Source organism: Trachemys scripta, chromosome 1 (assembly GCF_013100865.1).
Source record: "Trachemys scripta elegans isolate TJP31775 chromosome 1, CAS_Tse_1.0, whole genome shotgun sequence".
Lineage (NCBI taxonomy): Eukaryota > Metazoa > Chordata > Testudines > Emydidae > Trachemys > Trachemys scripta.
This window is the reverse complement of record NC_048298.1, coordinates 129214758-129358936: the sequence shown is the minus strand read 5'-3', so window position 1 is coordinate 129358936 and position 144179 is coordinate 129214758. Positions and strand designations below refer to the sequence as shown.

The 144179-nt window shown below is 44.5% G+C and overlaps 2 protein-coding genes across 5 annotated transcripts; both read left to right on the top strand.

The window, feature by feature from the left end:
* The first annotated feature begins 42167 nt into the window (after window positions 1-42167).
* On the top strand, window positions 42168-61599 carry LOC117884455 (elongation of very long chain fatty acids protein 4-like). Of its 4 annotated transcripts, none has more exons than XM_034784874.1 (8): window positions 42168-42365; window positions 46081-46147; window positions 48419-48606; window positions 54950-55030; window positions 56009-56068; window positions 57766-57880; window positions 58753-58880; window positions 60534-61599. In XM_034784874.1, the coding sequence occupies exons 1-8, from the start codon at window positions 42348-42350 to the stop codon at window positions 60702-60704; spliced, it is 828 nt and encodes a 275-aa protein (XP_034640765.1). In that variant the 5' UTR covers window positions 42168-42347; the 3' UTR covers window positions 60705-61599. The 4 variants fall into 4 exon arrangements, with proteins under 4 accessions (XP_034640765.1, XP_034640781.1, XP_034640773.1 ...); XM_034784890.1 differs by having other exon boundaries at window positions 42170-42527; XM_034784882.1 differs by having other exon boundaries at window positions 42171-42365; window positions 56012-56068.
* Window positions 61600-75161: 13562 nt separating this feature from the next.
* LOC117884448 (potassium voltage-gated channel subfamily A member 5-like) lies at window positions 75162-103468 on the top strand. The gene is made up of 2 exons (XM_034784863.1): window positions 75162-78166; window positions 103145-103468. The coding sequence occupies exon 1, from the start codon at window positions 75162-75164 to the stop codon at window positions 76710-76712; it is 1551 nt and encodes a 516-aa protein (XP_034640754.1). The 3' UTR covers window positions 76713-78166; window positions 103145-103468.
* The last annotated feature ends 40711 nt before the right edge of the window (window positions 103469-144179 follow it).

Here is a 144179-nt window from a genome sequence, read left to right as displayed (position 1 = left end):
CCTGCAGTCATTCTGGAGAGGGAATGTGAGGTGGTCTGGGAAAAGGAGGAAGTCTAGGGGGAGAATAAGCCCTAGGATCCTGCCTTGTACTAGGAAGTTTGGCAAGAGGCTGAGAGGGGTGAAGTAGCCGGGGGGAGCAGATGAAGCTTTGATGGCAAGCCTTGGGATAGATCAGGTGATAGAGAGGTGGGATAGGAAGGAGCCCATGGAAACAGTAACAGAGACTGAGGAGGCCTGGATTGCTAGTCATAGGGTGCCTGGGCTGTAGTCCAGAGTTGCAGGTGGTCCTGCAAGCCATTAGGAAGTGGCACAGGACCTAGAGGTGGAAGGGAAGACTGTCTGAGGCAGCATCCGCACCACTTGTCTGGTGGGACTTTAATACCCAGGAAGGATGGGGGCTATATAATAACCTAAACAGAGGGCTGATCCATGAAGAGGGAGCAGTTTGAGTCACAAAGAGAGGGAGGAATCACAGTGTGAACAATTAATTGCAGGGGTTAAAGCTAATTCCCCCATCTAGCCCCAATGAGATGCAGCTTCAGTGAGTGGAGACCTTTACACAGGGGCTTCTGAACTTCTTCCTGTTGTTAGATGGGGGTCACACTATGGACAAGATTGAGAACCATTGGGCTGGGAAGAGACTAACCTCATATGCCTTTCTGAAACAGTCTGTGTGTCTTTGTTATGTAGATATTTGTTCTTCCTAGAGTACTTCCATCAGTACTAGAATCATGGACTCCTTGAAATGATTTATTATTTATATGGCGCTCCAAGTGTGTGGTGTGTTTGTATAACAATTGAAATATGCCAAACAAATAAAGTCAAGAGTGAAAATTCCTATTAAGTCCTTCCCATCCCTTTGCCAGTGCAGGGTTGATCCCTATGGTATACTCCAGTGCTTTGTACAGTTCAACGAGCCAAGCATGGGGCTTCCACTTCTTCCTTTGGTAGGACAGTCCACAGACTCATCCATCAATGTGCTAGGAAATGTTTCCTGATAGCTTAAATATACCTTTGCTCAGCTTCATTCCATTTGCGCTAGAATACCCCTTTTGACTACCTTATGTAATTCCTCATCCTAGTCATAAATACCTCTGAGACTGTTGACATTAGTGTTTACACCTTTCTGATATTTGCAAGTGGTTATTCTAATTCTCCCTTTCTCCCTCCCTTAGTCCTTATTACACCTGCTATGTACATTTAAGAGGCAGTGCAGCTACAACCATTTATTGAGGGATCTGGCCCATTAGTCAGGTTTCTTCTGAGCTGAGGATCTGCTGTGGTAGAAACATCAGGCAAGATTCTCCTGTCACTTGCACGGGTTTTATACTGGTGTAATTCCCTTGACTTTGGAGTTACTCCTGATTTATACCCATCTGTGTAAATGAAAGGAGAATCAGGCTTAGTGTCTGGTATGTGTTCTTCTACAGGTGGGTGTGATGAGGCATGCAGCTTTGTATCCTGTGTCACTGTAGTAACTGAAAGCCATTGTTTCCTGGCAACTGTCAGGGTTGCTAAGAGAATTTCTGTAGGCATTTGTAAATCTTGGGTTCCCTTCCCTTCTCTGCTCAAAATTCATTGGTGTGTATTTGACAGGCCCATAAAGAACTGATGGCCCGGCTGATTTTTACTTTGAACGTGGTTACATGTTTATTTACATAAATGACAATAACAGTGACTTTGACTGCTCAAGGGAATGGTAATAGGAACTGGATGCTACTGTTAGGAAGTCAGGAGACTTACTTACTGGGTGACCTCAATTTCTCCATCTGTGAAATGGGGAGAATGATACTTACCATCCTCTGTAAAGTGATTTGAGTTCTATGGATGAAAAGCTTATATAGGTGCTAAGTATTAGGGTTGATTTATATATTGGTTCTGCAAGCCACTTCATGAGAGAGAGAGAGAGAGAGAGACTCTCATAGACCCATTTCCTTTCCCAACATCCTGATCCTCCTGCTGCTTGGTTCTCAATGTATTTCATTCTGTGAGCAAAAGCCTCTCGAATCACCAGCTGTCCACAGACCATTGTATGAGAACAACAGTTCTGCGTTAGGGGCCTGATTCATCAGAGCATTACTTCAGTTTTATGAAAACATCATTCCCTAGAAATCAAGGGAGTTACAGCAGCACAAAATTGGAGTGACACAGTGATGAATCAGTGAATCCTATTAGTATAAATCCCACCCAAGATGGGTAGGAACCAAAGTCATTATTACCTAATGTCTCTTTCCTAGCATTTATAGGATGAGTTGGTGTTCTCAGCACAATGCATGCAATTTAATAAAATTTCTGCAATGCTGCAAACTGTAATGTTTGTGGGCAACATTGTATTATTAAGTAAGGGAATTGGTTGGCCCTGAGTGGCCCATTGTTGGGAATCACCACAGAGAGATCAAGGGCTGAACAAGCATCAAGACAAAACTACCCTCTCGCCAGTAGAGGTGAACTCTGCAGGTCAGGGGGTGAGGCACATTTGGCAGGGCAATTCGGGGGTAAACTAGCTCTGTTGCTGCACATGCTGTAGCTCTTCTGAGGATAAATAATGGGCCTTGCTCTCCAAAACTGTGAACCTGGTGCTGTTCACCATAACTAAATTTGCTTAAAATACAACGGCACCCATTTTGCTCAGGTGAAAGCTCATAGAACTGTTTATTCCATGCCTACTTCAGGGTTTCCTACACCTTCTGAAGCATTTGGCATTGGCCACTGTCGGAGATAAGATACTGCACTAGGTGCACTTTGTGTCTGATCCTGTGTGGAAATTCCTAGGTGTCTGGAATAAGAAACAATTCTCATAATGAATAAACTAGACTGTTGACCAGATTATCCCCTGCATTAGAAGGCACGTAGGGGAAGAAAATAGCAGACATTCCATCCTGGTGCCCCTAAAATTATTGGCAGGACTGGAGTTGAGCCAATGCAGCATTGTTCTTCCTGTCTTCTCCAAGCCTGCAGAAACCCTTCTGTGTGAACACTGCCTGGTGAGAGTTGTTCAGGTTTGGGTGGGATGTAGCCAGAGTAGGATGGAACAGAGGGCATCTTTGCTCTGCATGGCATCATCTATCAGTTAACCAATAGAATGTCCATAGGTGTAGATCTGGATTGAGTGACAGGAGAATAAGACCCTGTATGGATTTAATAGAAGCCACAGAAGACCCTGGGAGATGTTCAAAACTATTTATTTCTCACCAATCTGATGCAGCCATTGGTAGATTTGTCCTGCCCAGGGTGTCAGTGCCTGCACTGTCAATGAAAAGGACATGCATCAGTATAAGGAGAATTAAATTTGCAGTGAATGGCTTGTATTTCATTTTCTATTACTGTCATTTTTATCAGTCTCTGTTAATCCTCTGTGTCCCCAGAAAACTTGCCTAAGTAACTCACATTTCCCACAGCAATATTGATTCCTGCCTGTCACTGCAAAAGTACCTCCCACCGGCATGTCTGTCAAATGCTATCAGGTAACTCACAAGCCCCTTCATGCATTACTCAGCGGCATGGAATCTACGACACCCTGACTTAATGTTTTGCAACTCTTATATCAAAATAAAAGTGTTCTGACTTTTGGTCAGGGTTTGAGAGAGAGCAGCGTCTAATAAATGGAAGCATTATTACCAGTTGGTGGCAGGTCTGTACATTTGGGAGGGGAGGGAAAAATATGTCTTAGATCACAGCTGTCATTTCAGAGCTTTCCATCCCTACTCTCCCCTTGCACAAACATGACGTCGTTTATTTTTGTTGACACCCAGAATTGTGGCTTTGCAATATTTCCATGAGAGGTGAGAGCAGGGGGAGCTTGTTTGCACACTTTTGAATGGGGCTTTGTTTTTGTCTGTCCAACTTGGTCATAGGAGAAAAGAAAAAATATAACCCTCTTTTCTGTTTAAAATTAATAGATTTCTGACATCATTAGCAAGGCAATAATTTTCTACCCCTCCCCCCGCCCCTTGATTTGAAAGATCTCTATTGAGTTTTTCTGTATTTTGCAATCTTTGAGTGGATTTTTTGGTGGTTAAAACCCCTGGTTTGGCAGCCTTGGAGAATGAGGTCATCTCCCAAGAGGAAGTGATGGTGACCAATGGCAGTCTGGTTTAGTTGTTTGGGAGGAGTGAAGAGAGACTGAGCTGTCCTTGGCACAGGACCTGAGGGAGGTGACTTCATGCCACCTTTGCAGCCCCTGGATGCTAGGGTTGGCTCAGTCCACCTCCTGGTGTAAATTACAGCAGACCTAATGCTGGGGCTGTTCTGGAAGCTGAGAAGAACCAGAGTACAGAGGTGCTCCAGCCATGGCCCCTTTCTCCCCTCACCCCCCCCACGGGCAGCAAGGGAAGGCTTGTGAAGAACTGCTCCAGTGGCTCTATGCTGCCTGGGGATCACTTTCCAGCAGAGGAATTCAGGGCCAGCTAATTTTCCACCTACTTTGGACTTACACAACCTGCCACTTGCTCAAAGTTGCACTTGGCTGTCTATGGCCTGAAGGTGTCATTCATGAGGCTGAGGATTGGTGGGGTGCAAGGAGACCTCTGCCATGGCACTTTTCTCCTGAGAACTTGACCTAAGCTTGAGGGGGGCCAGGGAAGCAAAGCCACTGCACCAGCTCTTTACCACACAGGTATTCCCCCTCCCTACACAAAAGGATTATAAGGCGCGGCAGATGCTGTAGAGAATCAAGCAGAGAACCCATAGAGTGTTTACACTCACTTTGCCCAGGTGTAAATGACTGCATGAAGTGCAGGGCAATGGGAATTCTGGCCCAATGGCATTAAACTAGTGTAAAACATTCATGAAGTCATCATCTGGCTGCCCCAATTCCTTATGAGCCACTCTCCTTTGCTGTCCTGGAAGCGCTAACACACAGCGGCTGCAGAGCTGGGGAGCTGCACTGATTTCATCGAAGCAGACTGCGGCCAAATCTAGATGACTTGGCAAATGCTGCTGATGCACAAAAAATGACCCGAGAGCAGATCTCGGGACAGGATTTGACTTTTTACCAGCTTTTTACCAGGAGACTGGCTTGTAAAGTGTTACACTTATGAACAGATTTTAAATACAAAGGCTTGTCATGTATACACTTTCACGGTTGGATGAAGCGTTTTTAAAAGAAAGTGGTCATTTTCCTTTAAACAAATCTATCTGTCAAATAAAGGAGACTTGGGAACTCAGAAGGCAAGAGGAAAATGTTACTGAGTGCTCAGGGGTGAGGAGATATTTTAAAGCACTGGGAATTTCTATAACTCCAAAATGGATCTAAGAACCTTTAGCATAGCAAAATCATTTCCTTGGCAGGATCCATCCAGAGTTTCCACACCACGTTACTATACAGATCCCGTTCTGTTCTACCAAATGTCAGGGCTTCATCTGTTTTCTCCTGAGTACAGGAGCCAGCCAGTACCCTGTTCATATGAAATTACCTTAGTGTTCAAATATGTGCTTCTTGCACCTTCCTCCCATACATTTCCAACCACATCTTAAGATATTGACACTGAATAAAGCTATTCCAGGTGTTGAAACATCAGCTTGCAGTGCCATAGACCTGTCTCCTTCCTTGCAGTTGCCCCTTTGGGCTTGTTAACAGTGGTAGGCCCATACAGTCTGTGTGTTCAAGTGAGTGCAAAAGCTGTGATAATGCCTCACCCATGCATGGGAAGAGAGAGGGGGTACTCCTTTGCCCCAGTGCAGTGGTCCGGCACCCCTTGTCCCTCAACTCTTACTCAGGCATGACTTCCACTGAAATCCCTTGGAGCTGTGCCTGAGTAAGGGTGGAGAAAATGCTGAGGGATTTGGCCTCAGAAAGCAAAGCTGGGGTGTTGGACATTTGCGTGTTGGGTGGAAGGAGGAGAAGATAATGGTGTGAAGTGAGGGGAAGGTAGGTAAATCAAGCAGCAGGACTCTGCTCACATCTATATTCTTAGGTGTGGTCTAGATGATGGGGTGTATACCCCACACAGTCCCTGAGTTGGTTAATGTGGGCCTGAGAGTCCAATCATGTTTTCCAGCTTCACCTGGAGGGACAGCCAGGCTTTACTAGGGATAAAGCCCAGCTGAGGAGGGACTGGGTGATGATTATAAAGCCAAGAAGTTTGTAGCAGAAAGGGGCTGCAGGGAGAGAGTCTGCAGCCTCTCTCTGGGGGATGGAAAAGGAAGGAGGTGGTCCAAGGAGGCAGCAAGGAGTCTGAGGGAGTAGAACTTGGCTTGAACCCAGAGCAGAGGCAGGGCCTGGGTTCCCCATTGGACATGAGAAGGGTGGAGTGAAACCTCTGAGGTAAGGGGTGTAAGGATCACAGAGCCCAGAGATGGATGGAAGGCTGTAATGTTATTGGACTATAGCTGTGTTGGACTCTCTGTTATCCTGGAAGGGGTGGACTAGAGCGCGACCTGGCTGGAAGGCCAAGTTGCAGGAAGAAAGACCACTGGATTGACCCTCAGCAGGGGGTGCCATACGAGGAGACAGCCCCTACATCACACCTGGCCACAAGGATGTACTCCTGTGGTGAGTGAACTCCATCACAGGGCCCATAATGTAGGGAAAAGGAGACTGGTTGGGAGAGGGCAAAGAGGAGGAGGGAATAGAACGATTCTAGTTTTTTATATTCCAGAGCACCTCCATAACACTGGCTGCACAAAGATGTCAATCCTGCAAGGCGCTGAGTTCCCACAGCTCTTCACAGAGAGTGAGGTTTTCAGGATGGTGTGAATGGCTGGCAGTCCTAAATAGGCACTTTGCTGACACGGTGCTTGCATGGGAAAGAGTCTGAGAAAAATAGCAGCTTCTGCTGCCAAAGCTGTGCCGCAGCTGATTTCTCAGATGTCAGACAGATCTTAGACATGAAAGGGCCTCTCTGGGACTAAGTGACCTTTCATCACACACACATTCTTCTGCTAATACCCAGGCAGATGAAGTTTGCCTTGTTATTGCTGCTGTGTTCTTGACTGATGACAAAAGCCCCCTGCTTTGAACATGCTCTGGGATGGCATAAAGGTCGCATTCACAGTGACTTCTGTTGCTGCCGCTGCAGGTGTCTCTCGGCCTGCAGCACTTGGCCTTTTCTCAATTTTCCTGTCACACACTATGTTGGCGCTGGAGAAACCCACCAAAGGACTCCAACATGAATCTCCCTGCTCCCTCCATCTCCCCAGGCATTGCTGAAAATGGTTATGTCACTGGTGTGGGTGGGTGTGAGTTCAGCAGTTCTCATAAGAAATCATGACTGGGGCATGTAAGTAGGGCAACTATTTTTCACACATAGGGCGTACTCACAAAATCTATTAAAGTCTTTCTAGTGACTTCAATGGGCCCTATTTAAGTGAATCGGGGAGAGAGATGTGATTGAAACTCATTGCCAGTGATTGTAGAGATTACCAGTTTGGACACAGCTTCTGTAAGACTTTGCCTGAAACTTTCACAGACTCTAGTTCCTGCACATGAAACGAGATGTAAAGAAGAAATAGGGAAAGGAGGAGCCAGTGAAAAAATAATGAGGAGAGAAAGAGGAACGGGGATTAGAATGCCCTTCAGGTGACCCATGGCTGTCTTTTGGCAGCATTACATGGCTTTGAACTATGGAGCAAAGGATGTCCTGCTCTCCCTCCTCTAGAGCCAGGTCCATTTAGATCTGTTACACTATGGAATAACCATTTATGTGGTAGAATCATAGATGCTTGAGGCATTTAATACTATAGCTGAAACATTATGGGGCCTGATTCTCCACTGCCTTGCACCTCCTGTAGTCTTCTACACCCTTGCAAATAGCATGTAAATGCTATTCTGATATAGTAGCATTTTACAGCCACAGTTAGACTCTGTGCTGTCTTATAAAGAAAGGTAACAGTTGTCACCTGCGTGGTCTGCCTGGGAATTGTTAGGAACAGCCCAGAAGTCCCATTGCTGGGGAAGCAGTTGATGACATGACAGTATCTCTTGCTTGTGCAGGCTGTCACCGATGCCAGTGTCCTGTCTGGTGGCTTGCTAAGTGGCATTTAGTTTGCATTTTCTCTTCTGCTTTATCAGGTTGCTGCTTCCCATATGGCCTGTCACTTCCGTTTGCTATGGAGTCACGCTGCTCGAGAGGGCTAGGGTGCCAGCAGGAATGCAGTTCACACAATGTGTGGAGGAGCATCGGAACTGACAGAGAGGGAGTGATTTCTGCTGAGCCTAGCTGCATTTTAAATAGCTGAGGACAATCCTCCTTGGTCTCCTATGTCTACATTCTAAGCATACCTTGGCCAATCAGACTCTTTTAGCTGACTTGAAAGAGATCATAAGTCCTACCTGAAACTGCCCATTGATTAACAGTGGGACAAACCCTGAGGTCCTTACTTAGTTTTCTTTTTTTAAACTTCCACTGTCTATGGTGGGAGTTTGCCTGAACAAACACTAAGGACTCCAGGATTTGGCCCCTGAATAATGACGGTGGTGTCCTTCCTCTAGGAGGATCCCAATGAACTTTATAGGTGTACCAAATCAGGAGACTTTAGCTGCTACTGGAATAAAATAATAATATATTATCACCTTATCCGCTACTGAAATGGAATCACCTCTTGGGTGGAACATGGCAGCTGCATAACAGTACATGGAAATACCACACCAGAGTTTAGGAAGTGAAGAATACCATGTCCAGTTAAAACTGCAGGAGAAATGTAGATTGGTGGAATAGAATTACTTACATTATTTGTATAGTAGTAGCGTAGGCGCTCTAGTCATGCACCTGGCCCCTGTTGTGTTACATGCTCTACAGACACATTGAAATTAGGCCAGGTCACTGTCTCATTGACTCATAGAAATGTAGGACTGTAAGTGCCTTTGATAGGTCATCTAGTCCATCCCCTGCATTGAGGTAGAACTAAATATTATCTGGACCATTCCTGACAGGTGTTTGTCTAACTTGTTCTTAAAAACCTCCAGTGACAGAGATTCCACAATCTCCCTAGACAATTTATTTCAGTGCTTAACTACCCTGACAGTTAGGAAGTGTTTCCTAATGTCCAAGCTGAATCTCCCTTGTTGCAATTTAGGCCCATTACTTCTTGGCCTGTCCTCAGTGGATAAGGAGAACAATTGACAACTCTCTTTTTTTATAATAACCCTTTATGTACTTGAAGATTATGTTGTCCCTCAGTCTTCTCTTTTTCAGACTAAACAAACCCAATTTTTCAATCTTTCCTCATAGGTCACATTTTCTAGACCTTTAATCATTTTTATTGCTCTCCTCTGGACTTCCAATTTGTCCACATCTTTCCCAAAGTGTGGTGTCCAGAACTGGACACAATACTCCAGTTGAGGTCTTATCAGCACTGAGTAGAGCAGAAAAATTACTTCTTCTGTCTTTCTTACAACACTCATGCTAATACATCCCACTATGATGCTCACTTTTTTTTGCAACAGTGTTACACTGTTGTCTCATATTTAGTTTTATATATAACCCCTCAATCCTTTTTCTGCAGTATTCCTTCTTCCAAGGCAGTCATTTCCTATTTTGTGTTTGAGCAATTGATTGTTCCTACCTAAGTGTAGTAGTTTGCATTTGTCTCCATTGAACATCATCCTATTTATTTCAGACCACTTCTCTAAAATAATTTTGAATTTTAATCCTGTCCTCCAAAGCACTTGCAATCCCTCCTAGCTTGGTATTGTCCACAAACATTTTAAACATACTCTCTATGCCATTATGCAAATCATGTGTGAAGATATGGACTAGAACTTGACCCACAATAGATCACTGCAGGACCCCACTCGATACGTCCTTCCAGCTTGACTTTAAACCATTGTTGTGCACCCACCTTATAGTAGGTTCATCGTTACTGTATTTCTCTAGTTTGCTTATAAGAAGGTCATGTGAGATGGTATCAAAAGCCTTTCTAACATCAATATATATCACATCTACTGCTTGCTCCCTATCCATGTAGGTTTACATAGCCATTGGACTTCCCTACTTTGCAAAATATTACCATCTTTGAACACAGCTGTGAGCAATCTAGTTAGATAACACAATGCTAATCATAACTTCTCAGTCAGGACCAAACCTATTCAGAACTGTCAGCTAACCCTGATTAATACCCCATTAACCCTCATTCTGGTACACTCAGACTAGTAAGCCATGGCTAGCATCTAACTCAGTGGTTTGCTATCATATTGCAATGTAGACATGCCCATAGAGGGAAAGAATGGAAGCTTTACTTCTGATTTAATTCTTTGCGTTACCCAAACTCCACTGAGATAGCAACACACGGGCGTGTAATGTACATGACTAAAGCTGCCTGGAAGGAATGAGGCTGTGCTGAGTAACTAATGTACCTGGAGGTGACTCAACTTCACAGGGCATAATTTTCTAAATATAAAACCCACTGAACCTTCTTATATTTATTTTAGTTTAAAATAAGGCTTAGAGGAGGTCTGTGCCCCTCCTCTCTCTGAGGGAGGGAACATAAAACACTACAGTACAGTGATGTGCCAGCCTTGAAGACTTTAGGTTCACATAACCTAGGCTTTACCTTGTTTCACAAAGAACTGGGAATAATGAACAAGACCCCAGATCCAGAGCTTTAGCTAATCTGCACAGAGGGAACGTTACAGTTGCAAGGATGGCATGTAGCTCACCTCAACAGTCCCCTGATCTTGTCCCTCTCCATTGACATGGATCAGACAAGGGGCCAAAATGCAACCAAGCAGTGGCATGGTATAGGAGTATCCTGGCCACGCCTCCTTCCCTGATAGTCCTGCAGGAGTGAGGGGCAGTGGGATGAGTTTTTATTGATGTAGCTATACCTGGAGCTGGGGGGTGATTCCAAGCTCATGTAGACACACTCGCATTAGCTCTTGTCAAGCCAGCGTGCTAACAATGGTAGTGTATCTGGGATAGTATGCCTGTGATACCCTAGCTCTGCTACTCTGTTTAGTGTGGTAGCTCAAGGAGAGCCAGTGTGTCTACATGTGTTGGGAATCACACCCTCAGCTCCAAGTGTAGACATACCCTTTGTTGTGTCTACAGTACTCTTCCAGTGGGGTGGCCGTTCTGAGGACAGTTAAGCTGGTTTTAGGGCCAGTATATGGTAGTGACAAAATAATCTCAATTCTTCAGATAAAGATGCACACCCAGTCCTTACATGTCCTTCTGTCCTGCAGAGAATTTCCAGAGCTGTACCATGAATGCCATTGAATAACACTGAGTTCTTGTAAACAAATATTCTCTGGTATGAGAGAAGGCATTTTAAAGTCCTGCCTGGGGGATGGTCAGAGTCATTTTGGCATGAGGCACTTGTAATCCTGCTTCACAGGGCAATCCAAAGTCAGACACTACTGACAAAACAAAGTGGATTGCGATGACCAGTTCGGGAATGTGGCCAGAGCTGATTTAGCATGTCCCTCTGGCAGCTTCAGCCTGTGTGGCTCTTCTCCAGCAGATCTTAGCCCCGGGGGTGAGGTCATGAAAACCCTGCTTATCCTCCCCAAGGATGAATCCTTTCTGAGGAACAGCTCCCTTTTCTGGTTTACATGGGTGGGGTATGTGTATAAAGATCACAACCTTTAACTATCTTTAGGGGTGCATCTATACTGCACACTTTTTTAGCGACATGTAGAGTATGTACCCATGTAGATTCCCTAGCACAGGTATAAATAGCAGTGTAGATGGTGAGGCAGGGCTTAGGTGAGTAAAGTAGAGGTATGGCTGAAGGCTGTGGGTAAGTTCTTGAGTACATACCTTACACAGCTCTCTACCCGCCCAAGTAGTGCTGCCCTGTCTACAGTGCTATTTTTAGCAGTGTAGTGTCCTGCTGCCTCCCCGCTGATGGTGTCTTTCTCAGGCAGAGCCTCCAGCATCAGGGAAAGGCTTTGTCGGCAGGGAGGCAGCGGGGAAAGGCTCAGCTCCCCTGCCAGAGGCTTTCCTCACTGCAGTGAAATGCTCTGGTTGCAAGGAGCTGCTGAAGCCTTTCTGAGGCATGTAGCTAGATGTACACTACATGCCACCAAAAGTGGTGTGTAATGGAGACATAACCTTCGACCTCCCTGATCCTGGGGTCCTATTGGTGCTGGGCTGGTCCCCAAATAAATGAGGGCAGTCTGAAGGCTGTCCTAGTCTACATTCACTGCCGAGGTGCCCCAAGAGGCCATTTTGTCACCTGGGGATCAGTTTGGCACAAGGAAGGCTCTTCCATGCTCTCTTTTCCCTGGCCACATCCTGGCAAGGAGTGTTAGCAGAAGAGCCACACAAGTTGTCCCCTACACAGACAGAATCTTCTGGTGTGATGTGAAGCTGCCCTGTGTGGCAGCAGGAACAGGGGTATTATCTGCATAGTTGTAAGGAAGGATGTTCCGGTGATTAGGGCACTAGCCTGGAATTTGCAAGGCCTGTGTTCAGTTCCTTGCTCTGCCACAAACTTCCTGGTGCGACTTAGGGCGGGCCACATAAACCTAGCTCCTCAAAGATACTTAGGCTCCTACCTTCTGTCAGGGCTGGCTCTAGGATTTTTGCTGCCCCAAGCAAAAAAATGTTTGGCTGCCCCCCACCCCAGCCCTGGGCTACCACCTGCACCTCCCTGCTGCCCCAGCCCTGGGCTCCCCACCCCCCTCTGCACCCCCACCCGTGCTCCCACCCACCCACCCCCTGCCGCCCCAGCCCTGGGCTCTCCCCCCTCCACCCGCACCCCCTGCTGCCCCAGCTCTGGGCTCCCCCCTTACTCCCCACCAGTGCTCCCCCCACCTACACCCTCCCGCCCCAGCCCTGGGCTCTCCCCCCTCCACCTGCACCGTCCTGACACCCCAACTATGGGCTCTCCCCCGCCAACTGCACCCTCTTTCTGCCCCAGCCCTGGTTCACTGGTAACTCACTCCCAGGGCCAGTCATTCAGCAGGAATTTTAGATGTGCACAGAACACAGACAGGATTGGTTCCCACATGGTTACAGAACTGCAGTAAAGTGGAACAATTTTCAGCTTGTGTGATTGGAGGATATCTGGATGCATATTATAAGACTGTCCTCCATAAATGAGGAAAAGCTGAGATGCCTTTGTTATTCTTTTGTTCCACTCTTTGTTTCTATGGGGAATTTGCCAATGCAATATCACTGTCTTCCTTTTAAACAAATCTAAAATTCCTGCTAAATAAAAAAAAAAAAAAGCAATGGCTGTTGAAAATAGCAATTCCAGTCCTAATAACCACTGGGAAGCATTTCTTGCTCAATTTTATCCTACTTTTTCTACAGCAAGTTACAGTGGATCAGTATATTTGATTTGGGAGAAATGAAGTAACAGCTGCCCAAATTGAGCTTGAGCACTCCTGAATTTTGATGGTGTTCAAATCTGGAAGGCGGGTGCTAGATTCCCTTTCTGAATATTAGCTAAATCTGGAAAGGAAAAGTCAATTTCTGCTTCCATGGCTCCGAAGTGGAAATCCTCCTACGTGCTTGGTACTGTATCTAAAGCTGCCCAGTCTAGTAGAGCCTCCCCTCCCTTACTTTTCATTTTAAATTCTAGCGGGATCCACGTACCTCCCTTGCTAGGCTTCAGACAAAGAGGTGCACTGTCCATTTAGTCCACCCAATTCTTTCTTTGGGGGCTGCAAGGTGAGGTCACACCAGTATCCCTAATCCAGGCTGGGGATGTCTTCTGAAGGGGATCTCTGGGGCAAATCCTTCTACTCCTTGGGCACACTTGTTCCCCATTCACAGTGCCACTCCTTTCTAGCAGTGAGTTCTCCATTCACAGCAAGCTGCAGCACCAGGTTTCAGCTACCTCACTCCCTCCCCCTCCCTTTCCTGTTGTAGTTCTTTCCCTGCTCCAGGGCTGGCTCTATAGGCAGGGAGCTAACCAAGGAACTACAGCTTCCAGGGCCCCCTGTTGGTTCTCAGCTCCCAGGCTGGATCCCTTCCGGCTGCCGCCCCTGCAAATGGGCTGCCCCAAGCATCTGCTTGCTTTGCTGGTGCCTAGAGCCGCCCCTGACTTCTGTTGATTTCAATGGAAGTTAAGAGCCTAAATATCTTTGAAGATCCGGGTCTGAGACTGTCTGTGCCTCAGTTCCCATCTGTAAAATGGGGCTAACAGCACTGTACTACCTCACAGAGGTGTTGTGAGGATACCTGTGCTAAAGATTGTGAGGTGCTCAGATACTGTGAGCATATGAGATACAGTTGGCATACAATTGTGGCTTGTGATTTTCCTGCACTTTTAATTTTCAGGTGGCATTTCTCTTACAGTGGGAAACAGTGAGAGCCAGAACTGAATGAGCCAGAGATATATTGTCACAGGAACCTGATTCTGTACGCTCGTGACTACACAAAATCTGCTGGGTGTCAACCCTATACATTACAGCATCAGAGAAAGCGCAAGGGAATTCTGTTACAACGTGAGAGGATCGGTGTGCGTTAGAGAAACTGAACTGTGTACACTGTGAAGGGGACCTGTTTCATTACAAAGTCAGCCAAAGTCTCTCAGAATTATATACCCGTGTGAAGGGAACAGGTTGGGTTACAAGGTCAATAGAAGTCAACTGGATGAACATAGCTACAGGAAGAGGACAGATAATATTACCATGTCAGTAGGAGTTCATAAGAATGGTAGTACATTGTGATGGGGATTAAGAATCCCTCCTGCAAAGTTTAACAGGAGAAGCTCTGATTGACCCTTGTATTAGTGGAACAGGAAGAGGATTTGGTGGTGCAATGTACAGCAGAGTGATATGTTACAAGCATCTAGGGGTTAATCCTCAGCCCAGCACATAGCCCAGGGGTGGGCAAACTTTTTGGCCTGAGGGCCGCATCGGGTTTCATAAATTGTATGGAAGACCAGTTGGGGAGGGGATTGTGGCCCGGTCCCCACTTCCTATCTGCCCCCCACCCGGGACTCCTGCCCTGTCCAACCCCCCCGTGTTCCCTAACGCCCCACCCCGGGACCCCTGCCCCATCCACACACCCCTGCTCGCTGTCTCCTGACTGCCCCCTGCCGCCTCATACACCCCCCCCCCCTTCCTGACTGCCCCCCCCGGGACCCCTACCCCCATTCAATCCCCTGTCCCTCCCCGACCGCCCCGTCCCCTATCCACACTCCCACCCCCTGACAACCACCCCGAACTCCTCTGCCCTCTATTCAACCTCCCCTGCTCCATGCCCCCTTACTGTGCTGCCTGGAGCACCGGTGGCTGGTGGTGCTACAGCTGCGCCACCTGGCTGAAGCTGGGCCATGCCGCCACTGCCACCGCCACCATGCAGCACAGAGCACTGTGTCAGGCCGGGCTCTGCAGCTGCGCTGCCCTAGGAGCTCACAGCCCTGCCGCCAAGAGCATTGCGCCAGCGGCGCAGTGAGCAAGCTGAGGCTGCGGGGGAGGGGGACAGCAGGGGAAGGGCTGGGGGCTAGCCTCCTGGGCCAGGAGCTCGGGGGCCAGGCAGGACGGTCCCGTTGTTTGCCCACCTCTGACATAGCCTGTGGAGTTGGGTTGGGCCCTGGGGAGATATGGGAACAAGCAATCCTTCCTCTGGGCTATAGATCAGCTACAGAACTGATCTGTGGCTGCTATTGCAGCACTAAAACTGCACTAGTCCCCATGGTCCTAATGTGCCCCATCTCCAAGGGAAGACTGGAGGATATGTATAGTGACTGATTCAGCATCCCTGCCATTCCTCCCCCTCACCCCCTGTGGAGGTGAGCTTGAAAACTTTAATGATGGGAGCTACATAAAATCATACACTCTGCTGGTATAAACTGGCATAGCTCCATTGGAGTTGGTGGAACTACACCAGTTTTACACCTGCTGAGTATCTGATGAATAAAATACAATAGAATAACTCTACTTCCCATCGGGGATGCACAAACCTTACCCCAAATATTGCCCCTTCTTGAGCACCTGAAAAGCACCATTTCTTTGGCCAGAGGCATTCTGCACAAGCAGAGACTTGTGCCTTAATCCACTGAGGCTGTTTCGAGAAGAGCAGCATAGAAGAGAATTGCATTAAGATGAAAGTTTTTAGGACTAGAGCCTCAGCTGGTGTAAATCAGCATAGCTTCATTGAATTCCAATTGGGATTCTGACCCTCAAACTATTAAAAACCAATTAGTCTCTTGCGCTTTGTGCAGCAGTGATGCATAGTGGATTAAAAAATAAGTCGTTCTAATTTTTTTCTGGATAAAATTAAAAAAGATGCTCTAAAGGTGGTAGACCTATTGGCATGCTCTTGGTAAAGGATCTTGAACTTCATGCCAATAACATTTAACGTTCCTGACTCTCAGCGGTATGCACTGTATAGTGGAGAGTTTGGTTATTTTCACTTATTGTCATGTTAAAAAGGCTATTTCACATTAGAAGAAAAATCCATCAGACTTCGATTAACACGGCAGTGGTAAAGAGCTCCATGTTGCCTCAGAGATCATAGAGCATTTAGCACCATGGTGACACACAAAGACTCTTTTCTTTCACAAAGGAAATCCCACAGGCTTCTACACAAATATTATCACAACATATGGCTCCCTATTGCATTATAAAGGAAATATCTACTATAGGTTATGCAAATAACATTACACAGAAGGATTCCTTCTGACCAGAACAGAAGCACTAAGTGTCTTCTCCAAGTGTCTGTGAAGTGCTGCAGGGGGTTAGCACATGAGTCTGTTATTTCTGAAGACCGAAGATTAGATTCCATCTAGGTCACAAGTGCAGTGGGTCTCATCCCCATCCCAGTTCATTAAAAATCCACCAAAATTGGTCGTGATTGGCAGTCCGTGACCATGAGAGGCCCAGGACTGGAATAGCTGAGGTCAGGTCAGGACTGAGGTAATAGCAATAACAACAACAATCTTTTGTTCCTAGGCGCCCATGGCTGTGGACCATTGGGCGCCTTAGCAAATTAAGCTAAAAGTATCACTTACAATAACTGGGCAACATGCCTGAGTAAATCTCAGAGCAGGAACCAGGTCTGAGGGGAAATAAAATCACTCTCCCCTCACCAAAAGAAATACTCATACTACAATGAGAAATGAAAAATGACTGGACCTGATTCTGCCTTCACTTAGACTAGTTTTACCCAATTGACTTCAGTGGCATGACTCCCAGTTTACATGGGTATCAGGACTTAGTTCGATGAACAGTTAGTGCAGAGCAAGCTGGGGTTTAAATCTACAGTGCAGTAGCGTGCCGCACACTATAACTGCCCGGGTGGATGCTGCTACCGCCACTTGACCTACTCCACTTTGAAATGGAAGTAGGTCAATGCCCACTGAGTAGGTTAACGTGGGCTAGGGCACTTTTAGTGTGTGGTAATAGGGTAACACAGCCAGTTAGTGAGTGGCATGCTGCTGAGCTGTAGATGTACAGCCCAACCTGCCATATACTAGATGTTTGTCTAGACCGTTTTCAACCTGTGGGCAAAGGACCCTGGGGGTCTGCAGACTGCCCCAGATTGCCACAGGGGCCTACACCTCCATTTGAAATTTTTTATTGGTCCACAAATGAAAAAAGGTTGAAAACCACTGATCTAGACAAGCCCTAAGAGAGCTCAGAATAGAGACGACGGATTCTTGCCCCAAAGGTTGACACCAAGGTACTTTTGCATCTCTTAGGGTTGAAAATTCCACAGCCATGGTCTCTCAATGGAGAAGGCCCTGCCTTGTGAACTTGGTACCATGGGATCAAGAAACCGTTCAAACCCCAGTAATCTCAATTGCTGCATGAGGGCACAAGGCAATAACTCCTGCTTACTCAGGTATTCAGGGGCTAGACTGCTTATGGTCTTCAGTACTAATGATTAGGTCTTGAATTTCGCTATAGGAATTTCACTATATAGGAAGCCAATGCAAATTGCAGCTTATCAATAGTGTGGTGTAGGGGACCAGGAATGAAATCACATGGGGGCCTGGCAGTCAGTACGAGATCCATTAGCAGAGCTGTGTGGGGAACACTGGACTGGAGTGGGAGGCTGAGCTGCAGGTCCAGACTGAGATGCATTGGTGGCGCTGTGTGTTTGACAAGACATAGAAATACTGCAGGTCAGGACTGAAGCGTGCTGGCAGAGCTGCATGGATGCTTACACAGCACCTGCCCATCCTGAACCTGGCTCAGACCAATGATACCAGTCCATGACTTTTTGTGAGGTCTAAATTTATCATCAATTTAAACAGTCTGTAGTAATTCAGTGTCAAATTTCTCCTGCCTCTCAGAACACATCAGTGTCCTATTCCATTTTTATGCTTCCAACCTCTCACCCCAATGACTTTGCTGAGTGGGTTTGGAGTGCTAAGTCTAGACCCAAGGGAGCAGATTGCTGCATCTTTGTTAAATACTTTATTTTTTGAAGTGAACAAGATGGGATGTCAGCTCAGCAGAAATTTCTTATTGCTGTTCCCAGCTTCCACAGCACCTGGCAGGTGGAAAGATGTGCGGGTGACCGACCAACCTGGTTTGCTCCATAGCTGTGGCCCTTCTATGCCTGCAGGCCAAATGCAAACCTGGTGTAAGTGGGTGCATTCCATTAACTTCACGGGAACAGCACCTGCTTCCGTGAGACTGCACTATCCTTGTAATTTGCATGACTGAAACATGAGGAGGTCGGTGGAGTAAAATCTGCAATTATATGCCGTAGCCCTGGAAAAAATATCTGTTCTCCCACTCTTTACTATAATGTAGATAATTATAATGATGTGTGATGTGAAGCTGCCCTGTGTCGCAGCAGGATCAGGGTTATTATATGCAAGAAATTCCCACTACTTTACAAGGCTGGCATGCATGTGTTTTGAGATGGTGGTGTTTTTTAAATTTGTAATACAGTGTCTGCCTGTACACTTAATTCAATATCTGTGCAGTCTCTCTTTGCCAGGATGTTTCATGTGCAGGACTGTAAGGCTGAGCCTTCAAAGAAAAAGATCTCATCATAGGAAACATTTAGTGGCATATTGACTACCGGTAGATAAACAATGGCTGAGTTTACTATCTAGGCCAGGTATCACTCTGGTGCACTCCTTAATCTGCAACATATCACTCTGCCTGTTGACAAGCTTCTTTACCCACCGGCCCTTCCCCATGAGCTAAGCTCCTAACAAATGGATAACTTGCTACCTTTTCCCTCAGCTTGTTCAATGTCACTTATGTCTCATGCTATAAACATCTGAGCAATGTTTCTTTTCTAAGACATTTACAGACAGGAGCCTTCCCCACCCACTGCTGGACGTATGAAGCAGGGTGGGGTAGGGGACAAGCACTGGGTTGAGAACCAGGAGGTCTTGGACAGAAATGTTTGGTATTGTGGTTAAATCAGAGACCAGAAGCAGAGAGATCTAAGATCTATTTCTAGCTCTGCCAGAGACTTCCCATGTGACCTTGGACAAGTCATCTAACTCCATGCCTGAGTTCCCATCTGTACAATGGAGAAAGAGATACGTGCCTACCTCACAGCATTACTGAGGATTAATGTACATAATGATGTAAAAATGATCTTTTCTTACTAGAGAGATCTGCTCCCAGTGTGTGGTCAGAGCAGTACTTAATTTGTGCCAGGGCTTGTCAGGGCTGAGCCCTGACACCTCTCGGCTTGGCAGTTCATAGCCCCAGCACCTCTGGACTTGCCATGTCAGCTATGAAAATAAAAAAATCGCTTGAGCCCCAGCACCTAATTGCTTGAGCCCCAGCCCCTCTTTCATTACAAATTAAGCACTGGTTCAGAGTCAGATCTGCTTGCCTGATGACCAAAATAAGTTTTCACTATGCCTAGACTCTACACAGCTCAGCGAGAGGGAGCTGGATTGTGTTCCTTGCTGTGCATCCTCAGTAGAATTGTTACCTAAGTTCCATTCGCAGGACCGATTAGTTCCACCTGTGCAAGCTAATGCAGGGGGCAGGGGCAATGGTATTGTACAGGTGTCACCAAGGGCAGAATCTAAACTATAAAATCTTTGACTGGTGATGATGTGCAAGAAGAAAGCCCAGTTTGACTCCCAGGCTGTGTTTGCAGGGTTGGCAGTTATTTTTTTATTTGTAAACTTGACACATTGGTTTTGGAGTCACACAGAGACCATAAACATGGAGTCCCATGATGCCACTCGTAGTCACTTTTCTGAGTAGAACTGCTTTTTAGTTCCTAAGTATTTGTGAAGTGCCTTGTGATCCTCGGATGAAAGGTCATATAGAATTATTATCAAGTATAGTAACTCCAGCTCTGCCACAAAGTTGCTGTATAACCTTGAGGAAAAACACTCCACCATCTGTGCCTTAGTTTCCCCATCCATAATATTGGAAATTGTAATGATCTGAAAGGGGTGTTTGAGGATGAATGGTTAAAGAGCTCTGTAAGTGTGAAATATTATAGTGATAAAGACAACAAACATGGAAATCATATGTTTCCCAAAGCATGAGTGCAGTAACCTTGGGCATGTTTGTCTTGCAGTGCTGATATAAACCCACTTTAAACAAATAAGAATCAGATTTGGCCAGAAGATATTGTTGTCATGTGAGATTTTGGGATAAAATGTTCAAAACTACCTAAATGAGGTAAGATCTTAAGAAGCATTTTCAAAAATTGCATAAGCACTTGGGAGTTGAGCTGGGCAAGAGATGGGTTTTCCCATCCCACAAGCATTTTTGTAATGTCAAAATATTTGCCCATCCTGAATCTGGATGAAAAGTTGAAATCTCAAATTTTTGTGAACCAAAACTCAGAAAAAAACCAATTGATTCACATAAATCAAAATGGTTCCTTTTGATTAGGCCCATTTTAATTTTTCAAAACTATAATTAGCTTTAAAATGTGAAATCAAAAGTGGTTTCAAACCAGATTTTTTCATGTTGAAAAGATTGACACATTTTGTTTTGACAATGTTTAACCTTTTTCAAAACTTTGTGTCAAAACATTCCATGTAAAGTTTGTTTTGATGAAAAGCATTTTCCAATGAAAACATTTTGTCAAAAAAATTCTGACCAGTTCTATTTAGGAATCTAAGTTTAACTGAATGTCAATAGGACTTAGGGTCATAGGAGCCACATTATAAAGGTATTTAGGTGCTTAAAAATGCAGATGGGCACTTTTGAGAATCTCAATAGGCACCAAGGGCTGAAAATCCATGGGAGTTAGGCACCTAGGTGCCTAGTGAGATTCTCAAAAGTTCCTATTTGCACCTTTAAACACCTAAATACCTTTAAAAATCTGGTCTAAGTGCCTCAATTAGTTCTAAAAGTGGGATTCATGTTCCTAAATCACGTAGGCACTCTGGAACATTTTACCCATTGGCATCTCAATGTGCAGCGGCAGTCCAAAAAGCAAACAAAATGTTGGGAATCATTAAGAAAGGGATAGATAATAAGACCGAAAATATCATATTGCCTCTATATAAATCCATGGTACACCCACATCTTGAATACTGCGTGCAGATGTGGTCGCCCAATCTCAAAAAAGATATATTGGAATTGGAAAAGGTTCAGAAAAGGGCAACAGAAATGATTAGGGGTATGGAACAGGGGTACAGAATCTCTCTTCCGTCTGAGGAGAGATTAATATGATTGGGACTTTTCAGCTTGGAAAAGAGACGACTAAGGGAGGATACGATTGAGGTCTATAATATCATGACTGATGTGGAGAAAGTAAATAAGGAAGTGTTATTTACTCCTTCTCATAACACAAGAACTAGGGGTCACCAAATGAAATTAATAGGCAGCGGGTTTAAAACAAACAAAAGGAAGTATTTCTTCACACAACGCATAGTCAACCCATGGAGCTCCTTGCCAGAGGATGTTGTGAAGGTCAAGACTATAACAGGGTTCAAAAAAGAACTAGATAAATTCATGGAGGATAGGTCCATCAATGGCTATTAGCCACAATGGGCAGGGAGGGTGTCCCTAGTCTCTGTTTGCCAGAAGCAAGGAATGGGCGACAGGGGATGGATCACTGGATGATTATCTGTTCTGTTCATTTCCTCTAGGGCACCTGGCATTGGCCACTGTCAGAAGACAGGATACTGGGCTAGATGGACCTTTGATCCGACCCAGTATGGCCGTTCTTATCTGATTTGTTGGTTATGGGCCAAATTCTCCACTGCCTTGTATCTTGTGCAGTGGTTTACACCAGTGCAAAGGGGAGGAGGAATGGAGCACCACCCTTTTGAATTGATAGTAGTTTACACTCATTGTGCATAGATGTAAATGACTACACAAGGTTCAAGGGAATGGAGAACTGGGCTACACGTTTCTACCTTGGAGAAATCATGTCAGATTAACTGATAGGATACGATATTGCAGACTACTAGATTACAGGACTGTCAGTCTCTTGTTGGAATGATGGAATCCCTAAGTGCTTTGTACACTTAAAATTCGACTTTGCAAATCTATGGAGACTTTACCATACTCAGAATCCCGCCCAGGCAGGTGGTTGGACTAGCTGACCTAACAGGCCTGTTTCACCTTTAGATAAATGCATGTAAATCATGTTAATAATAATTGCTAGTACTTGTTCAGCATCTTTCAGGCCAGGATCCCAACTTGCTTTATAAAGGTAGGGCGATATTATTAACTTCCTTCAATGAGAAATTAGGGGATTGCTCAAGACTACACACCAAGTTAGTGGCCAAGCTGGTGATAGAGCCCAGACCTCTTGGCTCCCAGTAGAGCTGGGTGAAATTTTTTTTCAATTTTTTGCTAAAAACACAGATTTGGCAACACCAAAACATTTAGCAGATTTGTGTTGATTTTTGCCAAATTGTTTCAGTAAAAAAACCCTTTGATAGTCTGAAAAATTGAAACATTTTCTAAATAAAACATTTTGATTTTTCAGTTTGAAATGATTTCTTTCAAAATTTCCTTTAGTTTTATTTTTAAAAAATTAGAAATGCTGAATCAAAACGAAACATTTCATTATGGGTTGGACTAAATGTTTTATTCGACAGAAGACAAACTTATTTTCAGCTTGTCAGTTAATTCTGAAATGATTTTTCCCATTTTTGTTTCAATTGCCAGCAAACTGAATAATCCATTACGCTCCTAACTCTAGCATCCCTTGCTTTAACCATTAGACAGCACTGCCCTTTTCATCTGTGGTTCTTGTTTTATAGTACGAAGTAGTGAGAGGAGCAATTCATGATTGAGCAGTTTCATGTAGATGGTCTTGTTTTAATCATCAGGATGCTGCTGCTGCTGATGATGATTGTTATATATTTATATTACCATAGTACTGTCGGAGAAAAACAGAGTTCTCACTATTTGTTTGGGTACAGCAAGTCAGATGCTCTATTAACTCTCACAACTGTGCAGAGGGAGAGAGCTAAGCAGGTCTCTCAACAGGTAAACAATTACAGCAAGCATTTATACCTTTTGTTACAGACAATAATAAGCAACAGCTGCATTTTGTTTATACATAGGTCATTCTGATATCTTGTTTTGCTCACTAATGTAGACTTAGTCTACATTCCATATTATCTACACAAGATTGCAGCAACTTCTCACACAGTTAGCCTAACTCTTGCTAACGAACTGTCATGCATTGCATTTCCTTCCTGTCAGTTCTTTCTCTGCTTCCACAGTACCTAGGAGCCCTACTCATGGATCAGGAGTGCAATATGCTAAGTGCTGTACAAACAAAGAACAAAAAGACAACCCCTGCCTCGAATTACACTTCTTATAAATCACAAGGAAAGAGCTGACCTGCTTATTTAAACCATGGTAATTTTGATTCATTGGATTACAGAATATATGCACCAGAAGAAACAATGGGACAGGAGTGGGTGGCTGAGGGTTTATGGCCTTCAGTGCTCAAGAGGTCAGACTAGATCAGGGGTTCTCAAACTGGGGGTCAGGACCCCTTAGGGGGTCGTGAGGTTATTACATGGGGGGTCACGAGCTGTCAACCTCCACCCTGAACCCTGCTTTGCCTCCAGCATTTATAATGGTGTTAAATATATTTAAAAGCTTTTGTAATTTATAAGGGGGGGAGTCGCACTCAGAGGCTTGCTATGTGAAAGGGGTCAACAGTACAAAAGTTTGAGAACCACTGGACTAGATGATCATGATGGTCCCTTCTGGCCTTAAAGTCTGTGAGTTTGCGAGATTTTCAGCTGGTGTCAACTGACTTCAATGGAGCTATCTGGCCTCCTGTGTGCAAACCTAAGCTGTTTACATAAAGGTGTCCTCTACCAGGCCAAAGAATTTGTTATTTTTGGCCTAGAGAATGGACATTTCTGTACTTGCCACATATTTATTGCTGTGTTTACAGTAGGCTACTGATGAAGTCTTAAAAAAAACCTCCCCAGTGGTTCCGCTGGTGTCTGCAGTCTTTAACCAGACCAGAGTGAATACAGAGAATGCTGACATTGCATTGTGAGAGTCTCATTCTCCTCCTGGAATTAGAAGCTGATTTGCTTGCCAGGGTCATTTTGTCCTCTGACTCTTCTACACAGGGAGAATATGTAGGTACAAATTGGTGCCAAGGATGTTTAGACTTAGAGGCTCTCTAGTGAAGATGTACTTTTGTACCCCTCAGTTATCACACCAGATCTTCAGCAGTGTAAGACCCCATATCTCCACTTCCTTCAGTGGAGCTATGTTGTTTTACACCAGCTGAGGATCTGGTTCCATGGGTTTGTTTATCAGGTGTAAATGATTCAAAATGAAAATGCAACACACTAACATACAACTAGAATGGTGCTTCATTTCAAAAGACGCGTCTACTGTGGGTGGGGAGCTAGGGCTTTATTAAACACCGAAGCACCACACACGACTGTTATAAAACACATGCATGCTGGTGGCAATCAGAAATAACTCAGCTGAAGGTCAGTGAAGCTGCACTAGTTCACAACCAGTGTGAATGAGATCAAAATCTTTAGCATGGCCCTGGTGATTAAATTATACGTCTCAAATGAATACTTTGGGCCAGACTCATCTGGAGCTATGCCAATTTAAACCTGCTGAGGACCTGACACAACACATTCAGTCAGGTTAACTGCTCAATGCTATTGTGAGACAAATGTTTAAGAAAGTTTTGTTCTGTGTTTGTACAGCACCTAGCACAAAGGAGTCCTAGTCCCTAACTGGAGCTCCTAAGTGCTACCACAATACAGATTATTATTGATTAATTATAAGTGAGCTTTCATATCCTAGTGACAAAATTCTGCTCTCAGGTCTCTACTGTGGTTTTTTACTCCCTCCCTGTGTATAAAGGTGTATGGGACTTCTACACATGTAGAAAGAGCAGAATAGGGAAGCTGATCTCTGTTGCATAGATCTCAGAGCAGCATTTTTTCCACTACATGCCATATCACATGTGACCATTACCCAGTGGTTAGAGCACTGGACTGGGTCTGTGGACTCATGTGGTCTCGCTTTCCACTGCCTTGCATAGTCATTTGCACCTGATGCTAACTGGATAGAAACTAATGTTTCAATCCTACAAACACATACACATCTGAGTAACTTTAAATGATCAGATCCATTGATTTAAATGGAACTATTCAGGTGCCTAAAGTTACTCATGTGCGAAAGGTTTCGGTGGAAAAAAAATGCTACCTTATGAACTTGTTAAGCCCCAGTATTTGATTATTTTAGACTTGGTATTTCTGTCTTTCTAAGTTTAAATTAAATGCTCATAGAATCATATGACTGGAAGGGACCACGAGAGATCATCTAGTCCAGTCCCCTGTACTCAAGGCAGGACTAAGTATTATCTAGACCATTCCTGACGTCTAACCTGCTCTTAAAAATCTTCAATGATGGAGATTCCACAACCTCTCTGAGCAATTTATTCCAGTGCTTAACCACCCTGGCAGTCAGGAAGTTTTTCCTCATGTCCAACCTAAACTGTCTTTGCTGCATTTTAAGTCCATTGCTTCTTGTCCTATTCTCAGAGCTTAAGCAGAATAATTCTTCTTCCTTCTCCTTGTAACAACCTTTTATACACTTGAAAACTGTTATCATGTCTCCTCTCAGGCTTCTCTTCTCCAAACTAAACAATCCCAGTTTTTTTTTTTTCCCAATCTTCCCTCATAGGTCGTGTTTTCTAGACTTTTAATAATTTTTGTTGCTCTCCTCTGGACTTTCTCCAATTTGTCCACATATTTTCTGATGTGTCCAGATCTGGACACAATACTCCAGTTGAGGCCTAATCAGCATGGAGTAGAGTGGAAGAATTACTTCTTGTGTCCTGCTTACAACACTCCTGCTAATACATGCCTGAATGATGTTTGCTTTTTTTGCAGCAGTGTTACTCTGCTGACTCATATTTAGCTTGTGATCCAAAGAGACTTCTTTGGAAATGCTACTTACAATAGCACTTCAGTACAAATGTATCACTGACAGGATGAGTTGGGTTTTGCTAAATACACAGAACATCACAGCCCTCTAGTGGTAGAAAATAAAAATGTATAAACAGGCTATACTGTAACTGTTCCTGGTGGTTATTATTGCACTCTTAAATATTATACATCACACCGTTGGTGGTTGGGACTGATAATTTAATTACTTGGGTAAATAGAAACTGAAACTCAATAGAAAACTAGATGTTTGGCAAAGTTTTTGGATAAACTGGAAACTTTATTCTTCATTTAAAAATAATGTGATTTTAAATAATATTGTGGGTTAATTTGATTCTCCTGAATTTTAGTGGCTATTATCACTATCCAGAGAAACAAGGGAAATTCAGTGAGAACTGTATAAGAAATACAGTCTACATATCACCAGATAGGCCTGCAGAATCTTAACACCCTGCTTAACATGCAGTATCCTCTGGAATTCCAGTTTTGGACCATTCTCAGCACTACCAATGTCCAAATTCTGGTCCACAGATCCATAGTCATTCTGTGACTCCACGAGACTCCACCACTACATCTTAGTGCTAAACTGCAACTATGTTTGTTTTGCAGGGGAAGAAATGACTGTACAAGGTACAAGATAGGGAAGAATCAGCCCCTCGATGATTTTGTGAGGTGGACAAATATCTCCTAAAGGTTAAGGAGGAACCAAACAGATCTTCACTTCTAACCTAAATCAGATGTGAATTTAGGGTTCCCTGGATGAACTTCTGTATTATCTCTGCTGCCTAATCCCTCCCCTAATCTGTGTATAACAGAAGAGTAGAAATACAACTGAAGTACCCAAATGGAGGGCGTGAAAATAGCACCAATACAGTTCAATAAGTTTCAGATTGCATTAAATGTGAATGTGCTAATCAAATCCCCCTCTAAAGAAAACAGGGAAGGACCATGTATATTTTGGAAGACAGGACTAAAATATATGCAATATATGCAGCAGCAACATGACCACTTAATGCACATCTAGTGCCTTTAATTCAAGGATCTCAAAGTGCTGTATAAACATTAGTCAATTAAAGCCTCACAACACCCCACATCTTACAGATAAAAAAAAAAAAAAGGTCCCATAAAGGCAAATGCAAAGTGGCTCCCATACTCAGTAATTATCATGTGTAAGGTGTAATAAGAGGGTATAACTGGGCATATAAGGGCTTGCTATAAAGATGGAAGGGATCAATTATTCTCATTAGTCAGTGATACCAGAACAAAGAGCTGGTGTAACAGGGTGCTGGCCAGGAGGTCCTGAGCCAGCCCACTGTTAGCCCAGCTCCAATTAAGAAGCATTAATTGGGGCTGGCTGAGTATGCCATGCCTAATTGCTAGAAGGGAAGCACCGGTGGGCCTCATTAGCCAGGGGACTATATAAGGCTGGCAGGATGGCCTGAAGTAAGGGGGGTAGAAGAGAAAGGGAAGGGGTCGGGGGGGAGGGTGGTTACCAGGCTAGAGCTCCCCAGCTCTCTTTGCCCTTTTCTGCAACACTGCTCTGCTTCAGGTACCTTGCTCTCAAGCAGCTAGCCCTTCCCACTCCAGGGCTAGAGTGAGACTCCTTCAGCTCCTGGCCCCTCAGGGCCAGCTGGGCTCTGATTGAGCTGGCCACACCTGTGGTCAGCTAGTCCCTCAGCTGTTCTCACTCCTTTTATCCCAGCCACAGCCATTTCCCAGGCTGCTTTTAACCCCTGTTCTTCTGGCATGGGGCTCCACTACAGATGGGTATAAAGTGTAGCACGAAAAATTTGGCTGAATATGGTAAGAAGCTATGTCTGCTAAATTCACCATCAGTGTAAGTAGGTGCTACTGCCTTGACTTTGGCTATATGACCTCCTTTGGCTTCACTTTTGCCACTTATATTGACCACATATATCAATGGTAAATTTGACTTTAGAACTCAAGGAACTGTCCAGGCAATGGAACAAGCTGCTAAGGGAGATGGTAAAGCCCCATGGGAAGAGAGATTTAAGACCGATTGTCAAATTCAGAAGAGATATATAGGTTGGTCTAAGTTAGACTCTGTGATATTCAGATTCCCTTTGACATACTTGCATCCACTGAGTAAGGGAGTCTCTCTAAGCTGGGGTCATTTACATGTCAAGTAGATATAAAGGGGTAACCTACTTAGATATTATGACACCCTCCTATTGTTTGTTTTTTCTTGTTACTCTCCTCTCTTCTGGACGTTTTTAGACTCTCTCTACACTTTAGCCTCACCTCTGAGTTCAGACTTCACCTGTAGTGGGATGGATGAGGGCTAATTAAATGAATCTTACTGCAATACAAATGGATGGAATACCTGGCTTACTGGAGGTCCCTTCCAGCAAGTGAGAGTGTGGGAAATCTGCTTTACTATTAAAAACATCCTCATGTGTTAAGATGTTTGCTCAGCATAGTGCCATCCCTTGTGCTGCAGCCACCATGCTATCTTTGTTATGCCAACTCGCAACAACTTTTTAAACACATGGCTGTATATCTATAGAATCTTCACTCACTCAAATATGAGTGGGGGGAAAAAAGGCAAAGCTGTAGGAAACATGCTTAAATACTCACGTCTGCCATGTAAACAAATACTCTACGAATAAAGTTGCCATCGTGTTCCAGCCCTCTATCTTGTCCTGCTTTTGTGACTGACTTCTGACTGGCACATAGGGAATGGATTTAGCATAAGATCTGTGTGGCAAACCTTAGCTCCATATTCTGCTTGCCCAGCATGTAGGGAACTCCTTGGAAGTAGTTCTTTGGTACTGAATCGGGAGGAGGGGAGACCGTAATTCAATTAAGAAAAAATCAAAGGGAAATGCGGTGTCCCCCTTGTGAAAAGACTTCCATAATTCTGTCCTGGTGCTGATTGAATTTCATTGCTGAATTGCCATCGTCGCAGAACATTATTGCAGACACTAGAATGTGATGATATGCTCTTAGCTCACCCTCTTTTTTTAATACAGCCGCATCAGTTGTTTGGCTGAGGTGCAGGCTCCTAAGAGCTGCTAGGGAAAAAGACCAAGAGTATGAAATAATAACGTTACCGTGTATTTGAGCTGGGGGGACAGATTAAATGGCTATTAGGAGCCTGGCAGGGAAAAGCCCCCCAAAGAGCTCATTGTGTCAATGTACCCAAACAATGAGCCAGACTGGTAACACTCTTCTTTTATTTATATGGCTTCTGCCTTTGCAGGGAGCAGAGGGGAGAAAACATTTACGCCTGTGCTTTCCCCTCACCCACTATTGTAATTTAGGGCTTGTTGTTAGAGATGGTGAGGAATTTTTTGACCAAATCTATTTTTTTTTTCATTGGAAAATGCCAATTGATCAAAACCAAACTTTTTGTGGGACTGTGTCAGTTTTGAGAAAATTGTCATCAGGAAGTTTTCTTAGGTCAAGGATGGAATTTCTGGTCAAACTGGAAGGGATAGAGAGGGAGTGTATGTGTGTGTGTGTGTGTGTGTGTGTATGAGGGGTGGGGGGAATCTCTCTGAATTTCCCCTGTTGGAGCTGTTCCACTTTGCATAAATAGAGAGAGAAGCTGGGTGAGATAATAGCTGTTATTGGACCAACTTCTGTTGGTGAAAGAGACATGCTCCACTGAAGGATTTAAAGAGACTCTTCTTCAGCTCTGTGAAGCTCAAAAGCATCCTGGGACCAACACAGCCACAACAACACTATAAATATTCATTGGGCCAGACAGCAAGAGACTGGCTCTATTGAACAGTGGTAGGACATTTAGGCCTGGGCTACACTAGCCGGGGGGTTTGAACTAAGATACGCAACTTCAGCTACGCTATTCATGTAGCTGAAGTCAAAGTATCTTAGTTCGACTTACCTGGCCATCCTCACGGCGGTGAGTCAGCTGCCACAGCTCCCCCATCGACTTTGCTTACTCCTCCTGCCGAGGTGGAGTACAGGCGGCAATTCGGGGATTGATTTATCGTATCTAGATGAGACGTGATAAATCGATCCCTGATACATCGAACACTACCCGCCAATCCGGCAGGTAGTATAGACATACCCTTACCTGGGATGTGGTGAATCAGGCAGAGGAGAGATTTGAACTTGGGTCTCTGACATCCCAGTTGTGAGTCCTAACCACCAACTTACTGGGTGGGGTGTGTCTTTGCCCCACCCATTCCCCTGCAGAATGAAAACAAATTCTAAAACCTCAACATTTTTTCTGAAACTGAAGCCCAGTTTTCTGGCCAGCCCTACTTGTTTTCGCCACCAGGTCCTGAGACAGAGCTTCAGCTTATTACATTAATCTGAGTGCAAATGTAACAAGAATTTATTGAAGGTACATGGTCTCTTGGATAGGGCACTGGACTGGAAATCAAGAAACCTACAGTTCTAATTCTGGCTCTGGCTGACCTTGGGCAAGTCACTTTGCCTTTCTGTGCCTCTTTCCCTTATGTCTTGTCAATTTAAATTATAAGATCTTCAAGGATTATTTGTTGCTATATGTTTGTGCAGTGCCTAGCACAAAAGGGCCCTAAAGTTAGAGCATCTAGGCTCTTCTGTAATAAAAATAAACAATATTTCAAAATAGAGAACATGAACATTACTGAGATGACTGTGCCAGGGGCCTATTTACAAATCTTAGTGGCTCCTGTAGGAAAAAATGAGGCCCAGAGCCTAGCATGGACACTTAAAAAAACATGCTGAAAACCATTCTTTGCTTAGTTCCAGCAGGAGTTGTCATTGCCAGATACAGTCTGGTAATGAATCTCATGAGCTAAAGGGGAGCCAAATTAACAGGGAGAAAAAAATTAGGGCAGCCAGCAATACCAATTAATAAACAGTTTAGCACTGGCTATGATGCCAGGGACCCCAGAGGAGTTGTGAATTTGATGGGGATTGAACCATGGGAGTAAAGAGACAGCTGAGAACTGGCTACTGAGAGAACTGGAGGCCCAGAGGTGAAGTGTATCCCAGTAGCTAGTTCTCAACTGTCTCTTTACTCCCAACATTCAGTCATATCATGTTCACAACTCCCAGAGTCTGGTCCCCATAATAATCTCAGCTCCAGGTCTGTCTTGTGTCCTTACTGTTTTTTGGCTCCCTAGATTTAGTCCCCCTATAATGCTCTTAGCTCTGTGGACTTGTAGAAATCTGACATTTCCTGGCAGCTCAGTTTTTAATTTCTCCTCCTTGCCGATGTAATGGGCTTGAGACTGTTGTTTGCCAGTTCTCCAATTTGTAACAAGTGTCAGACAATGCAAGTAACACATAGCTCTACTAAGGTATCCCTGCTACTTGAGTATTTCTTAGCAGCACTGAAAAGAAGAATAAAACAGTGCAAAACATGGGCACTTTCTATAGACAAAGAAATTCCCTTCCACTGTAGATCCCTCTGCTTTTTTTTCCTTTTCCACTAGTTGCTGCAGTCATTTTCATACACTTGACCTGTACAATCTTCTGACAGAAAGTCATTTGAAAGGCCTCCTTGCTAGACTTGAAGGGGGCAGTAGTATACAACTATTCCTCCAACAGACAAATGAAACAGAGGTATGCTATCGGCATATTAAATAATTAGCCATTCTTCCCAGTGCCAGTTACTGCTTTGTGTTGCACTGTGTCCTGTTACATGGGACAGCTGAGTGCTTTCCTCTCTAAAATGTGCCAGGTTGCTTTCAGATTAGATACATAGTAGGAGTATTAGCAATGCCTTTGATTTACTAGTACATAATGACTTTATCCCAATGAGTCATAGAATCATGGGTCCAGTCTGACAAGGTTAAGACCATATGCAAACCCAACAGAGCCAATGGGCCTCATACTTCAAGGTCCTGGGCACCTACTTCAGTAGGTGTCAGGGGTAGAAGGCACTCAGCACCTTGCATGGTCATGATGTGTTGAGTAAGAGTTACTGGTGCATAATGCCACTCAGGATTTGGCCCATAGAGATGAAGAAGGATATGGTGCATCTAGTCCATATCTGTGTCACAGCAGAATTGTTTTCTACAGTATGCTATTTTATTGCAGAGGAAAGCACTGTCCAGTGGACACTTCAGCAGTCAGCCTATTCCTGTGTGATACTCTATGTAATTTGTAGCCACCTTTGCGTGGACCATATTAGCCTACAGCGGCAGTAAAAATCATTCTTTCCACTTGTGTATTGCCTTTTATTTGAGGATCTCAAAGTATCTGTAAATGTTAATTACTTAAGGTGACAACCCGCCCTCAGATACACTTCTGGAACACACCATGGCAGCTGTTTAACAGCACACAGCCTCGCTAGACCATACTGGCTGAATTTGCCATTAGTATAAGGGGGTGCAAATGCACTGAAGTCAATGGAGTTGCAGCCAATGACGCCAGTAGTGAACTAAGCCCTGTCCATGTGAGAGAATAACCATGCACAGTGGTGTTGCTTTTCAGTGCTGCTGCTGAAGTGTCATAAAGAAAATCCAGTTGAAATTCTCCCCATGAACATGATCAAAGTTGAAGAGAGACGCAATATCCCACTAGTGAACTCCAGAGAACCCTGCCTTCTGGTCCTGAAACTGCCCCAAATGTCTCATCTCTGCGTTTTTAGCCAGTTACACAGCCCAGGGCACAGTCTGACCCTGGCAAAAATCCTGGTACACCTGTTCACTTCTTAAAAGCAAAGCTGGCTCTTTGATGAGAGCTTTATTAATATGGTGCAAAGCTTTCACACTTCCATATCATGCAGTGCACAAATACATACCAGAAGTGGGACATCACAAAGCAAAATCCCTTTTCCAATTGAAACAGTCAAGGGAATTTTAGAGAGGGCTTGGCATTCCCCAAAGTGGAATTTCACCAGCTGGCTAGAGAATGGAGCACGGGAGCCTGACTTCTAACCACAAGACCACACTGCTCATCCCTGGTTTGGGAGGATGGGGAAGATGAGTTGAATAATTCATTTTCTTCCTCCTATAAATATCAGCCATATTCAGCTTCCAGATAACTGAGAGAGTATGCACCAGAATTTCACTAGAATTTCCTAGTCTTATCATTTGTTGTTACGATAAGTGCTTAGGAATCTGGGCCTCTAAGATCAGTTTGTGGTAGTCATTGTACAAACTATCAACAAGCAAGAGAGTCCTTGCCCCAGATGGCTCACAATCTGTATGGCAGACAGGATGCAACAGCTGGATGGAACAGACAAACAGGGTTGTGGTGGAGTGGGAGGATGTGATACTAAAGTGACCAGAGTTTAAGAACAAGTCAAGGCTTGCCACTTGCCCGACCAATGCCAGGTGGCAGTGATTGGTAAGCATCATGGATAAGGTCAATTTTAAGGAGGGATTTAAAAGGGGATAAGGTGCTGGCTTTTATGAATTTTGATGGGGAGATTTTCACATGGGGAAGGTGGAGGAAGCATTGCAAAAAGCCCAATGGTGTTATAGGGAGATGCAGGCAGGTCTGCAGTTGAGGCTGGCATTAGTGGAAGAGTGAAGATGGGGGTCAACATCTACCTTATGATCAGATGGGGGACTTTGTCTTTAAATTGCCAGGAGTATTCTACTGCAATACCTGTGATGATGTTGGATTTATAAGTAATAATACTTTGTACTTCTGTAGCACGTGCTTTCAAAGGGACTCAGAGCACTCTTCATATATTAATTGATGGACTAACCCTTACAACATCCCTATGAAGCAGGTGTTCTCTCCACTTATAGACAGAGAAACTAAGCTATAAAAAGATTGTGAGTTTTCCAAGATCACACAGCATATTAGCAGAAGAACCAGGAACAGAGTCCAGGTGACCTGCCTCTACTCTTGTGCCTTAAGCACAATATTGTCCTCCCCACTGGTGGGAACTCACCCCTATGCACAGAGCTTGGACAAGGTCTATGTGCCACATAAGTTTCATTAAAGGCTTCAAAGTAGAGCCTAAGTGGGACTCAAGTGTTGTATAGGTTTGGTGCATGCCATCTGCCCAGGGATGAATTTCATTCTTACTGACAGACAAGGTAATATCAATTGTGAATGCATGGGATAAAATACAATCTCCCTTTTCCTGGCTTTGAAAGATCAGCTGTAGATAATACCGTTTGCTGTGTGCAATAGGAATAGTCGGTCAAAATTGATTTCTCAAATTATTTTTAGTGCTCATAGTGGTTAAGCTCAATCAGTTGTCCAGGTAGGAAATAAAAGGTGAAGATTCTTAGAATCATCCACAAGGTCAGATCTTCAGAGCTGTCCTTAGAGGCCCTGTGGCAAATAAGTCTATGGTTCATTGTACTCCTTCTCTGATGCTGGGCAGCAGCACTATAGAGAGAAAGGTCATAGTTTCTATATTGTTACCTATCAGCTCTGTGTTCTTGGAGAACCAGGGTGCAGTATCCAGCCTGTCTGACTCATGACGGACACACACACACCCCAGCCTCTGCTTGAACCAAAACCGATCAGAAGAAAGACTTACAGAAAGCAATGAAAAGGCAGTGGGAGACACACCTAAACCCCTCCCGATTAGGGTGACAGGATAAAGGAAACTCCCCTAGCCTCATTTGCATTGAAGGTGGGACAGGAAAGCATCCCCATTAGCATACAGAATGGAGAACAGAGATTCCAAGGCAAGAACTGCATTGAACTCTGGGACCAGAAAAGCAGGGAAGCACTGCATGATGGGGGATCTCTGCTCCAGATGTTAATGAGCCCATGCCTGCACACACCCAGCTCAGTAGTTATCAGACCAGTTCTAGTAATAAATCCTTTACTGGTATCCAAAATACTGAAGCTGCCTAATTGCACTGTGAGCTGCCTGGAAGGAACACTGCCCATAGCCAGGAATGAGCAGTTCCTATTGTCTAGCCTGAATAAAACAACTTTGGTGTACTCCCTTGAGCCATCAGTTTACCCATAAACAAATCTAGTGTTCTCCTTTGAACCATTGTTCTTTCCCTACAAAACCCCCTACTCACGCTCAAGTAAGTGCTTTGATGCCTGGATCCAAAATCTGCAGCAGTTCCATTGGGACTTCATCTTCTCCTGACTGATCATGCTGGGGGCTCTGCCTGTCTTCAGCACTCCGGACCCTCAGCTACCACCTGGGACCCCCAACTGGTTCAAGCTTCATAGAATGGTGAGAACCCAGGGCACTCTCTCTCTCTCTCTCTCTCTCTTTCTCTCTAGCCTTCTGACCCTGACTTGTGTGATCAGTTACAGTAACTCCTCACTTAATGTTGTAGTTATGTTCCTGAAAAATGCTACTTTAAGGGGGAAAATTTTCACCAGACAAAAGACTATATTTTATATATATGTATACACACATATACACAGTATACGTTTTAAACAAACAATTTAATACTGTACACAGCAATGATGATTGTGAAGCTTGGTTGAGGTGGGGAAGTTAGAGGGTGGAAGAGGGAGGGATATTTCCCAGGGAATGCCTTACTACTAAATGATGAACTAGCGCTCGGCTGAGCCCTCAGGGGTTAACACGTTGTTAATGTTGCCTCATACTCTACAAGGCAGCAGGAATGGAGGGAGGGGAGACAGCATGGCAGACAGAGACACACACCATGTGTGTGAGAGAGAGATGCACATTGCCCCTTTAAATACGCTGATCCCACTCTAAGTACACTGCCTTTTTAAGTAGATCAGCAAGTTGAGACAGCAGCTGCTGCCAGCAAGCTCCCTCCATCCTGAGCCCTGTCGTGTCCCCCACCCTGCTCCTTGGAAATCAGGTAAAGTAGTGGGAGGCAGGAGCGGGGGGGAGGGGAACACCCTGACATCAACACCCCTCTTCCCCCTCACCCCCATACAGCAAGCAGGAGGCTCCTGGGAACAGCTCCAAGGCAGAAGGCAGGAGCAGCACATGGCAGTGGGGGGAGGGACAGCTGAACTGCCAGCAATTGGTAGCCTGCTGGGCGGCTGCCGCACAGGGAACTTAGGGGAGCTGACGGGGGGCTGCTGGTCCACCCTGGTTCCAAGCCCCCACCACTAGCTCCAACGGGCTGCTCTTTCTGCAAGCAGTGGCAAAAGCAGATGGCTGCCAAATGACGTTATAAGGGTGAATTGCACAACTTTAAACGAGCATGTTTCCTAATTAATCAGCAACCTAACAATGAAACAACATTAACCGGGACGACTTTAAGTGAGGAGTTACTGAGTAGTTTTCTAAACCTGACTTTTATAATAAAATTTGTTAGATTTAACATTATCACTATTTTGTTTGTTTGGCTCCCCTTGTATGGTTATTACCTGGCAATAAATAACTTTCATTGTTAAGCTGGTTGCTTCTCTCTCTCTCTCTCCCGTCCCTACCCCCCAGTGGGTGTTTTTTGATTTCTCCATTTGCTCTGCAGCAACGCTCCTCGTACGTAAGCTAAAGATCCCTCCAGCGCCCAAAAATCCTGTAGAGTTTGCTCATCAAGTGGGTTACTACCAGAACAATTGTAACGTGAAAGTGGGGATAGGGACGTGCTGAACCTGGGACATATAAGGGTGGCAAATTGAAAGTGCTGCTCGACCCAGCCCTACTGAGTCCAGCAACATGTAAGGGGTCAGCTTGGGAGTGCTGATTAATCTTGTCCTCTCAGAGAGGTGTGTGTGTGTGTGTGAGAGAGAGACAGAGAGAGAGACAGAGAGAGAGATTCTGGGGCTGAAAAAACCCAGCCCTGGGGAACCGAGGTCCTGCAGGATAGCTCCATTGGGAGGGAACTTGCAGAAGTAGAGCTCCGTATGAGAACACAAGTGCCCCAAGTAGTACATTGATAGAATTAGAGAAACTCCCCCTCCCCCCCGAAGAGTAACCCTAATAAATGAGTGTACCCCAAAGTAACGAACAAATCTGGTAACAATACTATGTCCTTATCTGGGTACTACACAAACTGCAATGACTAGACATGCATCCTGCTGCTGGCAGCTAAGCGTGAGGTGTATCTGAGACTTTCCAGTATCCAAAATGCTCCTTATACCAGAGGCTTCTATCAATTATAGTTTAGTATGGTTAATATTCTCTGCTCAACAGAGCACTATGACAGGGACAAGCTTCTGGACACTTTCTCTCCTTTGCCTTCCCACATCTCTGTCAAAGCCACTGTAAATCATAAAACTGCCTGGGCTGCAGCTGTCTTTAGGGAGCGGAGCTTTGAATACATGAGGAATTTAAAATGTCACAGGACGATCCCTCCGTTGATCAAGTTAGATTTGCAACTCTTGGGGCCTGGGTGCTGAATGGTCCAGGGGATTAGAAGAGGTAGCAGAGCCTTTCTCTTCTAAAGTTACCAGTTAAAATCCTTCCCTGGAGCAACAGTGATCAAAAAGCATGCCGAGCTGTCAGCTGTTCAGTAGCCTTTGTCAAATGAGTTGGTGATTTTGAGCTAGGTCCTACAGAAGTGGCATTCATTATCTTCATTATTATTATTATTTCTATGACAGTAGTCGGTAAAGGTCCTGACTAAAACTGAGGCCCCCCACTGTGTAAACACATAATGAGAGAGACAGTTCCTGCCCCATAGTGCTGATAAGTTGAGCAGGCAAGACAGACAAGGGGAGGGAACTGAGGCACAGAGCATGATTATCCCACCATCACAAAAGTCAGTGGCAGAGCTAGGATTAGAGCTCATGTCTCCCATTCAAAATTAACTGAATATAACTGACCATACAGCTCCTTTAAAAACATTACTGAGTAACCGTCACAATACCCTGGTGAGGTAGGTAGGTAGTTATCTCTATTTTCCTGATGGGGAAACTGAAGCACAGATCCTCAAAGGTAGTTAGGTACTTATCGCCCATTGATTTCAAGTCCCTGAATACCTTTGAGGATCTGGAACAGAGAGATTAACTCAGTATTTCTCAAATGCGGCCACCGTGGCCACTTGTGGCCACCAGGGGCTTTTCTTGTGGCCACAGCCTCCTGGGTAGTGATGGGGGAGAGGAGAAAAGCAGTGGCCCTCCCCCCAAGGCCGCCAGGGAGGGTTGGGCTCTGCTCCCCTCTGGAGACACAAATGCTGAAGGAGCAGGCTGCTAGTGGTGGCAGGCAACAGGCTCTGGCCCTGGGCTCAACCCCCATCCATTCCCCCCTGGACTCCACTGCCTCCCCTGGCCCCTCATCTAGGACTTATTTTGTCCCTGGGCTTGCCAGGGCTGAATAAGTCTGCTGCTGTGAAAAGTGATATTTGTATGTTTGTTAATATCACTTTTCACAGCAGCAGTTACTAGCTAGCAACTCCTAAATAAAGCACCAACAAAGCAAAATAAATAACAACAAAAAAAGATAAGAACGTGCAAAGCACCTTATTTGTGTTTCTATTCTGTTGAGGTCCAGTAAAGAATAGAGAAAAGTGTACATTATTTTTATTATTCAGTCTGCCAAAAATCCCAACATAAAAAAATTGCAATGATTGGGACGTGTATATGGGCATATATTTTGTCTTTCCTAAACTTAGTTAGAAATTTTGGTTAAAATTGTCACAGCAGCCACCAGCAAGAATTGGTGACCGCACTCTGAGGGCACCAAAAAAATTGTTGTGAGAATCCCTGGGTTAGCTGATTGAGTAAAGGCACATGATGAGTCAGTAATAAAAACAAGAAATAGAATCCAGGTGTCCAGATTCCCAATTCCCCCTTCAACTGGTAGGCTTCACTGGCACTGACAAGAACAGGGCAAAATTGTTTTTCACCTGAGATTCTTTCTTTTTGTCCCCATGGAGTAGGGATCCCTAAAACAGGGCAGGCTGAAATTGCAGTGCTTTTCATAGTTACTCAAATATTATTGATAGTTGTTTGTCTCCAAAAATCCACCTGAAAAATCTTACTCCATTTGTACACTGTTAAAAAGGTTCAGGAACTTATAATTGCATATTAACATAACAAAATGAGTGTTTCAGTACTGGTTCCGTAGGAAATTGTATTGCTGTAAAAACATCTATTATTTAGTTACCAGTTGTTGAATGAAGACTCCTCAAAGCAGCTGTTATTTATTTCTGTCATTAACAGTTGAATCCTGATGTGATTATGAAAGTGTGCTAAAGTGAGATCACATAACTCCACTGCACACTTTCCAGAATATTACCTTCCTGACAATTGTGCTTAGCAACGGTTTATGAAAACACCCATTACAACAGTTAAAAACTTTCCAAATAATATTCACTTATTTGCACAAGTGTATCCATTCTTTATCTACCAATAGCACTAAGGGTCTAATCCAACTCTCACAGAAGTCATTGGAAAGACTCCCATTGACTTAGGTGGGAATTAGATCAGACTCTGTTCTACCTCAACTATTTGTTGGCCTTGGTTAGCAGTAGCACAATGGACTAATTAAAACTTGATTTAGATTCTGTTTAGGGTGCAATGAATGCAATGATCACATTCAAGTTCTCAGTGGACACTGGCCCATGTAAACTTGGGAAGATTAACATATCTGATCAGAAGCAATTACTGCTGCAGGTAAGGACTACCATGCTCTGACGGAGCATTTGGCCAGACTGTCTGCTGGTATAAATTGATATCGTTTGGCTGACTTCGGTGGAACTATGCTACTTTATGCCAGCTGGGGATCTGTCCCAGTTTACAGAGATTCATTCTCTCCAACTGCTACTATAATTACTTAATTTTCACAACTACCCTGTGCCCCTTAGTAATTTCAAATTTAAAAAGAAAGCAAATTGGCTTGATCACTAAACTTGTCTTCACCTGCTGCTCTTGAAAATGAGCTAGAAATAATGAGGCATTGTTGTTGCTTAAAGTGGCATTAAATTAGCCAAGGAATGTGAGGAGAGCTTTTGCAGATACCCCACCAAGAGCTTGGGCACCCAAGCTTCAGAAATGTAATTGGTGAATTAATTGGCTAATTAAGAACTGTGAGCAGGTGTTTGTCCTCAAATGCCCTGCAAACACAGTAGGCAGAGTCCAATGTCAGCCCCTTCCTGGAGTAGGGACTGACAAACAAAACAACATTAAAATAACAAAGGTCCACTCAAACCTTTCCCCAGGCTTGGCTGCTCCTATGGGTCCTTCCTAATGGCTGCTCAGCCCATACCTTCTAGAACTTCCTCCTCAGAGAATCACGACAATTTCCCTTATTCCCTCTATGAGTCAGCAGGACCAACTTAATCCTTTCCCAACAGTGTCAGCATCTGCTAGCAGGGCAGGGCATTTCAGTCAAACACTACAAGATTCTTACAGGAGCTCATACTATATCCTAATTTTTATTTCTTTTCAAATTGAAGTAGGAGATTAGTCTACATGTTTTTGCTCTTCAGAGTGGTTGTGGTATGTCTAGTAATGAGCATGTGGAAGTGATATGAGGGGTGCTGGAATGTTAACCTCTGAATTTGGTTGATAAAGGTAATAGTCTTGCTGTAATATATGTAGACTTCTAGAAGACATTTGACTTGCTACCACATGCCATTTTGATTTTAAAAACCTAGAAAGATCAAATTAACATGGTACACATTCAATGGATTAAAAACTGGCTAACTGATAGGTCTCAAAATGGAATTGTAAATGGGGAATCATCATTGAATAGGTATGCTTTTCTGGGATCCCGCAGGGATCAGTTCTTGGCTCTATGCTATTTAACATTTTTATTAATGACCTGGAAGAAAACATAAAATCATCTCTGAAAAAGTTGGCAGATGACACAAAAATTGGGCGAGTGTTAAATAATGAAGAGGACAGGTCAGTAATTCAGCAAGCAAACAATATGTATTTAAATATGGCTAAATGTAAATATGTACTTCTAGGAACAAAGAATGTAAGACTCTGTCTCGGAAAGCAGTGACTGAAAAAGATTTGGAGCTCAACATGAACTCCAGTGCTGTGGCTAAAAGGGCTAATGCAATCCTGCGATGCATAAATGAGGAAATCTTGAGTAGGAGGACAGAGGTTATTTTATGTCTGTATTTGGCAGTCTTGTGACCACTGCTGGAATACTGTGTCTTGGTGAAGGTTCAGAGAAGAGCCATGAGAATGATTAAAGGATTAGAAAACATACTTTATAGTGATAGACTCAAAGAGATCAATCTATTTAGCTTAACGAAGAGATGGTTAAAGGGTTACTTGATTAGAAACTAAAGTACCAATATGGGGAACAAATATTTTAAAATAGGCTCTCCAGTCTAGCAGAGAAAGGTATAACATGATCCAGTGACTGGAAACTGGAGCTAAATAAATTCAGACTGGAAATAAGGTGTAATTTTTTTAACTGTGAGTCATTGGAATAACTGATCAAGGACTGTGGTGGATTCTCCATGACTGCCAGTTTTTAAATCAAGATGGGATGTTCTTCTAAAAGATCTGATCAAGGAATTATTCACAATGGCCCCTTCTGGCCTTGGAAGCTATAAATCTCATGATATTACACATTCACTGGGAAAATCATAGTTTCCAAAGAGTTAATCCTGCTCTCAGGAATGGAAGCTGGAGATCCCAGAGGGGGAATTTCCAGCCAGTGCTCATTGGTGGTGGCATTGAGCCCACCTTAAAACACCTAAAGAACGAAACTTGGTGATCGTGCAGAGAATTCTCCCTGTCTCATTTAAAGATGGTCCAGGTGCTTCCCCTAGGGATGGAGGCTGGAAATAATGAAAGAGATTGCTCTCAGTGTCCCCATCCCACATCCCAGTGAGGGTTTATTTGCTGGGTGCTCTCAGCACTTTCTCTGCTGTCATCATCTGATTCGGACTTGTCACTTTTGGAGATGGAAAATCCCATTGAACAAATCCTCAAGGGATGGGGTGGGGGAAGCTCTGTAAGAGTGCTGCCTATAGTACTTTTCCCAGTTTTCCCCAATCAAGTCGCCCCACCCTTCCCCATTTCTCAGGGGTTGAAAAGTTGCCAAAGCATGCCCTGAGTCAGAATACAGAAGGCTTTCATGGTTCTAAACATGAAGAGTTGGCATCATTCCCAGGCACGAGGCCGAAGGTCAGAGGTTCATTCCTATGGAAGCTCAGCCCAATTCAACCTTTGTTTTCTCAGTCCTTCCAGTCCCTTAATCTGACAAAGCACGTGAGGAACAGTAAAACGGAGTGGGGGAGGGGAATGTGATGTAACTCCAGATCAGGCAAAGTCAGAGACGGCCTTCAGCAATGGTGGTGTTTGCAGCTCACAGTCACTGGTGGTGAACACCACACCCTGAATCTTGTCAAGGAGCCAGAATTCAGAGCATCTGTGTGGGAACCCAGCGGATGAGACACCTTCTTCAGGTGAGGAGAGGGAAATGTGGCACGGTGCCTGCTTAACGGCACAGACTCCTGCAGCTCTTTGTTCTGCTTTCTCTGGGGTGTATCAGGAGGGACTAGAAAGATTTCTGCACCCTGACAGTATTCCTGGAAAAAGAGAGAAGTTACAGCATCTCCCCTGGAAGGGTAAGTCTGCTCTGTGTAATGGGGTTCTCTTTCGCTTGGGGGTTCAGCTCACTGTTTGGGAGAAAAAGAGCTGGAGTGGAGCAAGCTGAGCTGTGTGTAAAGTGTGTGTGTGTGTATAAATAACCACAAGGAAATCCTCCTTGGTTTGACTCAGAGTCTGCTGATAATCCCTTGACAGATCTCTGCTGGAGAATTCTGTTCAGGTGATGTGAGTGTACCTTTTGTGTCACAGTGTGTATATAAGTGAGTGTGTCAGAGGGCATCAATGCTGGGGGAGGAGGGGATAGTGTGTGAGAATGAAAAAATGAAAGTGGAGGTGTGTGTGATTGCTACATGTTTGGGAGAGAGAAAGAGCCTTGTGTGTGTCTTTGAGTGTGATTGCTATGTACATTTTAGGGTGTGATTGGGTGTCTGTCAGATTGCATTTAGGTTCTCAGGTGTTAGGAGTGCTATAAACACCTAAATAGGGAGAGCCAAATTTGGCTTTGTTTCACCAATGTAAATCTGTAATGAGATCTTTAACTGTAATGGTTTTCGTCCAGATTTGCAATGATGTAAACGAGAACAGTATTTGGCCCATAGTGTCAGGCCTGGTCTAGTCCTAATTTTTGTACTACTACAGCTATGTCAGTCAGAGGTGTCTTTCCTCTCCCCTCCCCCACCCTGAATTAGTTGCACCTGCACAACCCCTAGTGTAGATACAATTATACCAGTATAAAGCATCTGTATGTGGACAGAGCTGCAGCTGTTGTCGCTGTGGAACCCACCTCCACAGATAAATAGCAGTGCTGGGAAGGCTGGCTCTGACCCTGGAGCCCTGGTCAGCTGGGGATAAGCAGAAAGGAGAAGCTGGTCTCTCCACCCTCACCACACCACTGGTTGGCTAGAGAGCTGGTAGAAAATCCTGTGCCTACTTGCATCTACCAGTCCTCCTGTGACTGGAGGGTGGGATTGCCATTTAAGAAGGGGCTGCTCAGGCTACTGGAGAAGGCACCAGCTGCAACTGCTGCTGGAGTGACATAGCAAGCTGAGAGTCTGGGGACCAGCCCAGGGAGCAGACTGAACATGTGACCACACTGATCTGCTTGCAGCATACATGAAATGAAGCCAGAACCCAAAGGGAAGAAGAACCCTGGTCAGTGACTAAGTCGCTGATGCTGGGGATGGTCGTTGGGACTGTGTGTTAGCTGATGAAGGGGACCGATAAAGCTGATTTGTTACTGATGACAGAGCTGGGAGTGATTTCTGGGTCAATTCCTGCCTCCCCAAAGGCTGTAGGAGAGGTCTTCCTCGCAAAGCAAGTGGTGGGAATCTGGAATTACTGGCCAGGGGAGCCCTTAACACATTCCACTTTATGTACACCAGTGTAGGTAAAACAGTACAACTGTGCCGAGTAGGCGTCAAGAAGTCGAATTCACCCCTGCTCTGACTGGAGTTGCAGCAGGTGATAAATCTGCGGAGTGAGTCTGTGACAGGTGTGTAAGGCGATGATTGTGTGTTTGTCCCAGAGTGACTATTTTGCCATATGAGCTAATGAAAAGGGATACATTGCTTCAGTGATCCCCACCCGCATCCCCTTCCACAGGGTACAGTATAGCACACTCTGTTCATCTCTTGGACCTTTCACACACTTTGCCTGTCATCACATTGGGACCAAAGCTCTAGTGTCCTGAGTGCAGCTAGACAAAATATTTAAAATGTTGAAATTGCAAGAAAATGTAGTGACCCTCCCCCACCAAAATTAGACTAAATTTTCATGACATTTTTCCTCCATTTTTTTTAACCTGGTTATAGAGATGGTCAAAATTACCAGCCCAATCTCCTTCTTTAATAGCGTTTCTGGCCTAGTGGATGGGGGAAGCTGTAGATGTGATATAGCTTGATTTTTAGTAAGGCGGTTGGCACAGTCCCATATGATATTCTCATAAGCAAACTAGGGAAATGAGGTCCAGATTAAACATACTCAAAATGGATTGTCAGTGATTCTCTAGTAAACTGGGGGGATGTATCTAGTGGGGTGGCACAGGGGTCAGTCCTGGGTCAAGTACTAGTCAATATTTTCATTAATGACTTGGAGTGGAGGGTGTGTTTATAAATTTGCAGAGATAACACCAAGAGGGGAGGGACTGCAAACACTCTGGAGGACAGGATTAGAATTCAAAACACCTTGACAAATTGGAGAATTGGTCTGAATTCAACAAGATGAAATTCAATAAAGACAAGTGGGAAGAAAAAAGTCAAATGCCCAATACAACATGGGGAATAACTAGCTAGGTGGTAGTACTGCTGAAAAGGCTCTGAGGATTAAACTCATACTCAATTTGAGATCCATTGTATGATGCAGTTACTAAAAAGGCTAATATTATTCTGGGGTATATTAATGGGAGTGTGGTATGCAAAACACAGGAGATAATTGTACCACTCTACTCGGCACTGGTGAGAACTCAGCTAGAGTACTTTATCCAATTCTGGGTAACACATTTAAAGAAAGATGTGGATAAATTGGAGAGATTCCAGAGGAGAGCAACAAAAATGATAAAAGGTTTAGAAAACCTGATCTATGAGGAAATGTTAAAACACTGGGCATGTTTAGTCTTGAGAAAAGAAGACTGACCCAGTAACAGCCCATATTTGAAGACTATTCTAAAGGGAATCTTGATCCATTGTTTTCCAGGTCCACTGAAGACAGGACAAGAATAATTAGCTTAAACTGCAGCAAGAGAGATTGTTAGATATTGGGGAAAACTTTCTAACTATAAGAATAGCTAAGCATTGGAACAGGCTTCCAAGGGAAGTTGTGATGCAGGCACCCAGTTACATCAATGCAATAACAACATCCCCAATAACGCAAAGACAAAGTCTACCTTCTTCCATCCAACGTAGTGCTAGCATAGACACTGAATTACCTGTGTCAACTCTAACAGTCCTCCAGCAGCTGTTCAAAAATGCCCCTGTCCCCACAACAGTAGCCACTCCATTCTGAACTCCATTGCCCAGGAGTCACACACACCAGAATCTGCTCCTTCCCCTTTAAAAAACCAGCATATTTTTGAAATACCTTTTCCCCAGTTGAACACCTTGGCAAGCACACCCACTAGCCCACATTTCAAGCATCCAGCTATGCCTGCTCAGCACATACAGAGAACTACACCTAGACACACTCCTGTCTGAAGCAGAGCAGAAGTCCTGGATCTCCTTGTCCTATCAGCCATCGCAGGAAGTTTTTAAGAATATTTAGACTATCAGGAACGGTCTAGGTATATTTGGTCTGAGGAGGCTGCACTAGATCGCCTCGCTAGGTCCTTTCCAGCCTAACACTTCTATAATTCTATGAAAATTTGTTGAAATTTCAACACAATTTTAAATTTTATTTTTTTAATTGCTAATTCTCTTCCCCCCACACACACACTTTTTTTTGACCAGCTTGAGTCCTAAAACTGTGTCTATGAGTAACCAGAAGTCTCTGCACACTGCAGGACTTGGAGCCTGGAGTGGCATAAATGGGGTTAGGTGATCACAGACAAGGTTAAATCTCATTTTGCTTTCCATTCAGGGATCCAGGATGGCTTCAACTTGGCAGAAAATTCAAGAGTTCTACAACTGGGCCCTTGAAAATGGAGGTAGGTGGAGAAGCTGCCTTGTATAGGAATTGGCCAAGGATGCCATTAGGCGGCACTATGGAAAGTACAAACCATTAATAAGAATCATCCCCTTCTTGAGCTCACTTCCTTTCCTTGGATACATGGCAAAATCTCACTTTTCCCTACCAAGATCTTAAGCTTGTTTAGAGTCCTGAGCTATAGCCCATGGAAACACCAGCTTGTGGGATGAAGGAAGGGATTTAAGCATCTTTGTTCTTGCGAAGGAAAACTCTTTAACCCTAATCCACATTTGTTGGACAATGTTGTGTCTCACAAGCATACATGTTGTGATAACTCATGAAATAGTAGCCCTCCAATTATACTGTTTTAGACATTGTCCCCTAGGCACATGTACACAATTCAGTGAAAATTTTAATTTAGCATAAAAAATACTTTTTCTGCATCAAAAAGTGTGTGAGGTACAAGTGTACTCCAAACATGTTGCACTGTTATACTGTATTTTTAGTAGTTCTACGTATACATGTTTGCTTCCAGTGACAATATTTATCTTGTATTGTAATACTGGTAACTGTCTCCCACACAAAACAAGCTACGTTTTTTTGCATAAATGTAACTTGCATGTTAGAATTGATAATACATGTGTGGAGTAATGTTATACCCCACGAGGATGTATGTTGTGACACCTCATGAACTAGTGGCTATCCAGCTATGCTGTTTTAGGCATTGCATATGCTAACTGATCATGCAGTTGCTGCATACAGTCACCCTAAGTAGAAGGTATTCCGGCGATGTGTGAATATTGCATATTGGCTCACACTGAATGAAACTTCTTTCTTTCAATTTGCTGTTTAGATAAAGTCTTTTAACCTAAAATGTTACAGAATTGTTTTTGGTTTCTGAATGCATTTGGGGTACAAACTACAGTTAATATAACTTTTTTCTTGACACTGGATTAAGGTTAAAGAAGGCAGCCCTTTAGGGGTTCAGCGTGGGGCTCTGAAAGTCTGTCCAGCAAGAAGTGCACCTTGCTGCTTATAAACTCTGAAATATCGGGTAAAGTGACGTCTTAAAATGTGCATTGGTATGTCATGGCCAGGCTTGATAGACCAGGTGATTAGAGCTCAGGTTTTGACTTCTGAAGACCCAGGTACAATCCTACCTCGAGTAACAAGTGAAATGTTGAGACAAACCACTGCACAATGTTTGCAGAGTTATCAGGGTATACTTAGGAGAGACCCAGGACTGGAATAACAGGAGGTGCTGCAGAGTAGCGTGACATGTCAGAATTGGAATATGCTGCAGATCAGAATTAAGGTGTATTGGCAGCTCTGTGTGCTGGCCCAGGATTGGGATAACAAGAGAAGGTTCAAATCTGTCTTCAGCAGCTTTGAGTGGCAGAGCTGAAGAGGGGTCTCAGGACTAAAAGAGAGGGAATTCTACAGGCAAGTTGAGAAGCATGGTGCCAGAGCTGTGTGGGTCCCAGGACCCAGATGGAGTCTGGGTGGAGATTTAGGAGCACTGACAGACTGTGGAACTCAGAAGTAGGATATTAGAAGAGTTCTGGCGTCAGAGTCCATGACAGGAGTAACAAGGGACCCTGCAAGTGGATATCTGTGTAGACAGGAGATCTGAAGGGCAGGGTGGTGAGAAGGTCAGTACTGCAGAGCATGTGGATCTTCAGCACTGGCATAATGGATGAGAGCTGACGTTCATTGGCAGAGCTATATGTGTGGGGAACCCAGCACTGGAATAGTAGGAGGGCTTCAGGGCAATATTGAGAGGCATTGGCAGAGCTGTGTGGGGAGCCTAGGACTGGAATAGCAGGGGCAGCTGAGGGCCAGGACTGAGGGGCATTGGCAGAGCTGTGTGGGGAGCCCAGGACTGGAATAGCAGGGGGCTGCAGGGCAGGACTGAGGGACATTGGCAGAGCTGCATGGGGAGCCCAGGGCTGGAATAGCAGGGGGCTGCAGGGCAGGACTGAGGGGCATTGGCAGAGCTGTGTGGGGAGCCCAGAGCTGGAATAGCAGGGACTGCAGGGCAGGACTGAGGGGCATTGGTAGAGCTGCATGTGGAACTCAAGGATGGAAAAGAAAGGAACCAAACTGGCTGTGTTGTGTGGATCTTCAGCCCTGGCATAATGGGTGAGGGCTGACGTTCATTGGCAGGGATGGAGGGGATAAATTAAAATCCAGGACAGGAGCCGTTTATTTAGATATAAAGTCTATTTCCCTCTTGAGGCCCACAAGCCACACTGTTCTTTGCTTCTGTGCAATGTGTTTTGCTTCGCAGACCCAAGGACAGACCCCTGGCTCCTGGTTTACTCTCCACTTCCAGTCACCCTGCTCTTCACCCTCTACCTCTTATTTGTGGCACTGGGACCACACCTCATGCAGAAGTGGGAGCCACTGAGGCTAAAGGGTCTGCTGACTGCCTATAATTTGACCCTGGTGGTTCTGTCAATCTATATGTTCTATGAGGTAAGGATAATCGATCAGCTCCATTTGGATAAACATTTTGGCAGGGGGGATTTGAAGCAGGAGCCCTTTAAACTCCTTCTCTGATGAACAGGTGACTGTGATGTATTTTCATTCTGCCACTAGAGGGCACATTCTACTCAGTTAAATATGTATCTATGGCAGAGGTTCTCAACAAGACGGGGCACAGAATGTATTCTGGGTGGGGGCGTGAGAAGCTTTAGGGGGAAAAAACTTACTGTGCACATTCAGAGCTGGGTGGCTGGAGAGCAGCAGCTGCTGGCTGGGCGCTCAGCTCTGATGGCAGCACTGCTGCCAGCAGCAGCGCAGAAGTGAGGGTGGTATGGTATTGCCACCCTTACTTCTGTCCTGCTGCAGGTGGTGCTGACTTCAGAGCTGGGCACCCGGCCAGCAGCTGCCGCTCTCCACTCTGCCTTCAGAACTGGGTGGCCGAAGAGTGGCAGCTGCTGGCCGGGTGCCCAGAAGGGGGTGGGAGAGGCATAAACTACTACAGATACAAAGAAGGGGGCGCGATCAAATATGTTTGAGAACCATTGCTTTATGGGTATTTCTATACTGCAATTAGACACCCATGTTAGGGAAGGTTGCAACATGGGGTATGTCTATACCTCAACTAAAAACCCATGGCTGGCCTGTGCCCACTGACTCGGGCTCAGGCTAAGGGGATGCTTAATTGCAGTGTAGATGTTCTGGCTCTCGCTGCAGCCTGAGCTCTGGGACCCTCCCACTTCTCAGGGTCCCAGAGCCCAGGCTGAAGCCTGATCCTGAATGTCTACACCACAGTTAAACAGCCCCTTAGCCTGAGCCCCGCACGCCTGGGCCAGCCATAGGTTTTTAGTTGTAGTATAGACATACCCTATACGGCAAACACAATTTCTTCCATGTTTCAACCTTCCTTAATACACCATCCCTTCGAGTTTTAGAGTAATGCTGGTGAAAGGTCTCTGAATGATAAACCTGGAATATAAAATCCGCTATGTAGCAGCTACAAAACACATGATGTACATTTGTCCCCTACATTGTGCCTCAGCCTGACCAGGTCCATCTCTGAAGGTGTGAGAGGAATTTTATTTTCCAAACTCTTGCAATCATGTTTGCTGAGACCTCCAACCAGGGTGCAAATTAATGCCACTGGCAGTGGAAGGGATGTTTATTTTTTGTTGTTGTTGGAGTGTGTGTGTGTGAATGGGCAACTTTCCATTAGAAACTGAACTGAGATCATAGAATCATAGAATATCAGGGTTGGAAGGGACCTCAAGAGGTCATCTAGTCCAACCCCCTTCTCAAAGCAGGACCAATTCCCAACTAAATCATCCCAGCCAGGGCTTTGTCAAGCCGGGCCTTAAAAACCTCCAAGGAAGGAGACTCCACCACCTCCCTAGGTAACGCATTCCAGTGCTTCACCACCCTCCTAGTGAAATAGTGTTTCCTAATATCCAACCTAGACCTCCCCCACTACAACTTGAGACCATTGCTCCTTGTTCTGTCATCTGCCACCACTGAGAACAGTCGAGCTCCATCCTCTTTGGAACCCCCCTTCAGATAGTTGAAGGCAGCTATCAAATCCCCCCTCATTCTTCTCTTCTGGAGACTAAACAATCCCAGTTCCCTCAGCCTCTCCTCATAAGTCATGTGCTCCAGACCCCTAATCATTTTTGTTGCCCTCCGCTGGACTCTTTCCAATTTTTCCACATCCTTCTTGTAGTGTGGGGCCCAAAACTGGACACAGTATTCCAGATGAGGCCTCACCAATGTCGAATAAAGGGGAACGATCATGTTCCTCGATCTGCTGGCAATGCCCCAACTTATACAGCCCAAAATGCCGTTAGCCTTCTTGGCAACAAGAGCACACTGTTGACTCATATCCAGCTTCTCGTCCACTGTGACCCCTAGGTCCTTTTCTGCAGAACTGCTACCTAGCCATTCGGTCCCTAGTCTGTAGCAGTGCATGGGATTCTTCCGTCCTAAGTGCAGGACTCTGCACTTGTCCTTGTTGAACCTCACCAGGGTTTTTTTGGCCCAATCCTCTAATTTGTCTAGGTCCCTCTGTATCCGATCCCTACCCTCTAGTGTATCTACCACGCCTCCTAGTTTAGTGTCATCTGCAAACTTGCTGAGAGTGCAGTCCACACCATTCTCCAGATCATTAATAAAGATATTAAACAAAACTGGCCCCAGGACCGACCCTTGGGGCACTCCACTTGAAACCGGCTGCCAACTAGACATGGAGCCATTGATCACTACCCGTTGAGCCCGACGATCTAGCCAGCTTTCTATCCACCTTACAGTCCATTCATCCAGCCCATACTTCCTTAACTTGGCGGCAAGAATACTGTGGGAGACCGTATCAAAAGCTTTGCTAAAGTCAAGGAATAACACATCCACTGCTTTCCCCTCATCCACAGAGCCAGTTATCTCATCATAGAAGGCAATTAGGTTAGTCAGGCACGACTTCCCCTTCGTGAATCCATGCTGACTGTTCCTGATCACTTTCCTCTCCTCTAAGTGTTTCATAATTGATTCCTTGAAGACCTGCTCCATGATTTTTCCAGGGACTGAGGTGAGGCTGACTGGCCTGTAGTTCCCCGGATCCTCCTCCTTCCCTTTTTTAAAGATGGGCACTATATTAGCCTTTTTCCAGTCATCTGGGACACCTCCCAATCGCCATGAGTTTTCAAAAATAATGGCTAATGGCTCTGCAATCTCATCTGCCAACTCCTTTAGCACCCTCGGATGCAGCGCATCCGGCCCCATGGACTTGTGCACGTCCAGTTTTTCTAAATAGTACTGAACCACTTCTTTCTCTACAGAGGGCTGGTCACCTTCTCCCCATATTGTGCCACCCAGTGCAGCAGTCTTGGAGCTGACCTTGTTTGTGAAGACAGAGGCAAAAAAAAGCATTGAGTACATTAGCTTTTTCCACATCCTCGGTCACTAGGTTGCCTCCCTCATTCAGGAAGGGGCCCACACTTTCCTTGACTTTCTTCTTGTTGCTAACATACCTGAAGAAACCCTTCTTGTTACTCTTAACATCTCTTGCTAGCTGCAACTCCAAGTGTGATTTGGCCTTCCTGATTTCACTCCTGCATGCCTGAGCAATATTTTTATACTCCTCCCTGGTCATTTGTCCAATCTTCCACTTCTTGTAAGCTTCTTTTTTGCGTTTAAGATCAGCAAGGATTTCACTGTTTAGCCAAGCTGGTCGCCTGCCATATTTACTATTCTTTCTACACATCGGGATGGTTTATTCCTGCAACCGCAATAAGGATTTTTTAAAATACAGCCAGCTCTCCTGGACGCCTTTGCCCTTCATGTTATTCTCCCAGGGGATCCTGCCCATCTGTTCCCTGAGGGAGTCAAAGTCTGCTTTGCTGAAGTCCAGGGTCCGTATTCTGCTGCTCTCCTTTCTTCCTTGTGTCAGGATCCTGAACTCGACCATCTCATGGTCACTGCCTCCCAGGTTCCCATCCACTTTTGCTTCCCCTACTAATTCTTCCCTGTTTGTGAGCAGCAGGTCAAGAATAGCTCTGCCCCTAGTTGGTTCCTCCAGCACTTGCACCAGGAAATTGTCCCCTACACTTTCCAAAAACTTCCTGGATTGTCTGTGCACCGTTGTATTGCTCTCCCAGCAGATATCAGGGTGATTAAAGTCTCCCATGAGAACCAGGGTCTGCGATCTGGCAACTTCTGCTAGTTGCCAGAAGAAAGCCTCGTCCACCTCATCTCCCTGGTCTGGTGGTCTATAGCAGACTCCAACCATGACATCACCCTTGTTGCTCACACTTCTCAACTTTATCCAGAGACTCTCAGGTTTTTCTGCAGTTTCATACCGGAGCTCTGAGTAGTCATACTCCTCTCTTACATAAACGGAACTCCTCCACCTTTTCTGCCCTGCCTGTCCTTCCTGAACAGTTTATATCCATCCATGATAGTACTCCAGTCATGTGAGTTATCCCACAAGTCTCTGTTATTTCAATCGCATCATAGTTCCCTGACTGTGCCAGGACTTCCAGTTCTCCCTGCTTGTTTCCCAGGCTTCTTGCTTTTGTGTATAGGCACTTAAGATAACTCATCGATCGTCCCTCTTTCTCAGTATGAGACAGGAGTCCTCCCCTCTTGCGCTCTCCTTCTTGTGCTTCCTCCCAGGATCCCATTTCCCCACTTACCTCAGGGCTTTGGTCTTCTTCCCCCGGTGAACCTAGTTTAAAGCCCTCCTCACTAGGTTAGCCAGCCTGCTGGTGAAGATGCTCTTCCCTCTCTTTATTAGGTGAAGCCCGTCTCTGCCTAGCACTCCTCCTTCTTGGAACACCATCCCATGGTCGAAGAATCCAAAGCCTTCTCTCAGACACCACCTGCGTAGCCATTCGTTGACTTCCATGATTCTATGGTCTCTACCCCGGCCTTTTCCTTGCACAGGGAGGATGGACGAGAACACCACTTGCGCCTCAAACTCCTTTATCCTTCTTCCCAGAGCCACGTAGTCTGCAGTGATCCGCTCAAGGTCATTCTTGGCAGTATCATTGGTGCCCACGTGGAGAAGCAGGAAGGGGTAGCGATCCGAGGACTTGATGAGTCTCGGCAGTCTCTCCATCACATTGTGTATCCTAGCTCCTGGCAAGCAGCAGACCTCTCGGTTTTCCCGGTCGGGACGGCAGATAGATGACTCAGTCCCCCTGAGGAGGGAGTCCCCGACCACCACCACCCTCCTCCTCCTCTTGGGAGTGGTGGTCGTGGAACCCCCATCCCTAGGACAGTGCATCTTTTGCCTTCCAATTGGTGGAGTCTCCTTTTGCTCCCTTCCCTCAAATGGGTCATCTAGTCCACTCTCCGCATTAGTACCTGTATAGAGAACATGGAAACGATTGCTCACCTGTATCTCCATTGCTGGTGCATGGACGCTCCTCTTTCTCCTTCTGGAGGTCACATGCTGCTAAACCTCTTCACAATCCTTCTGTCCCTGCTGCGCCTGCTCTGAATCTTCAGAACATTGTGGCCGTAGAAGCATCTCCTGACGTCTGTCCAGGAAATCTTCATTTTCCCTTATGCAACGCAGAGTCGATACTCGTTTCTCCAGCCCTCAAACCTTCTCTTCCAATATGGAGACCAGCTTGCACTTTGTACAGACAAAGTCCCCTCTGTCCTGTGGAAGAAAGACAAACATGGCACAACCTGTGCAGGTTACAACAGCTGATCGCTCACCTTCCATATCACCGTCCTCTTAAGAGCTTTCACAGCTGTTGCAGGAACTACTCAGAGAAACCTGCAGATGAAAGCCTCAGTGAGCTCTCCCCAGGCAAACTCCCAGGCAAACTCCCTCTGTTAGCCTCTGCTGTTCACCGCTCAGCTGGTTCGCTGCTGACTGCCCTTATATACCAGTCAGGGCCACTCAAGGCCCACCTGGAACAAAGCACTCCCAATTCACACTTTTCAAACAAACAAGCAAGCAATCAAACACACGGTCAAACTGACCAACTGTTCCAGCAGCAGACACTCAGATACTCACCAACACAGCCCCCCTAATGCAGCACTTAGCGTACCTCCTCTTGGACAGCTCCCAGGCAAACTCCCTCTGTTAGCCTCTGCTGTTCACCGCTCAGCTGGTTCGCTGCTGACTGCCCTTATATTACCAGTCAGGCCCACTCAAGGCCCACCTGGAACAAAGCACTCCCAATTCACTACCAACTCTTTACATGTGGGCCACTGAATACCCATCAAATGACTAGAGCTGAGTACATTTGAAATGAATGATCTAACTAATGAACATGGCTTTTTATTTACTATTTTCAGAAGGATCATGAAATTCTCACACTTATTCAGAAAGAATTGCAAATTTATTTAGCAAACAGTTCTAGTCCTAAAGATTGCTCACAACCAGGTAAAAGTGAATATTCACTTCTCATCCTTGGTCGGGCCACGTGGTATGAGTTCAGCTCCCTAATTAGATGACTAATGCAACTTACCAACACAAAATGAACAATTAAGTTTACAATCCAATACGCAATTCAAAATTTGTTTTCAGAGAATTCTCAAGCTTATACTTCACTGTTCATTCTAGAAAAGCTCAAGCACTCAAATATCTGCAGCAAAGGGTAACAAACATGATCATCTAGAAATTCACTTTCAGATTCTGACAGATAGCTACAAATATTTACAGATATTTTTTCTGTAGTAATGAATTTGAATCACTACCAGCCTGTGCTGGATTGGGACTGGTTACCTAGCATTAGAGTGTAAATCTCCTTGGAACCAAGGAAATATGAAAGATTGGATAGATGCAGGACAGAGAATGGGTTTCTCTTATTAGTTTTTTTTTCTTTTCTTTCAGTTCCTGGTAACTTCAGTCTTGGCCAACTATAGTTACCTGTGTCAGCCAGTGGATTACACCAGAAGCAAGTTGGGAATGAGGGTACAGTTTCATACAGAACTAGTCTTCGGTCACTCTCATTCTTCAGAGATAGATGGGTTGCTTTGCTGGAAGACTGGTGCCAAACTGCACTCTGGCTACCTTTGCATGTCCTAAGAAGGCCTTTGCTCCTATTCCCTTACTTTCAAATCCATTTTACTAAATGATTTACTTCAGCACTCAAGGAATCTCTCTAACTCCTGGCACATGGATAAGTCTGTATTTTCTAACTGTTTCATAAAGGCTTATGGATTCAGTAATTTTCATTAAAAAATCTATGATTTTTTTTTGGTAATTCTGCGGTTTTACCATATTCCTATTTGTCTGCAAATACAGCCAAACTTCAAATGAGTACAGGTGTGGATCTGGATTTGTGGCTTGAGCCTGCCTCCCATGCTGATGAGTCCACTGCTTTGCCATGAGACTGAAAATACTTGGCAATCAGTGAAATGATACTCTGCCCTTGCCCCACCAAAAATAAAAAAAACAAATCAACTAACCAACCAACCAAAATAAATAAAGTAGGCTGAATTTTTACCCTGTGAAAAGGGAGATCCATAAAGTCCACTAGGAACTTCACTATGCCTATAGATTTTATGTAGAAGGCAGTCAGATACTATGAAGAAGGGCAGCAGTATAAGACCGTCAGGGGACAATGTACTGAAAACATACATCAGCATAGCTACGTCTCTCAGGGGTGTGAAAAATCCACCCCCCTGAGAGACATAGCTATGCCAGGCTAACCCCCAGTGTAGACAGCGCTTGGAAGAATGCCTCCTTCCATCTCTCGGGGAGGCAGATTAACTACAGCAATGGGAGAACCCCTGCTGTCACTGTAGTGAGCGTTTACACTGAAGCACTACAACGGCGCAGCTGTGCTGCTGTAGTGTTTTAAGTGTAGACGTTCCCTAAGATAGATAGCTATGTGTTGAGCAAGGACTTTTGTCTCAGTATCACATGGCATTTCCTTGTCTTTTCCAGCAGATGGCGAGAGTGTGTTGGTGGTTCTTCTTCTCCAAAGTCATCGAGCTGCTTGATACGGTAAGGTGGGCCTGGCCAAAATAACAGGGCTGAGGCTCTGTAACAAATCGTCCTGGCTCTGAGCCCCCTCGTGACAAAGACATAGTGCCAAGACCAATGCACTATGTATTTATTCTGTATGTGGCTGATGCCTTTCAGTACATGCTCACTTTCACTCTCTCTCTCTCTCACACACACACACACACACTCTCACACACACACAGTGTCTGCCCACTTCAGGGAATAATGCTGATACCATCCTGGGATGAGGACACAGCTTCAGGGTAATGTCATATGGAAACCACTTGCCTTCAAGCCTCTAGCCTTGCCACTGGCATCAGCCCAGTAAGTTTCCTTACAAACATTGGCTGAGCCTTCTCTTGTCCCAATGACTGCATACCTGACATCGTATTCTCTGAGTGGACATTCCCTATAAATCTAGGATCAGCCCCCTTTACACAAACACACTTTCTGATGTTCAGATAACTCAGAGTACCAGGGGTTCATGCAGGGCCAAGAGGAGAAATCTGAACCTGAGCAGTGGGTGGGTGGGAGAGGGACTGGTGAGGTTACACACCCACACACTGGGAGAGTCCAGTCCCCAAATGTGGGTGCAGGGTTAATTTCACCAATTGGTCATGTCTATTGTAGCGTCTGCCCATTTTGCAATAGACCCAGCCTAGTCATTGTCCTTCTGACTAAAGTATGATGTTAAGCTGAAGAGTAAACAGCCTAGGACTATGTAGGCATATGCCCCAGAGTCTCCATTGCCGCATATGAATTGACAAGATGAGATTATTCCAGGCCACTGATCCTGGGATAAGGGTTTGTGTCCCGGGTGAGTTTTGACTTACCTTGAATTTCCATCATGCATGCCAACTGCTCCATAGTAATATACCGCACCTTCCCTTGCACTCAAATGGCAGACTGGACCCTACAGGGGGAACTGGTCAGGAAGAGCACGGTGTTTTCTGGATTGCCTAGATCCCCTAGAACCGATCCTGACTGGGAAATACTTTGATTCTATGCCCAGATTTTATTAGTGTAGGGACTGCCTACGAACTGGATTGATTTGAAGGAGTGAAAGTTGCATGGCTAATGGGCTGGACTACCCCTCTGCATTATAAGTAGCAGATAGGGGCTGTTCCCCCAGTCACCACTGCCCAGAAAGCAGTTCTTCCTGGTAGTGACAAAGCAGCATATAACTGGTTGATATCACCCTCTTTCCTAATGGGAACACCATCAGAGCTTGGCTGCTCAATGTGATGCCTCCCCTGGAGAGCTGTCCCCAGTGCTAGTAGGCATGTAACCTCTGCTTCTGCATTGTGGACCTCAAACAAAACCCCAGATCGAGATACCTCCAATCTACATGGAGGCTCAGGTCTGGATCCAGATGTCATGCCTTGGGCCCATCTGTGTGGGTAACCACTGAGAGAGTCTGCAGTGGAATCCCAAGGTACGGATGGCTGAGGCTTTGTGGAAGAGGCACTGTCCTTTGGCCTCTCCCCTTCCAAATAGCATAAGGTCCATGTGTGTGTTGGATTTGCCAGTGCTCAGCTTGGCTTCTAAAGGGAAGGATGATAGGTCACCAAGATGCAAGCAGAATGGAGTTGTGGCGCTTCAGGTCAAGCGCTGGCTACCCGTAGCCCCTTGCACTTCTAGGCCCTCTCTAAACATACGGAAGAATTCAAGACTTTCTCTCTTCTGACTTCTTTCAGGTCTTCTTCATTCTGCGCAAGAAGCCTGAGCAGGTGACTTTCCTGCATGTGTATCATCATGGCACCATGCTTTTCAACTGGTGGGCTGGTGTCAAATATGTGCCTGGAGGACAGGGTAAGCTTCATTTCACTGGGCATACTTTGTCTCCCTCTCTCTTGTTCTGGAGATAATTTGAACCCTGCATCTTGACTGGCTAGTGGACAGAAACCTCACTGCACATTATCCACTTTGGTAGTGAGAGACGAGGGTATCATGACTGACACCTGTTGGGTGCTTTTTTGGACTGTCCTGTCCGCCCCTAGACTGTCCTAATCACTGTCTCATCCAAGACAAGACTGCCCCATTCATTGCCCAGACAGAAATGAGAACACCAAGTTCAAGGCCTAAGTTTGCACCTTCTTGTTTTCCTTCCCAGAGCAGGACTACCCTCATTCTCTGTTCAGCTAGGGCCTGTCCCATTCACTGTTGTGCCCAGATCCATACTGTCCCATTCACTCTCCAGCTCATATCCAGACTATTCCCCACCCCCTGTCTAGCCTGACTGCCCCTTCTCACTAACCCACCCTAATGCACAATGCTAGAACTATAGAGCCAAGCTTGGCATAGGAATTCATGGTGCTTTTGTATGGGAAGCAGTTTTGTAAAAGGTCTTGATATCTGAGTGATCTGCAATATCTAATCTAGCATTCCCTCTTCTGTCATTGGACCTCCTGTCTGTCCCTTCTAGAAACCAGTTATGGCTGCAGCCCACACAGAGGGAGCAGGGTGACATAGGGTGCTCCTTGGAGGGTGTGAGATGGTATAGGATGAAGGGTCATGTTTCTAGGGCATTCAGGAACTGAAGGGTGTCACACATGTATGGGTCACAAGGGGACAATATTTTGGACATGTCACCTAGGGGACTGTGTCTGTCAGTACAGGAGGACAAGTCTCATAGACTCTGTGTGCCTTGTTCTTCCTGCTTTCCTGTATTCTCTATCCCACAGCCTTCTTCATTGGGATGTTAAACTCCTTTGTGCACATCTTCATGTACCTGTATTATGGGCTGGCCAGCCTGGGACCACAAATGCAGCGCTACCTGTGGTGGAAACGCTATCTCACCATCCTGCAGCTGGTAATTAATTTCATACATCTACCTCCTCCCACTCCAGACCTGGGATAGGGTGGCATCAGTTTTCTGTCTGTCCCCTCCCTGGCTCTCTCATCCCTGGTCTAACCTACTGGAATGGCCATCTCCCTAGGTGTCCTACTGCAACTGATCAGGGAGAGGTCTGGGTTGAGTGGTACTCAGGAGTAAGCCAAGAGACATTTCAATACCTACAGTGACTTTTTCCAGAAAAGCCTTATCCCCATGAGGGGAAGAAAACAGACAGAAGACTTTTACATGTCTGTTACCCTCCCCACCCCAATTTATAAGAAGAGTTTTCTGCATCGCAGCATAGTACATTTCAGCCAGGGACTCTGGGGAAAGATCATTCCAATCACTGATTCCTCATCAGGAAGACTTGACTTCTTGTGTATGGTAGCTGGCTCCATACCCCACCTTCCCCCATCCCCCCCGAAGTCCTTAACAAGTAGCTTGACTTTTTTTGCGTGGAAGTGTTGAGTGATCACTGAAGTTTGTGGGAGCTGTGGTTGTCCAGTAACTGTGGAAATCAGTTATCTTCCTTTTATTGTGATTCCTTAGTATGGATTTAGATTGTATGCACCCAGGTTTAAAAAACAAAACAAAAAAACAAATAGTAGGCCTTAGCGCCTTCTAAATTGTTTTCTCTTGGCTTTCTCCTTTTCTCATCTCTGAGGATGTGGCAAATCCTGACATTTCAACCGTGTGTTTCTCTGGTTGCTTAAGGCTACAACATAAATAGAAATAGTACAGAGAAGGGCAATGATTAGAGCCATGTGCCTGGGGGAGCAGGGAGTTAATTCCATACAAAGAGAGATTATGAAGACTAGGATTATTTAGTTACTAAAGAAGAGTAAGAGGAGATGCTGTAAAGTTAAAATAATAAAGGGTGTAAAGAAGCCTGGTTCGGAGCTCTTATTTACCCTATGCTGTAATACAGGGACAAGAAAGCACTGCATGAATGAAAGATTAAAAAATACAGAACAGAGCATAGGAAATATGTGTCTACACAACATACATTCAATGTATAGGACTCCACGCTGCGAGATATTAAGGCAAATGGCTTAGTAAGATAAAAAATGGATTGATGCTTATATGAATAAGAGTAATAGCTGCAGTTACAGTCGCTAAGCTAAAATGTAAAGGGCTCTCAATCCAGATGCTTAAAGGTATAATCTGAACACCATCTGGTGAAAGGAAGGATTCTCCTTACCCTCAGACACCTATCCCAAAGCATCAGTTACTGGACAGTTGCAGAGAAGGGACACAACAGAAGACTGACTAGTGATCTGCTCTTGTATGGCATGGGGCAGGATACTAAACTTTATGAACTAATTTCCTGCTCCCCTGTGGCAGTGGGCAGTATCCAGTACTTCCTGGACCCATGATATCCTTCAGTATGGTAGAAGCCGAATATTGAACTTGGTGAATAAATGGTTTCTTCCACTAAAGTGGGAGATGGGATATCTGACCTACTCCAGTCTAAAAGAAGGCTTGTTCTGGACTGAGTGGACCAATAGTCTGTTGTGATGTGACTAGTGAAGGGGATGCTGGACTGGATGGACCAATAGTCAGATTTAGCTTGACTATTTTGCTATGTAGCATCTCTAATCCTGCTTCTGTTTTTTTTTCCCCTGGCAGTGCCAGTTTGTGGCCATCGCTGTTCACTCCTCCTATAACCTCTTCACAGAGTGCCCATTCCCCGATGGCTTCAACGTTGCAGTCTTCCTCTACATCCTCAGCCTCATTGTTCTCTTCCTAAACTTCTACTACTGGACCTACATCAGGGGGAAGTGGGAGAAACTAAGATGAAGGAGAGGGGCATGGTCTGAGGACATTGCTGGAATTCACATATACTCCACTGCGTCTACCTCAATTCCACATAGAAGGTGCATTTGGAGAGGTTGAGGGAGGATCATACAAGCAGATTCTTGGTTGCCTTAGCATTATCGTTTGGGAAGGGAAAAGGAACTAGAGGGCTCAGAAGACGAGTAATGGGGTACTGAGGTGTTTGCTTATTGAACATTGGTGCAAATACAAGCCAAGCTGATAGATAATGATAGTCATCAACACTTGGTGGCCTGTGTGAAACTGGTTGTTTGTCTCAAGTCCAGGGCTAGTGAGTAAGTGTCCAAAGCACAGTTGGCATATTTGTTACGAGTAACAGCAGAGGCCAGGAACTCACTGGGATTCGAGAATGTATTAGCTTGTCATCCCTCCATATCAGGGAGCACATATTCTATCTCCGTATTCTATCCCTCCATATCCGGAGCACACGAACAGAGAGTGGACTTCATCCTGCTCTCTCGTTCACAAGCGTGTAACCCCACTGACTTCAGTTTACATCAATATAAGAGAGAGGAGAGTCGGGTACTCACCACAAGAAACTTGCTCTGCTGCTGCACCTGCTCTCTGGCTCAACAAAGGGCATCGGTCTCCAGAGCTATCCACCCAGCACTAACATTCATTCTAAGAAATTAACGTGATGAAGGAAAATGTATTAACATACCATTTTCTGCCTTGCATGTACTTATCTTTTGATTATTGTTGTAACACTAAAGACATAACTTTTTAGTAGGGCTGCTAAGCGATTAAAAAAGTGAATCATGATTAATCACATGATTAATCACACTGTTAAACAATAATATAATTATTATTAAATACCATTTATTTAAATATTTTTTCAAATATATAGATTTCAATTACAACACAGAATATATAGTATATAGTGCTCACTTTATATTTATTTTTATTACAAATATTTGCACTGTAAAATAACAAAAGAAATAGTATTTTTCAATTCACCTAATACAAGTACTGTAGTATAATCTCTCTATCATGAAAGTTTAACTTAAAAATGTAGACTTGTGTACAAAATAACTACATTCAAAAATAAAAACAGGAAAGTTCACTCAGTCCTATTTCTTGTTCAGCCAATCAGTCAGACAAACAAGTTTTACATTTTCAAGATACAATGCTGCCCGCTTCTTGTTTACAATATCATCTGAAGGTGAGAACAGGCATTCTTATGGCAGCATTCTAGCCGACATTGCAAAATATTTACATGCCAGATGCGCTAAAGATTCATATGTCCCTCATGCTTCAACCACCACTCCAGGGGACATGCGTCCATGGTGATGACGGTTTCTGCTCGATAATAATCCAGAGCAGTGCGGACCAACACATCTTCATTTTCATCATCGGAGTCAGATGCCACCAGCAGAAAGCTGATTTTCTTTTTTGGTGGTTTGGTTTCCGCATCAGAGTGTTGCTCTTTTAAGACTTCTGAAAGCATGCTGGGCGGAGTTGCAAGTGCTTTGGATTAAAATTCAAAGTGGTCTGGACAAACTGGAGAAATGGTCTGAAATAAATTCAATAAGGACAAATGCAAAGTACTCCATTTAGGAAGGAACCATCAGTTGCACCCATACAAAATGGGAAATGACTGCCTAGCAAGGAGTACTGCGTAAAGGAATCTGGGTGTCATAGTGGACCACAAGCTAAATATGAGTCAACAGTGTAAGGTTGTTGCCAAAAAAGCAAACATCATTCTGGGATATATTAGCAGGAGTGTTGTAAGCAAGACACAAGAAGTAATTCTTCCACTCTGCTCAGTGCTGATAAGACCTCAACTGGAGTATTGTGTCCAGTTCTGGGTGCCACATTTCAGGAAGGATATGGACAAATTGGAGAAAATCCAGAGAAGAGCAACAAAAATGATAAAAGTTCTAGAAAACATGACCTATGAGGGAAGATTGAGAAAATTGGGTTTGTTTAGTCTGGAAAAGAGAAGACTGAGAGGGGACATGATAACAGTTTTCAAGTACATAAAAGGTTGTTACAAGGAGGAGGGAGAAAAATTGTTCTTCTGAACCTCTGAGGATAGGACAAGAAGCAATGAGCTTAAATTGCAGCAATCTTACTTTGCTTAAGAGCTTTTGTGAGGGACCTTGTCAAAGGCTTTCTGAAAATCTAAGTACACTATATCCACTGGATCCCCCTTGTCCATATCCCTGTTGACCCCCTCAAAGAATTCTAGTAGAAAACAAAAAACATGTTGACTCTTCCCCAACAAATTATGTTAATCTATGTGTCTGACAATTCTGTTCTTTACTATAATTTAGGTTGGACATTAGGAAAAACTTCTTAACTCTCAGGTGGTTAAGTAATGGAATAAATTGCCTAGGGAGGTTGTGAAATCTCCATCACTGGAGATTTTTAAGAGCAGGTTAGACAAACACCTGTCGGGAATGCTCTAGATAATACTTAGTCCTGCCATGAGGCTGGGGACTGCACTAGATGACCTCTCAAGATCCCTTCCAGTCCTGTGATTCTATGCTTCACACCTCGTCCCTCTCAGATTTTGGAAAGCACTTCAGATTCTTAAACCTTGGGTTGAGTGCTGTAGCTATCTTTAAAAAGCTCACATTGGTACCTTCTCTGTGTTTTGTGAAATCTGCAGTGAAAGTATTCTTAAAACGAACAACATGTGCTGAGTCATCATCTGAGACTGCTATAACATGATATATATGGCAGAATGTGGGTAAAACAAAGCAGGGGACATACAATTCTCCCCCAAGGAGTTCAATCACAAATTTAATTAATGCATTATTTTTTTAACAAGCATCATCAGCATGGAAGCATGCCGTCTGGAATGGTGGCTGAACCATGAAGGGACATACAAATGTTTAGCATATCTGGCACGTAAATACCTTGTAATGTCAGCTACAAAAGTGCCATACAAATGCCTGTTATCACTTTCTGGTGACATTGTAAATAGGAAAAGACCAGCATTATCTCCTGTAAATGTAAACAAACTTGTTTGTCTTAGCGATTGGCTGAACAAGGAGGACTGAGTGGACTTGTAGGCTCTGAAGTTTTACATTATTTTGTTTTTGAGTGGTTATGTAACAAAAAAATCTATATCAGTAAGTTGCACTTTCATGACAAAGACATTGCACTACAGACTTGTATGAGGTGAATTGAAAAATACTGTTTCTTTTGTTTATCATTTTTACAGTGCAAATATAATCAAATGTAATCAAAAATAATATACACTTTGATTTCAATTACAACACAGAATACTATATATATAAATGTAGAAAACCATCCAAAATATTTAATACATTTCCATTGGTATCTTAATAGTATGATTAAAACTGTGATTAATTGCGATTATTTTTTTAATCATGATTAATTTTTTTTAGTTAATCGCGTGAGTTAACTGCTATTAATCAACAGTCCTACTTTTTAGCAATGAAGCCCACTTGCCATTGCTCAGTTCTTAGAGCAAGCACTTTTCCCATTTATAATTGTTGTTACTGATTATTATTACCATTACTTATTTTTCCACTCAGAAGTGGAAGAGATTTAGACTAAGGGTCTGGCTACACTTGCAGCTGTACAGCGCTGTGAGTTAAACCCGCCTTTGTAGAGCTGAGTAGGGAAAGTGCTGCAGTCTGTCCACACTGACAGCTGACAGCGCACTGGCGTGGCCACGTTTGCAGCGGCATTGGGAGCGGTGTATATGGACAGCTATCCCAGCATTCATGTGGCTGCAATGTGCTTTTCAAAAGGGTAGGATGGGATGGGGTCTGACAGGGGGAGTGTGGGGGGAGAGAGAGTGTTTTTTGGGGTGCTGAGAGTGTGTCAGCGCTGCCTTGCAAGTTCTGCCCCCCCCCTGCTTCTCATTCACTCACTCAAAGCAAACAGCAAAATGTTTGCTTTTTCTCTCTGGTACGGAGCTTTGAAATGGCACTTCTGCATTCCTGGAGCCAGGGCCACCCAGAGGATTCAGGGGGCCTGGGGCAAAGTGGGGGAGCTGCGGTGCTTGTACTCAGCCGGCGGCGGTCCGGGACTTTGGCGGCATTTCGGTGGCAGGGGACCCTTCAGTCGCTCCACGTCTTTGGCAGCACTGAAGGGCCTCCCGCTGCCGAAATGCCACCAAAGATCCAGACCGCCGCTGGGCCAGGGCTTGCGGGGCCCCTGCGGGGCCCGGGGCCTGGGGCAAATTGCCCCACTTGCCCTCCCCCTCCCCCGGGTGGCCTTGCCTGGAGCCGATCACAACAATGAGAAGAGTGGCCACTTGATAAGGGGATTATCACAGTGCAGCAAGTTAACCCCTCATTCACACTGACACCCGGGAGTTGTAGTCACTATGCTGCATCTTTTATTCCTCTCGGGGAGGTGGAGTACCTGCAGCGCTGTAGCCAGGGAGATACAGCGCTGTACGTGCCTTGCCAGTGTGGACGGGGAGTGAGGTACGACACTGTGGGCGGCTTTATTGCACTGTAACTCGCAAGTGTAGCCAAGGCCTATCATTGATAACCGCCTACACTATTAAATCGTACTGTTACATAAAATCCCATATAAGGCTCGATCCTGGGTTTGTATAAATTGGCACAGATCCATTGAAAGTCAGTGTTGCTGTACATCAGCTGTGACATGTGGGTGGGATTTTCTAAAAAAGCCTGCATGGCTCTTTAGTGCTCCTAAGTCACTTAGGGTCAGTTTCATTTCCAAAGATATTTAAGCACTTAAAGATGCAGCTAGTGTCTAGTGGGATTTTCAAAGCATCTAGGTGCTTAACTGAAAGTAATTTAAATGGAAGTTAAACACCTTTGGAAATCCCATCCATAGCCCATAAATGACAAACCTGTATTTACTGCATTCCAATTTTCTTGGGTTTTTGGAGATATACCTATCTCATAGAACTGGAAGGGACCCTGAAAAGTCATCAAGTCCAGCCCCCCGCCTTCACTAGCAGGACCGGGTACTGATTTGCCTCAGATCCCTAAGTGGCCCCCTCAAGGATTGAACTCCTAACCCTGGGTTTAGCAGGCCAATGCTCAAACCACTGAGCTATCCCTCTCCTGAAAACTTGCATAGAGAATTTTTGCCTAAGGGTGATTAGTCATTGCTGACTCGCAGATTTCTGAAATTAGAGTTTTCTAATCAGCTTTCTGATATACCCATATCAATGCTAGAGCAAATACATCCCTGACATACTAGGTGCTATGGTCAGATAATAATAATAATAATGATAATAATAGTACAGTAATAGTAATAATAATTAATAATAAGCGGGTACAACTTGACTGCCCCTGCACATTGAGTGGATGTTTTCAGAGAACCGTCCACAATGACTCCAAGATCTCGTTCTTGAGTGGTCACAGCTAATTTAGACCCCATCATTTTATTTGTAGAGTTGGGATTATGTTTACCAATGTGCATTACTTTGCATTTATCAAAATTGAATTTCATCTGCCATTTTGTAATCCAGTCACCCAGTTTTATGAGATCCTCTTGTAGCTCTTCGCAGTTTGTTTTGGCCTTAATTATCTTGAGTAATTTTGTATAATCTGCAAATTTTGCCACCTCACTGTTTATCCCTTTTTCCAGATCATTTATGAATATGTTGAATAGTACAGACCCCTGGGGGGACACCACTATTTACCTCTCTCCATTCTGAAAACTGACCATTTATTCCTACCCTTTGTTTCCTAACTTTTAACCAATTACCAGTCCATGAGAGGACCTTCCCTCTTATCCCATGACAGTTTACTTTGCTTAAGAGCCTTTGTGAGGGATCTTCTCAAAGGCTTTCTGAAAATCTAAGTACACTATATCCACTGGATCCCCCTTGTCCAAATGCTTGTTGACTCCCTCAAAGAATTCTAGTAGACTGGTGATTTCCCTTTACAAAAAACATGTTGACTCTTCCCCAACAAATTATGTTAATCTATGTGTCTGACAATTCTGTTCTTTACTATAGTTTTTACCTGTTTGCCCAGTGCTGAAGTCAGGCTTACCGGCCTATAATTGCTAGGATCACCTCTGAGGCCCTTTTTAAAAATTGGCATCACATTAGCTATCCTCCAGTCATTTGGTACAGAAGTTGATTTAAATGATAGCTTACAAACCACAGTTAGTAGTTCTGCAATTTCACATTTGAGTTCCTTCAGAACTCTTGAGTGAATACCAACTGGTCCTGGTGACTTATTACTGTTTAATTTATCAATTTATTCCAAAACCTCCTCTAATGACACCTCAATCTGGGACAGTTGCTCAGATTTGTTACTTAAAAAGAATGTCTCAGGTTTGGGAATCTCCCTCACATCCTCAGCCATGAAGACTGACGCAAAAAATTAATTTAGTTTCTCTGCAATGGCTTTATCATCCTTGAGTGCTCCTTTAGCATCTCAATAGTCCAGTGGCCCCACTTGTTGTTTAGCAGACTTCCTGCTTCTGATGTACTTAACAAAAAAAAATGTATTACTTTTTGAGTCTTTGGCTAGCTGTTCTTCACATTATTTTTTGGCCTCCCTAATTATATTTTATACTTCACTTGCCAGAGTTTATGCTCCTGTCTATTTTCCTTACTAGGATTTAACTTCCACTTTTTATAGGGTGCATTTTTGCCTCTCACTGCTTCTTATACTTTGGTGTTTAGCCATGCTGGCACTTTTTGGTTCTCTTACTAGGTTTTTTTTTTTAATTTTGGGTATATATTTAAGTTGAGCCTCTATTATGGTGTCTTTAAAAAGTTTCCATGCAGCTTTTAGTGCTATCCCTTTTAACTTCTGTTTAACTAACTTCCTCATTTTTATGTAGTTCTCCATTCTGAAATTAAATGTTGCCATGTTGGGATGTTTTCCCCACCACAAGGATGTTAAATTTAATTATATTATGGTCACTATTACCAAGCGGTCCAGCTATATTTACCTCTTGGACCAGATCCTGGGCTCCACTTAGGACTAAATTAGTGATCATGAACTCCTTATTTGCAGTACTCAACTTTTTAAATTTAAACTGGGTGATCAAAGTTGTTATTATCAGAGTTGGGCATCCTGTCACGTGGCAACAGCTGAAACTTGACAGTAGAGGTTTATTTTTCTGGCAATTTTTCTTTTTAAAAAAAAAAGCAAAAAAATGTGAATTTCCCTTCAATGTCATGTCCCTAGAGTTAAAGATTACATCACAGCAATATACTGTAAGTAGCAAAAGGATGGAGATTAAAAAAATCAGGCACGTGTTTGCAAGTCGGAATGATTCATGCTTTCTGGTGGAGGCCAAAGCTTTGAGAATGGATTGGAAAATACTCGGTAACAGCCGGATTTGTAATAGTCCCTGGGCCCAATCCTGCTTTTTCTAAAATCAGTGACAAAGCTCCCATAGACTTCAGTGGGAGCAGGATGATATTGAAATATGGCCTATACAGAAGATAGTACCTAGAAGAACCACTCTAGTGTAATAGATGGCCTGATTTTAAAAATTTTCTATTTCTTTTTTGTTTTGTTTTAAGACGCAGGGTCGGCCAGTGCGTAAGACACTGGATCAGGAAATCTGCATTCTATTGCCAGCTCTGCTGCTGAATTCTTGTGTGATATTGGACAAATCACTTCATGTCTGTGTACCTCCATTTTCCCCTTTGTAAAATGGGGCTCATTAGGTCTTCCTTCATATGTACCTTGAGCTCTCTGGATAAAAATCACTATATAAGTGTATGTAAGTGGCCTGATTTCCAGAAGTTCTGGGCACTCACTGCTGCTCTTCAAGTCAAGGGGAGATGTGGGTCTTAGGACTTCTGAAAAATCAAGCTGCTTTTTTAATGTGTGCCTAAAAAATGTTCAAGTTTAGACATTTTGGCCATAATGTACCAAATTAACCAGAACATTAGCCTAATGTTCAGTTTAAGAAAGAAAATATCCCTGAGGAATTATAATCTTAATCAAAGCAAAATACAGAAAATAAAATAAATCTTGATTTTAAATCTTTTCCATATACTATAATAAATGATGGTAAGGTGCTAAAGAACGGAAATATAAAGGATAGGAACACCAGCTGGCTTTGTTATAATTCTCAGAGCTTTTCAGCTATTATCAATGTATGTGATGCAGTGTACAGTCCAAAAGCAAAGGGATGCATCTACACAGCAGTTTTCTGCATCTCATTGGACAAAGAGGGTAACTTAGTAGATTGTCACATGAAATAAATAAAAAATCAGTGGTGCAGAAATACACATCTGCACAGCTTACATTAAAATGGATCAGCCAGACGCTATAGATAGAACAGTGTGAATGTCTTGAATTCATTAATGAATTTCTTTGTGGATTAGGCCTTGATGGAGAGAGTGCTCAAATACAGATGTTTACTGTGATTTGTCAATGGCCTTGTACTTAATCCTCCTGAACAGGAAATAAGAGTCGCATAGGGGTCTCCCTCAGGGACTATGGCAGTTTGCAGAAACTCTCTCTCTCTCTGTGGCCTGAATCATCACAGCACAGGATCAAGCTGCTGGAGGATTAACAAAGGGAGGGCATGGATTTGCCTTTAACCCCTTCAGCAGCTTCTCTGCTTCAAATGGCTTCCTTACCCAGGAGGGACATGTTATTTATACGTCAGCTATGGCATGAATGGAGAGGAAACAAGGGGGAAGGTATAGTAGATCCTCACTTCTGCAGCTGACCCTGCCCCCCACTTCACCTACCAATGGAGGCCCATTCTCTCACTCCAACCCCTACACCAGCTGAGGTCAATGGTAAAAGCTTATCAACATCAAGAGAGAGCTCAGCAGGGCTAGTTACAGCTCAGTGTCATGTGTATTTCTTTGCAGCACTAGTAAGGATGGGATGCATCAAGGGGAAGAGCACATGGGCACACAAGTAAATGAAACTGGAAACAGCTAGTCTCCCCAAGATGATTCATAGCCAAGAAAACAAAATTATTTGTGTATGTGTCCAGAGTGTAGGGCTGGGCAGGGGGCACTTGAGCTGTGCAAGAGGCTGGTGGTTGTGGGAGCAGGGGTTGGTTCACAGGCAATTCTGAAAAATTTTTTAAAAATGTTTTGGGTTGGTCTGAAAACATTTTTTTTCAAAACTACCAGTAAATAAAAGTTTTAAAAAATTGTTTGGGATAACAAACATTTCATTTAGATGTCAAGAATTTTGTAAAGGATTTTAATTAAAAAAAATAAAATGGAAGGGAATTTCTAAACAAAAACGTTGTTTTGCATCAAAATATTGACATCTTTCGATTAGAAAATATCAAAACAAAATGTACTGACTTTAAAAAAAATCAGTTTTAGACACAAACACATTGGTGAAGCTGATAAGTCGCTCAATGTTTTGGTATGGTCAAATATTTGAAAGATTTTGCCCAGCTCTAGGTGGCACGACCTGTGAAGCTAGTACATGCTTCCCATCCCCATTTCTACCACGATGGAGAATGTGGCCAGGGTGGAGACTCTGGACTGATTGAAAAACAAGTAAAGATGGATGCTTGGAGTCGGGGATCCTTCCATGGAACATTGTGCAATTCCCTGTATTTTAGAAAAATATAGACCTTTCAAAATAGAGGTTCAATGGTAAATCTATGTATGATTATATTATTTATCTGTGCCTGGGAGGGAGCTGGCAGAGGGATGTATGCGAGAGTATAGGGAGACAATGGGTTGGGTACAGGCCTGCCTTTAGAGAGGAGATTGAGGTATCACAGCTGGGATACCTTTTTTTTCTTTCTCAGGCACTGTTGCTATGGGAAGGCCTTTCCAAGGCACTGGTGGGAAAGGATGGGAGCCTCAGCCAGGCACTGGCTCCTCTTCCTGTCCACACTTCAGATTCTCCGCCCTGGCAAGGCCTCATCTCACAAGCCAGTGGGAGGGAGTGCTCCAGGGAAGTAGCACTCTTTGAAACCAGGAAAAGGGAGGCATTTCCCTCTGTTCTTAGCAAAGGGGAAGAAGCTGCTCTTCCCTGTGCATCCCCCTGGCCCGGGGAAACCAGCAGCAGTCAGAAGGGGCCTGCCCACCTAAAGAACCAGAGGAATCCCATTTACCAGCCAACCAACCACCAGAGGAGGTTTGTTACCCAGGCCACAAGTCAATCCACCTGCTCCTGCTGTGAGGAACAGGTAAGAGAGCCATGTAGTAGCACCTCTCTGAGGCAGGAAGTATGACAAACTGAGAGTGGAAAAGTGTTGATTCCTTTGACGCATGGATGGAGCTGGAAGGAATGGAATGTTTTGGTATGGATGAGAGTGTGGTTGGTGTTATGATATCCAAGGAATGTCACATGTATCACTGAGTGAAGTGGAACATATCTGAGAAAGCCCCTTGTTAAAATATTGGCAGCACTACTACTCTATCTACAAGTCAGCCTATTTTCCATGCCTCCCTCCCTATCCAATGTCCTCTGCCTGGGGTTTCCATAGACACTACTACCCTTCAAGAAAGCATTCAGCCACACAGCCACTGCTCACTGCACTGAGAAATGTGGGGGTCCTGAACAAGAGCTGCTCCCTGCTTCCAGTCACCTCCTTGCTTGTTCATCATGTCCCCCTCACATAAAACATCCTGAAAACCTGCCCTGTATAGAGGAAGGGGACCCAGACTCAATGGTACAAGGACATGAGGGTTCCCAGGATGGTTAAACTGGGACGCTGGTGGGGGTCGGGGGAGAGAGAAATAGTTGTGTTCTACCCAAACATTGCCCACAATCCCAAAGAAGTTGGATGTTTCTGCTAAAATGATCAGCAGGGCAAGAGGTAAGGATGTTGCCATTTTAATTTCCTTCATTAGGTTTCAGAGTTAACACCCTACCTGAGCTAAATGAAGACAGCTTATCTCTCTTTTAGTGCTATAATTCCCATTTGCCTCCAAAAGCAGGAAAACAGCACTGCATCGGTTCACCTTCAGAAGGTTACCTTCCCAACTGTGAAGGCTAGAACTTTGTTTCAAATGAAAGCTTAAATTCTGTAGAAACTCCTACGGTCATCAGATAAATGCTGGTACAGTGTGTCACAGAGTGCGCTCTCTCTCACCCCTGATTGGGTTTAAGACAGAACACTCTGAGAGGCAGAAACCTGCCTGTCCTTCCCCCACTCTCTCCTCCCCCGGCTCCCCAAAAGAGGCAGTGGTATCAACCCCTAGATGCTGTGCCAGGAAAGGCTGTGATCTCCACAGTATTACTGCACTGTGTATGTTAAGTGGGGCAGGGGTGGGGGAGGAGGGGAAGAATTGCAGAGGGTGTTTCTGGGGGTGAGTATAGGTGGATGCTTCAAGAATATGCATGAGTGTGGATCTGTATGTGACGTGTGTATGAAAGGGTGAAGGTTGGTATGTATGGGATATCTTTTGGGGTATTTGTCAAGGTGTACCTAATGCCATGGATGGATTACTGGGGGTGCAATGTGGGAGAACTGTTTAAAGAGGATAGGATGTGTGTGTGGCATTTGTGTTAGGAGGTTCATTCATACACCTATGTGAGTGGGTAAGTGCAGAGGTGTAGTGGATTTCTGTGTTCATGTAAATACAGTGCATGCATGGAAGCATACATGGATGGATGTGTCTGGGTATGGGTGGGTGTATTGGGAAACTTATATGTATCTGTGGATGGGTGTAGCAGTGGGTGAATGTGAGCAGGGATGTGTGTCTGTGGGTATGTATGAGTGAGTTTTTGAAGGGGAGAGGTTCATGAGTGGGTGTAGAAAAAAGTGTATACAGTGATGACCAGATACCAGAGCTCTTTTCTGGAGTATGCCTGCTAGCTCCATGGCACCAAAGTGGAAACAGTGGAAATTTCTTTCCTCTCCTGTGATTCAATAGTAGCACTGGGACTGACTCGGAGAGATCTGGGCTAACTTCTGGTGATATATCCTTTTGAAATGGGATTATTATTCTCTTGGAGGGAGGCTAGAGTCAGGTATCTTTGCTACCAATTGGGTGCTATTTGCAGGTCTGTTTGATAGCAAACACAGCAATAAATAATATCCCAGAAGGTATTACAATACATTTTGCAGGTTTGAATTATTATCTAAATAATTGGTGTTGCAAAATAAGGGCCCCATGTTGCAAATACACACACAATTTTGCTCCTGGGCTGGTAGTCCTATTGGATTCAATGGGGACTGCTCACGTGAGCAAAGTCACTCGTGTTTGCAGAATTGGACCCTAGGTTATAGCTGCATAGCCTTACATGTCACTGATATTGTGTTAGCTCTGGGAGGCAAATTATAGAACAGGACCGTGTCAATGGGAAATAATCACTAATGACAACCATTTAATATAATTATGTTTTTTTCTATTTCAGGAATGGTTAATATGTGTGGGCATATGTTATGTACAGAGATAACATTTTACATTAAGTGGAAATGAATTAATCCCCGTGAAACGAGGCACATCATTATACAGCCACATGAATATAACAAAAGGATGCAGTAATGAATAATGTTCCTGCAGTGGTGCATAGCAGAGGAAGGAAAATGGTTTTCCACTTTAATATTAAATATTTTACTCCTGATTATTTCAGAACCCCAGAAATCCACAGCAGTTAAAAAATAGGTACAACACATTGTAAAATACTGAATATTACAATATTCTTATACATATTTATTATAATCCCATATAGAAATTGAGGAGATGTACTGAAGATGGCAAACAAATAATATCTTAGCATTGATTCCACTCAGTGTGACAAGGTAGAAAACAGATTCAATCCGTTTTATCTAATAAATTTGCATCTATTGACATTTACAAAGTTTTGATGTGGATTAAGAACGTATGTCAATGGAAAACATGATCAATGGTGTTGACATGCTGAAATCCTAAATAGAAATGTATTCGGATGAAAATATTTTGTTTTCTCCTTCGGAGGGCTTTGAAACAGATATCAACTCTTGTCTTCTGCAGGCTAAGCAAACGCAGGGTAGGCTCCAACACCCCATTTCTTTGTTCTGTCTGAACTTGGAAAAAAATCGAAAGGCCAAAAGAATCCCCAAAGTGTGTTCTGATTATGATTTTCATTATGTGTAAATGGGGTTTTGTAGCCGGAGAGACTTTACAGACCTCTTTGTATAAAATCCTTTTAACGAATAATCCATGAATGGGGACAGCCAGTATAATCCTTTGTTTCAGCCTGAACTGGTTGTGTGTGCAGGCATGTGTGTGAGAGAGGGAGCATGTGTGTGTTTTGGTGTGGGGGCGATGTCTATACATTCACTGTAGGACAGGCTTAATAGTATAACTTCAATCGCTCATTTACCCCACAAAGGGAAAATACCCCCTTTTGATGCGAGATACAATTTTCCATGTCCTTTCTTGCATCACATTATTACAGCGGTTCTGGGTCCTGTCTAGCCGACCCTTCTCTCATCAACCCATTTCTCCCGTTACACGCACCGGCATCAATGGATCTGTAACTGAAAGGAGACTTTCTCTGGGTCTGAGCTGGATGGTTATAGTCTCATTAAAGCCCACTGCGATCGCTGCCCCATGGATCCTAGTGGGAACTTTGCCGAGTAAGGAGCTCGAGAATGGTTCCCTGTTTTGTCATATTTGCCCTTCTTCTTCCCTGCCATTTCTCCATGGAGAACCCTTTCCCACCCCCCCATGGACCAGATTCAGATCCCAGTGAAACCAGTGTGAACCCGGAGTAGATCCACTGATTCCCCTGGATCTGCTTCAGAGTGACTGAGATCCGAGGGGGAGAATTTCCACGGTGAAGTCAACTACCTGTAGTGCCATTCTCCCCGCTCAGCTCCCCTGACTCCCGGGCAGTTACCACTCCAGGGAGGAATGTGCACGGCACGGGAACATCCCCTTGTCCCCCGGGGGCCGCCGCCGCGAGGGGCAGGGCTGGGCGAGGGGCAGGGCGGCTGGCCGGGGCGGGCTGTGTTTGTCAGGCAGGGATGCTGTAGCCTGGTAACCGGGGAGGCTGCTGGTTGTTTGCATTGGGGGGCGCGGGGAAGAAGGGATCCTCTTTGACGTCAAGCCTAATGCTCGCTCGTTCATATCCGGGTCCCCGCGCGGTTCCCTGGGGCTCGGCTGGGCTGCCTTTCGCGGCGCACTAGCGCTCCGGAGGCGGCGGCCGGGGGCAGCCCGGAGGTGGCCGGCTCGGAGGGAGGGGAGCGCAGCATGCCCGCCGCCTGCCCCACGCCACCCTCCCGCCGCTGCCCATGGAGATCGCGCTGGTGACTTTGGAGAACGGAGGCGCCACGGCCATCGGGGGAGGGGGCGAGGATGCTGGAGGCGGCCGGGCGCGGCGGCGGGGCGACCTGCTCCACATCCCCAACTCCGCCGCCGCCCCTGCTTGGCTGAACGACTGCAGCGGCGCCCCGGAGCAGGAGCAGCCCCGGGCGGGCAGCGGCGGCTGCAGAAGCAGGAGCGACAGCACCGGCAGCACCAGCCGGAGGGTGCCCGCTCCCCGGGGCGCCTCGCCGCCGCCTGCTCCTCCCCAGCCGCCGCGCCCCTACCCGGGAGGGGGCGAAGAGGAGGCGATGGTACTGCCGGAGGAAGGCGGGCACCGCTTGGGCATGGCCATGGCCGCGGCGGCCGAGGAGGAGGAGGAGAACCAGCGCGCCCTGCACCACCAGCGGGTGCTGATCAACATCTCCGGGCTGCGCTTCGAGACGCAGCTGGGCACCCTCAACCAGTTCCCGGACACGCTGCTGGGCGACCCGGACAAGCGCATGCGGTACTTCGACCCGCTGCGCAACGAGTACTTCTTCGATCGGAACCGGCCCAGCTTCGACGGGATCCTCTACTTCTACCAGTCCGGGGGCAAGCTGCGCCGGCCGGTCAACGTCTCCATCGACGTCTTCGCCGACGAGATCCGCTTCTACCAGCTGGGCGAGGAGGCCATGGAGCGGTTCCGGGAGGACGAGGGCTTCATCAAGGAGGAGGAGAAGCCCCTGCCCCGCAACGAGTTCCAGCGCCAGGTGTGGCTCATCTTCGAGTACCCGGAGAGCTCCAGCTCCGCCCGGGGCATCGCCATCGTCTCGGTGCTGGTGATCCTCATCTCCATCATCACCTTCTGCCTGGAGACCCTGCCCGAGTTCCGGGACGAGAGGGAGCTGCAGGCCCCTCTGCCCCCGCACGGGGCAGCCCTGAACGGCACCGCCGGGGAGGCCCCCCCGATGCAGCCCCCCAGCAGCCTGTCCGACCCCTTCTTCATCATTGAGACCACCTGCGTGATTTGGTTCACCTTCGAGCTGCTGGTGCGCTTCTTCGCCTGCCCCAGCAAGCCCGAGTTCTCCAGGAACATCATGAACATCATCGACATCGTGGCCATCATCCCTTACTTCATCACCCTGGGCACCGAGCTGGCTCAGGAGCAGCAGGAGCCCGGGACCCCCAGCACCGCCAGCAACAACAACGGGGGCCAGCAGCAAGCCATGTCCCTGGCCATCCTCAGGGTCATCCGCCTGGTCAGGGTCTTCAGGATCTTCAAGCTCTCCAGACACTCCAAAGGGCTGCAGATCCTGGGGCAGACTTTGAAAGCCAGCATGCGGGAGCTGGGGCTCCTCATCTTCTTCCTTTTCATCGGCGTGATCCTCTTCTCCAGCGCCGTGTACTTTGCCGAGGCGGACGACCCAGACTCCCATTTCTCCAGCATCCCCGACGCCTTCTGGTGGGCAGTGGTGACCATGACGACGGTGGGCTATGGGGATATGAGGCCTGTCACCGTAGGGGGCAAGATCGTGGGCTCCCTGTGTGCTATCGCTGGCGTGCTAACCATAGCCCTGCCCGTACCTGTCATCGTGTCCAACTTCAACTACTTCTACCACCGAGGAACTGACAACGAAGAGCAGGCTATTCTCAAGGAGGAGCCCAGCAGCGCTCAGGGCAGCTCAGCTGGGGGGGAGCTGAAGAGAAGTCACAGTAAAAACTCTCTGAACAAATCTGTTGTGCACTTGGAAAACAGTGAGGGGATCAACAATGGCACTGGATCCTTAGAGAAAACCAATATCAAAGCTAAAAGCAACCTAGATCTTAGAAAATCCCTCTATGCACTCTGTCTGGACACCAATAGGGAAACAGATCTGTAAGGAAGGGAATGAATTTGGGTTCTGAGGTACAGCAGGATTTGTTGATGTTGGAAATTATATATATGTATATATATATAATTTTTTGTATCACTTAGACAGTATTTTAAGTCAGCCTATATTTTATAATTGAACAGATCTCCAGGAGTACGTTTTTATGTTCTTTTTTCCACGACACAAAGGGTCACCTATTTTTAAAATAGACTAAGAATAAGCTACACTCCATGATGCAGGAGCTGGTAAATATTGCAGTGCAAACTGGTGTTATTTGTAGACACTTACTTTAGCAAACTGTGATTTTAAAGGGGTCATTTGTAACTAATTCACTTGCTCAAAGTTTAGTATTAAAAGATTGGGAGGGGGGTTGTGTATGGAGGATGAATGGATATTTTTTGTACTGTAGTTTCAAACTGAAATTATTCCAATATATTTTATATATGTGTAATTGTATTTAAGAATGAATGGGGTATTTATTTTCCTGTGAAACATGACTTCATTAAAGCACTAGAAACATTAGCTAAGAAACACTTTCAGATTTCTCCCTTGTGATCAGTACAGATCTGGTTATCTAGTATGTGAAGTGAATTTGGTGCTTTTAACCCTATAGCAGAAAACTTTTGTTTTGTTGTTGAGAAAATGTTAGTTTTTTTGTGAGCCTTAAATTATTAAATATTGTAGATATATTTCTTTATAAGTATTTTTATTAACAATCTTACTGTTTCAGAATTTCTAATAATTCAGCCCTGTGCTTTATATCCCAGAAAAAACATTGTTCAGCTTTTTGTTTGTTTGTTTTTCTACCGCTGGTATAATTTTGAGATTTTTTTATAGGCTATTGTCTGCTGTTACTAGTTTTTATCCAAGTGCACAACAGATCAAAAACAGTGGGAACTGGAGGAAACAACTTGAAAGCTAATCATGTGTGCAGTATCTGCAAAGCTTTTTTGATTTACACTCCAGATTTCTTTAGCACACGAATCAGTCACATTGCGTACCCAGGCCATTCGTATAAATGGCTCGCTGTTTTTAATGATCATATTTCAAAAACGGATGGCACTTAGAGTCTGACATGGCACAGAGTGCTACTTAAGTAACCATCATGTGGCTTATGTCTTGGACTGAGGAGGAAAGAATCATCTTTCATCAAAATGTTTTCTTTTTCTGTTATTTCAAAGCAAAAGCGTCACAATGTTATGGATTTTACAATTTCAATCTTCCTGAATGACAATGACAGAGCGTCTTCATTTTGATGACATGGCACTGTGCAGCTACCTTAGTGAACACTGAAATGAAGTTGATTCGTTACTTCAAATCAAAGCGCTACATTATCATTTCTGTTGCAAAGAACTTACTATTTTTTTGCATACTTCTGTTGCACTACTGAAGGATGTTTCATGCCTTTACCATGGCAAGATTAGCAGGTCATGGAAGAGAAGTCTTGATTGTCAACGGTCAAGGTTTGTTTTTATCAAATTTTCAATGCACTTAATAGTTATTTAAGACAAGAATATATTTTATGCAAGATAGTAAACTGTATGCACTGAGGTTAATGTAAATCAACCTTGCAAAAATTTCCTTTAATGCTCCATAGTCCATGCACAATATCTACCCAACCATCCTTTACCATGATTGATGCTAATGAAAAAAAAGTGATATTTTCCCCTCCTGTTCCAAAAAATATGATTCATGCCAGGTGAGCAGGCAAGTAGAATCTTTTCAAGATGGCATAAAGAAATATCACATAAGGCCCAACTCAAAGCCAGGGACAATTTGCCTGAGAAAGGAGTGCAGGATTCTTCCCGTTGGCATTAGACCTTTGTCTTTTAGATTGGATGTGATGCTGTAGTCTGTTTAGAAATCATTCACAACAGAAGTTACAAATAAAGGGCCTGATTCTGACGCATTCCTGATATAGGCAAACTTTTTTTTTTCAGTGGGAGTTCTGCCTCCATGAGAAGTGCAGCCTATAGTGAGGTTGAGCAAAAATGTTAAAAAAAAAAGTAGGTGTCACAGTCTGCCTACTGCAGCTCTTAAAGTCTTGATCCTCTAAGGCCTTATCGGAGTTGCCTTTATGGGCGAATAGTCCCATTGACTTCAGTTAGTCCCTTTTTGAGATACCTGAGTGGGGCTTGCAGGATCAGGCCTTGACTATGTCTCCCTATCACTGTTACCCTAGTTCTCCCTCCCTCATGTTCTCCATTGTTTGTTCTCCCACTTGGGTCTTGTATTCAGGTTAGGCTGTAATCTCTTTAGGGGAGGGACTTGAATGTTTCTACAGTGCCTGGCATACCAGTGGAGTCCTGATCCTGTTTAGGTTCTCTGGGCACTAATGTAATAAAAATAATACACACTAACTGCAGTCTATGGAGTAGCACTGTTGTAAAAATTGGTTCAGGTGAGAGCAGAATCAGACCCAGTGAGTTTGGGGAGGTAGCATAGAACTTAATCCTGCAAGGTGCAAAGTGTCCTTAAAGTCCAGTTACATCAATTGGCCAAATTCTGCCTTCGATTATGCAGGATGGTCACTGGTGTAATTGAGGGGAGCATTTGTCCGGTATGAGTTGTGGGTGCTCAGCATCCATCAAGATCAGGCCCTAGGAAAGCAAAGGAGTCTGCTTCCGCACAATGCCATTTACAAGCCCATCAGATCATTCTTCATCCTTCAGGCTGAACACTCACATGGACTGTCTGATGCTTTCTTTTGGTGTTGGACTGTCTCACATGCTGCATTTTCCCCAATAAAAGGAAAGAGTGGTCAAATACAAGGGGAACCAATTATTCTTCAGATATGATTGAAAATATTTGTTTGGCTTGGCTTTTTAAACTGTCAATCACACATTTAGATTGGATGGCGTTTTAAGAATAAGAGATTGCTGGAGACTCACTAGGTAGAAAGAGATAGCGCCTGTAAGGTGCTGAGGATTTGGATTCAAGAAGTGCTTAGGCCTTGATTCATCAACGCACTTAAGCATGTGCTTAAGTCCCATTGCCTTCAGTAACTACTGGAGTGCTTAAAGCTAAGCATGTGCCTAATGGGGACTTAGAGCCCTTAGTTCCCATTGACTTCAAGGGGAGGAATTGGGAGCCTTGGTCATTTTCAGAAGGGGCTTCACAGGTTGCAAGACTGGGCCTTAAGTGCTGTGTGGTACACCAGGATCGGAACTCAGCTTTCCACTTGTCCTATCATATTCCACTATTCTTATTATAAATGAGTACCTGCAGCCCTTACTCCTGAGAGTAGTCCTTCCTCACTCAAACAGTCTTATTAAAGTCAACAGCACTAACCACTCTAGTAGGGACTATCTGCGTGAATAAGAGTTGCAAGTTTGTGCCCTGACTGAGAATATCTATAAATAAATTTCCAGTACAGAGGGCCTGCTTCTGCTCCCATTGACTTCACTGGCAAAGCTCTCATTGCTTTCAGTGGGAGCAGGCTCTGGCATTGATCACTCCTACGTGCAGTGCTGAAGAGGTATAACAATGAGGAGGAACAAATTGTTACCCAATTTACTGCTGCAAAAGAAAATGGGAGGAGGGGAAGGAGGAGAAAACTATGAGTGAAATTTGGAGAGAGTTAATGCTGCTTTCACCCATTCTCCATTCATTTCAGGAAGAAAATCTGCACCAGACCATTACTGATTTTATATTAGCTGACCTGGAAATTAAAAATTAAAAACAAACTTAAAAACCTCTTTAGTCCAATACAAGGCACAAAATGTAAGAGTTTAGTAAAAAAAAGAAATCAATCAACATTTGAAAATAATAGTGGTTATTGGTTAGGCCTTATGGGCAATGTACTGCATCATGTGAACTTTTTCAGTCACTGAAACATATGTAATGGTTATTAATGACTTGTCATTTTGGGCAGAATGCTACAGTGTATTGAAAAGCACTAGTCTTCCATTTCTGGTATGCTGGCTTGAATCATACCTTGGGTCACCAGTGACATGAGTTTGGTTTGCTCAGCCTGGTCACTAGTGGACGTTCGTGCACATCATAGCCTGTCATTCTACAAATGATAATACAATAACTAACAATTCTAGAACCCCCTTTATCTTCAAAGTGCTTTATGAACAATGGATACTGGGTTCCTCTCCCATAGAGAAAGGTATAAACAGAAAACACCAACTGAAAATGTCTGCGGAGAAAGGGAGCTGTGTTTTCAATACAGCTTCTCTTCTAGTGCTGCACATGTGCCACTGGGCAGTGCCTGACCTGATATATAAAATAGGGATCCCTAGACCAAAGACTGAGCGGCTCACTCTCCATGTTCCTTTCTGCTCTCCTGCACTCACACCCAGCAGTGGCAGCCTGGCTGGCTGGGGGGCAGTGCATCCATTGGCTCTGAGCCAGCATCTGTGCTCAGTGACCTAGCTAGCCATCATTGGACAGGTCACTGAGCACGCCGAATACACGGGACAGTTAATGCTGCTTCCAGCAGCATTAACAAATCCTCCTTCTGTATGATTTTTGGGCTGCGTACGAGGAATATGTTACTTAGAGTGGGTGTTCCCTGGCTTCTCTCGCAGGCTGCTCCCTATATACCTGTGTGATTCAAAGGCTATGGAGTATGGATCTTTAAGGAACTATTCAGGATGTTGGTTTTACAACTCACCCGAAAGATGGATTTTGTATATGGTTTTGCACACTTGGTAATTTGTGCTCTAGAAACTAACTGTAATAATAGGATTGATTCATGTCAGAATTGAGGTGTATTGGGGGAAAATGTGATATAAAGCTTTAATAGCATCTGCTTGCTCCAGGTGTTACTTTAGTCACATTTTCTGTCCATTATTTTCATGAGCACCAGCCTCCCCACTTTACTTAACAGAGCTATGTTTTTTTTTTAAATTAAAAGAAGGAACATATTGTATTATAGTCTCCAAATCACCAAAATCACTGGGCAAAATCATTCTGTCAAGGAATGTTTAACACTGTCACATATAATAATAATTTTATTAGTATGATTAGTAGTACCTGTCTTTGTTGCCCTCTTGATACACACATTTGCCTCTCCTTGGTCTTTCACTCCTTCTCCTCCTTCCCCTACTGTTCTTGCCTTAGCCCAATCATTCACTTACTATGCAGCATAATGCTTGCTACATTACTTCGGTGGATTTGCCCATGATAGTAAACACTATGCTCACTCTAGCAAGTATTGGCAGGATCAGTCCATGTCAGGGAATCTATCTATATCTTGTACTGTAAAACCTCTTATAAAACTCTGCTGCTGTATAAATAACGTTATCAATAATAAGCAGAGGTAATTACAATTTTTATAGGAATAGAATACTACAAAAAGTAATATGAATAATACTATGGCCAAATAATTAATTCATTGCAATTCTAAGTTACAAAGATTAAAAATGGTTGAAATAAAAAATGGCATTCATATAGAATTAGTGTTATCCATCGGAATGCAACTCCTTCTCACTCCTATAATCTAGTGGATTTACTTGGTGTTCTGTGGTTTCTATGTATGTATATTGTACCTGTTCATGTTTATCATGGATGCAGTAAAAATAAAAGCCCCCAAATAATGGGCCAGATTCACAGCTGGTATAAATTAGCTGAAGACTGTTGACTGAAGACTGAAGACAATGGGGCTGCACTGATTTACACCAGCTGAGGCTCTGACCCCGTACTAACAATTCCTGATTTTCAGCAGCTTTTTGCACACAGAAACATAATTTTATCAAATTCCCCACTGTCATAAAGGCATAGGACTTGATTCTTCATTCATACCAGATTTGCATTGCACTTACTTCAGTGGAGTTACTCCCGGATTACACCAGTATAAGTGAGAAGACAATCAAGTCTATATTATCAGTGTTGGGAATCTGGTTGTGCAAAAAGTTTGCCCATCTGCACTCCAGAACACATTATCAGTTGATAGCTAGTCCCATCCTTGAGGTTTATTTAAGCACTTGTTAAACACAAATGGCCACACTTTGCTCTCGTTTATGCTGCCAAAATCCGAAGTATCTCCACTGAAATCCACTGATCTCCCTAACACTGATTTTGCATAGACATGATACCATTAGTTTCATGAAGTTACTCCTGATTTACATCAATGTAAATGAGATCAAAATCAGGCCCATTGACTTCACTGGGATGCTGTTGCTCTGAATTTTCAGCAGTGCAAGGGCAGAATAGTGCTCCAGAAATTGCCCTATCTGGCAGTAGATTAATTATCTTCCTAGCTGAGAAAAGCATTTTCTGAAGACAGTTTCTGTTTCAGTGTAAGAACTGGGGGTCTCAGTACAGATAATCCAAATGATTATGGTACAATGGATTACCCTAAAGGCAGTTTACCAAAAATGTCAAATTATCACAATAACGTCAAAGATCTTGTAACTCCTCTGCTATATCATCTGTCAACTCAGGTTTAGTATCCCCAAGAGATTAGGTTCCAAAAGAAAGCAAGAAGGGTTGTAGCATTTGATGACATTCATAAGGGCGAAGTGAAAGACAAATTACAGCTCTGTGTTTTGGCTACAGTGTGGCATGAAGACTGTCACTCGCTACCTTGCAGAAAGCAGCTGACTAGCAGGGGCCAAATTCTGTGCTATTTTACACCCTATGCCCAGGTGCATTGATGTACATTTGGCTCCACTGACATTTGCATCACATGCTTCTGTCCCTTCCCATATTTTGAGCGCCTCAAACTTTAGAGCCCCAATTACTGACAGCTGCTCATCTCAAAAGGTGAGACCTTGAGCACCCTGACTGTGCCTCCTCTCACCACCCTCTCCCTTACCACCCCACTTACAGACCTAATGTGTGCCAACCTGAGAGCCCTCATCTTTACCATGCATCTTTACCTCAACTCTCTCTCAAACCTCGCCCACCTGCAACCCAGACAGTGGGAGGCAGGGAAGCCCACTATAATATTATATATTCCATATAGATGACACATACAGTATAATCTTGCTGCTCCAGCCTTCAATAACCAGTACAATGGCAAATCCTCATAATCAGGTTTGCAATTTGCTTGCACTCAGCTACAACAGGGTTGATGAGGGCATTATAAATATGATGGCTAGGTAGACAGTAGTGCAGACAATTGAGGGTCAGCAGTGGTGACATTCCGGACTGTGTGTACAGTAGAATTTCATTACCTGCACTAGTTTCATTCCAGCACTTGGTAATCTTCAGACCTCACAAATCCGCACCAAGGTTCTCTTTGCCCTCCCTAAAGTTAGTAGGGATTAGTGAGATTCTACTCTACTTACCTCTCTTGGGCAAGCTCAAGGCACTTTTAAATCTCTCCCTCCTCCCTCTCCCCCTCACTGAATCTGCATATCCCTTCACATAGCTGGAAATGCATGTGATTTTTGTGGACAGCTGAAAAGAGATTTGCATGATTGAAAGAGCGTAGCCTTGTAATTTCTCTCTCTTGTTAAATGTTTTGGAAATCTGAGGGGGAGTAATTGAGGGAAGTTTTCAATGTGAACGAACTTTATGATTTTTCTTTTTGCTTTAGAAAACACTATCATTTTCAAGGCATAAAAGAGTTATTTAAAGATGAGAAAAGTTAATCTGAAAATAGATTGTTATTACACAATGAAATTGTGGAACGTTTTAATTAAAGTATCCATTAGTGCACTGGTAAGTTTCAGATTGCTTGCAAATGACTAATTAGGAAGACAGGATCAGTCTGAAAAGAGGCCTTTAATAATAATAATAATAAATAATAACAAACAAACACCCAGCTTTTATATAGCACTTTTCATCTGTAGATCTCAAAGTATTTTGCAAAGGAGGCCAATATCATGATCCCTATTTTACAGATGGGGAAACTGAGGCACACAGTGGCAACACAACTTTGTTTAAGGCAGCATGGTTTGGAGGAACAAGCTCATGGGTGGGAGCCAGAAGGTTCTGAATTCTGACTCCGCCACTGACTCACTGTGTGACCATGGGCAAGGCACTTTGAATTTCTTTCTCAGTTTCCCCATCTTTAGTGATATTGACCCATGTACCTCTCTGGAGTGTTGTGAAGTGGAACTAGTTCACAGATCTCCATTGCTTGGAATAGGTAAAGCACCATGTAAGTGCTAATTACTATTATTAATAAATACACAAATATTAAATATTATTAGTAGCTGTGGGTTTTTTTTAGCTTATTCTTCTGATTTTATATATATTGAATACAGAATGAACTTGACTGAATATTAGTATGGTCTGAAGTCTGAAGATTTTGGTTTTACCTAAATTTTGGCCATCTTGTTTTGCCATTGAATTCAAACCTTGTTAATCAGGTACTGTATTGAGGGGAATGGAAAGAAATAGGATCAAGGAGATATGCAGGGGTAATGTGATAAAAGCAAGAGTGTAGGATCAAAAGTGGTTGGGTCGGAAGTGTGAGGAGAAATTGTAATGAAAGGCTGGAAGCTCCATGGATTTCAATGTGGTGTTTACACTGACTAATGCCAGTGGGGATCTGTGTGGGTTCTATTCCTATTGAGGGATCTGGAAGTTTCATCTAGGAAGAGACTTGAGTTCTCTTACACATCCTGTGTCTCCCAGCAAAGCAAACGGGTGCATCTTCAACTTCAGAGGACAGAGGGGTGTAGACACACCTGCTGTGGACCGGCAGTGGAGCAGAATTCAGTGTCCATGGGGAGAAGCTGGATCCACTAGGAATAGTGGACTATGGGTCCCACATTATATTGACTCTATCAACATGACCTTATTTTATATGTCATCAGTTTCCATTGACTGGAAGGAGTTGTTGCTGTAGAGCCCAGCTTGGTTCTGGCTGTCCTCCATCCACCCAGCCATGCCATTCAACAGAGCCCCAAACTGGTTGAATTCCAGGGAAGGGCTTCTGTGACTTTAACAAAGAGGGGAGGATGCTGCTGCTTTAGCTTATGTTCTAAACTAACCTTCTTGTATCCCACCCACGCAACAACACTGTAGACTGGCTATTGGCATTTTAACCACCTGGCAGTTAAGCTTCCGATGGCCATTGTATACTAGCTGTCTTGCTGGAGCTTCACTGGACTTAGAAATTATGGGAAATCTTGCAAGTGTCAGAAGAATTCTCTTGGAATCCCAGGGATATTCTCTTTGTCAGTAATTGCTATACTGTGGCCTATAGGAAATAAACCAATACTAGAACTCTCTTGTAACTCTGGGGGAAAGTGTAAACCCCACTAGAACACCACTCCTCAGACAGGGAAACTGACTCAGATCCAAACACAGCAGGAGAGGTTTGCCTTCACCCCTTCAAAATTCAGGCTGTTCATGCAGGTCCATTGTTATTGGAAATAACCTCGAAGAGTCTATTATCATGTCTTAGTATTATGAAGTGCTTGGAGGAATGATATGAATGTTTGAAACACATGCTTGCCTCAGAAAAGAGGCTTAGATTTATGAGTGGACAGAACCGCAGTTCATGGACCAATCTCATCCCCGGTGGAAGTGGACAAAACTCCCATTGGAGTTAGTAGCAGATGTGCCTATTATGGGGTGAATTTATGCCTTTTTACTGATTCCTCTGCAGTGAGAATCTGCTAAATATAGAATTAAAAATGTCAATGGACAATGAAGTGTAAATTTCAGCTAGTTTAGGGAACAAATTCTGCTCTCAGGTCCACCAGTGTAAATCTGGAATAACTCCACTCAAATTAATCTTTGACCCTCCCCTGTGTCCTGCTCAGGTAGACCTGAGAATGGTCTGTTTTCACTTCATTCTTAATATACCTATTCAGCTGGGCTCTCACTTATATGGCTAGTAGGAAGAGTGGAAGTGTTGGTGCAGGGAGAGGGAGGATGCGTGGGGACCCAACGCTGCTTATTCCACACGCTTGACATGCAAAATGGCCAAATTGCACATGTTTTGTATTTCCATATTTAGTTCACACCCTGAGCAGGAATTACAAGGAGACTAGTCCCAAAGTAATTAGATCTGGTGGGGTCCAAAATCAGGTGATGAAATCATCTAGGGTTGGTGATTGGTGCGAAATTCACATGCCACAGTATTGCACTCCTCCCCCTTCTGGGGAAGACTCCTCCAGCCAGATGCATAGTTGCTTAGCTGGCTGTTTTTAATTCCAGGATTGGGGAGTAGGCTTGGGTCTTAGTGCCTCATGTGGAATTTTTTCCTATATTCGGTAATACACCCTAATGTGCAGGAATCAGGCCTTAATAAAGGTCTCACATAAAATACATTGTTCATAAATTAAAACCGCAGAGATCTTGTTGCTAGTTTTCAAACTATATTACCATGACTGTGTCATCGCAGGGTCCAAAAAATGGTTTCTCGGTATCATTGGAACAGAGTTGTAGACATGGGCCAATATGACATATTTGAAATTTGTTTTCCTTTTCAAAAGCACTTTGTGATTTCCCTACCCCCCCCCCCTCCAATCTAATGTACATCTGATGTCGGGCTTCCCATATGAGAATGGTTACAGTGAGGCTGACATTTTTAGAAATATGTGCGAATGGAAAATATCCTGGGAGAGCTGCCAATATCAGATTCTGTGAAGTTTTAGTCTCCCATGAATAGGAAACATGATACAGGTACATTTCCTGAAAAGGAGCCTAATTAATGAAGTTGTTTCACTCAGGTGTGTGTAGTTCTTGCCTTCTTTATTTAGGGAAAGAGTAGAAATGAATTCTGGCACATCTGATATAGTGAGGATACATTCAATTCCCTTTTCTTACCAAAGGATAAGCAGCCAATCTTACATTTACTTCCCAGAGGGAGAAAAATATCTGTGCTGCAAAGGACCATGGTGAAAAGAAGATTTTCCAAGGTTTAACCCTGATGGCAATGAAAAAATTGGTTAATACTGTTCTTGTGTCTAATTCACCACTGCATTACTCCAGTTTTATGCTGGTGTAATTGGAGTAAACCAGCATAAAACAGGGCTGACACAGAGGTGAATCAGGCCCGTGGCCTTTTATTATACACATTAAAACTAGAATTATAAGAATGAATGCGGCTGATTAATAGTACTGGGCATGTCAACAAGTTTTATAGGCTTCCCAGTGTGCTCATTTTAATTACCTTATTAAATCAACTATCGAGTTAGCATACAGAAGCATTTTACACTGAGCAGGCCAAATTCTGCTGTCAGTTACAGAGGTGCAATCCAATTAAAGTTAATAGGGTTGCACATGGGGTAAGTCAGCACAGAACTCAGTTCAAGTGATTTGTACTGGTGCATCCTGAGAACAGATTTAGGCTCACTGTATGCTAATTACCTTGTGCTATCACTGCTATAGGTAGTATTGCTGAGTAACAGTGAAAAACATCACATTGGCTTTACAGAAAACAATCATAAGGAACCAAATTGAGCTCATGCTGATTTTTCTTTCCCGTCTTTCTTTTGCAATGTAACAAACATTAGAGGGAAGTTACAAAATACCAGTGGGAAGCAGGGGTCTGTTATAACACTGGAAAATAATAACTTTGCATTAAGATAGTTCCTTCCATCCAGTGATTCCAGAGCCTTTTACAAACATTCAGCCGGCTCCTCAGCCCATTGAAATCAACAGAGAGACTCCCACTGACTTCAGTGGGCTGTGGATCAGGCCTATTAAATTTCACAACGCCCCTAGGAGGGAGGCCTGAAACACAGAAAGATCAAGGGTCAGATTTTGTCCAGTTGCCCAGCTGGGTGGGTGGCTGGGTTACAAGGAAAGTAGCCCTATCCCCATTTGCTTTTTGCACCCCTGGACAGCAGTTGCAGCCCCTTTGCTTCCTGGAGCTCCGGAATTGCTAATTTTATTTTAATTGCAGGGGCCCAAGTCCCCCTAAATGGGGTTGGGTGATGCCTCCCCACTCTGTGCACCAAGCAGCCATGTATGCTGCACCTCCAGAATTGGCATAGGAGTTGGTGTGCTTCTCCTTGGAGGAAAAACTTTTCCTAGAACTTCCCTTGGGGTAATGGAGCTCCATATTGTTCCCAATACAGGGCTTTGCCTACAGGGCACAACTGAGCCCTAAGCACCGTGCCCAAGGGCACACAACATCAGGGCCAAGAATAAGATGCACATTTCCTGAGCCTCAGTCTTGTGCCTTAACTCCAAGGATTTAGGGCCAGGTTTTGGAAGGTATTTAAGTGCCTACAGGTGCAGGCAGAGGTGCCTCACAGGAGCCTTTTGAAAATCCCACTAGGTGCTTATCTGCATCTTTAGGCATCTAAATACCTTTAAAATTTTTAAAAGTCTGGCCTGCAGTCACTCTGGTCATTTGGTATGTTACAGTGCTTCATCATGCTACTCTTTTGTTGGTACAGTAGCTGTATGCAAAGGGTTAAGTGCTCCCTCATTAAGAGTCTCTTCCATCACCCCTTGGAATCACTAGAAACACTCCCATTGAATCAGGCACGAGGGCCCAGTTTCGTAACGGGACTTAGGCATTGGGTTGCTCAGTGTCCCAAGAGCCAGTGCGCTAGGTGGGGAGCTGCCTAAACTAGCCAATGGGTGATGTCTATGAGAAGGGTGTGTGCTATGCCCCACCCCCTCAGAGAGACAGGTGCCTACGTCCAGGCTGCAGGGAGGTGATGATCTCAGCTAGCTATTTACAACCAGGAACCGCTCTCCTGGAGTTAGGTGGTTTAGGCGCCTCAGGAGTTTCTCACAAGAGTGGCTTAGGCAGGCAAGTATCAGGGGGTAGCCGTGTTAGTCTGTATCTACAAAAACAACAAGGAGTCTGGTGGCACCTTAAAGACTAACAGATTTATTTGGGCATAAGCTTTTGTGGGTAAAAACCTCACGAATCTGAAGAAGTGAGGTTTTTACCCACGAAAGCTTAGGTAGGCAGTAACTACAGGCAGAGGAGGAGACAGCGACACCATCCGTCTTTTCTCCTCCCTTTTGCTGGGTGGGTGGGAGAAAAGACTTGAACAGGGATCATCCACCCCTCTAACTACTGAGCTATGGGGTAATCTGAGGTGGGGGCTCCCTCAATCTCTTCTGTTCTTCTTTTGTATGGCAAGAGAGGTAATGATCAATGTTCAAATAACCAAGCCCAGATTAGTGAGGTAGGTAGCTGTTGAAGCTGTTCCACTGTGGATAGATCATTACAGAGTGATTGGAGCAGGGACTAGGCACCCAGAATCTCCCACATGGGTTCCCTAACACTGGACCACAGAGTCATGCTCTCTCGCACTCTCTCTTTCACACTCCCAATGACTGTTCCACTCTGGATAAATGCTTAAAGAGTCATTGGGCCAGAGAAAGAGAGAGAGAGAATGACTTTGTAGCCCAGTGATTAGGGCACCCACCTGAGAGGGCAAAGGCATGACCACCACCTCCTCCCCTGGTTGGATTTTGAATGGGACCCTATCTTGTAGATGGCTTCTGAGCATGCCTACTGGATTGGGCCCTGCACAGGACTTAGGTAGCCAAACGACTGTCTTCCCTGATTTGTGAATTGCTCTGGAGCTTAGGTGGAAGATATTCCCCAGGTGCCTAGAGTGAGGCAGCACTGTGTGTACCTGGAGGCAGAAACTTAAGCCCTGTCAAGGCTGAATCCCCACTCTGGCACTTTGAGTGCAGAAGGTGGGGGCCCGCAAGGATTTTAAAAATTAATACTGGCCACTCCAGTTGTATTAAATTCCCAAGGTTACAGCTTTTCTCTGACCTTGGAGGGGTAGATGCTACCACCACCCAAGTACAGAACCCCTTTGAGGACCCAGGACGATGCACTTGGGAATTCCTTCCTGTGGGGTACCCTCAAGCCCTTTCACCCCCCATCTGGGGAAGAACTGAGAAAATAAAAGAAATCAGCTGTTGCCACCAGCTAATTAAACAACATATGCACCAACCTCTTAAGACACAAAAATCCAATTCTGTTATTTAAAAAAGTAAACTTTATTAATTAAAAAAAAAGAAAGAAAATACATCTGGAAACTTGGGCATTTGCTAGATTAAAAAAAAACTACAAGGATTAAGCATCTAGAATAGCTTTTTGAGGTCCAGCTTAAAGGTTAGAAGCAAAACCAAAACACCTGGGGTTAGCACAGAGGAGTTCACAAGCCATAAAGAAATAAAAAGAGATAAACCTAATCGCTTCTTCCTAGACATTTCCTGATCTACTTAAATATCTGGGGTTTCATATGAGTAGTTTCTAGGTATGATACCAGGAATTTTTCATACCTGGCCCCAAGCTTCTTACAGCATAGTTGTTGTCCAGTTCGCTTCTCCCTGGGAGAACAACACAGACAGACAAAAGAGGAGTCTTGTTTCAATTTTAAAAAGTTCTAGCCTTCCCATTGACTCTTTCAGCCAGGTGCCAACTTATTTCCTTTTACCTATGCATAGCAGTGAGACTTTTTAACCCTTTGCAGGTAGAGCAATTAGAGAACAGCTACTAAGTGGGATTTTATAGCTACTGGCTGGCTGCGTGTCCATAAAAGGGAGCTACCCCCCTTCCTTCATTTATCACAGCCCCTAGGGAACTTTCACTGCCAAAACTTAGCCACTGAATGAGTTTATGTACCTTCGTGGTTTGGCAAGAGTTTTGTGGATCTCTGTGGAGCCTACAAGTGGGTTGTAGGTGCCTACATTTGGGGTTTAGGTACCTGCATACCTTTGTAATCTGGGCCTAACTGAAGAAGAGGTTGTTTCATATCTGGATGTTGACCATATAAACAGGCAGAAAAATCTGCCCAAGGTCTTTCTTTGTACCTTCATGCTCTGCTTAAACCTCTTGTTATATGGCTAGTAACTTTTGATTAAACACTCTATTTGTTTCTGGAAAAATATCATTGCTTCCTTGATTAACTACTGTGAAAACAACACATTCACGCATGCCTCATTTATACAATCAGTTTATGCACTATATAACGGAATACATTTGGATGCAGCTGTGGTATCTAATGTGTGTACTGGGAGCCACTTACAGCCCCCAGGGATGTAAATTGTGACCCTCAAAGGTGACTGTCTTAAAAAGAAAATATGTATTTAATGATAATTGAAAATATTCTGTGATATGTGCCAGCAATGCCCCTCTGCCATGTACATTGGCCAAACCAGACATTTTCTGTGCAAAAGAATAAATGGACACAAATCTGACATCAGGAATTATAACATTAAAAAACCAGTAGGAGAACACTTCAGGCTCTCTGGTCACTCAATAACAGAGCTAAAAGTGGCAATTCTTCAACAAAAAAACCTTCAAAAACAGATTCCAGCATGAAACTGCAGAACTGGAATTAATTTGCAAACTGGACACCATTAAATTAGGCCTGAATAAAGACTGGAAGTGGTTGGCTCATTACAAAACCTAATTTCCCCCATACTAATTTCCCCCTACTGTTACTCACACCTTCTTGTCAACTTTGAAATGGGCCATTCTCATTACCACTTCAAAAGTAATTTTTCCTCCCTTGGTATCCTACTGTTAATTGAATTGTCTCGTTAGACTGACCTCCTACTTGGTAAGGCAACTCCCATCTGTTCCTATGCTGTGTATTTATACCTGCTACTGTATTTTCCACTCCATGCATCTGATGAAGTGGGCTGTAGCCCACGAAAGCTTATGCCCAAATAAATTTGTTAGTCTCTAAGGTGTCACAAGGACTCCTCGTTGTTTTTGCTGATACAGACTAACACAGCTACCCCTCTGAAACCTAAACTAATGTAGTAAGTACACAGGCTAAAAGCAAGGAATGTATACGCAAAGTACATTGTAGAATAAAAGCCCAACGTGCTGCCAAACGGGCTTATTCCCAGAGTTGATATGCCATAAAATAATTGGAGCTGGAAGTGTATTTTGGTCATTGCCATATGATGTACGCATCCAGAGAATCCGCCTATGAATGTAATGTCACAGCTTGGGCACTATGGTGGTTAGTGCTATCAGAAAAAATCTTAAAAGGGAGCTAGCTATCTAGCTAGCTAGATGTGCAGTATGGACTCAATGTGTAACTTTACTATACCCATTTAGAGTGTGCTATCAGCATATCACAACAACTTTCATGGTATAGATAAAAATTAGGCATTGGGGATAACATTTTCAAAAGCACCTATGTGCCTTAAGAGCCTAAGGCCTTATCTACATGGGAACACTTAGGAGAGTTAATCTGAATTAACCAAAAATGTGAATTTTAACCAGATTAGTTAAACTGGATTAAACACCTATGTGGATGCTCTCATTTGGAATAAAAATGGATTTAATTCAGTTTAGTTTAATTTGCTTTGGAAGTGGATTAAACTAAACCTAATTAAGGCCACTTTTTTCCAATTGACAGTGTTCACGTGGGGCTAAATCTGGTTTAACTAATCTGGTATAATTATATTGGAATTGAAATGCCTGTAAATTTCCTCATGTAGACAAGTGCTAAAGCCCAGATCTTCAAAGACATTTAGGCACCTAATACCTTGTCTACATTTGAAAGTTGCACTACTTTAACTATACTGTATAGTCAAAGCGATACATCTCACCTGGTGTTATATCAGTATAAAGGTGCTTTAAACTGGTATAGCTATTTCTGTACAAGAAAGGGAATAAACTATACCAGTATAAATGTCACCTTTATACTAGTATAACTATGCCTCCAGTAGGGGTTGTACCCGTATAACTCTAATGGTACAAAACCCCAGACCCCTATGAAATAGTTATACTGGTACAACTTTCAAGTGTAGACCAAGCCTTATACCGTTTGAAACCAATGGCAGTTAGGCACCTAAATACCTTTTGAGGATCTGGGACTAAATCCCATTTTCAAAAGTCACATAGATGCTTAGGAAAGTCACTGAAAGCCAGTGGTACTCAGGACTTGTCTACATGAGGGGTAATGTGCTCTACAGGGGTGTGATTTCTAAAGTGCACTAATGTCTGTTGCATTAATTGGTCCATGTAGACCCTGCTAGTGTGAACTAATGGTTCCCTAGTGCACTTTAACATAGTGCTGTTTGAAAGAGCACTACATTTAAGCACACCAGCAGAGTCTATATGGACTAATTACTGTGCAACACATTAGTGTGCTTTAGAAATTGTACCTCCGTAGAACACATTACCCCACCATGTAGACAAACCCTTAGATTCCTAAATCACCAATGAAATGTTACCCACCATCTATAGTCATCTATACATCTACACGAAGGCCCAATGCTGCAAGGTGTTGGACACCTCCTGTTTGGTACTAAGTGCCCTCAATGCCCATTGAAGTCACTGGGAGTTAAAGGCCATCAGCAGCTCCCAGAATGTGCTCAGCACCCTGGAGGACAAGGCCCCAAGATGCTGCTGGGGTTGCATTATAGTGCTTGATGTGCAAACATACTATAGGTCTCGTCAAGGTTCATGGGTGTTATAGGCAAACATTGGCAGAGCAAAACAAATCCTTTAAGGTGTAGACATTTCTGTTCTGTTCCTGCCCAGAAGGCACACCATGGGACAGAATTCAGGTCACACACAGACCTGCTGAAACCAATTTGGTTTGTGCTATAACTTGAACCCCAAAGGCCTGGTTTTGCACCATATAGATCAATGAGACTTTTGCCATTGGCTTCAATAAGAGCCGTATTGGGCCTCAGCGTGGCTCTGAACTAGCTGTGAGATGAGAAAGTATTTTGGTAAAGGCTGGAGGCAATATAATTATTATTCATTGTCAACTCTAAAGCAAAGTTGTGTTTCAGTCAGTATCTACACTATCTAGAAAGACATCACATGAAGTTATATAAGGCCTGATGTCACTGTCAGTGCATAATGTTTAACCTGGAAAATAGAACTGCAGAAGGAGTTCTGAGTCAAGTGGTGCTTTGTACTTTCCCTATGAAATCAATCTGAGAGCATATCACAGATGATTTGATATTGCAGTGCATCATAATACCACGGTATAAGAGGATGTTAAGAAGTATTTTGAAGGATACCAGAAATAACTATTGGAGCAAACATGTCAGTTTAGATACATTCATTCTAACTGAACTCACTGCAGTAAAAAATAAGCATGGAATTTTTAAAGGCACTTTGTATTGGCATAACTGTGCTCCCATGAAGCCAGTGGAAGTTCATTGATTTCAGTGGGTGCCGTTATGCTAATGCTGAATGCTTTTGAAACGCTCATCCTAAATATTTTCTTCTTTCTTGGCTTTGCAGTGATTTTCAGCTCTGGCCTTTGGAGCTCGCTCTGTTACAGTGGTGAAGCAAAACTGCACCCACTGGAAGAGATGAGGGGGCTTTATACTATCTTGTTAATGTTCTCCTTCAAAAAGCAGCAGGACTCATCTCTCTTTGTTCTCCCTTAACTTTTCTTTTAATGTAGTTGCCACTATGTAGAATTCCATCTGTTAGTCTTCAAGCAGTAATGCACCCTACTATTTTTAGGTACTTCCAAGACTCTTAGGGTTTCCTGATGCTTTTTGAATAATAATAGTAATGAATAATAAATAAATGTCCATCTCTTCACACAGCATGGCTGCCTCACATCTCTCTTTGTCATGCATTTCTTTGGTGTACATTCAACCATGATCCAATTTGCAAATGACACCACAATTGAAAAGCAACTCATCTGTGTCTAATTCAAGGGACACTTTCATGTTTGTCTTGAGACGACTGACTATTAGAAAGGTTAAGTTCTATTGCTATTGGATGTCATTCAATTTAAAATATAGGATTGCACAGGGCCTGATTTAGGAACATAGGACTTTCCATACTGGGTCAGACAGTGGTCCGTTTAACCCAGTATCCTGCCTCTGACAGTAGTCTTTAGGTCTCATCCTGGTCTCTAATAGTTAGAGATTGGCATAAACCCTAAAGCACAAAGTTTAATATCCCTCCCAAATGTTTTATTGTCATTTATAATAACTCTGGGTATTCATAATATCCATATAACTAGTCAATCCCTTTTTGAATCTGGTTAAGTTCTCAGACTTAACTACTTCTTGTGGCAGTGAGTTCCACAGCTTAGTTCCCCGTTGTGTGAAAAAGTATTTCCTTTTACTGATTTCAAGTTTCCCACCCCTTATTTTGATTGAATGCCCCCTTGTTCTTGTGTTATAAGATAGGGATAGCGGAAGCTATCATGTATTCCCTTATTTATCTCCTTTCTAAAATAAAATAAAAATCCCAGTCTTTTCAGTCTCTTTTCATATAACAGTATTTCTAGGCCTTTGATCATTCTCATTGTCTTTCTCTGAATCCCCTCTAGTATGCAGTACCCTTTTGGACATGGAGTGACCGGTGCTGCACACAGTACCCAGATGATGCTGCACCATTGATTTGTACAATGGCATCATAATATTTTTGTAAATAATTCTCCATCTCATTCCTGATGCATACTAACATCTCGGTTGCTTTTCTGAGCGCAGCTGCACATAGAGCAGAGCTCTTCATTGAGCTGTTTACAATGATGGCCAAATCCCTTTCTTGAGTGGATACAGTTAATTTAGAAGCCTTAAAGTGTAAGAGTGGTTTAATTCCCCCCCCAAATATTCACTGGCCATTAGCTATCAAGTTGTCCATTCCGTTACCTTGTTTAGGTTTCTCTGAAGTTCCTTATAGTCCTTTCTGGTCCTAAATAACATTGGGTCATCTGCAAATGTTATTGCCTCACTATTAACCCCCTTTTCCAGATCATTATAAATGTATTAAACAACATGAGACCTAGTACAGAAGCTTGAAGCACCTCACGATTAGCCTTTTGCCATGATGAAAACTGATAATTTATTCTCAAGTCTGCAATAGTTAAAGTTATTGGTGTTGGCCCACCCAACCTACAACACCCACCCAATCTGAATGTACCCTCCTGAAAAGATATTCAGATGTCACAGTAACAAATTACTGGGAGGTTATTGAAAATGAATCCCTTGAATACAAAATGGTATTTTTCAGTCTCCTAGCAATGTGTTATTTGCACCATCGTGCATGTATTTTCAAATTTTAGGAGGCAAAATTAAGCTTGGTAAGTGGTGTTTATGGGGTGCATGGTGAGTGACGAAGGATTATAAGGCCATGGGGAACTGACTGGACACGTTAACTTTTCATTGCCAGGTATTCTAATTATTGTATTTTTTAAGAAGTGCAGAAGTTGTGTAGCAAAAGTGTGATGTTGTAGTTTGGCTGCTCACTGGACTACAATGAAACATTCTTTCAACCTAACGCATTTTGTTTGTGTGATGTATTGGAAGCTGGTTAAAAACGACTAGCTATCATTTTAAATGTGAGGCATTTCCTAGTTCTGCTTGCAGGAATGAGGTCTCTTACCAAAGCTATGTGATTTGGGTCATCTTAGTTAGTCAGCAGACAGTCAGTCTGGAAAAAGCCAGCTTAAAGCAAGGTGGGGTCAGTTGTATCTCACTGCCTTAGGGACCAACCTGCTTTTCTTTTTCTCTCTCTCGCTCTCTCTGTTTGGGTTCTTATGTGATCTCTTTCTGAATTCTCTGAAATGAAGTAGTGTTATACTGCAGTCTTCCAGCAAGTGTATTTATGTTTTTATCTAACTTTTCTGTGGCCTGGTCTACACTTAAAAATTTAGGCTGACAGAGTTACCTCACTCAGGGGTATGAAAAATCCACAGTGTAGATGCAGCAAGGTCAACAGAAAAATGCTTTCTCTGATCTCGCTAACATCGCTAGGGAAGGTGGTGTTCCCACACCGATGGAAATGTAGGCTGTGTTACACTACCAGGTTATGCTGGCAGTACCACATGTAACCCACACACCTTCTGGGTGTGGTGTTCTGTCCCATCTCGTGGCACCGAGACCACTTAAAGAGAGAGAGATTGAGTCTGCTCTACAGCCTTAGCTACCAGCCAGTTGACTTTTAGCTCATGTAGTAGAGGCTCATGCACTAAGCTCCAGAGGCCCCAGGTTGCTAATATAGTCCCTGTAGTGTAGACATATCCTATGTGTATGATGGGACCATAGCAGTTGGTTTATGAATGACCCAGTTTTTTGAACAAGCACCAATAATTTCAATCAAGTTGGTTTATAAGGTCTCCACAAGAGGAATCTAGCTCTGACAGACTTTAAAAGGCTCATCAGAGTGGAGGTACCTTCCTGCAGTCCCCACTGTCCCAAACTCCCTCTTTGTGGAGGGGCAATTGTTAATTGCTTGGTGAAGGACACCACACTTTGTGTTGACAGGATCGATACTATTTTACTTGGGTAATCCCTGCACATTCTGAGAGGGTGATGCTCCAGTTCTCCTTCCTGATTCACAGAGAGAGCACCTGATTCTCATGCTACATTTGCCATGGAGTTTCCTCAGGACCAGGGAGAAGGAGAGATGATGTCACAGAGCTATTACTCCCATCTTTCTCTGTATGCCAGGTCAGGTCTGTTCAGTCTAGTTCTCTTCCATGCCTTGAAGTGAAAGTGATAATCTAACCCTAACAAATTTGAACAGCTAACACATGCAGGTTAGTTGTGAGTCTCTGTATTGAAAATAGTGGGCCCAGTTCTGATCCCATGGAAGTCTCTGGGACTTTGCTATTGACTTCAGGGAGTTGAGGACTAGGTTCAATACTGTTACATTTTATAAAGAACACCTGTAAAGAGAGAATACAGTTACACTACTTGGCATTGAACAGTCCTACAAAACTAGAATGTGATTGTCAGTGACTTTAAGATATTGAATGCAACAGAATGAAATCAGACTCTTGTACATTTCTGAGGGATGCACTGTACAATCCTAAATATCAGCATCAGGTTTCAGTGGTATCTATGATGAATTACTCTTCCAATGGAAACCTGTAATAAGAAAGATTGTTGGCTTTCCCTCTGTAACTGATCTTACTTAAATTCCAGCAAGATCACCAACTAGTTAATTCAGGGTCAAATTAAATGTAAATGTGGCCTAAATCAGCCAAAAAATGCAGAGTTCTGCATTTGCTCATGGATTTTTGAGGGCGGTTAGTCAGGGGAAACACACACAATGTCTCCTGGAAAAGAAAATTCCAGCTCCAGAAAATTCAGATCTCCTAATTTGGAGGCCTCGACACAACATTGAGAAAACATAAAATCTCAAAAGTCAAGGGACGTTTCTGGTGCGGATAAAGGAGGAGAATAAAATGGCAGTGCTAATTTCTTATGGGATTCCTTTCCTTCAACTGCCACACCAGCTAAATTACTATACCAAAATGGTATCAATTTATATTGGGGAAGATTACTGCCCCTTTCAAGAGCCTGTTCTGTTCCATTAAGTCTCTAACCCTGCTTCTATTACTATACCTTCCAATGATCAGGGCCGGCTCTAGGATTTTTGCCGCCCCAAGCAAAAACAGTTTTGGCGGCCCTCGTTTTTTTCTTACCCCACCCCTGGCCCTGCCTCAACTCTGCCCCTTCCCCAAATCCCCAGCCCTGCCTCCTCCCCCCAGGCTCTCAAGCCTAGGAGGGAGGGAGGGAGGGAGGAAGGGGGAGAAGCGGCATGCGCGCCGCAACCGCTTGGGATCTCCCCCTCCCTCCCAGGTTTGCGAGCCTGGGAGGGAGGGGCAGTAGCGGCACGCGAGCCGGCAGCAGCAGTGGAGGTGAGCTAGGGCGGCCAAGGCACATTTTTAGGGGCGGCAGGGGCGGCATTCTGGCGCCGGCCATGCCGCCCCTAAAAATGTGCCGCCCCAAGCACCAGCTTGTTTTGCTGGTGCCTAGAGCCGGCCCTGCCAATGATGCATTCAGCAAAGTGACTAGTTTCTCTACTTGATTCTTATTGAAATGTTTTTTATAGAATCATAGAATCATAGAATATCAGGGTTGGAAGGGACCTCAAGGAGGTCATCTAGTCCAACCCCCTGCTCAAAGCAGGACCAAGCCCCAACTAAATCATCCCAGCCAGGGCTTTGTCAAGCCTGACCTTAAAAACCTCTAAGAAAGGAGATTCCATCACCTCCCTAGGTAACCCATTCCAGTGCTTCACCACCCTCCTAGTGAAAAAGTTTTTCCTAATATCCAACCTAAACCTCCCCCACTGCAACTTGAGACCATTACTCCTTGTTCTGTCATCCTCTACCACTGAGAACAGTCTAGATGCATCCTCTTTGGAACCCCCTTTCAGGTAGTTGAAATCAGCTATCAAATCCCCCCCTCATTCTTCTCTTCTGCAGACTGAACAATCCCAGTGCCCTCAGGCTCTCCTCATAAGTCATGTGTTCCAGCCCCCTAATCATTTTTGTTGCCCTCTGCTGGACTCTTTCCAATTTTTCCACATCCTTCTTGTAGTGTGGGGCCCAAAACTGGACACAGTACTCCAGATGAGACCTCACCAATGTCGAATAGAGGGGAATGATCACATTCCTCAATCTGCTGGCAATGCCCCTACTTATACAGCCCAAAATTTCATTAGCCTTCTTGGCAACAAGGACACACTGTTGACTCATATCCAGCTTCTCGTCCACTGTAACCCCTAGGTCCTTTTCTGAAGAACTGCTGCCTCGCCATTCGGTTCCTAGTCTGTAGCAGTGAATGGGATTCTTCCATCCTAAGTGCAGGACTCTGCACTTGTCTTTGTTGAACCTCATCAGATTTCTTTTGGCCCAATCCTCTAATTTGTCTAGGTCCCTCTGTATGCTATCCCTACCCTCCAGTGTATCTATCACTCCTCCCAGTTTAGTGTCATCTGCAAACTTGCTGAGGGTGCAGTCCAAGCCATCCTCCAGATCATTAATGAAGATATTGAACAAAACCAGCCTCAGGACCGACCCTTGGGGCACTCCGCTTGATGCTGGCTGCCAACTAGACATGGAACCATTGATCACTTTTCTTCAGTGCATCTCAAGCCAAGTCAACATTTATATTCTAGTGTGATCCTTTATGTACCATGAAGTTGCCGTTGTGTGGTGCATGGAAGTCAAGTGACTTGGTAAAAGCCAGCCAATGAGAGATAGCAACTGAGAGGATTAGGAGTCCAGACCCCCTAGGTGCCCGTTCCTTTGCCTTAACATCTAAGAGAACGTCGCCCTAGTTATATCTTTTCTAGGCTGCCTATTTAAAGCCTCTTTTCAAACAAGAAAGACAAACCAGTTATTACATTAAGAAACATCTTTGGTAGCAAAACTAGGAGTGAGGGAGCTACCTATAGGTCTTGTACTAAAATAGGACTTGTCCTTAAGGAACAAATTATTTTCAGGCCCTTATGATCCAGGATAATTTATTGTCAGGCCCTGATGGCTCAACTTCACTGCACTTCCATTTGACTCAACAAAATGGCAGGGGGAATAGGAAGCTGATTATGGCTCCCTGAGTCTCAGAGCTGATCAGTGACACCCTTGCACAGGTGAGAGCAACCTGGGGGCTGCGCTAACTGTTTCCAACTGGCTATGTTCCCTGATGGACCATATATCAGTTGAGTCACAGATAGAGCACAGTGTATTTCGTCCAAGCTGCCTCCCTCTCCCTATGCTGGGGTTGAGTGGAATGGATGGGTCTAGCACAAGGCCTCAGTAAACAGCTCTGTGACAGTGGAGAGCTCCCCTGTGCCAGGAGGATTCACAGCAGTGGCCAGACTGGCTGCTTTCCAGCCCCTTTGCACTCTCAGATGGTGGGAAGAGGCTGGGATGCTTGGGAGAATCTAGCAAGATAGTGTCAGAGTCCCACTCAAATCAGACAGTTAGATGTTGGAATGACCTAGATAGGATGCTACTAGTTCAAGACAAATGAGCTACAAGCTCAGGAAAAATATAGGCTGAGGACAAGCGACTAAAGCACAGGACAGATGTTGCTGAATAGTGCCTCTGATCAGGGTTTGACAAGCAGAACCTGTTACTGATTTCAGTCAGTAATACCAAGATACTGGGATGCTGCAGCTGGGATCGAACATTCACAGGCGCTGACAGCAGGATGCTGCACTGCTTTGAGAGCACTGCTTCGTCTTTGGGCCTCTTTGATTCCATTAGCTTTCCCACTCAACAAATTGTCTTTAAAATGGCAACAGGTTTCATTTCAGGCCAGTAACCACAGCCTCTTCAGGCTTCTGCTTCAGGGTTTCTACAGCTGGGAAAGATGGTGGGAGGCAATGACATGACTGGTGTGCTAAGGACATGCTTCCATATTCAGGATGTCCTGCTATTTGGACTGAGGGAAGGCCCTGACATTTGCATTTGGGGAGTATGAGTAAGCCTTCAATCTTCCTTCCCTCTGATGCACATCCACTCCCTTCCAGCCAGTCAGTTGTACTCTAGCTTTGGGCTGGGTGAGAGAGTAGGACAGAGGACACAACGGGTGACCTGAGGTAGCATCAGCATGTAGAGCAGTAAAGTGTCTCTGGCAGTGGCAGGCCACTTGGCACTGCTGTCTGACTGTCTAGCTCACCATCAGCAGTGCACCTAGAAGAACCTGCTGAAAATTGAGCTGACAGGAGATTAAGCTTTGCTATGAGGCTAATGGATCCGCAGAGAACATCATGTAACTTTCATGGGAGCGCAGCATGCTTCGGCGTCTCCTCAGGAAGGTTTTTGTGGGTGTCTGTAAGACCAGGCATGAAAGACTGAGAGAGAACAGAGGTCCAAGGGATCTGACTGGGAGCACTGGAGAGATGAAGAGCTAGATTGTGCCATTAGGCACAGCCCTGTGTAAGGGGCGGTGCATATCTGTGCAACCCCAGCAGCCACGCAGGGAAGAAGTTGTAACTCAGAAAGTCCAATTGCCTCTCTGTTCCCCCTTGCTGCATGGGCAAGTCTTCTGCTACAGCCCAATAACAGGGACAGATTACTTCCTGTCCATACCAGCTCAGTTTCACAGGCTCACACAGTACGTGGAGTGGAGCCAAGGATTCTCCCTCTTCCTGCCCCTCTTTGCTCCCAGCCTCAACCATTTGATTGCAGTGGCAGTAGTGGCCATATGGAGCTTGCTTTCCCATTTACATCCTAAGCAGCGATGTGGGTTGGAGGGAGGTTGGAGGGTCTTATGCCCCAGTGTAGTCACGAAAGGTTGGACCACAGTCTGGCCCTAAAAGAGAAAAGAGAGGGAGAGGTCATGGATTGAGAAGGGATGACCAGTACTTCACATGCTATTCCTGACCAGGTGGCATCACTAAATAAAGGCATTATAATATTTTCAGTTTGATTCCCCATCTCTTTCCTTATGCATCCTAACATTGTGGTAGTTTTTTTTTTTTTAATGCAGCTGCCCATGGAACACAGGTCTTCACTGAACTGTCTACACTGACACCCAGGTCACTGTCTTAAGTTGATACAACTAATTTAGAACCTTGTAAGGTTTAGGAGTCATTTAAGTTTTTCCCTCCAACATGCATTATTTTGCATTTATCCACATTGAACTTCATTTGCCCATCTCACAAGAGCCTTCATAAAGGTTTCTGAAATGTAGGTTATCCATGCAATGGTCTCTCTGTATTTGTATTATCTACCTGTCTTTGACGTTTCTATCACCTAGGTTCCTAAGTGTCGACACCTATGTAATAAGCTAAATTAATGCCATAACCCCACTGAATGCTAAAAGCACTTTGCTAAACAGACTGCAGTAGTCACAGTAATTGTGATGCCATATTATAGGTGACGTTGCATTTTTTTGTTCTCTAGAGTGACCTGGAGCAGAGACAGTGGTGCTGTTCTTGAGAAGGCTTCCCGGGACATAGCAGTGCACAGCACACCCAATGAGACACAGTACTGGGATGGAAATTCCAGTCTGGGGAGGGTGTGAGTCATGAGTTGGTGAGTGAAAGAAACAGCAGGATAAAAATAACGGAACACAATATGATGCTGAATGTTAATCTGTTACGTTGCATTATCCTTGCTTGCATTACCCATAACAAAATAGCATGTAGTGTGCACTGCAGTGCATAACACAGATCGTTGTATACTATTCTGAAAGGATATGGTTTAGGATGGTAGATTGATTATGCCTTATAATTCCTGTTTTTAGGGTTGATTGAAAATTATTAATCACATTTTTTTCAATGAAAAATGCCTTTTCAAACAGTATGGACATTTCTGTATACAATTTTTGCATCAATCAAAATTTCCAGACTTTGGACAAAACAATTTAAAATGAAAACATTTTCATTTCAATTTGAACTGAGTAGAATCAAAATGAAATTTTTTTGGTTTCCCTTTTTTTGTTTCCTTCCTCCCTCTTTTCTGCCCCTTTTCCAGGAGTAAATAGATAATGAGGAGGAAAAAGCCTCAAAATTGAAACATTTTCATTTCACTTCTATTTGATGTGAATCGGTATGAAAACGTGTTCTTCTGGATTAGTTTGAAAAATTTTGTCTGTTTGTTTTGAATTGTTTCATCAGAATGTTTTGGGGGAAATTTCAAATGCAGAGTGAAATTTTCAGTAGCACTCACTAGGGTGGCCAACTTTGGTTGGACGAATTCCTGGAAATGTCATCACATGACATAATCTTTAATTAAAGATTAATCTTTAATTCCTGGAGACTCCAGGGCGATCCTGGAGGGTGGCAACCTCGCACTCGCCATTGGCTTAACTCTTCCTGGGGTCAATATTAGGCCACTGCTAAACATTTCTGAAATCCCAAACAAAATCTCTGTAATTGAAAAATGATTAAATCAGATTTTACCAAACATCTCTGAGATCTTTTCTGCACTGAAGATTATCCAGATATTTTAACTTTGAAAAAGCTCCCAAGGTGATTCTCAAATTTTCCACCCAAATTTACCTTTATGTTCTGTCCAAGATAAACACCTGTAGGAAAGTTAAAGGCCACTGCATATAGGCAGTAAGAGCCAGATTTTAAAAGGTGTTTAGGTGCCTGACTCCCAATGAAATCAATGGGAGTTAGAGACCAGATCGGATTCTGGGAGAGGAGTTAGGCCAGCACTGAGTGATATTGAAAATTTTCCCAAAATATTCTATACTTTTGATGAAATCAGTGGGAGTTAGGTGCCTAAAAATCTGTCCCTAGGTGCCTTACACCCATTGATTTCAATGGGAGTTAGATGTCTGTTTATCTTCATCTTTAGGTGCCTAAATACCTTTGTAAATCTGGTCCTTAGGACTGAGCTAAATCTCATTGAAGTTAATGGAAAAACTCCCATACACCTGAAAGGAAATTTGGATCAAGTCCTTATGCTGTGTTGCCATTTTTGGTTGGGAAGGGTAGATGCCATTCCCTGCCCCGAAAGGACAATGGGGTCTCAGTAAGGGGAATGTCATGGGGATTTCCTCCCCAGAGCCTCATGGGAAGGATTGATGGAGGTCTGTTATGGTTTAGTTAGGCATCTAGGCCCTGCTCCTGCACCATTAAAGTCAATGGGAGCTTTGTCTTTGACTTCAGTGAGCACAGGTTCACACCCATAGTCATCATTGCAGATACCACATAGACAGCTCCTAGCATTGCAAGGAAAAAAGTGTCTTCATTTTTTTAAGTGGGAAAAGGGATCTATTTTAGTCTAGTCATTTCAAAATCCACTAAAATGTATTTTACTTCAACTTTCTTAACATCATTTACCTTTGGGCTCTGATGGGAGTGTGGAAAATTTCAGCCAAAACAGAGAAGACTTGCAAAAGTGAGAGGCTAGTGAAAACAGGAGTTTATAACACAAGTCTATGTATATTCTTATCTATCATATTCTCTAACTCTGAATGACATAATTACCTTCAGGGGCGGCTCTATGTTTTTTGCCACCCCAAGCATGGCAGTCAGGTGGCCTTTGGCGGCACGCCTGCGGGTGGTCCGTGGTCTCGCGGATTCTGCGGTGTTTCTGGGGGTGATCTGCCAGTGCCGCGGCTTCGGGGTACCCGCCACCGAACTGCCGCCAAAACTGCAGGACTGGCGGACCTCCCACAGGCATGCCGCCGAAGGCTCCCTGACTGCCGCCCACACAGTGACCGGCAGGCCGCCCCCCATGGCTTGCCGCCCCAGGCACGCGCTTGCTGCGCTGGTGCCCGGAGCCGCCTCTGATTACCATTCACAATGCTACATTATTCAAAATGTAAATTACATGTATTTGTAAATATTCTCCTCCTCCTCCTCCCCTCCTCTTAGCTGCCCCATGGGACAGGGCACTTACCCTGCCTCTGAGAGATGCTGAAGTTTAGCCAGGTGAGAATGCCCCTTGTCTTGCAAACACTATGAAGCATGTGTATATTTGTGTTTGCAGGATCGGGGTTTAAGTTTGTGAGCAGAATATTTTTCTTCCTCCCAGACCTTGTTACAAATGGCTTATGTGATTCCACTAAGATGAAACCATCTTGAATAATCCTTTATATTTCTATTTTCTCTTTCAGAGGCTGCCTGAGAAGCTATTTAGGGCATCTTTTTTTATAATGTTTTTAACTGATCTTGTGTTGCTTTTTTAATTTATACTTACATCTACTTAGCTTGTCATTTTTTTGTATATTACGTATTTTTATTTCCAAATTTGTAAAAAAAAAATATTTTATTTTTTAATTTATATTTATGCAAGAAAAAGGAAGTCATTGTAATTGTGGTTTGACCGTCTTTGGCAACAAATTTTATTCGCTACTCAGTGGCCACTGTTTTGGTTAAGACACCATTTCATTAATCATATCTGTAAACCCAATAGGGTGCTGAAGGTAACCTCCTGGGAGAGGACCTTTATGGTCCAAATTTTCAGAAAGGGAGGCTGGAGGTAAGAAAATACACAGCTGCCCTTGAAGTCAATGGAAATCTGTCCGTTGTAAATGGTTATTTGGCCAAGCTAACTGGTGATTTGCATAGGCAAATACCTGATTTGCAGAGGTAGCTGTATTCATTGCATGCACAAATGTAGGCATGTAATTGAGCATACTATCCTGCAAGTGGATCTACCTACTTTTCTGAAAATGTTACCCTAGAAATCTCACTTACGAGTGTAGGGGAGAAAAGTAATTTCTTTCTTCTGTGAAATCTGTCTATGCAACTGTACTGAATTAGAAGATTTGTCCAACAGGAAAGTCAGGAATGGTTTCCGGAGGCACGGATACATTATTGGTTTGCTCTAAAGTAAAGCAAAATAATGGAACATTGCAATCTATGTGTCTGCCGCTCCTGATCTAAGCCATATCTCTGTATCTGGTATGCATCCTAAAGACTGCACCTATAGTTGCTTGGTAGAGGACTGGCTGCCTTTCTCCTGGTGTCCCGCTGCAGTAAAAGGACATTGGGAAGAAGTTCAGAGATTGGAACTAACACAGGTAGCCAGATTCCTTTGCTCCCTGTTCCCATACCTTCTTGGGATATGAAACTCTATTGAAAACCTTTCCCCTGCATACATTGCTTTGGAGTTGCCCAGCTTCTTCTCCGCCGCCCTCCCTTCCCCCTCACATGGATGTGTTCTCATCGGTTGGATTCCTCAATTTGGATGTTTGGAAATCTGTTATTTTGGGAGTTTTCTCTTACAGAGAAGCTTTTTTGCATTCAGAGCCCAGTTTTGAACTCATTCTCAGACACAGTGAAATACATCAGGGACTCTGCTATTTTGGATTTCGTATGGAAATACATGAATGATCGTCTCTAAGTCTTTGCTTTCCTTCCACTAATGCTGTTCTTTGTCAAACTCTCTCATAGTTTAGGGAGATTATTCAAGCACCATTTATTTCTGTCTTTTTTGACATTAATTTTCTTTTATTTTTTTTGTATTTTTAAGATGTGAAGTCTCCAGGGTTAATATTTCAAATCTTAGCATCAAAGTGCTGTGCATACAGGTCTAGTACACATCTGAAGGTTAGTCTTAGTTTTTGTGTGGCTTTGACTTGAACACTTTTCCATTTCTCTTTCTGTTAATATTGGTATTTGGGAAATGTGCGCTGCCTGTATTCTTTCTGCCTTTTGCCCCTGTCTCTTAATTCAATAAAAAAATGTTTTCCTCAAAACTATGTTATTTACGGTATATTGTACCGAAACAAAGTCTTTGTAGGTGTGCATTGGATATATCTGGCATACATAGGAGATCTTCTGATGTGGAGTTTGAGAGGGTGGAGCTATACCAGTGAAGGGGTAAATTAATCCCTGCAATAACTACACCATATTGCTTACATTGAGAAGATTTTTTTTTCAAAAGCATCTATTTCCTAAAACATTGCACACCATGGGTTAGATTCAGAGCTGGTATAAGCAGATGCAAATCAATAGAGTTTCACCCATTTACACCAGGTCTAATTTGGCCTCATGTGTATATCACATGTTATTCCACCTCAGTGACTACAATACATCCTTTGTCCTGCTCATGAGAGTGTATATGCCTTTTAGGGATCGTAGGAGGAAACTTTTGGGGGTAGTATTACACCACAGCCTCCCTCAGAAGAGAAGAAGGATGGTCCAGTGGTTAGGGTTGTAGCCTGCAAATTGGAGGACCTGGCTTCAATTTTGGTTCTGCTGCAGGCTTCTTGTGTGACCATGGGCAAGTCACACTGTGACTTAAATTCCCCATCTGTAAAATGGGGACAATAGTAGTTCTCTAGCTCACGGGGATGTTGTGAGGAAAAAGACATTAAAGATTGTGAGGTGATCAGATGCTACAGTAATGGCAGCCATATAAATACCTAAGATACACAGATGGGTAACAGAGGACACCAACAGGGTATTAACCAGACACAGCTGCTTTAAATTAGAAGCAGAGAACTCTCTTATTACTGTGGGATGAAGAAAGACAGCTGTGTGTATCCCAGCCTCTGCTCAAGAAGAGCAGGTGAGTTCTGTTCCTCTATTTAAAGGAGTGCTACGCAGCAGGAGAGGAGCTATAGAGGAAGATACAAGAGAGGTTTCCTAGGATGGATGGCTCTTAAAAGCTTGGGTGAGTATAATATTTTTCTTCTGTGAACCCTGTGTGGCTTTTTGAATTGAATATACTCTTATGTGGTCCTGGAAAAAGGCTGGCTCACCTGTTTCAAACCCTTTGAGCCATTCTCCTAAGCTGGTGTAAACTAACATTGCTCCTTTGAGGGGTTCAGTTATTTGACACTGAGGATCTGGCCATTTATTGTTTAGCTGAAATCTGTTGCCATAAAACCCAGCCTCCCACAGGGGTTTTTCTCTGTCTGAAATAAAATGAATGATGTGACCTGAGAGATTATTGATCAGACACAAGCCTTTAGACCTTCACAGTCTGAAAAACAAAGAGCGCCTCAAATAACGTTAACTTTCCTTTCCATGACAAGCGGCTCCTGTGACTTTCAGCACTGCTCTTTCTTGTGCATAGAGTCAGAATTCCTGATCCTGTAGTGTGCTTCATTTTATGCATGTGCATAATCCCAGCTGATGTGAATGAGACTATTATTTACATACTCAGATGTCTGCAGGTAGAGGCCTTAATTAGCATTTTTAAAAAGTGATCAAATAGTCTTTGATCTTGGTGTGCATTTACAAAACTTCACAGGGCTATACATTTTAATAAACTTTAAAAAAAAACTCTCAGAGGAAGGCTATGAAACACTCCTATGTCTCTTCTGCTTTATGGAGATTCAGTTTCTTTTGTCAACTGTATTAGGAGCTGCTCACTATCCGGAGACACTCAAGGCCACTATTACTGCTGCAATATTCTTTTGGGGTCTGATGCAAAGCGTATGGAAGTCAATTGGAATTTTTCCCATTGACATCAGTGGGTTTTGGTTCAGGCTCTTGCTGCCACACGAGTCCATTAAACCAGGATATTAATGAATCATTCTCAAAATTAGAGATGCTTTTCATCCTGGCCCACTTCAGACTTTTGATCACGTCAGTGACTGTTTATAGTACTTTAACTCTGTCAATAAAAAGAAAACTCTTGTTGGGGTTCCCCTGTGAACTTTTCCACTCAGTTCCTCCAGAACTCAGTCTTGTCATTCAGCTTTCTTTATTTGGCATACAGCAAGACTAGGCTGAGTTGATCAGCCCTCACGCATATGGGGCGTACCGCATGTTCAAAGTTACACAGCAAAACTCTTCCGTTATATACACTTACACATTCTGTTGCATTTACTATACATTGCATCGCCTGTTTGTGGATTGGCTTGGTCACTTTGTAATAGGAACCAATCCCTGTACAGCATGCACTGCCCATGCACAATTTACTCATTACCTCATCTTACATTGCAGGCTCACTTTATTCATTTTTATCTTGTCCTTTGTAAATTATTCCTAGGGTGTCCCTCCCCCTCTTATTTTAGCTAGTGTGGACATTGTGCTTCCAGCCTGATGATCTATTTGCCTCCCTAATCCTGTCTCCCCAAAAAATGAGGCCTCACCCATGTCCAGTTACTCATGTCAAGCCAGACCTACAATTCTGAATCAACCGAGTCCTTCTATTCAGTAGGATATTTATCGCTATGGAAAGCCAGTGGGATGCTTGTTAGCTTTGCATCTGCTCTGGGACTGAGGGAGCTGAAATTCTAAGTTCCTCTCTAGGCAAAGCAGCCACTAGAGGGAGACATAGTCCCAACCCTGTAGTAATGGGGACTACACCTATAGTTGTGACTGAATTATCCAGTAATACTGTACCTATCTTAATCTAGTAGTATATATTTAATATATAAATTAATTGCTTAGGTATTCATCAAATTAACTGGTGGTTTATTGAAATGGAAGTGACAGAGTCCAATTATCAGAGGTGAACAGTTCCTTCTTTGAGTTTGAGTGGCATTTTGGCACCCAATTAACTGCTTTTGTACCTAATTATTGACCAACAGGTAGAGTTGAAAACTCTCAAGTTTTCTTATTTTGCTTTTGAAGAATGATTTGCAGGTCATTTCTTAAGGAAGATAGTGGGACAGATTTTTATTTTGCCAACATATTGGTAAATCTAGGGTAATTCTGTTGATTCCAATGGAGTCACTCGGGATTTATACAGGTTGAATGAGAGCTGGATTTAGTCCATTGCGCATATAAGGTAGGCTGCTTTCTTCTCTCTGTGGTCGAACATGACCTCCCAGGCTGTAGCTCTAAGACACATGAAGGAATTGGGAATTCTGTCCTGTGAGAAGCAAGGCATAGATCTTTCCAATTCCTCTTCATATCTTCAGTCACAAGGCCACAAGGACCATGTAAACTCTCAAAAAATATCCCAAATAGCCAATCCAAATATAGCTTTTGTCTGAGGCCATACACTCAGTGAAATTGTGTATAAATTAAGGTTATGACATTCAAATGGATGACTAATTTTGACCCAGTCTCAGTCTTTGCTCTCTCTATTCCGGTCTCTGTGGAGTCCCATATGCTCCAACAACTCTTTTGGTTGGACTTCTGCTTCCATCTGTAAACTGTATGCAGTGGTGGATTACCGTATGGGCTGATGGGGCGGAGGGCGGGGCATGCCCAGTGGCCCTGCAGGAGCTGCCAGAACTCTAGTCCCACTCTCTGCTCCTTCTCTTCCCCCGAGGCCCAGCCAGAAGTCTGTGGAAGGGTGATGACCAATTCCCCCTGACCCCAGGTAGATCTGGCTGAGTGCTTCTACCCCAAGCCCCACACTGAGCTGACCCAAGCATGTTCCCTTCCCCTCTGCCTGGTGTGGCACTGGACTGAGCCCCCACCCCCTATGCAGTGCTGGATTGAGGACTGCTGGGCCGAGGACCCCCCCAACCCTGCATGGCGCTGGAGCGAGTCCCCCGCCTACAAAGCTGGAGCGTGCCTCTCTCTCTCCCCCTTCCCCCTACATAGTGTGGAGCTGCTCTCAGCCCTTCTCCCTTTCCCCCTCTGCACCCTCCTGCATGGCATGGAGCTCCTCTGAGCCCCTTCTCCCTTTCCCCCTCCCCCCCAGGTGGAGCTGGCCTGTGCCCCTCCCCTCACCCCCCCGAGCTCCACTGCTCACCCCCCCGCTCATTCCCCTGCCCCTTTTTGGCAAAACTGAGCATTTGTCCTGTTTGCTCTTGCAAACAGGACAAATGCCCAATTTTGTCAAAAAAAAATTCAGGATGTCTGGGTCAAAATGGGAAGTATGGTCACCCTAGGCCAGACATCCCCAAACTTTGTCAGTGGTGCCTCCCCGCACCCATTACCCAGTCTGCGCCCCCTTTGGGATAGGGTTGCCAGCTTTCTGATTGCAGAAAATTGAACATGCTTACCCTGAGGCCCTGCCCCTTCCATAAGGCCACAGCCCTGCTCACTCCATCCTCCCTTCCTCTGTCGCTTGCTCCCCCCCACCCTCATTCACTCATTTTCACCAGGCTGGGGCAGGTGGTTGGAGTGTGGGGGGGTGGGGTGGGCTCTGGCTGGAGAGTGCAGGCTCTGGGGTGGGGCTGGGAGGGCTTGGGGGTGTAGGAGAGGCTCCACACTGCAGGGTGGGGCTGAGGGGCTTGGGGTGTGGGAAGGGACCCAGGCTGGGTTAGGGGGTTGGGGTATGGGAGAGGGTGATGGCTCTGGCTGGGGGGTGTGTGCTCTGGGGTGGGCTGGGAAGAAGGGGGCTGGGGTGTGGGGTCAAGGGGGTTTGAGTGTGGGAGGGGGCTCCAGGATGGAGCAGAGGGTTGGGGTGCAGGGGAGTGAGGGCTAGGTGTGTGGGTTCTGGATTGGGGCCAGGGATGAGGGGTTTGGGTTGAAGGAGGGGGCTCAGGGCTAGGGCAGGGAATTGGGGTGCAAGAGGAAGTGTGGGATGTGGGCTCTGGGAGGGAGTTTGGTGTGGGAGGGGGCGCTGGGCTGGGAGGTACAAGAGGGGGGTGCAGGCTTCAGGAGGGAGTTTGGGTGCAGGAAGGGGCTCAGGATTGGGGCAAGGTGTTGGGGTGTGAGGGGATGAGGGCTTTCGCTGAGGGTGCAGGCTCTGGAGTGGGGCCAGGGATGAGGGGTTTGGGGTGTGGGCTCCAGGCAGAGCTTACTTCAGATGGCTCCCAGGAAGTGGTTGGTATGCCCCTCTGGCTTCTAGGTGGACGGGCAGCCAGAGGCTTTGCCTGCTGCCCCCATCCACAGGTGCTACCCCCTCAGCTCCCATTGGCAGTGGAGCTGCCAGGGTCCCTTTTTGACCAGGCATTGCGGTCAAAAACCGGACACCTGGCAACCCTATCCCAGGAGCTGGGGCCAGGAGCAGGGCCAGGGCCCGTGGTTGGGGACTGTGAGTGAGGGTGGAGCTGGGAGCAGAGCCACAGCTGGGGGTGGGGGCAGGGCTGGGGTGGGGCCAGGGCTGGGGCTAGGGCTGTGCCCTGCTGTGCCCCCCTGAACATTCCTCCATGCCCCCCTAGGAGGGTGTGCCCCACAGTTTGGGGACCACTGCCCTAGGCTGTGGTAAGAGCTGCCCGGGCAGCTGTCGGGAGACTCGGCCCTGCACCTGCCTTGGGCAGGGGATGAGGGTGCCTGAGAGCAGCCCCCAGGGTGCACTGCACAGGGCAGATGGAGGGTCCAGGGCTCCCCACAGTGGTCCAGGCTCTCTGGGCAGCTCTTACCAGGACCTGGCTTCTGGCCCAGTCAGGGGGCAGGGCCTGGGGGGGTGGGTAAGGGGAGGAGCAGGGACATGGCTTCATGGTAGGGATGAGGGATGTGGGGGGCCCAAATCTTTTTGCACAGGGCTCCAACATACTTAATCTGCCTCTGCCTGTATGGCCACTGCTTGACTCCCATTGAGTTTTGGACATGGAGTATATACTCCTCTAGCAATGTTCAATAAGTAGTATGATCCATCCACATAAACAAGTAGTTGTGTAGGCTGTGTAGTTTAATTATAATTACCATTAAATGAAGACTTCTTTAGTTTGGATGAACTCATTTCTACATTGTCATTTTTCCTTTCTAACTGATCATTAATTATTAGAGGGTGGGAAGCCATTCTGGTTAACCCCATGAGCTGGTTAACAAACTGCTATTAGGCACTGCTACTCTCACTTCTCTTGATTCCTTTTATGTTTTTTTATTCTGATGCATGCTCTGAGCACAGCTGCCAGCTCATGTACTCTTCAGCAATCCAAAGAGAACATTTTTCTTCATAATTAACTTACTACTGTAACTTCTGTAGAATCCTGACAAATGCATGCAACTGCATAATATTATTCTATTAAAACCAAGGATTTTCTACCCCGTATAGATGTAATAAAGTAATCAAAGCACATGCTGGATATAAATCCAAAACTAGAGCTGAATCCAACATACTTTGAATCCCTTATGGCAATGATTGATTCCAGCATACTTCAGAGGACATCAAGAAAAGCATCTACTTCTGAGCAGCTGTAAACTGAGAATCATAGAATCACAGAATATCAGAGCTGGAAGGGACCTCAGACGGTCATCTAGTCCAACCCCCTGCTTAAAGCAGGACCAAGCCTCAACTAAATCATCCCAGCCAGTGCTTTGTCAAGCCTGACCTTAAAAACCTCTAAGGAAGGAGATTCCACCACCTCTCTAGGTAACCCATTCCAGAGCTTTACCTCCAAGTGAATTTTTTTCCTAATATCCAACCTAAACCTCTTCCACTGCAACTTGAGACCATTACTCCTTGTTCTGTCATCTACCACTGAGAACAGTCTAGATCGATCCTCTTTGGAACCCCCTTTCAGGTAGTTGAAAGTGGCTATCAAATCCACCCTCGCTCTTCTCTTCTGCAGACTAAACAATCCCAGTGCCCTCAGCCTCTCCTCATAAATCATGTGCTCCAGACCCCTAATCATTTTTGTTGCCCTCCGCTGGACTCTTTCCAATTTTTCCACATCCTTCTTGTAGTGTGGGGCCCAAAACTAGACACAGTACTCCAGATGAGGCCTCACCAATATCTAATAGAGGGGAATGATCATGTCCCTCAATCTGCTGGCAATGCCCCTACTTAAACAGACCAAAATGCCGTTAGCCTTCTTGGCAATAAGGGCACACTGTTAACTCATACCCAGCTTCTCATCCACAGTAACCCCTAGGTCCTTTGCAGAACTGCTGCCTAGCCATTCGGTCCCTAGTCTGTAGCAGTGCATGGGATTCTTCCGTCCTAAGTGCAGGACTCTGCACTTGGCCTTGCTGAACCTCATCAGATTTCTTTTGGCCCAATCCTCTAATTTGTCTGGGTCCCTCTGTATCCTATCACTACCCTCCCGTGTATCTACCACTCCTCCCAGTTTAGTGTCATCTGCATCTGAGTGGTGTAGGGTCTGTAGACTGCAGTAATAGAAGCAGTGAACATAGGAGGATTGACATTTCTGTGTTGGGATTGAAATTATGGGGGTACTGCAAGCCAGGATCAAACAGCATCATTCATAGGGCTGGGTAGGAAATGGGGTTTTCTTATCCCTGGAGAATTTGTGAGATTTCAAAAATCTTCCCCCTCCCAAATTGGGATGAAAAATTGAAATCTTAGATTTTCATGAATGAAAATTTCCCCCTCCCCTGAAAACAACAACCAGATTGGTTCTATTTTTGATTTTGATATCTTTTACTCTTTTTACTATACTTAGTTTTGAAAGCAAAAAATCTGATTTTTGAGTCAAACTGAAGTTTTTGTTTTGAAAATGTCAGAATGAGATTTAACTTTTTTTTTTGGGCGGGGGGGGGGGGGGGGAATAACAGGACACTTATTGAAACCAACTCTTTCCTGTGATCAGTTTTGGTTTTGACATATTCTCATTTCCAGATGAGAAAAGACTTCCAGTAAATTCCCAACTGGCTGTAATCAGTTGTGCTGTGTGTGGGCTCAAAGGCTGAAAAATCAGGGGGTGAAGCAGGCCGGGAATGGGGGGTAATGCCTGAGCTGTGTAGCATCCTAGAGTCTGAATAGCAGGGGATGCTGTAGGTCAGAAATAATGCACACTGGCAGAGCTGTGTGTGGTGCCAGGGCTTGAATATCAGGAGATGTTGCAATTTGGGATTATAATCCACAGGCCTATGTATGTTTGTGTCAGGGGAACTTGCACAGCTCATGCCCCCAATGTGCCTGGCTAAAATCACTGCCAACTCCATCTATTGAACACTAATTCATTTTTTTAAGAAGGCAAGATGAGGAAAATGAACATTAATTTCCAACAGATGGGACTAGAGTAGGGCAGCTGCAGGTATACAGTACATTACACACAGCATGCAAGTGTGTGTGGAAGCCTTTCCAAACAGTGCAGAGGCCTCTCTGTTTCCCTGACAATTGAATCAGGTAACTGTATTTTTCCACTGTCACACCACAAATCCTGTTGCTCTCTTCTGCCCATTTGAAAAAATGGGTGGACTCAGGGGACTGCTAATAGACTCTGGGTGTTGGGCAGCAATCAAACAGCATGGTGTTGTCCATGTGAAACTGGTAAACACATTCCTGTAAGATCATCATTTGTTTTACATTCTGGGTTGAAAGCCTGTGTAAACAAGATTACAGAACAGGCACGTAGAAAACAAAACGATAGCAAAGACAGGAGTAAATAAGATTACTAGGCCAAATGGTGCTGCTAAGCACATTATCCACACTGCAGGGGATGTACAGCTGGGGCAGGCCTGGAGGAACTCTGCCTATGCAGGGAGAATACACTGGGGTGTAGAGAGCTCAGGAGAAGAACACTCATTGGGGTTCATTAGTGTTGCCAGTTCTCTCAGATCTATTGTAAGTCTCACGATAGCTGGTGTGTGGGTTTTGTTTTGTTAAAGCCCCAGCAGCTCCTGAAATCCCGTGACTGAGAGAATCTCAGCTTTCAGATAACAAGGAAAAGAGCTCTCAAAGCTGTAGAAAAGCTTGAAAACCTAAATCCTAATGGCTCAAAACCTGAGGTCAAATAAAGAGAACCCCAAATTATTATTATTTTTAAATATCATGGCATTTAAGCCAACTTCCTGTGTGTGTGGGTGGATGCAGGGAGGCAGACTGGCTCATGAAGGTTTTTTTGTTGTTGTTGTTGTTTTTGTTTTGTTTTTTAATGCTTGATGTTGCCAGTGCTGTTTGTGTGGGCCCAGTTCTGCCACCCTTACTCAGACCAGGTAGTCCCACTGAAATCAACAAGGTTATTTGCAGAATAAGGGACTACTCACTATGAGTAAGGGTGGCAGAATTAGGCCATAAAAGCTGTAGTGAGTGCCACATCCTCCTGGTTACTAGCAGAAGGCAGAGCCCTGCACCCACTCCCAACCTAGCTGGATAGACTCTCCTTACCACACAGACTGCTGTGACTGTGTCAATCTCCTTTCTCCGGTGTTCATGGATAGCTAGCAGCAGCAAGTCCTCCTTGGCCCTGTGTGGAGGCAAAAAAGGTGGAGGAAGCTGCACTCCTCAAGCACTGTGCAAAAAGAATCCATGTTTGGCTCAGATGGGGAAAGGGTGATGGGTTTTAATGTTACCCTCCTATTCCTGAAAAGAGGGCCCAATTCTGCAACCCTCACTTGGCCTGAGTAGCATTCACTTGTGACTGACTAGTGCTCTTAAAGTCACTCGGCATACTCCCTCCCCAGTTCTGTGTGGCCAGCCAGCTCTGCTGGTCCACACATGGAAGCGGAGGAGACAGCCATGGCCCACCTCTCTTCAGTCTTTTCAGTGAGTTGCTTCTGAGGATGAGCAACTTGATAGCAGTGCCTCACTCACTAATAGTCACTATTCATGTGGCCTCTAATTTAATGCTTACTAGGTCCAGATAGAAGGCTGGCTTAGGTACAGCACAGAAGGTGTTAACTTCAAAACCCATTCATAGTTAGCGACCCATGTGAGTGCTTTTTACATTAGAAGTGGTATATTCTGGACCTAAATCTGACACAGCTTGCAATGGGAAGGTAAATCCAGTGTGCAGGGATCCTCCTGTGGGGTAAAAGTTGATATAGTGGCTTTTCTAGCATACATGCCCCATGCCACTGCCAAGGGAAAGGAGGCACTGTCAGGACTTCCCTAAGCTCAGCTGAACTTATAGGGACTGTTTGGGGCTGTTTGTAGCCAGTGTAACTCAGAGCTGCCTTTTAATGTGTAAATAGATTTGGGTTTTTAAAACTGGGAAAAAAGTGAATTTCCCAGTGCAATCACTTTCTTCTGCACTGAAATCTGTCCTAACCATTTCCATGCAGAGATAGAATGCTTTGAAGTGTGGTACCTACCTTGAGTATGCATGATCTTTCTTTATCTTCCTCCATTAAAAACAATGTATGCTCCAGCAGCTTGTAAAACATGAATCACTACTTTCCATGTTGCTTTTTAAAGGACCACTGGGTCACTGTTTTGTGCTTTGTCATTTCTAGAATAGCTTTCCAGCCTGAGAAGAGGTTTCAGAAATCTTTCTGTTCTATGAAACATCAGGCTTAATTCTGCTTTTAGTCTCACTGGTTTAACTCGGGAGTAATTCCAGTGAGGTCAATAGAAAACTAGCATAAGGGAGAGCAGAATCAGACTGACAGACTTTGTGGGCTGGAGGGGTAGCAGTTACAGGAGGGCTATCTATAGCGAAAAACCATTTACTAAATGTATCAAAGGCATCGTTCCTCCTCTGTGAAGAGGTTATGGACCTGTAGGAAGCCTATCTAGCAAATGGGATTATTTTAAACAAGAGAATACATTGGAAAAACAAGATGTGAAATGACCCTCCAGAGGAACTGGCCTCTGAGACCTAAAAGGATGGGAAATGGCTCTGAAACATGGCCAGATAAAGATGCTTGCTTTTGATATTGTGGTATAGTCTCAAACTACCATCGCAGCTGACATGAACACAGCTGCACATAAGAGGAAAGGGAGCTGAGTTAATTTCTGCAAATGTATTCATTTGATATCTAGGATGCTCACCTCTCCTTCTTGTGCTGAACAATCCTTGTTCCCTGAGGGCTGCCAAACCTGGGCAAACAGCCCCAAAAAGCATCTGAGGAAAGACCCCATCAATTCACTTCAGCCCCTTGTTTTCTTTTTGAACATTCATATGACTCAAACTGTGTAGAAAGTGTAAATGTTGTGACAACTTGTGATTGTGGTCTCCCATTAGACTGCATTGGAAGGGTTTGTGTGACCATCTTGAAAGGTCTTTGAGGCTTTAGGAATCCTCCAGTCAGAATGGAGAGGATACCATGTGACTGGACACGTAGCATGGATAGTGAATGACAACTTGTAGCTACTCTTAGCAGTAACAAATAGTGCATCACTCAGTCACTTTAGGCTGAAATATGTTTGTATAAATAACTCATTAAATATTACAAGTCACAACAAATTGGTAAAAATCCAAATATAATAATTCACAGAAAATCAAGTTACTTTTTTTTATTCAATTGTTGTCTGGAACAAATTCTCCTCGTCTGCTCATAGTTCCTTTAGAACTTTCTCTCCCTTCTCTACTATTCCAGCAGAGATGCAAATAACTTATACTATCAAAGCTTTTAATTCCAGATTAAAAACATTGCTGCATATCAGCTATAACAGCCCCCCACAGTGTCATGTTCTCCATCTCATACAGTGTACACCTGAGCCTTCTTGGCAATGCCTGACTGTGCAGGTAGAGAATTCCCAGGCTCCGCACCAGTCCTCTGGGAATTACTGTGTTGCTTAGTGTTTGCATGGTTTTCTCTGTACTTTTGCTACTATTTCATCAGCACAGCAAAAACTGCTTTGCTCCTTATTGAAATTTGCTAAGTAAATACAGAGTAACCAGCAAATACATTTAGATAGTGAGGACCAAACTTTCTGACACTGGTCTCCATTTCTTTAGCATCCAGAATGCAGGTGCAATCTGGCACCCACTGTTTAGTGCAGGAATTCTCAAGACCAAATTTTTGGTGGTCTCAGAGTGCAGCCACCAATTCTAGCCAACACAGATACACGTCCAAATCATTGTAATTTATTTAATTGCTAGCTAGTAAGTCTGTTGGGAAAAGTAACATTAACAAACCTACAAATATCACTTTTCACAGCAGACTTACTCAGCCCTACCAAGCCTGGGGATAAATTAAGCCCTGGATGGGGGGCGGGGTTGGAGGAGACAGCAGGGGTCTGGAGCCCGAAGCCCCATGGCCGGAGCTTGCCACCCCACCACCGAGGGCTGAAGCCCAAAGCCTGAGCCCTACTGCCCCTGGGAAGGTGGGAACTCACTGACTGCCATCTCCTACAGCATTGTGCCCCAGGTGTCTCCAGAGGGGAGGGCACATCCCAACTCCTGCTGGCAGCCCCAGCAATCAACACCAAGGCTTTGCATCCAGGAGCAACAGGGAGGGGGAGGGCTGCTACTTTGCCCCACCTGCAATCACATCCCAGGAGGCTGTGACCACAAGAAAAGCCCCTGGTGTCCACATGTGGCCATGGTGGCCACACTTGAGAAATGCTGGGTTAGGGTCACTTAGAAATCTACATAAAAGTGGAGGCCAGTGTCTGAAAATCAGGCCCTCAAAAACCATGGGATAAGTCCTGCAGTTCATAGTTGGGCAAAACTTTCACTGATTTCAATTAGGGTTTCATTGAATAAGTACTGCAGGATTCGACTCCTTGCTGGAGAAAGCAGCAGCAATTAAGTGATTTCAACAGTCCTGCTTTCCTGTTTAAAAAGTCTTTATTTGAACACACCAAAGAGCATTTCCAAATACCTTATGATGTAATTTGTTCCTCTTATCTCTGTTCCTCATATAATCTGATAGCCTGTTGCATCAAATCCAAACAAATAAGAGACAATGGAAAAAGAGAAGGGGCACATAATGGTTAATGACATTTTAAAACTAGATGTAAAGCAGCCTAACCATAAATAAGTTGCACTTTTGCATACACATCTATGTTATAGCTTTCCAAATCTGTCTGAATTTCTGGTGTTTAACTGGTGAGATTGAATAACTTCTCACACTGAGCCCAATTTTATCTGTTTTACTGGGGCCAATCCTGAGTAACTCTAGTGAAGTCCAATTAGCTTCTAAGGATTTACACCAGTACAAATGAGAACACATCTGGTCTTTATGGAGATTCCCTTAAGTTCAGATTCCAAGCATAGGAACCAGCCTTGGTGCTGCTCCACTTGTAAAAGACAGAGCTCAGTCTCTAAAGTGTCGTCTTTTCCATTTGTTCAGTGGTCTGGTGATGACTCTCCTGGTTACAGTTCCAAACATGTATGGGGTAGGCACAAGTGCAGACCTCTTCAGGATCCTCTTTATTCTTATTTCCCACATGCTATTAGGAGTTAAAACCAACAGGTTTTGTTGTATGTAACCAACTTCTCTGCAGTTATGAAGACTATGGGCTAAGAAGTTGGGATGGACGTGCATAGGGAAAGGAGGAAGGGATGCCCTTCTAGGCCATGGAGAAACTGCAGCGCTATGCTGTAGATAGGGTGACCCAGATGAGAGACATGAAATATTGGGACACGGGGGTTACTGGCGGGGCGGGGGGGGGGGAAGAGCTGGAGCATAGGAAAAATTGGTGGGGGCTGAGCACCCACCGGCAGCTCCATGCCCTGCCCCCACCGCACCAGCTCGCCTCGACCTCCCCTGAGCGGGCTGCCGCGTCCTGCTTCTTCCCCCGCTTGCGCTTCCATACAGCAGATTCGCTCAAGCCTGGGAGGGAGGGGGGAGGAGGAAGACTGCAGCATGCTTGGGGAAGAGGCGGGGCCAGGGAAGGGATTTGGGGAGGGATCCAATGGGGCAGGGAGGGGGCGGAGTTGGGGCGGGGCTGGGGCTGAGTTGGGGGGAGTGCAAAATATCGGGATGCGGGACAAACAAGTAAATATCAGGACAGTCCTGATAAAATCGGGACATCTGGTCACCCTAGCTGTAGAGGCCACTTTAGTCAAGTTTAAGTAGCATTTTATAGCTGTAATGCACACACTCCTCTGACCAGGGGAGTGAGTACCAGAGGATCTGCATAGTCACATCAGCAAATTGCTGGATTAGATCCATTGATATCTTGACTGACTGCTAAATGAAGAGATTAAGTGTCTACAAGAATGTGAAGCATATAAACATTTGGGAGAAAAGGATTTTTTGGAGCTGTACAGCCGGGTACATACACAAATAATGGGATAAAAAAAAAGTTTAGGAAAACAGGCCTAATAGAACCAGTTTGGAATGGTGTGATGTATTTCACTCTGGAAGTCTCCCAAAGGGAATGGGGAAAGCCCCATCACTCACATTTTAGAAGTAGGTTGGTCAAAGTACCTTTGGAGGGAGAAAACCCTGGACTAGCACTGCAGGGGATGAATTGCAGTAGGTGACCAAAGAGAGCTCTTCTGTCTGTGACTTGTGTGATTCTAATAGCCAAGGAATGATCTACCCACATGTGCCTCTGAAAGGCTATGGCAGCACATTGCTGCAAACACCACTAGACTGAAGCCCTGGCTCTGCAGTGAATCAAAGGCCACCTGCTTAACCAATTGCAGCACCTGAGATCCATGCCTACTTATGTAATTATATGGCCCTCATCACTGTAGTATCTGAGCACGCATGGGAGCAGGTTAAGAGGAGGAGAAGCAATTCCCACTGAAAATACTGACTAATTCCAATCATGCTCCTCTTATGAACACTCTCTTGCACGAGACTGCAGCTAAATGGGTTTTTCCATCCTGTGAACATTTTCAAGATTTTTCAAAACTGTTTGAACAAGACAAAACTGAGACCTTCCAAACTTTTTCACTAAAAGCGAGCAAGAGAATAATCTATAGCCCAGTGGTTGGAGTAATCACCTGAGATGTGGAACCCCCTGCTTCAAGTCCCTGAATCAGGTAGAGCAAGGACTTGAGCCTGGGCATCCCACTTCCTGGGTGAGTGTCCTGCCCACTGGCTATTCTGGGGTGGGTCTCGGTCTCTAGTTTTAACCAGAAATTCCATCCTGGACTTTTCCCTATGAAAGTCTAGCTGAAACTGGTACAATCCACAAAAAACAACCATCCTGTTTTGACAAATCAACACATCCAACAAAAAACAGGTTAGTCATTAAATTCCAAACCAGGTCTAATTGTGATAGCAGAGAGGCAAAAAATCCTTCCCTTCTCCCCCCCTCCCCCCACTAGATTTGTGTGCAAGCAGAACTTGGTATGAACTGAAGAACACACCGAACTTCCACATCAGGAGTAGGCAACCTATGGCACATGTGCCAAAGGTGGCACGCAAGCGGATTTTCAGTGGCACTCTCACTGCCCAGGTCCTGGCCACTGGTCTGGGGTGGGTGTCTCTGCATTTTAATTTAATTTTAAATGAAGCTTCTTAAACATTTTAAAAAATCTTATTTAATTTACATACAAGAATAGTTTAGTTATATATTATAGACTTGTAGAAAGAGACCTTCTAGAAAGGTTAATGTATTACTGGCACGCAAAACCTTAAATTAGAGAATAAATGAAGACTCGGCACAGCACTTCTGAAAGGTTGCCGACCCCTGTTCCACATTCTATTTTCATTGTTCCACTGTAGTTCATCATTTACAGTCATAGGATGGAATGAGCTCCCTCTGGTGGTTTGGCGTTTTTGCTTGAAAAAAAAGTGTTATCTTTTGCACAGCCTAATGGTTCATACTCCTGTCTTGTAGCTTGAAGGTTGCAAGTTCAAACCCTGTGTGTTGGGGGGGGGGGCTGTTACACATTCTGTAACATATATCTATTTTAATCTAGATTACTCATCACATTGCCTTATTAGTTCTTTGCCTTTAAACACATTGGGTCAGACCCTCCTTTAAGGGAATATCTACACTGCAGCTGGGAGGTGTAACTTTGAACTTGGGTAGCTAGCACAAATTGAGCTAGTGCATTAAAAATATCAGTGTAGCTGCAAATGCTACTCCTGAGGGCATTCTGCCCTCAAAATTAAAAATTCTGTGCACAATATTTTAAAATTCTGCAACATTTATTTGTCAAACAAATGTGGAGACTCCAGCATGGCATTGGGGAGCACAAGCCACTGGCTGCACAAAGGTGGGAGACTATTGTGCATCTCCCCCATCCCACGCGCTGGGACACAGACTCAGCAGTGAGGCTGCATCCAATCCTGACACAGCACAAGGATGGGGCCTGCCTCAGTAACATCGCAGGGCCCTGCCCCTCTGGGCCAGGTGCACCAGGTGTGGGAGGCAGGCTCAGCAGGGCAGGATCCAAGTGTGGATGGGCTGAGTGTGGGGGGAATCCAAGTGTGGGCTGAGAGGTTTTTTGTGGGGCAACCTGGGTGCGGGTGGCTCAGTGGGGGATCCAGGTGTGTGTGGGGGGGAGGGGGGATGTGGATGCACAAGGGCTTGTTGGGGCAGAGGGTTCTGGGTGCAATGGTAATGGGACTCTGCAGGGGAGTCCCAATTAAGGTGGTTGGGGCTCAGCAGGGGTGGTGGGGTCTGGATGTTTGTGGGGGATATAACTTGGCATGGGGAACTGGGAGGCTCTGGGGGCATCCAGGTGCTGGGGGAGTGGGGTTCCGTGGGGTGGAGATTCAGGTGCGACTGGCTAGTTGGGGGAGTGGGACTCAGGGCTGGGTGGGAGGGTCTGGGTATGAGGTGGTCTGGATGCATGGGGCTTGGGCAGATGGGGGGAGCAGCTCTCTTTACAGGGATCCCTCCCCCTGCAGCTGAGGAGCAATGGGTGCAGGAATTGTGTGTGTTTGGGAGGAGGGGGTGTCCGAGCTTCTTGCAGCTGAAGGAGAAATCTGAGGGTGGGCCTGACCCAGCCCTGGATGCTATGCAGGGGAAGAGGAAGTCCTGTCCTGCCCAACCTGGACTAGCAACTGAGCCTAATGCAAAGTAGGAGCCACTAGCCCAGTCTTCCCCAGTCCTGGCCCCTGACCCACAGTGATTTCTCTCTGCCAGCTGTCCTGGGCCCCCAAAACATACTGCTGGGGAGGGTTGCATGACTACTCTTGTGGCTTCTCTTTGCTTCCCCATCAGAGTTATTTTTCTGCAGGTAAGCAAAGAAATCTGCAGGGGACACAAATTCTGCACATGCACAGTGGTGCAGAATTCCCTAAGGTGTAATGTGCATTGGGATGGGCTAGCTGCGCAAGTGAAATCATGCCCAAGATCTTAGGCATGTACGCAGGCAGCTAGCCCATGCTGCTGTGGCCACACTGCTATTTTTGACATGCTAGCTCAAGCAGACATAACGTGTATGTCAACTTGAGCTAGAAATTGCACCACCCCACTTCAGTGTAGGTGTAATCATGGTGTAAATTAGAGCATCTCCACAGAGTTCAATGGAGCCACATTGATTTACACCACCTGAGAATGTGGCCCATTATTACTCATAGAACAAATAAAACTGGACTCGGGGGGGGGGGGGGGAGAATGTAAGATCCTCTCCAACATCTAGCTTGGAAATAAGACTTAGATAGTCATGACATCCTAGATAAATTCCAAGTGCTCCCAGACATAAAGGGATATACTTTCAAAAGGGCCTTTACTGGGCCTTCACATGTGTAATGAGCACATACAGGTTTGCTCACACACATGTGCCTCATTTATGAAATTTAAGTGTCTGCTCACACTCTGAAAACTCTAATCCTAGTGCATGTGCTTTTAGTAGTAACACCTGGGCCTGAGCAATTGTTTTCCTACTAAAGGGATTCCACCTGGTGGTGGAGCATACTCGTGTTTGCACCTGACAAGTATGGGTGCATGTACATGTACATACAGGTGCAAAAGTGGCAGCCTGGCTTCTGTAGACTTACCCAAAGGAGAGGACTCCAATGAGGGAGGGGCAGGCAGGCAAGCCATTAGAAGAGACTACAATCCATGCTAGGATTTATTTTGTAACAGTCTGTCAGGAGAAAAGTGGCAGCCAATGAATTAATCTTTAAATTCAGGGGCTAAGACTGATGCAGCTTTATCTTTTTGACGCGAGATGGGCAGATTTTATCAGTTTATTCTTTCCCCCAGTTAGTCCCAGACTGCAAGTATCTGTGTCTTTTAACTAGACTCTGCTGATAATCTCTCAAAGGAGGAAAAGTGGTGTTCAGAGAGGGGAAGTTTCCTTTTCTTCATTGCCTGGAGTAGATCATCTACCACATTATCCAGGGCTTTTAATGAGTTCATCTGTAAGATGTCACCAAAAACCAGTCTGATCCAAGCATGCTTGGGGCTGCCCTGTTACTAACACAGCAATTTTATAAGCAAGAGATTAGAAATGAAGCCAGCAGTCCACTAATATTCAGGTACTGAGATTTCTTCATTAGACGGGCTGCATCACAGATGATCTGCCTTAGGACGTATACACTGTGCTATGTTTTTGTCCCGAATCCACTTTAATCTCAATTTCTCACAGCAGAAACTCTGAAATATTCTACTTAGTAAGTTCATTTTAATGTTTCCAGAAATGACAAATTTAATATTAACCATACAAAATATTGTATTATGTTTAATATTTTATCATAACAAACTGAGTTGCAGTGCAACACTCCAATTAGATTTCAATTGTTCCAATTTTTTCCATCTATTTTGACAAAATCGATATGAAACATTTCAGTTTCAACAAAACCGCATTTTCTGATGGGAAAACAGTTCCACTGAAAACTTTTTAACCTGCTCTCATCCTGTCAAGCCCTCTCCTCTTTGTAACTGACCACCAATTTCCCTGGCATTCAGATATATAGGGCCTGATTCTGATCTCATGCTGGTGTAAATTGGGAGTGACTCCATTGAAGTAAATTTGTGGAAATTGGTGCAAGTGAGATCAGAATCAGGCCTGTTAATCTATGCGGAGTCATATTCTGAGCTACCCCACTGAAGTCCGTAGGCTTGATTATCCTCCCTTACATGTTTTGACTTCAATGGAGCTATCTCAATTTACACTACAGTAAGTGAGGAGAATCCAGTCCACTGACGTTGCACAGGCTGTACCTGAAAGCAAACTTCATCCAACAGAGCAGAAATCGACCCTTGAATACAGCTCCATCAGTGATCGTAGTGGCCCCTTACCAATGCTTTGTCCCATCTTCAAATGAGCACTGGTTTGACTGTCAGCCAAGCACAGCACCAAAAGATGGAGAAGTATATAGTCCTGACTCTGAGCTGACCTGGCAAAGTGACTAATTATACTTAAACTCAAACATGAAGGGCCTTAGGGGAAAGTGCCATAAATAGGCATGTTTAGATCCCTGAATACCTCTTTCATTTGCAATTTCTTTCCCTTTCCTTCCTGCTCTCTGTATTGTGCCCACACAGTGAAGTCAACCAGAAGCCAGGCACTTGACATGGCTCTAGGTGTTCCTTGCCAGCAATGGGAATGTTGCTTGCAGCTGATGGTCTCCTTCCACCATTCCTTGTATTGCTTGAGGATGAAAGCTTTTCTAAAAGCTGCTGCCTTACTAAGAACAGGACATCAAGAGCTGCAATTCCAGGGATTAAAGTGGATTTCCCTATTCAAACACATGAGCAGAGATGACCCATGCCTACCGATAGTGTGGGGAACAGAGAGGGCAGCTGGCTTCAGCAGTGCTACTAAGCATGCTCAGTACAATCTAAGTAGGGATGTGACCCCGCATCTTCCTCCCCTCCCCCCATGCCTTGCCTCTACAGGCCTTTGTGGTTACTCCTCTGTAGAATCTGATGAATGAAGCTTTCAGAAATAAAATGTAGCTAATAGATAAGGAAGTTACAATTAATATAGAATCATTATTGAAAGGCCTCTTGATTGTCAAGCAGTAGCTCATAGTAAACCCACTTTAATGAGGGTTTTCTTCTTTACTTCTGAGTTGTATGTTTCACCTGGGAACTTCATTTTTTTTTTTTTTTTTTCAGCTGTACTTACAGCTCTGTATTTTCTCTCTGCCTTTCAAGTAAACAAGCTCCTGAAAGGTCCCTGTCTAGCAATCCTGTGCCCTCCAGAAGGGCCTCACCACAGGAAGGGCCTTCACAGGGGGAAAGACAACAAATACATAAGCCAACTAGTCTTTGACCTCCCAGAAGGAGGTGGAGCCCCCACCCCAGGAACAGCCAGGGGTGGTGTGACAGATATTGGAACAGCATGCAGTATCTTTGGAAATCATGGTATTGCATTTTGTAACAGTTTATGTATGATTGTGTTCTACTCCATGGGGGAGGGTTACTGCAAGTTCTCCAGAAACAAAAACAGTGGGTGGTGGTTACCCCTGAGACAGTAAATTACTCCAGAGACATTCCACCCCGTGGAGTGGTTTGCATAGACCGATTCAGGTTGGGTTTTCCAGAGACTAGGAGACAAAGAAAGGCCTTTTAGTATAAAAGGCTGAGCTTGAACTGACTCAGGCAGAGGTGGATTTACCATGAAATAAACAGTGCAGTGGCACAGGCCCCCCAATGACAGGGGGCCCCCAAAATGCAGGACAAATCTGACAACCTGCCCCCGAGTCCCGGCTGGCAGTACAGCAGGGCTCAGGCAGGCTGGCTGCCTGCATGCCATGACCGGTGGCCCCACGCTGCTCCCGGAAGCGGCTGGCTGCTGGCACATCTCTGCATGCCCCTGGCAGGGGGAGGCAGCTCCCTGCATTGCTCCTGCCCCAGGCAGTGCACGGAGACCCACTACCCCCTCCCTCCAAGGGCGTGCAGACACGTATCAGCAGCAGCACAGCAGGGCTAAGGCAGCTCCCTGCCCACGGTGCCTCCCTCCCTCTGCGCCGTGCCACTCCCAGAAGTGGCCAGCATGTCCCTGCAGCCCCTGGGGCGGGGGGTGTCTCTGCACATTGCCCCCATCACGAGCACCAACTCCGCAGCTGCCTTTGGATGGGAGCTGCGGGGGCCGCACCTGTGGGCAGTGGCATGCAGAGACCCTCTGGCCCCACCCGCCTAGGAACTGCTGAGAGAGGGGTGTGCCAGTTGCTTTGGGAGCTATGCTGCCCAAGGTAATCGCTGCCCCCCCTGACCTCTCCTGTATCCCAAGCCCAGAGCCTGCACCCAAAGCCCAACCCTTGTACCCCCTTCTGCACCCCATCCCCCTGCCCCAATCAAGGTATCTTGATTGATTTACTTCCCATTACTTATAATATAGGAGGAGGATGAAGGGCCTTCTTTCTGATCCTTCAAACTATCAGGACCTGTCCAAGGGAGGCTCCCCAACCCTTGTGGAAGGGTTGAAAAGACTTAAGCCTACTAGACCCCATAAAACTGATGGGTGACTGTGGGTATGTTCCATGTGTGTGTTTGTGTCTTTAAATCTGTGTTTTAGGTTTTCTCTGGTTTTTGCCTCAAGAATAAATGTGCGTGCTTAGAAAAGGCTGTGTGGTAACTTGTAATTGCTGGCAATACACTGTTCACCCTTGGAGAGAGAGAAAGCAATGTACAGGGGCTGGCCTTTAGCCAGACTGGCTTGCTGGGGACATCAGTTTAAAGGCAGGGGGCTGTGCCTCCAGTCAGAAAGTAGTGTGAACCCTGCCCAGAGACAGGTGACAACTGGAGACCTGATTGGGAACTTCTGGAGTGGACCATGGAGTGAGGAAATACAGATGCAGTTACCCTGAAACTGTGACAGCCTCCACCTCAGAGTAGACACCCCAGACTTGGAAGCCAGTTAGCCTGTTTAAATCCTGATGGTGGACAACATCCCCCTCCACCCCCCCCCCCAAAAAAAACCACATGTTCCCTCAAATGAGAGGGGCCATTGAACACAGAACTGAGCATAGGGGTCAAAAAAATGAACAGACAATGATAGATCATGGGAGTCAATAAGGAAGCCAGAAGGGGACACCAAGCAGATAACTCTAGAAAACACTCACTGCTCTGAGACACTGTAAGTCCACTTTAGAGGAACTCCTCTCTAGATGTGTGAATGGATAGGGGACTGGAAAAGGGCCCAGCAGTCACAGAGAATTCCACCCCTTCCCTGCCCCAAGGATGCAAACATTCCTCTCTGAATTCTGAGGAAGATGAGCAGAGGCCACCAGCTAAAGGCCTGTCCCCTAAGTGAGGGAGGAGCCACATGGTTTAGAAAACAGATAACAAGGCAACAAATGAAAAACCAATGAAGTGTCCATTTTAAAATCACGGAATACCAAACAAAGAACCCCCAGACAGCGCCTACTTCTTCACAAAGGAATCACTGGACACTATCCAGAACTATGCCAGGATGCGTGAAGTAATGAGGGAATAGAAGTGGGCCCCACAGCTGAAGAGAACTTCCTTACGGAAGCCAACTAAACAGACTGCCCTGGAGACTGAAGTCCTCTTTCTTCACACAACAGGTACAAGGTACATTGGAAATTTCCTACTCACTGACCTCTCCTACCCACCTTCCACTGTCATTTGTTAACTAGAGCAGGCTGAATATTTTGTTAATCTTGAATAATTCATTTGAACATGATATGAAACTAATTTATCTATCAGCCCAGATCTAAGCTATTACTCTTGGTCTACACTGTAAATGAGGCAAATCAGCCCCACAGACTCTCCGGCTGAGTGTGGGAAAGGAATCTGTAATGAAAACCTGAATCTGTATGTCTGTTTTTAATTTCTTGGGTGTCTTTTGTTCTTATTAGTTTTAAATAATGGTCTGACTCTGGCATTTTATATAATAGGTGCCCAGTATTAATAGCTAGAATGGAAAGTGTTAGTTTTAACTTTTCAGTGTGTGATGGGGCATGTGCCCCACACTGGCCCATAAGGGGCGAATTGTGCCTTAGGGAGGCACACAGGAGGCAGCCAATTAGAGAGGGGCTGCGAGGCGCAGCCAATCAGGGCTGGCCTGGCCCATATAAGAAGGGCTGCAGAGCAGCTTCAGTCACTCCCTGGAGCTCAAGGAGGGAGGGGGGACTGGCTGCCTTGCAGGCTGAAAGCAGCAAGCACCCTGAACAGATGAGTGCTGCAGGCAGAGACCTGGGGAGCTAAAGGCAGCTCCTGGTAGGCTGCAGGGATCTTCAGAGGCCCTGAGGCAAGGACAAAGAAGGTGCTGGGGCCATGGGGGAGTGGCCCAGGGAGGTCTATAGAGGAGTCGGAGGGGACAGTTCCTGGGCTGGGACCTGGAGTATTGACTGGGCCCCAGTCACCACTGAAGGAAGTGGCTGGGCAACAGACTGTGATATTGTCACCCAGAAGGGGGAGCACAGAGTGTGGCACAGCTGGAGGGCTGCATCACTGAAGAGGATGCCACGGTCCTGGTAGTGATGTGGGTCCCTGGAGAAGAAGTTATGCTTGTAAGAGGCTGCACCACCTAGCAGAGCTGATCCCCAGGATATTCAGCAGGGGGCACTGCAGTGGTGAGTCATGCCCTGTCACACAGTGCATTAATCACTTTGGCCTGGTCTACACTGGGGTGTGTATTGGGGGGGAATTGAGCTGTTACACAATTTCAGCTATGTGAATAACTAAAATCTACTTACCACGGTGTCTTCACTACGGTGAGTCGACTTCTGCTGCTCCCCCATCGACTCCGCCTGCGCCTCCCGCCGAGCTGGAGTTCAGGAGTCGACAGAGCGCTCAGGGATCGATTTATCGTGTTTAGACTAGATGCGATAAATCAATCCCCACTATATCGATCGCTGCCTGCCAATCCGTCCAGTAGTGAAGACATACCCTTCAATTTTTTTTTATGTTATGACCAAGGATCTGATCCTGGAATTAGAACTCCTTGAGCAGACCCTCTGTCCAGTAGGTACAATGCCTGCCTGAATAGATCCAACTGGTGGATCAGGGTCTCAATTCTTAATTGCATGCAGCAGCTATTATAAAAAGCTAGTAAACCTGAATGTCACTCACAGATTTCTATTTTTTTAAAACATGTTTTATTGAAAGAACAATAACAATAATTCTATTGGTGGGACCAAGGGTGTGTGTGAGAGGTAAACAAAGGAGGGGAGGAGGTTCATTTCAGATGAAAATCTTATGAATATCCTGTAGGTTCTAGGATAAGGCTAGGTTTCTTCTCAGAAGTATTCTTGTGTTGTGAAATCTTGTCTTGTTCATTTCACAGCTGAATGCAACTTGGAATTGTTGATCATGCTCTTGAATCCATTGTTGTAAGAACTGTAACATAAATGAGGGTATCAAAGTACAAACCAATACAATGTGGGCAAAAATAGTCTCACAGCTACATGGCATTGGTGTCAAGGCTTAGCTTCAGCATCAAAAGTTATCGGCTTCAGTGCACATGTAAGTTTATCTGGCACAATAGAACCTATTACATAAGGAGAAGTCCTATATTTTAAGCCAGTATGAAAGAGGGCAGAATAAATGTGGCCATTTGAGGACCAAATCATAGAATATTAGGGTTGGAAGAGACCTCAGGAGGTCATCTAGTCCAACCCCCTGCTCAAAGCAGGACCAACACCAACTAAATCATCCCAGCCAGGGCTTTGTCAAGCTGGGCCTTAACCTCTAAGGATGGAGATTCCACCACTTCCCTAGGTAACCCATTCCAGTGCTTCACCACCCACCTAGTGAAATAGTGTTTTCTAATATTCAACCTAGACCTCCCCCACTGCAACTTGAGACCATTGCTCCTTGTCCTGTCATCTGCCACCACTGAACAGCCGAGCTCCATCATCTTTGGAACCCCATTTCAGGTAGTTGAAGGCTGCTATCAAATCCCCCTGCATTCTTCTCTTCTGGAGACTAAACAATCCCAGTTCCCTCAGCCTCTCCTCGTTAGTAATGTGCCCCAGCCCACTGATGACTTTTGTTGCCCTCCCCTGGACTCTCTTCAATTTGTCCTCATACTTTATGTAGTGGGGGGGCCCCAAAACTGGACGCAATGCTCCAGATTTGGCCTCACCAGTGCCAAATAGAGGGGAATAATCACTTCCCTCGATCTGCTGGCAATGCTCCTACTAATGCAGCCCAATATGTCGTTAGCCTTCTTGGCAACAAGGGCACACTGCTGACTCATATCCAGCTTCTCATCCATTGTAATCCCCAGGTCCTTTTCTGCAGAATTGCTGCTTATCCAGTCAGTCCCCAGTTTGTAGCAGTGCATGGGATTTTTCTGTCCTAAGTGCAGGACTCTGCACTTGTCCTTGTTAAATCTCATCAGATTTCTTTTGGTCCAATCCTCCAATTTGTCTAGGTCACTCTGGACCCTATCTCTATCCTCCAGCATATTTACCTCTCTCCTCAGCTTAGTGTAATCCGTGAACCTGCTGAGGGTACAATCTATCCTATCATCCAGATCATTAATAAAGATGTTGAACAAAACTGGCCCCAGGACCGACCCCTGGGGCACTCTGCTTGATACCAGCTGCCAATTAGACATCGAGCTGTTGATCACTACCCATTGAGCCCGACAATCTAACCAGCTTTCTATCCACTTTATAATCCATTCATCCAATCCATACTTCTTAACTTGCTGGCAAGAATACTGTGGGAGACCATATCAAAAGTTTGCTAAAGTCAAGATATATCCCATCCACTGCTTTCCCCATATCCACAGAGCCAGTTATCTCATCACAGAAGGCAATCAGGAAATCCGGCTCTTAAGATTAGATCCTGGTCCCACTCCCTTCAAGGGCCAAGAGAAAGTAATTCCCCCTCATACAGGCTTGTAGGCCTGAGTCAAGGAGGAAGACCAGAGTTGTAGCTTTGTTTGAAGATGCTTCTTGGTTGGAAGAAGCACTTCAGCCTCTTAACATCTAGCAAAGGAAGCTGAGTAAGTCATCAGTTGGTTTAATCAAGATGGGAAGATTGGAAAGGTATGGCAGACAGGATGGGGGTCACTAAAGCAGTGGTTTTCAGACTCTCTAGCACAGCTATTCCCCTACCATTTTTTCCCTACAGTCACGAACCCGCCTTCAAATATATTTATTTTGAATAAATGATTGGTTCTTCTCATTCCTCTTCTGTGCTGCTGGGTCTGATATGGGGGGGTTGGGGAGGCTTTAGCTGGGCAATATTCAGTGCTGAAGCAGCAGATATGCTAGGTGCTGGATGCATGTGCTAACATTTATGTGCATTTAATTGCAATGTTTTGGCATAAACCCTTCTAGCTCTGGAGCTTACAGAAAGTTGAAAGAGAAAAGACTCCTTCCCCTATAGGAGGAAAAAGCCAGCTCAGATGAGATTTGCTTATAATAATTTATAACTTTTGCTTACCCATGGCTCCAGATGGTGGTGGTTTCAAAATTGCTCTGGTTTTATGAATGATAATAGCTTAACATAATTGTACAAAGTGTATGCCCTTTCATCAACACAAGGTAGACCCTGTAGCCAGTGGGTCACCCTGACTTGACAGCTGGTGGACTCTGGTGGATAGGGAGTACAAGACCAACAAGTGGAGTGAGGGGCTGTATGTGAGAGAATAGCTTTGTTGGAAAGAGCAGGGACTATGGACAAGGACTTAACTTTAGGTGCCTAACATTCTGGCACCACTGAGATCCCCAAAATCCCTACTCAACTGCCATCTAATCCTGGAGGTGCCTAGGAAATGTCAGTGTCAAGTTTCTGCCAGTGAACATGTGTACAGCCACTTCAATCTGGGCACTTTATCTCATGCCTAAATCCTAGTGAGATCCTCGAACGAGGTGGTCCCCCACCTATCTTGCCTGCTAGGCCCAAGCTGGTAGGTGTTCTCTGAGCCTCTTTAACCCGCACACAATGGCAGGCAGCAAAAGGAGGTGGTGGTCTCCCTTAGCCCTAGTGGTTGGGGTACACACACACACACACACACACACACACACACACACCTTGCTGCCTGATGAGAGAAACCCAAATTCAAATCCTTTCACCTCTCATGTGAGTGCCCTAACTGCTGAACTAGAGAGTAATTCTTTCTGGCCCAATGAATATTTAATTGGAGTGGAACTGCTTCAACAAGAGAAATGGAGAAACACTCATCAGAATATCCTATGTCCCTAAGAAAAGGACACTTACCTGAGAGGAGGGGGACAGAACCTCTAGACAGCCTTTATTACTGCTACAAGCCCTAATAGAAATATCCTCACTTGTAGCCCTTCTGCTAACAGTTACTTTGTCTCCATTCCTTTTTTCTTCTCTTCCTCCACCCCACTTCTTTCTAATTCCACAGCTCTGCTCCTCTTCCCACAAGTCTCCCTTAACAGAAAGTACCTTCTTCCTCAGGCCCCTCAGTTATGCTACCCCCTCATCCAAAGCATAGGTAGCACTCCTGGGCTCACCTTGGAGCAATCCCCGGAACCTATAAACATGGCTGCCATCTCCCAGTGTCAGATACCAACATCCTCTAGCAAAAAGGTAGTAGTGATAGTTACATAAACATTCCTATATTTTCACAAATTTGGGCCCATTCTTTTAAAAGCCAGGCTTTTGCCATGAAATCATACTGTACAAGGACATACTTGCAAGGAGTGCTGCTGGTAATCTGCAGGAAAACCACATCCAATGCCAATTTTTTCCAATATTGTTCAGATGGACTTTTTTTTCCCTCCATAATGACTAGTCTGAAGAGGGGGACAAGTCCCTGTTAGTAACAGCCCTCATGTAACTATCAAGTCATCCGAAAAATGTCACAAGGGCATGCTGAAATATCAAGCCACTTCTAATAAGGCTGGATTAGAGTTGTGTTTAGAGAAGCTGGGAATGACATTTGACTGTTCACTGGACAGTTAGGAGTGGTGGTGGTTTTTAAATTGCATTCCCATTATTATTTATTTTTGCAGAAGAACTTGTTCCCCAGTTCCTATGGTGCGAAGGGAGGGAAGTTGAACAAATACCAGTTTCAGTTCTGAATGATGTTTGCTCGCTAGTTGTATTGCATTATTCATTAGGGGCCCCAATCATGTGTAAGCTCCAGAGACATAAGATTTTGAGGGATGGAGATCCCTGCTCTCTCTGCAGGGGAAAAGAAGAAAAGTCAGCTCAGGCCAGGTTCACTTGCATGAATTATAATGTTGCTTACCCATAATTCCACCTACTGGGTTCTGTTGCTTTGGGTACCATGCATATGTTTTGTGTATCAACAATAATAGATTACTTCTCTGCCTCAGGAAAGGGCTTAGCCTTGTACAGGATATGCCCTGCAGAGAGTGGATCTCCCTGACTCTGTGACTGGTGCACCTGAGTCTGGTAATAAAGCTCAATTGAGAGGAAAAACCTCTGTCCAAAAAGCTAGAAAGACTACCAAGAGGAGTAGGGAACCTTTCCATGAGTTCTAGATTGCTAGCCTAAATACTATGTGGCCTATGTGTCAGAAATCTGGGCTGGCGGGTTTCTAGCCCATATTGTTGTAGAGGACAGCTTGAAAATATGACCAGAGTACACCCTAAAGCCTCAAACATAAGGCAACCTCTTACTCTCAAATGCATTATTTTTAAGCTAATATCATGATTTTTGAATGCTTGAGGTTGACAATACTATGAACCCTAGGAACATTCAGACCTGAGGAGAATTATATTTATGGCACATAAACAGAAGTTAGATGGAAAAACATTTTGTTTCTATGATGTAACACTATTTTATTTCTTGCAATCTAGAACTCTAACGCACAAGAACCAAAAAACAAAGCAAGATAAAGCAGGCCAGAGCTGGTCTTGAATTTAAATTGAAGTCAGTGGCTAGGGCACTAGCCTAGGCCATGGGAGACACAGGTTCAATTTCAGTTTCTACCACAAACTTCCTCGGTGACCTTGAGCAAGTCACTTAGCCTCTCTGTGCTTCAGTTCCTCATCCATAAAACAGGACTACTACTTCCCTACCTCCCAGTGATGTTGAGGATAAACACATTATAGATTGTAAAGTGCTTTGACATCTACTTGTAAGAGCTAGGTATTATGAATTACCTTGTTAACAAAGCCAAACCCCAAGAAGGGAGTGAGCTGACCATATCCTGCTGGAAAGGCATAACGAGTGGGGTACCGCAGGGGTCTGTTTTGGGACCGGCTCTGTTCAATATCTTCATCAACAACTTAGATATTGGCATAGAAAGTACGCTTATTAAGTTTGCGGAGATACCAAACTGGGAGGGATTGCAACTGCTTTGGAGGACAGGGTCATAATTCAAAATGATCTGGACAAATTGGAGAAATGGTCTGAGTTAAACAGGATGAAGTTTAACAAAAACAAATGCAAAGTGCTCCACTTAGGAAGAAAAAATCAGTTTCACACATACAGAATGGGAAGAGACTGTCTAGGAAGGAGTACGGCAGAAAGAGATCTAGGGGTTATAGTGGACCACAAGCTAAATATGAGTCAACAGTGTGATGCTGTTGCAAAAAAAGCAAACGTGATTCTGGGATGTATTAACAGGTGTGTTGTGAGCAAGACACGAGAAGTCATTCTTCCACTCTACTCCACTCCGGTTAGGCCTCAGCTGGAGTATTGTGTCCAGTTCTGGGCACCACATTTTAAAAAAGATGTGGAGAAATTGGAAAGGGTCCAGAGAAGAGCAAGAAGAATGATTAAAGGTCTTGAGAACATGACCTATGAAGGAAGGCTGAAAGAATTGGGTTTGTTTAGTTTGGAAAAGAGAAGACTGAGAGGGGACATGATAGCAGTTTTCAGGTATTTAAAAGGGTGTCATAAGGAGGAGGGAGAAAACGTGTTCACCTTAGCCTCTAAGGATAGAACAAGAAGCAATGGGTTTAAACTGCATCATGGGAGGTCTAGGTTGGACATTAGGAAAAAGTTCCTAACCATCAGGGTGGTTAAACACTGGAATAAATTGCCTAGGGAGGTTGTGGAATCTCCATATCTGGAGATATTTAAGAGTAGGTTAGATAAATGTCTATCAGGGATGGTCTAGACAGTATTTGGTCCTGCCATGTGGGCAGGGGACTGGACTCGATGACCTCTCGAGGTCCCTTCCAGTCCTAGAATCTATGAATATACAGTGTAGCCTTTTTTTATTGGAGCAGATGGGAGTGCTGCCTACTTACAAATAGGATGATCCTAGAGATGCCTGCATTGCTATGGGCATGTACTAGAAAAGTATCATGGTAGTGGTGTGTACCAAGATTCAATGTCTTCCAAGAGAAGAAACCATCAATACCAAATGTGGAGGTGATTGACCACATACAGGAGAGAGAGTTCTGCTCTCTGGCCAGAGCAAACCCCAGATTGAAATTGGTCAAGGCTTACAATAGACACTACAAAGATGTGTTCTGGGGGAAGAAAGCTCAAAGGCTGATTGTCCATGTGATTTCATTCCATCACTTTTAAAGGGAAATAATCTCTTGCTAGACTCCTGCCTTCATTCAAATAATAAGCATTTATAAGCTCAAGATCATAAAGGTTGCAATCTTCTCTGCGGTGAAAATCTTTAGTTTAGTGATGAAGGGAAACAGATGTTCTCTCCCTTATGCACTAATCTTCCTGTATGCTCCAGAAAATTAAGGTCCGTGTGTTCTTGTTTTGTTTTTCTCTCAACAGAGCAATGGCAAAGGCAAATCACTTAAAACAACATAAAGCAAAATTGATCTTCTTTTTATGGGTTAGAAGCCACAGGCATGTTGCCCAATTTTCCAGAAAATTAACAGCTTGTTTTAATAGCTCTCCACAACACAGCCCCTTCACTTCCCTCTCCTCTCATGCTGTTCCTGATTTCATTTGGGACACAATGTGTCAAAGCAACTTCTCTTGGCTGCCAAATAATGTGCAAGATCTACTGTGTTTCAGTGCCAAGTGTTCTTCATTTTGGGGTGAGGGAGACAGATTCTTATCTAATGACTGGGACTTATCCTTATCCCTTTTCTTTGCCCACCACCCAATTTAGTATCACATGCACTTTAGACATAAGCCCTCTGGAATTATTTCTCCAGATAAACAATTTGGCAGACAATTGATTTTCAGAATGTGATTTAATATTTGTTCTCCACATATAATACTGGATCTGACTTATGCAGAAGCAGACTACCACAGCCTCCTTACCATTGATTTCAGTAGGAAGTCTGGCTGTGGAAGGAGTAAAGGATAGACTTTTCTGTCTCCTAAGTTTATTGCTGATTAAAAGTTTCATTTATTCAAATTTTGAGAATTCGTTTAGCCTTCTAAGGCCTTATTCTCATCTGGTGTAAAACGATGTAGTGCTGACTTCAGTGGAGTTCTGCCAGTTACACCATCTGAGAATCTCACCCAGTATCAAAATAAAGCTATAAAGGATATCTAGGATCACATAAAACCCAATAAGATATAGACCAGAGAACTAGGGGCTTCATGTTCCCCTATATCACTGAGTGGAGGGGAGGCTGCACATGCTGATCTCAGCTGGGATCAGCATAGAAAAGAGGGTCTCCACTCCCTCCTTACCATGCCAACCCAGGGGAGGGAGGAGGAACAGACAGTTTCGGGGTGGGTAGAAGTAGATCCTCTCCTGATTATTTTCCCATCCTCACTCACCTTCAGGATAAAATGGCATAAGTTAGTGCAGACTAGGGATGCCAACTCTGGCTGGGCACATTCTGGGAGCCTCCCCAGCCCACACTCCCACTGTGACCAAAAGCACCCCTGTATTCACATCCTGTACACTATTGTAGTAATCTTTGTGCAAATTATGCTTTGTGAGGTATCATTTAAAAACTGTCATACTGATCAATAGTCTTGTGTAATGGATGTATGAAATGTGTAATAAGAGTTATGAAAATAAGCTGAAATGACTACAATGTTTTACCACATATTATACCACAAGTCTAGATGGGTGTAAGCTGGTTTCTCCAAGACAAAGGACAAACTGATGCCTCTAGACAAGTGTCATCAAAGTTGACCGGCAATCATCTATCAAGTGGGCCATTCTTTGACAACAAAGGAGGGAAGGAACAGATCAATCTGCATTTTAGCAAATAACATGGAACCTCTTTCACCATGAGACTCCGTCTCTGTCCTCACAGCTGGAATGAACTTTATCTAGGGGTAACTTTCAGGAAAATGCATTTCAAAGGGTGACTGGAGTATAAAAGTAAGGGGCAAAACCACCCAAGGTATTTCTTTCACCTAACAAGAAAGAAGACTCAGCCCTTTGAATTTTGGGGGAGATTCTGAGATGAGAATTTGGTCCAACAAATGTTATGTGGTAAGGATTTGACCTTGAACCAAGTCTAGTTTGTTAAAACTTTCTAGTATCTAAAATGTATCTTGTAACCATTTCTGACTAATACCTGATTTCTCGAATTCACTTACAATCCTATCTTTTGTTAATAAACTTTATTTTTTTAATCTAAACAATCCAGTGCTGTGTTTAAGCTGAAGTGTTTAACTCCAGTTAAAGTAGCAAACAGTCAAATATTGACTCTTCACCAGGGCAACAGATCTGAACTGTCCAGGAGAGGGCTGGACAGTGCAAAACACACATTTTGGGGGAACTTTGAGACCTGGGAGTGTTGGGGTCATCCTGAAAGCAGTAACCAAGGCTGGTAGAAGCCAGAATGTGACTGGTATGTTGCTGACAGGGTGCTGGGGTCAGATTTACAGAACCAGGGCTGCATCTATAGACAGACATTCAGGGTGTGACCTGCATGATGTTAGGCTGTTTGTGAGTGGCCCTGGTTGGGACTTACAGCATAAAAATGTTGTGAGGCACCCAAGGTTGTGGGGCAGGTTGTGACACAACCCCTCACTGGTCTAGCTTGCACACCAGAACATGACACCCACCCAGAGGCAGAAATGAATGGCTGTCCAGATGACAGACTGAACCAACAATTGAGCTGAGTCAGGTGCCCACACCCTATGGCCCAAAAGATCCCAAGACAGTTTGATGATTCAGGTAGAGGCAGATAATGGCCAATGAGGGCCCAAGACACACAAAGCTGATGCCAGAGTAGTGCTGCTCTTTAACTCACTAAGCTGCTGGGATATTCATTCTAAGAAGTCTGATTTTTTTTTTCCCCCCCTCAGTTTGCTCACAGTAGTATCCAGTAAATTAATCTTTAACTCCTGGAGACTTCACTGTGGCTAGAGTCTTGCAGCACTTATTGCCCTCACTCCCAATACCTCCAAAAGCAGAATGAAAGTGTGGAGTGACAGTTTCATTCATCGGATACTAATCCAAAGGGTAGAGGATTGAGGTTTGTTACTTCCTTATGTACCCTGGTTGCTACATGCAATTCTGGGGACTGGACAGACTCTGTAATTTACAACAGGATACTCTGGCAGTTGGGAATACTTCCTGAAGGAGTGGCTGCTCCAGGAAGGTGATCCCTCACAATGGACAGATGCTTCAACATGGGGCCTACAATGGAAGCCTTGGGAGGCAGGGTAAAATTCTAGAAGGCACAACACCCCCTCCCACTGAGAGGTACATGCAGTGAGGCAACAGTAAAGGAAGGAGGAAGCCAGGGTTCCATACCCATAGTGAGATGCATTTATTGTGGGAGAATGCATGCGTGGGTAAAGAATTGCCCTGTATTAGGACAGCATTGCAAGGAATGTGGCAAGTTGAACCATTTTAACAGTGTGTGAAAGGTTCAGTCTGTCTTGTACAAGATAGTGGTGGCACATCAGATAATGTCATTTTGACACTCTCCTTTGAGTCCAAGAGTATAACAGGTTCAGGCTGTCAGGACAGGAAAGCAACATGGGACAATAACAACCTCGGTGTATGCAACAATATTAGTAGGGTAATGCTCTGTGCAACATTCACTGGATAGCAGGGCATCCTGAAATGTGATTCCTCAGGTGAATTGGACTCACATACACCCATTACAAAGAGCAGGCACAATCTAATAATATACAATGAGAGCATAATGCAGCCCATGGAAAAATGTGATCTTATCATACCTAACTCAAAAAAATAACAGAGGGCACCAACTGAAGTTTGTGGTGATGTAGGGTTAGCGCTACAGACCCCTCTTGGGGAATTCAGCTGTACAAGCCCTGGATCTGATCAATGTGCAGCATCAGAATTTTATACACAAGACTGTTTCTTGTTAGCATTGTTTGGCATACAGGAATACCCCATCCTGGGTGTCAAAACACTCAAGTGCAGGCACTGATGGGATAAAGGACCAAAACCCTCCTACCAATCAGGGGAGATCTGTTGCAGCCAGAAGGATGGAGATATGGCTAGAGGTGAAAGTAAGCCAGTACTGCGTACTGGCAAGAGCCAGTACTCCATGCCGGACTGGACCAGTTTCCGCGGTGGTGATTTAAAGGGCACAGGGATCCAGGGAGACAGAGTTTGGTCTCCTCAACAAGCAACCACACTCAGAGTGACTTGTCTCAGACTATGTAACCAGTTGAGTTTGTGGTGAAGATAAGACTCCAACTCCACCATGTGCTAGCAACCTCGGGACAAAGGGTGGGAGTTTTGGCATCAATTATTTGTTTTTAATGTTTATATTGCAAACATTTTAAAATAGGGACACAAGGAACAGAGAATGTGGAGAGTTAGGCTGGAAGCAACTCAGTCACATGGACAGAGAAACACATGGAGAAGTGCAATAAAGTTTCACTTGTTCAACTTAACCTGTATTCAGCTTCACTCTTTTGAGTGAAACAACTTCCACATCTGTGCTGTGGCGATCATGTCAGCAGAAGGAGCCATACTGCCCAGGGAGGTTAGGCAGCAGTGTGGAAGCTAATGATTTTGGCAGAGATGCTTCTTGCCTCTTGTAGGTCATGAAGGTCTGCCCAGACCTCAGTGGAACTGCATATTTGGAGTAGTGGGACTCTAAGGCTGTCTTCACTACTAAAAAGCTTTCTTCTGTTGTTTTTACAGATTGCTGCAATATCCTAGTTGTCAGTTTCAATGGAGCGAGTGTTCCTTCTCTTTTCCTGAAACAGTCGTGGTTCAACATCATACAGCAGAGCGGTTACTAGCACATCATCCTGTAATGGTTTTGTTTCTTCTAGAAAAATCCAAAGGCACAGTAGGTCTGTCAGTGGACAAGGGAGAGGTTACTAGCACTTCACCTTGTCTTTTTTTCCTGCTGTCCAGAAGGCACAGCAGAGCTAGAAGGAAAAATAGGCTTATCAGTCAGAGAGTCCTCCCGAGGTGGAGGGATCTTTTTACAGTGAGAAATATGGGACCAGGCAGTCAGTTCTTGGCACTTCACAGTGGTGGTGGTGGTTAACAGGACTTGGAAGGGCCTTTGCAGTGTGGAGCCAAAGCAGTCTTTCGTTGATGGACTTTACGTAGACTCAGTCTCCTGGTTTCAATGAATGGCAGGGCTGCTACGGTCTTTGGGTAGCACTTTTTACCTGTGAGAAAAGAAGCTTAACACAGTTCATTAATGCCTGGCAATGTTTTGCAGATTTTACAGCTGCTTGGGCTCATTCAAGCCCCACCTTTTCTTGGTTGTCAGCCAAATCTTAGCTGTGGGCAGTGTCCTTGAATGGGGGCCAGCGTCTTACCTTTTGGAGTGAGGTTGCTAGCTATAGTTTCAGTTAACTCGTTCTATTCTTTTTCCTTCTCCCCTTCTTGGCTTCTTTTTTCCTACAAAGGAAACGTCCACTCTTCACTCATACACCTTTTCCCAACAATGAACACATACACATTGCCATTATACAGTACATTAGTCGTATTATTCGATGTATGCCACATATACCCTTTCAGTAAAATAACTTTATTACAGAGCTTTGGAGCAACAAGCCAGGACAAGCACACCCACTTTTGAGGAGTCCACTCAATACAACCTCTTGCCTGGATTACTTACAGACATTCCTACCAAGTTTCACTGCTTGATTCCCTCTAGCAACTACAGAGTTAACTTCTCACTCTCTTTCCTTAAATCACTTGCGTGTCTCCTAAAACGAGACCAAATCAACTCAGATTTTACCATTCCAGTTATTGTTCTGGGGATTTGAAATCCCCATTCTTATAATTACTTACTCCTTTCCTTCCACTATGCCCTCAAAGTTTCCAACCTGTTTTCCAATCTCTCTATCTGTTGCTTGCCCGCTTGGGCCTGATCCTGTTTTTCTCTCTGAACCATCCCTTCCATGGGCACCGGCTTGTTTCACTACCAATTTAGCTAGGAGGGTGGACTTCTCAACTAGCCCCCACCCTTCCTGGTCTCTTCCCTTAAACATTCTTACTCACAAGGCTACCAGAGTCCTCCCTCGTGAGGCTTGCCACCTGGGCAAAACGCATGGCCCATTGGCGTTTAACTATTCAATTTTCTCTTGTGGCAAATACACTGCTGTTACGGCGTATGCTGAGCACAAATGGTTAAATTTTGACAAGTCCCTAAAGGACCGGTACTTGCTTAGCCAGTGCTTCCTTTTCTGCCTGGAAGTCCTGTCTCAAGGCTTGCAACTTGCCCTGGGTGTAGGTTTGAGTTGCTGCCTGGTTCATGATCTATGCTCTTAATTGCTCAATTCTAGTTATCAAGTACACGACTCTTCCCTTTTCTCCAACTTCTCTATTGCCCAGTCCTGCTACAACTGGGGGTAGATCCACCTGACACCCTTCCCGGTCAACCGGGGTGGAGAAAGGAATGCTAAACCCCTCTCCGGTTCTCAGACTTACTGTGGCTGAGAGTGGGCACACTTTTAATCATGCAATCCTCAACATATAACACCAACAATACCAAGTAAGGAAAACATAAAATAACAAGGGCAAAACAAATAGATGGTGTACATTCTGCAGGGCTCCCCCCTTCTCAATTTTCTATCAAAACTGTGGCAGATTGGTAACAGAAATCTATTCCTCGTTTCAGGTGATCAGGCTGACACCGCAGGATCGTTGGGGGAAGATGAAGAAAACACACCATATGACTGAATTTTAAAGCTTCATTAATAAAACAACAACAGAGTGTTGGGAACACTCCCACATCACTCAGGAAAAAAACATTAATGCCCTGAGCCACTTTCATACTCACTCATGTATGTCCAGACTGGCCATGTCTGTGTAGAACATCCAGAGAAGGCGCTGTGCAATCTCCAACTTGCTTCCCTCTTGGGAGGGCTGTTCTCTTACACCCTGGGGTCTCCTGCGGCATCTCTTTCAGAGATTCCAGTCCAGGCTGGCTGCCTGTCGCTTCTTCAGCGTCACCAAACCACACCGGCTCCAGGGTCGCAAAGGCAGACTGTTGGATCTCACTGGACAGTTAAGCTTTGCAAATGTAATCTCAGTCCTGTAATGTGTATTGCCTTTGGTTTACCTCTGTCT

What these genes read in the sequence shown, in the direction of transcription:
- LOC117884455 (XM_034784874.1), top strand. An exon ending in CTGGGCCCTTGAAAATGGAG is followed by an intron (nt 46,148 to 48,418) that starts GTAGGTGGAGAA and finishes TTTGCTTCGCAG; the next exon opens with ACCCAAGGACAGACCCCTGG. An exon ending in TCATCGAGCTGCTTGATACG is followed by an intron (nt 56,069 to 57,765) that starts GTAAGGTGGGCC and finishes GACTTCTTTCAG; the next exon opens with GTCTTCTTCATTCTGCGCAA.
- LOC117884448 (XM_034784863.1), top strand. Translation starts at nt 75,162, where the DNA reads ATGGTACTGCCGGAGGAAGGCGGGCACCGCTTGGGCATGGCCATGGCC.